Consider the following 144,179-nt stretch of genomic DNA (forward strand, 5'->3'; position numbering starts at 1 on the left):
AAAAGACGACTGAGGGGAGATCTAATAACTATGTATAAATATATCAGGGGTCAGTACAGAGATCTCTCCCATCATCTATTTATCCCCAGGACTGTGACGAGGGGACATCCTCTGCGTCTGGAGGAAAGAAGGTTTGTACACAAACATAGAAGAGGATTCTTTACGGTAAGAGCAGTGAGACTATGGAACTCTCTGCCTGAGGAGGTGGTGATGGTGAGTACAATAAAGGAATTCAAGAGGGGCCTGGATGTATTTCTGGAGCGTAATAATATTACAGGCTATAGCTACTAGAGAGGGGTCGCTGATCCAGGGAGTTATTCTGATTGTCTGATTGGAGTCGGGAAGGAATTTTTTATTCCCCTTAAGTGGGGAAAATTGGCTTTTTTTTTGCCTTCCTCTGGATCAGCTTGCAGGATGACAGGCCGAACTGGATGGACAAATGTATTTTTTCAGCCTTATGTTACTTTGTTATGTACTATGTTATTACTAGAAGCCACATTGAAAATACTCAAACATTCTCCAGTCAGCAGCTATACGGATATGGCTTTGATGATATATGTCTCCTGATTGTACCTATTCTTGCTCTAAATGTAATATGCTCGATACAGATCTATACCATCATCTGTGGGGCTGCACATATGTTCAAGATTTATGGGAGCAAGTGCGATCCCACATATTAGCAACTTACAATATAACTTTATTACACATTTGGGCGGCTGCTACTAGAAAAAGTCTTCTACATCGATGGCTAAACCCAGAAATACCCTCTATCACTTTTATTCAAGCCAAACTAACCTTCCTGTTTAATATGGACTGGATTTTTACTTTATCAGATAGGGAAAAAATGACCCAACGATTTTTTAAAAAATGGTCTTTATTTATGAATACTCTTTCCACTTCCTTCAAATCTAAACTTATTCAACATTTTGAGCATACGACATGGTATTTATATGAAGTTCTTCAAGGATGCCAACCTATTCAAATTTTAGCTGGCACTTGAGGTTCCCTGAAGTCCCGAAGTGCTATGTTCCTTAAGGTTGGAGCACAGGATTGTGGGAGGGGGGACATTGTTTTTTTTTTTACATTCTTGTTTACCGATGTCTATGCATCTGGATCCACCAAGAATGGATCTAAAACAAAGTTCGGAAAGGTTATCATGTGCTCAGTTCTTTGGGATACTTGGCATCATGGAGGTATAATAGCTGCTTTTGTCTCTGTATAAAAGCATCATGCCCATGCAGCCAAGCCAAATAATCTGTTCAGCCCACACCTACCAATCATGCGTATCCCTTATGGAGACAATTACAACCTATGTGTTCTCTCTAGATTAACACACAAACACCCCATTTCTCCACAACTGTTGCCAAACTTGTATCAAGTCATTATCCTTATAATTGTGAACCGTGACCAGATTACAAAACGTATAGGGATGATAATCGATCTTGCGACCATTAAACATATTTCTTGGTGTGTTTGTAGGTAAAATATTCAGTTTGTACAAACAAATGCCAATAAAAGCATCTTCGATGCCAAAGACTCTGATTTCTTGAGCTACTTTGTAGATCTTTTGGGCCATATCTCCTGAGAACACGTATGCTGCACCTAAAGGGTATGGTGGGTATGTGTCCCCAGGGTAAACTTCCTCAGATATGTACCATTTGCTTTCTTTGTTCCGTACAGGTTCTGCATGGCGTACAATGAACCCAGTTAGATAATTAGTACGAGGCGGAAGATCTGGATGGAGAAGTTGGTGGACCAAATAGTTGACATTGAGAAAGACATCATTGTCCACCTTCATCACATAGAAGACATTAGGGCAAAAATCTGTCACCCACTCCATACCCATTAAAGTTTTCAGAGTTAGATTTTGATAGGTATCCAGGAAGTCCTGCTGAACAATGTCCTCATAAATGGTACTTTCCTCTTCAAGGAGCCTCTGTATGGCCCCAGTCATAACAGGAGATTTGCCAACCAAGAAGAGCATCATAACGTCCACATCTCTATAGTTGCTTACATTTCCCCAAGTCATCCGTATGGTGTCTCTAGCTTTCACATCCTGACTTTCTCCGATCACCAGGAGAAGTAGGAATGGATTCCGTGTCAGACATTTTCTGGGTTGGTTAATTAGAAACCTGTAAGGATGTGGATAAGGATAAACTTGCGAGTGATTTGTGGCAGAGGGTGAAGAGGTCAGGATAATGATATGACTTGTGAAGGAATGGAGATGGACATGATGTTGGAACTGCATCCATGTGTCCAACATGATGTTGAGTCCATCAAACATGTAAAACAATGTGAAACATATGAAAGATATGACACCTGATTTAAAGAGTCTCCAAGTGTTTAGTCTTCTTATCATGATGCCTCCTAGAAAACACAAAGACATAACATAATTGTAAATCTTGGACATGTATTTACTTATGTTCACCTACTTGCTTGGTTGTGGCTATCAAAGCCCCATCACAAATCACATAAGATATGCATAGATTAAATGTTTCAAATCAGAACGCAGTTCATCCAAGGATGTCAATTCCAGGACACCACTCAGCTCTGACCTGGAGTGGTAAACACTGGTGTTCCACCAATTATACTAGCGGGAGCACTATTTAAGACCATTCGTTTGACAACCCTATAGTTAGCTTTAGATCTTTGTTTGATGGTCCCCCTTTTTGGACACTGACTGGACTTTTACCTTTATGGGTATGTGTTAGGCCCCTTTCACACGAGCGAGTATTCCGCGCGGGTGCGATGCGTGAGTTGAACGCATTGCACCCGCACTGAATCCTGACCTATTCATTTCTATGGGGCTGTTCACATGAGCGGTGATTTTCACGCATCACTTATGCATTGCGTGAAAATCGCAGCATGCTCCTCTTTGTGCGTTGCGGTGCGATAATCCATGCAACGCAGGCCCCATAGAAGTGAATGGGGTTGCGTGGGGTTGCAAGCAAGTGCGATTTTCACGCATGGGTTCTAGGTGACAGTCTATTCACTGTATTATTTTCCCTTATAACATGGTTATAAGGGAAAATAATAGCATTCTGACTACAGAATACATAGTATAATAGTGCTGGAGGGGTTAAAAAAATAAAAAAGTTAACTCACCTTATCCTCTTGTTCGCGTAGTTCGTTCCCGCTCCATGGTGATGGAGCATGTGATCTGACATCACCACAGGTCCTTTAGCCCAAGCACACAGCTAGCAAAGAACAGACCGGGAACGAACTACGCGAACAAGAGGATAAGGTGAGTTAACTTTTTTATTTTTTTAACCCTTCCAGCACTATTATACTATGTATTCTGTAGTCAGAATGCTATTATTTTCCCTTATAACCATGTTATAAGGGAAAATAATACAATCTTCAGAACATCAATCCCAAGCCCGAACTTCTGTGAAGAAGTTCGGGTTTGGGTACCAAACATGCGTGATTTTTCTCACGCGAGTGCAAAACGCATGACAATGTTTTGCACTCGCGCGGAAAAATTGCGCATTTTCCCGCAACGCACCCGCCTCTTATCCGGGCAAAAAACATGACGCCCGTGTGAAAGAGGCCTTAGGGTATCTTATTTTTCACTACTGAAGAGGGTGCCATTGGCCCTGATAGCTTGGGCTCCCATATCTTTCATTCTGACCTGTCTCGACCAATGGAAAGGCAGCTGCACTGGATCCAGCTACATTGCTCAGTAGTTTCTTCAGGGAGCAGTGTAGTTTAAGAAATTGTAGATGGTATCACTGCATTATTTGGGAACTATTTGTTACACTATAAGGGGGCATCAACAGAAGGTACTGCACAAGGCATCATATAACCTAAGGCAGGCATCCTCAAACTGCGGCCCTCCAGCTGTTGCAAAACTACAACTCCCAGCATACCCGAACAGCCTACAGGTATCAGCCTATAGCAGGGCATTGTGGGAGTTGTAGTTTTACAACAGCTGGAGGGCCGCAGTTTGAGGATGCCTGACCTAAGGCCAACTCTAGCAACCCTCCATGGTTATCAACTTTCCATGATCTTCAGCTTCTGACTATTGCATGCTCTGAACTTGTCTTGTCTTGTGACCACCATTCTGCTTGTCTCATTTTGGGTCTATATTGGTCCGTACAGTTTTAACTGTGTTTGCTGATTATGAGACCTCCCCTTGTTACTGGTGACTACTTACACCTTTCCCGACCTGGTTTCTTTAGACACTATCCTGCTACTAGCTACTGGACAATCAACTCAAATTAAAGTGATGAGACTAACAAAGTACCAAGATCCTAACCCTGGGTTCACACCTGAGCGTTCTGAAAGGAGCGCTCTGTATGCACGATTGTACCGGCGTTTACAATCGCGCATACAGAGACAAGCGAACGCCCATTGTCGCGCGTTTCCGAAAGTCTATGTACGGGAACGCGCGACTAAACGCCCCAAAGAAGCTCAATAACTTTTTTGAGCGTAGGGCGTTTTTCAGCGCATTCAAACGCGCTGTAAAACGCTCAAGTGTGAACCAGGGCCATATGGAAGCATTGGTTTTCATGTGTTGAGCGTTTTACAGCGCGTTTGAACGCGCTGTAAAACGCTCAGGTGTGAACCCAGCGTAAATGAACCGTGGAAACCCCTGAGAAATCCAAGTTTTGAGGGTCATGTTTCCAACCATTCACTGAAGTGGGCTACCTTTAGTTTCTAAGGTTAGGCTGCCATTAGACTATCCTAATGCCCATATTTTAATATACGGAGCAGATAGGTCATTGACATTCCTGGTTGGTACTACTATTCATGAAAACTTAAAGCTGAGTGAAAGTATAATGTCTGGGGACAACTTTATATTAAAGAATGCCATACAACCAGGCTTGGACTTACCCACTAGAGTAACAGAGGATCCACCAATGGGCTCTGGTTCTGATTTAATAGTGGGCACCAGAAGATAATCACTTGCCATAAGAGTCTATTTCTTTGATTTAAAAACTATCAGACCTTATTGATGATACAGTGGATGGGCCTGAGAATAATTTCCTCTGGTGGGCACAAAGAACCCCAGTCTGACTCTGCTACAACCCTATAGGAGAAACCAGTCACAATAATGATAACAATATAAAAAAGAGTACAATGTGAGCAGCAATCATAGCCAAAAAATAAATGTGTATTGTATCCATCAGTACATGATCGAATATATATATATATATATATATATATATATATATATATATATAATTGTATAGACCAATGATTAAAAGTATAAAAAATATTAAAATAAAAAATAAAAAACATATTTCCCAAAGGAAATCCCTGATGGTGATTAGTTCAAATAATTAGTTGATTATTGTCCATAATTCATCCAATGATCACTGTTCATGATTACATAGGTTTACTTTAGAATAACGATGTTGATGGTAACATTTAATCCAAATGACTCATGAGCTGTTATTCCTAATTCATCCAATGATCACTGTTCATGATTGTATTAAATTAAAATAATATTAAATAATCACTGTTGTTAATCCAGATATTAATTGTATTCTTAATTCAGGAATCCGTGTTCATAATTGTGATAGTATCAAGCAGTCGTTAGTCCCCTATTCAAGGTCATGTAAATATCTCATCCATCTAACATCATGGATAGAATTTTCCCCGGGTTAGATCTCATCTATACAGTATCAATGCGTATATGTATTAATGCAAACTGTCTTTTGCTGCTGGCAGCTCTACATTACCACTTAGATGTCTTCCCAGGAGCAACCGTGTATAGGCAGTGAAGTCTGCCTCCTGCTAAGTCTCCTGGTTCCCCGTAAGTCAAGTAGTGTAGTTCATTTCCGTTTGGCGTCCCACGTGTTGGTATGATCACTCATTTGACACAGCGCCCTGTCTGTTGCAGTGTATTGGGCGCTGTGTCATGCGATTCCAGTCTACACTTAATATCTCGACTGTAGTGTCTTGAGGGACGAGGGGGTATCCTCCTGGATCACACAGTTCTACCAAACGCGTTTCGGAGCTCCCGGCTCCTTCCTCGGTGGTTCTAGGTGTGATCCACTATTTCTGCTATTTAAGCTTTGCCATTGTATAGGGTGGACCTTCTATATAAAATTCTATGGAAAACGTGGAGTGGATTTTAAATCCCTTGTTAGTGTGGGGTCCAAATAAACCTTGTAAAATTAACATTGTAACAAGCCAACAATAATAACAACAATACACACATGGCGTATCCTAAAGTTTGGAAATATATTTTCAACAGTATATAATTAATTTCTCTATTACTGAGTAATCTTCCAAATCAGTGTATATTTTAATAACGCATCACATAAAAAAAACGCACCTGCATTTTTGTTTTCATGCGGGTTTTTTTTTATTGCATTTTTTTAAATGATTTTTTTTTATTATTATTAGACAGACAAATTTCATTAATATATCTATACACTGCCTGCCCCAAAAAAAGTCACAATATGTCGTTGGACCGCCTTTAGCTTTGATTACGGCACGCATTCGCTGTGGCATTGTTTCGATAAGCTTCTGCAATGTCACAAGATTTATTTCCATCCAGTGTTGCATACATTTTTCACCAAGATCTTGCATTGATGATGGTAGAGTCTGACTGCTGCGCAAAGCCTTCTCCAGCACATCCCAAAGATTCTCAATGGGGTTAAGGTCTGGACTCTGTGGTGGCCAATCCATGTGTGAAAGTGATGTCTCATGCTCCCTGACAATTTGAGCCCGATGAATCCTGGCATTGTCATCTTGGAATATGCCCGTGCCATCAGGGAAGAAAAAATCCATTGATGGAATATCCTGGTCATTCAGTATGTTCAGGTAGTCAGCTGACCTCATTCTTGGAGCACATACTGTTGCTGAACCTAGACCTGACCAACTGCAGCAACCCCAGATCATAGCATTGCCCCCACAGGCTGGTACAGTAGGCACTAGGCATGATGGGTGCATCACTTCATCTGCCTCTCTTCTTACCCTGATGCGCCCATCACTCTGGAACAGGGTAAATCTGGACTCATCAGACCTCATCACCTTCTTCCATTGCTCCAGAGTCCAATCGTTATGCTCCCTAGCAAATTGAAGCCTTTTTTTCTGGTTTGCCTCACTGATCAGTGGTTTTCTTACGGCTACACAGCTGTTCAGTCCCAATCCCTTGAGTTTACTTCGCATTGTACGTGTGGAAATGCTCTTACTTTCACTATTGAACATAGCCCTGAGTTCTACTGTTGTTTTTCTTCAATTTGATTTCACCAAACAGTTAAGTGATCGCCGATCACGATCATTCAGGATTTTCCCACCACATTTCTTCCTCGAATACGATGGGTCCAATTTTAGTAGTTTCTGCAATCTCCTTAGATGTTTTCTCTGCTTGATGCATGCCAATGATTTGACCCTTCTCAAACAGACTAACATCTTTTCCATGACCACGAGATGTGTCTTTCGACATGGTTGTTTAAGAAATGAGAAGCAACTCATTGCACCAGTTGGGGTTAAATAACTTGTTGCCAGCTGAAAGATAATCGCCCATGCAGTAATTATCCAATAGGAGGCTCAGAACTATTTGCTTCGTTAAATCCAGGTGGCAGTGTATACATATATGCATTGATACTTTATAAATGAGATTTAACCCGGGGAAAATTCTAACCATGATGTTAGATGGATGAGATATTTACATGATTACATTATTTTAATTTAATACAATCATGAATTATGGACAATAATCAACTAATTATTTGAATCAAGTAATACCATTAACAATTCTTTGGATTGAATAACATCATTATTCATTGAATATTTGGACTAATCGCATCAGAGATTTCCTTTGGAAAACATGTTTGTGATCTTCATATTTATATTTTTTATATTTTTGCATTTTTATCTCAAATCAGATACTGTATCTCTAGTCAGATATATTTTCGGTCATGTACTCATGCATACAATACGCATTTCTTTTTTGGCTATGATTGCTGCTTATATTGTACTCTAACAGTATTTTTTTTTTTTATTGATTTTTATATTGTTATTGTTTGTTTTATGTATGGGGTATATTAAAGTATGAATTTTCAGGGCAGTTCCAGATGATTGAGTGCCTGTTAATATTTCCAAGCATAGAACTAAAAGGCTGTGGGGTAGGCCTATAACAGTGCACCTATATGGAGAACTTGAGACGGGTGAGCCACTATATCATTTTAATTATTATTATTTATTATTAAAGCGCCATTCATTCCATAGCGCTGTACATATGATAAGCGGTGCACAAACATAATACAGATATTGCACTAAGCATAAACAAAACGAGTTACAGACTGGTACAGGAGGAGAGAGGGGCCTGCCCGTGAGGGCTTACAATCTACATGGTATGGGAGAAGGACACAATAGGTGAGGGTGAAGCGGGTCATGGCGGTATAGAGGCAGCAGGGTCACTGGTTGTAGGCTTGTCTGAAGAGGTGGGTTTTTAGGTTTCTTTTAAAGCATTTCACTGTAGGTGAGAGTCTGATATGTTGGGGTAGCGAGTTCCAGAGATGCACTGGAGAAATCTTGGAGGCGGTTGTGGGAAGAGGTGATAAGAGGAAAGGAGAGAAGGAGGTCTTGTGAGGATCAGAGAGATTGTGTGTGGGGATGTATCGGGAAAGTAGCTCAGAGATGTAGAGAGGGGACAGGTTGTGGACAGCCTTGTATGTATTTGTTAGTATTTTGAACTGAATTCGCTGGCAATGGGGAGCCACTGAAGGGATTGGCAGAGGGGAGAGGCAGAGGAGTAACAGGGTGAGAGGTGGATTAGTCGGGCAGTAGAGTGGAGGATAGATTGGAGGGGTGCGAGAGTGCTAGATGAAAGGCAACAGAGGAGAGTGTTGCAGTAGTCTAGGCGGGAGATGATGAGGGCATGTACAAGCATTTTTGCAGATTCAAAGTTGAGGAAAGCGCGGATGCGGGAGATGTTTTTGAGTTGGAGGCGGCAGGTGGTGGAAAGGGCTTGGATGTGTGGTTGGAAGGAGAGGGCAGAATCCAAGGTCACTCCAAGGCAGCGGACCTGGTTGACCGGGGAGAGTGTGCAGCCATTGATCATGATAGGTTTATCTTAATTCACAAATAACCTACTTGATGGTGTATATGATAGGGCCTGTGCTTATAAGCGGGCGTGCACATGTTGTACATGGATAAAAGGTGGGCCCTCAGAATAATGTGCTTGTGTCCCGACAAGCTCTAATCCATCACTGTCTACACCTACCTATAGTAAAAATTATATACCTACATTGTAATTGAAAATTATTCCTGGTTAATTTTGGATAAAGGTGTTTTATGAAGGAATAATTCTTACAGTGGCCCAGCTAACACTCGATGTAGCTGTGTTAATAAGGTTTTATGTTTCCCATAGGCTGAATAAATACAAAAATGGTCCAAAATGAGATCTAATTATTGTAATCATAATTTAAAAGTTATTTTAGTATTCTTATATAGAAGGACTGAAGATGCGGGAATAATTTAACCATTTGATTGACACAAATGCAACAGACATGTGATCAAAGCTTTGCTGAGGGGGTGAATTGTACAGGACACCTGCTGCATGTTTGGTAAGCGATCTGTCCTGTGTAGAATACAAAATCTGCTCATAATGAATACAAAGTAGGCAGAGTTGTGCAAAGTGCCGCAGGCTACAATCTGGCAGATGTACATTGTTTTAGAATAAAGAGGTAATCATACCTAGCCAGCCGTAAATATAATAGCATTCAATAGAAGATGAGTGTTAACCATTGTAAAACCAGAAAACCAGAGGCATAAATCCTTCTATTCCTGTAAAAATTAATTTCAAATGACATTTCCCCTTCTTCCCTGAGACAGGGCGAGTTTTATTATCCCTTATCCCACCCTATCACCGTCACAGAGCAAATAAGGTTGACCGAGGTCATGGATAGAGTTGAGCGAACACCTGGATGTTCGGGTTCGAGAAGTTCGGCCGAACATCCCGGAAATGTTCGGGTTCGGGATCCGAACCCGATCCGAACTTCGTCCCGAACCCGAACCCCATTGAAGTCAATGGGGACCCGAACTTTTCGGCACTAAAAAGGCTGTAAAACAGCCCAGGAAAGAGCTAGAGGGCTGCAAAAGGCAGCAACATGTAGGTAAATCCCCTGCAAACAAATGTGGATAGGGAAATGAATTAAAATAAAAATTAAATAAATAAAAATTAACCAAAATCAATTGGAGAGAGGTTCCATAGCAGAGAATCTGGCTTCCCGTCACCCACCACTGGAACAGTCCATTCTCAGATATTTAGGCCCCGGCACCCAGGCAGAGGAGAGAGGTCCCGTAACAGAGAATCTGTCTTCATGTCAGCAGAGAATTAGTCTGCATGTCATAGCAGAGAATGAGGCTTCACGTCAGCCACCACTGCAACAGTCCATTGGCATATATTTAGGCCCAGCACCCAGGCAGAGGAGGGAGGTCCCGTAACAGAGAATCTGTCTTCATGTCAGCAGAGAATTAGTCTGCATGTCATAGCAGAGAATGAGGCTTCACGTCAGCCACCACTGCAACAGTCCATTGGCATATATTTAGGCCCAGCACACACACAGGCAGAGGAGAGAGGTCCCGTAACAGAGAATCTGGCTTCATGTCAGCAGAGAATCAGTCTGCATGTCATAGCAGAGAATGAGGCTTCACGTCAGCCACCACTGCAACAGTCCATTGGCATATATTTAGGCCCAGCACACACACAGGCAGAGGAGAGAGGTCCCGTAACAGAGAATCTGGCTTCATGTCAGCAGAGAATCAGTCTGCATGTCATAGCAGAGAATGAGGCTTCACGTCAGCCACCACTGCAACAGTCCATTGGCATATATTTAGGCCCAGCACCCAGGCAGAGGAGAGAGGTCCCGTAACAGACAATCTGGCTTCATGTCAGCAGAGAATTAGTCTGCATGTCATAGCAGAGAATCAGGCTTCATGTCAGCCACCACTGCAACAGTCCATTGGCATATATTTAGGCCTAGCACACAGGCAGAGGAGAGGTTCATTCAACTTTGGGTAGCATCGCAATATAATGGTAAAATGAAAATAAAAATAGGATTGAATGAGGAAGTGCCCTGGAGTCCAATAATATATGGTTATGGGGAGGTAGTTAATGTCTAATCTGGACAAGGGACGGACAGGTCCTGTGGGATCCATGCCTGGTTCATTTTTATGAACGTCAGCTTGTCCACATTGGCTGTAGACAGGCGGCTGCGTTTGTCTGTAATGACGCCCCCTGCCGTGCTGAATACACGTTCAGACAAAACGCTGGCTGCCGGGCAGGCCAGCACCTCCAAGGCATAAAAGGCTAGCTCTGGCCACGTGGACAATTTAGAGACCCAGAAGTTGAATGGGGCCGAACCATCAGTCAGTACGTGGAGGGGTGTGCACACGTACTGTTCCACCATGTTAGTAAAATGTTGCCTCCTGCTAACACGTTGCGTATCAGGTGGTGGTGCAGTTAGCTGTGGCGTGTTGACAAAAGTTTTCCACATCTCTGCCATGCTAACCCTGCCCTCAGAGGAGCTGGCCGTGACACAGCTGCCTTGGCGACCTCTTGCTCCTCCTCTGCCTTGGCCTTGGGCTTCCACTTGTTCCCCTGTGACATTTGGGAATGCTCTCAGTAGCGCGTCTACCAACGTGCGCTTGTACTCGCGCATCTTCCTATCACGCTCCAGTGCAGGAAGTAAGGTGGGCACATTGTCTTTGTAGCGTGGATCCAGCAGGGTGGCAACCCAGTAGTCCGCACAGGTTAAAATGTGGGCAACTCTGCTGTCGTTGCGCAGGCACTGCAGCATGTAGTCGCTCATGTGTGCCAGGCTGCCCAGGGGTAAGGACAAGCTGTCCTCTGTGGGAGGCGTATCGTCATCGTCCTGCCTTTCCCCCCAGCCACGCACCAGTGATGGACCCGAGCTGCGTTGGGTGCCACCCCGCTGTGACCATGCTTCATCCTCATCCTCCTCCACCTCCTCCTCATCCTCGTCCTCCTCGTCCTCCAGTAGTGGGCCCTGGCTGGCCACATTTGTACCTGGCCTCTGCTGTTGCAAAAAACCTCCCTCTGAGTCACTTCGAAGAGACTGGCCTGAAAGTGCTAAAAATGACCCCTCTTCCTCATCCTCCTCCTCCTCCTCCTGGGCCACCTCCTGTTCCATCATCGCCCTAAGTGTTTTCTCAAGGAGACATAGAAGTGGTATTGTAACGCTGATAACGGTGTCATCGCCACTGGCCATGTTGGTGGAGTACTCGAAACAGCGCAACAGGGCACACAGGTCTCGCATGGAGGCCCAGTCATTGGTGGTGAAGTGGTGCTGTTCTGTAGTGCGACTGACCCGTGCGTGCTGCAGCTGAAACTCCACTATGGCCTGCTGCTGCTCGCACAGTCTGTCCAGCATGTGCAAGGTGGAGTTCCACCTGGTGGGCACGTCGCATATGAGGCGGTGAGCGGGAAGGCCGAAGTTACGCTGTAGCGCAGACAGGCGAGCAGCAGCAGGATGTGAACGCCGGAAGCGCGAACAGACGGCCCGCACTTTATGCAGCAGCTCTGACATGTCGGGGTAGTTGTGAATGAACTTCTGCACCACCAAATTCAGCACATGCGCCAAGCAAGGGATGTGCGTCAAATTGGCTAGTCCCAGAGCTGCAACGAGATTTCGCCCATTATCACACACCACCAGGCCGGGCTTGAGGCTCACCGGCAGCAACCACTCGTCGGTCTGTTGTTCTATACCCCGCCACAACTCCTGTGCGGTGTGGGGCCTGTCCCCCAAACATATGAGTTTCAGAATGGCCTGCTGACGTTTACCCCGGGCTGTGCTGAAGTTGGTGGTGAAGGTGTGTGGCTGACTGGATGAGCAGGTGGAAGAAGAGGAGGAGGAAGCCGAGAAGGAGGAGGTGGCAACAGGAGGCAAAGAATGTTGCCCTGCGATCCTTGGCGGCGGAAGGACGTGCGCCAAACAGCTCTCCGCCTGGGGCCCAGCTGCCACTACATTTACCCAGTGTGCAGTTAGGGAGATATAGCGTCCCTGGCCGTGCTTACTGGTCCACGTATCTGTGGTTAGGTGGACCTTGCTACAGATGGCGTTGCGCAGTGCACACTTGATTTTATCGGATACTTGGTTGTGCAGGGAAGGCACGGCTCTCTTGGAGAAGTAGTGCCGGCTGGGAACAACATACTGTGGGACAGCAAGCGACATGAGCTGTTTGAAGCTGTCTGTGTCCACCAGCCTAAATGACAGCATTTCATAGGCCAGTAGTTTAGAAATGCTGGCATTCAGGGCCAGGGATCGAGGGTGGCTAGGTGGGAATTTACGCTTTCTATCAAATGTTTGTGAGATGGAGAGCTGAACGCTGGCGTGTGACATGGTTGAGACGCTTGGTGACGGAGGTGGTGGTGGTGGTGTTGGTGGTACATCCCCTGTTTGCTGGGCGGCAGGTGCCAACGTTCCTCCAGAGGCGGAGGAAGAGGCCGAGGCGGCAGCAGCAGAATAGGCCGAGGCGGCAGCAGCAGAAGAGGTAGCAGGGGGAGCCTGAGTGACTTCCTTGGTTTTAAGGTGTTTACTCCACTGCAGTTCATGCTTTGCATGCAGGTGCCTGGTCATGCAGGTTGTGCTCAGGTTCAGAACGTTAATGCCTCGCTTCAGGCTCTGATGGCACAGCGTGCAAACCACTCGGGTCTTGTCGTCAGCACATTGTTTGAAGAAGTGCCATGCCAGGGAACTCCTTGAAGCTGCCTTTGGGGTGCTCGGTCCCAGATGGCGGCGGTCAGTAGCAGGCGGAGTCTCTTGGCGGCGGGTGTTCTGCTTTTGCCCACTGCTCCCTCTTTTGCTACGCTGTTGGCTCGGTCTCACCACTGCCTCTTCCTCCGAACTGTGAAAGTCAGTGGCACGACCTTCATTCCATGTGGGGTCTAGGACCTCATCGTCCCCTGCATCGTCTTCCACCCAGTCTTGATCCCTGACCTCCTGTTCAGTCTGCACACTGCAGAAAGACGCAGCAGTTGGCACCTGTGTTTCGTCATCATCAGAGACATGCTGAGGTGGTATTCCCATGTCCTCATCATCAGGAAACATAAGTGGTTGTGCGTCAGTGCATTCTATGTCTTTCACCGCTGGGGAAGGGCTAGGTGGATGCCCTTGGGAAACCCTGCCAGCGGAGTCTTCAAACAGCATAAGAGACTGCTGCATAACTTGAGGCTGAGACAGTTTCCCTGGTATGCATGGGGGTGATGTGACAGACTGATGGGGTTGGTTTTCAGGCGCCATCTGTGCGCTTTCTGCAGAAGACTGGGTGGGAGATAATGTGAACGTGCTGGATCCACTGTCGGCCACCCAATTGACTAATGCCTGTACCTGCTCAGGCCTTACCATCCTTAGAACGGCATTGGGCCCCACCATATATCGCTGTAAATTCTGGCGGCTACTGGGACCTGAAGTAGTTGGTACACTAGGACGTGTGGATGTGGCAGAACGGCCACGTCCTCTCCCAGCACCAGAGGGTCCACTAACACCACCACGACCATGTCCACGTCCGCGTCCCTTACTAGATGTTTTTCTCATTGTTATGGTTCACCACAACAACAAATATATTATTTGGCCCAATGTATTGTATTCAAATTCAGCGGGATATAAATTTGAGGCCTAGTATTTAGGCGCTGGGTGACCGGTATGGATTTAGTGACAGAATTAGACTTGGAAATGCACAGAAGCGTGTGTGTGTGAAGTTATTCTGAATGACCCAATGTGCACCTTGAATATTATATACCCTTTTAGGGATAGATTTCAAATAGCTCTGATATAGCAGAAACCACTAAATTATGAAATTGCTAAATTGGGAATTGTACTTCAACCCAGAACAAAAAATGTGCTTTGACGGACACTAAATATCTTGCCCAGCAACAACAGTACAACGGTGGGTAACGAGAGATTTAGAGGGAATTAAATTTGAGGCCTAGTATTTAGGCGCTGGGTCACCGGTATGGATTTAGTGACAGAATTAGACTTGGAAATACACAGTAGCGGGTGTGTGTGAAGTTATTCTGAATGACCCTATGTGCACCTTCAATATTATATACCCTTTTAGGGATAGATTTCAAATAGCTCTGATATAGCAGAAACCACTAAATTATGAAATTGCTAAATTGGGAATTGTACTTCAACCCAGAACAAAAAATGTGCTTTGACGGACACTAAATATCTTGCCCAGCAACAACAGTACAGCGGTGGGTAACGAGAGATTTAGAGGGAATTAAATTTGAGGCCTAGTATTTAGGCGCTGGGTCACCGGTATGGATTTAGTGACAGAATTAGACTTGGAAATGCACAGAAGCGTGTGTGTGAAGTTATTCTGAATGACCCAATGTGCACCTTCAATATTATATACCCTTTTTGGGATAGATTTCAAATAGCTCTGATATAGCAGGAACCACTAAATTATGAAATTGCTAAATTGGGAATTGTACTTCAACCCAGAACAAAAAATGTGCTTTGACGGGCACTAAATAACTTTCCCAGCTACAACAGGACAACGGTAACGAGAGATTTAGAGGGATTTAAATTTGAGGCCTAGTATTTAGGCGCTGGGTGACAGGTATGGGTTTAGTGACAGAATTAGACTTGGAAATACACAGTAGCGGGTGTGTGTGAAGTTATTCTGAATGACCCTATGTGCACCTTCAATATTATATACCCTTTTAGGGATAGATTTCAAATAGCTCTGATATAGCAGAAACCACTAAATTATGAAATTGCTAAATTGGGAATTGTACTTCAACCCAGAACAAAAAATGTGCTTTGACGGACACTAAATATCTTGCCCAGCAACAACAGTACAGCGGTGGGTAACGAGAGATTTAGAGGGAATTAAATTTGAGGCCTAGTATTTAGGCGCTGGGTCACCGGTATGGATTTAGTGACAGAATTAGACTTGGAAATACACAGTAGCGGGTGTGTGTGAAGTTATTCTGAATGACCCTATGTGCACCTTCAATATTATATACCCTTTTTGGGATAGATTTCAAATAGCTCTGATATAGCAGGAACCACTAAATTATGAAATTGCTAAATTGGGAATTGTACTTCAACCCAGAACAAAAAATGTGCTTTGACGGGCACTAAATAACTTTCCCAGCTACAACAGGACAACGGTAACGAGAGATTTAGAGGGATTTAAATTTGAGGCCTAGTATTTAGGCGCTGGGTGACAGGTATGGGTTTAGTGACAGAATTAGACTTGGAAATACACAGTAGCGGGTGTGTGTGAAGTTATTCTGAATGACCCTATGTGCACCTTCAATATTATATACCCTTTTTGGGATAGATTTCAAATAGCTCTGATATAGCAGAAACCACTAAATTATGAAATTGCTAAATTGGGAATTGTACTTCAACCCAGAACAAAAAATGTGCTTTGACGGACACTAAATATCTTGCCCAGCAACAACAGTACACCGGTGGGTAACGAGAGATTTAGAGGGAATTAAATTTGAGGCCTAGTATTTAGGCGCTGGGTCACCGGTATGGATTTAGTGACAGAATTAGACTTGGAAATACACAGTAGCGGGTGTGTGTGAAGTTATTCTGAATGACCCTATGTGCACCTTCAATATTATATACCCTTTTTGGGATAGATTTCAAATAGCTCTGATATAGCAGGAACCACTAAATTATGAAATTGCTAAATTGGGAATTGTACTTCAACCCAGAACAAAAAATGTGCTTTGACGGGCACTAAATAACTTTCCCAGCTACAACAGGACAACGGTAACGAGAGATTTAGAGGGAATTAAATTTGAGGCCTAGTATTTAGGCGCTGGGTGACAGGTATGGGTTTAGTGACAGAATTAGACTTGGAAATACACAGTAGCGGGTGTGTGTGAAGTTATTCTGAATGACCCTATGTGCACCTTCAATATTATATACCCTTTTTGGGATAGATTTCAAATAGCTCTGATATAGCAGAAACCACTAAATTATGAAATTGCTAAATTGGGAATTGTACTTCAACCCAGAACAAAAAATGTGCTTTGACGGACACTAAATATCTTGCCCAGCAACAACAGTACAGCGGTGGGTAACGAGAGATTTAGAGGGAATTAAATTTGAGGCCTAGTATTTAGGCGCTGGGTCACCGGTATGGATTTAGTGACAGAATTAGACTTGGAAATACACAGTAGCGGGTGTGTGTGAAGTTACTCTGAATGACCCTATGTGCACCTTCAATATTATATACCCTTTTTGGGATAGATTTCAAAGAGCTCTGATATAGCAGGAACCACTAAATTATGAAATTGCTAAATTGGGAATTGTATTTCAACCCAGAACAAGAAATGTGCTTGAACGGACACTAAATAACTCGCCCAGCTACAGCACTAGGGACAGATTTAGCTGGATATAAATTTGAGGCCTAGTATTTAGGCGCTGGGTGACCGGTATGGATTTAGTGACAGAATTAGACTGGGATATGGCCAAAAAATGAACAGACTATTGCTGGTTAAATGCACTTGGTGTGACAGCTTCACCCTGATGTAGGCTTTAGCCAAAAAACAACCACACCATTGAGGGTTAAATGCACTTGGTGACAGGCGCAGCTTGCCCCTGATTTTGTATATGGCCAAAAAATGAACAGACTATTGCTGGTTAAATGCACTTGGTGTGACAGCTTCACCCTGATGTAGGCTTTAGCCAAAAAACAACCACACCATTGAGGGTTAAATGCACTTGGTGACAGGCGCAGCTTGCCCCTGATTTTGTATATGGCCAAAAAATGAACAGACTATTGCTGGTTAAATGCACTTGGTGTGACAGCTTCACCCTGATGTAGGCTTTAGCCAAAAAACAACCACACCATTGAGGGTTAAATGCACTTGGTGACAGGCGCAGCTTGCCCCTGATTTTGTATATGGCCAAAAAATGAACAGACTATTGCTGGTTAAATGCACTTGGTGTCACAGCTTCACCCTGATGTAGGCTTTAGCCAAAAAACAACCACACCATTGAGGGTTAAATGCACTTGGTCGCAGCTTGTGCTGGCGCACCACAAGACACAAAATGGCCGCCGATCACCCCAGAAAAATGAGACTGACAAACGGTCTGTGCAGCCTAAAAACAGTGAGCAATTGAGGATCAGCAGCTCAATGATCCACAGCTGCAGATCGATCAGTTAATCAAGTCCTTTGGAGGAGTTAATCTGCCTAATCTCGCCCTACTGTCGCAGCCGCAACCTCTCCCTACGCTAATCAGAGCAGAGTGACGGGCGGCGCTATGTGACTCCAGCTTAAATAGAGGCTGGGTCACATGGTGCTCTGGCCAATCACAGCCATGCCAATAGTAGGCATGGCTGTGATGGCCTCTTGGGGCAAGTAGTATGACGCTTGTTGATTGGCTGCTTTGCAGCCTTTCAAAAAGCGCCAAGAAAGCGTCACAAAAGCGCGAAGAAAGCGACGAACACCGAACCCGAACCCGGACTTTTACGAAAATGTCCGGGTTCGGGTCCGTGTCACGGACACCCCAAAATTCGGTACGAACCCGAACTATACAGTTCGAGTTCGCTCATCCCTAGTCATGGATTTGGCTCAAAGAACTCTTACAGAATCTGCAGTGAGAGGCAAATGGCTGAATGTTACGGCTTCAAATCCATCAATTTCAGAAGCAAAGTTAAAATCATTTTAAAGTAAGCCTAAAAAGTCATGTTCTGTTATTGTGTTGATGTGCCAGGTCTCAAGAGAAGCGACTTTATTACTATTATTTTTATTATTATTTATTATTAAAGCGCCATTCATTCTGTAGCGCTGTACATATGATCAGCGGTGCACATACATAATACAGACAATTGTACTAATCATAAACAAGACGAGTTACAGACTGGTACAGAAGGAGAGAGGGCCCTGCCCGGGAGGCTTACAATCTACATGGTATGGGAGAAGGACACAGTAAGAGAGGGTAAAGTTGGTCATGGCGGTATACAGGCAGCAGGGTCACTGGTTGTAGGCTTGTCTGAAGAGGTGGGTTTTTAGGTTTCTTTTGAAGGATTCCACTGTAGGTGAAACATAGAAACATAGAATATGTCGGCAGATAAGAACCATTTGGCCCATCTAGTCTGCCCAATATACTGAATACTATGGATAGCCCCTGGCCCTATCTTATATGAAGGATGGCCTTATGCCTATCCCATGCATGCTTAAACTCCTCCACTGTATTTGCAGCTACCACTTCTGCAGGAAGGCTATTCCATGCATCCACTACTCTCTCAGTAAAGTAATACTTCCTGATATTACTATTAAACCTTTGCCCCTCTAATTTAAAACTGTGTTCTCTTGTAGCAGTTTTTCTTCTTTTAAATATTCTCTCCTCTTTTACCTTGTTGATTCCCTTTATGTATTTAGCAGTTTCTATCATATCCCCTCTGTCTCGTCTTTCTTCCAAGCTATACATGTTAAGGTCCTTTAATCTTTCCTGGTAAGTTTTATCCTTTAATCCATGTAACCAGTTTAGCAGCTCTTCTCTGAACTCTCTCCAAAGTATCAATATCCTTCCGGAGATATGGTCTCCAGTACTGAGCACAATACTCCAAATGAGGTCTCACTAGTGCTCTGTAGAGCGGCATGAGCACCACCCTCTTTCTACTGGTAATGCCTCTCCCTATACACCCAAGCATTCTGCTACCATTTCCTGCTGCTCTGTGACATTGTCTGCCCACCTTTAAGTCTTCTGAAATAATGATCCCTAAATCCCTTTCCTCAGATACTGAGGTTAGGACTGTATCACTGATTGTATATTCTGCTCTTGGGTTTTTGCGCCCCAGGTGCATTATCTCGCACTTATCTACATTCAATTTTAGTTGCCAGATTTTTGACCATTCCTCTAGTTTTCCTAAATCCTTTTCCATTTGGTGTATCCCTCCAGGAACATCAACCCTGTTACAAATCTTTGTGTCATCAGCAAAAAGACACACCTTACCATCAAGGCCTTCTGCAATTTCACTGCTAAAGATATTAAACAATATGGGTCCCAAAACAGATCCCTGAGGTACCCCACTGGTAACAAAACCATGGTCTGAATATACTCCATTGACTACAACCCTCTGTTGTCTGTCCCTCAGCCACTGCCTAATCCATTCAACAATATGGGAGTCCAAGCCCAAAAACGGCAATTTATTGATAAGCCTACTATGTGGGACAGTATGAAAAGCCTTACTAAAGTCTAGATAAGCGATGTCTACTGCACCTCCTCCATCTATTATTTTAGTCACCCAATCAAAAAAATCAAGATTAGTTTGGCATGATCTCTCTGAAGTTGGAGGCGGCAGGTGGTGGAAAGAGCTTGGATGTGCGGTCGGAAGGAAAGGGCAGAATCCAAGGTCACTCCAAGGCAGCAGACTTGATTGACTGGGGATAATGTGCTGCCATTGATTGTGATAGATAGGTCTGTTGGGGGGGGGGGGGGGGGGGTTGAGCAAGATGGGGTAAAGATGATGAATTCTGTTTTATCCATGTTAAGTTTTAGAAAGTGAAAGGCGAAGAAGGATGTTATAGAAGATAGATATTGTGGGATTCTTAATAGTAAGGTGGTGATGTCTGGACCAGAGAGGTAGATTTGTATGTCGTCAGCATAAGAGTGATACTGAAAGCCATGGGACTCTATGAGCTGTCCCAGGCCAAAAGTGTAGATAGATAAGAGCAGGGGTGCTAGGACAGAGCATTGCGGCTACCAACAGAGAGGGAATGAGAGGAGGAGGTGGTGCGGGAGTGGGCCAGGTCAGTGATGCCAAGAGATGAGAGAGTTTGCAACAGAAGGGAGTGGTCAACAGTGTTGAAGGCAGAGGACAGGTCAAGGAGAAGGAGGACAGAGTATTGTTTCTTGGTTTTGGCTGTTAGTAGGTCATTGATGACTTTGATAAGGGCAGTTTCAGTTGAGTGGTGGGGTCGGAAGCCAGATTGTAGGCGGTCAAAGAGGGAGCAGGAGGAGAGGTGAGAGGACAGTTCTGAATGGACATGTGTCACGGATGGTGTTGCAGAAAGCTGGAACTTATAAATAAACATCCGACTGGCTTGATCCCAAACTAAGGAGCATATTGGTGAGCCCTATAAAACCCCTAGAGCTCTCCCTGACTGCTATGACCATGCAAAGATCTTTATGATAGATGATTGCATGCCCACGTACCTAATACTGTGTGACACCTGAAAACCCTATAATAGTGAGGGGACATTACCACCGGCTCCTTGCACTTAATACGGATGGAGTCAGGGTCACCTAGAATCAAGCCAGCAAAGAAACACAAATAAAGGAAAAAGACTTATCTGAGGAATCAGCAGCCACAGCCTCAAGCAGAGAACACCTCACCCAGGAAGTAGTATAAACCGCAAAGTGAGGCAGTATGGGAGGGAATATAATGGGAGACAATTAGTGTAAATAGGTGACAGCTGGGAGAAGGAAAGGAGATGACAAAGTGAAACCAAAGCAAAGAACGTCATGCAAGAGGTAGAGAAGAACGTCTGCCAGACCTTCTCATAGAACTGGCAGTGACAACATGTTGTTCAAGTAGCTTTAGGCCTCTTTCACACGAGCGTGGTGTCTGAGGGCCCGATAAGATGCGGGTGCGTTGTGGTAAAATGCATGATTTTTCAGCGTGAGTGCAAAGCGTTTTAATGCGTTTTGCACGCTCGTGAGAAAAATCGCCATGTTTGGTACCCAGACCCAAACCCGGACTTCATCACTGAAGTTCAGGTTTGGGTTAGGTGTTGTGAAAATTTTTTATTTTCCCTTATAACATGGTTATAAAGGAAAATAATAGCATTCTTAATACAGAATGCAAAGTAAATTAGGGATGGAGGGGTTAAAAAAATAAAAAAGTTAACTTAACTGCTCCATAGCTGCCGGTCTCTGTTCTATCTTCAGGACCTGGCAAAAGACCTGTGGTGATGTCACTATGGTCCAATCACATGGTTCATCATGTGACCATGTGATTGGATCATGTGATGTGACGTCACCACAGGTCCTTAGCCGGCCGCAACTATGCGATCAAGTGGACTCAGTGAGTTAATTTTTTTTATTTTTAACCCCTCCATCACTATTTTATTCAGAATGCTATTATTTTCCCTTATAACCATGTTATAAGGGAAAATAATACAGATCCGGTCCCCAGCCCGATCGTCACCTAGCAACCATGCGTGAAAATCGCACTGCATCTGCACTTGCTTGCGGATGCTTGCGATTTTCACGTGGCCCCATTCACTTCTATGGGGCCTGCGTTGCGTGAAAAACCCAGAATATAGAGCATGCTGCGATTTTCACGGAACACACAAGTGATGCGTGAAAATCACAGCTCATGTGCACAGCACCATAAAGATGAATGGGTCAGGATTCAGTGCGGGTGCAATGCATTCACCTCACGCATTGCACCCGCGTGGAATACTCGCCCGTGTGAAAGGGGCCTTAAGCCATACAGAAGAAGTGATATGGGCCGATAACTGGACAAAGCAGATGGGTCAAGTGAAGGCTTTTTGAGGATGGGTGTAATGGTAGCATGTTTAAAAGCAGAGGGGAAGACACCAGAGGTTAGTGATAGGTTGAGAAGATGAGTTAGGGCTGGGATAAACACTGTGGTGAGGTTAGGGATGAGGTGGGATGGGATTGGGTCAAGTGCACAGGTGGTCAGATGAGATCTGGAGAGTACAGTGGAGAGTTTTTCTTCTATAATGGTGGAGAAGCGGGTTTTGGGAGAAGAGGACTGAGCAGTTGTGTAGAGGGTCAGTGTGGACTGTGTACTGAAGCTTTCTCTGATGTTGACTATCTTTTGTTTGAAGTATTTGGCAAAGTCCTCAGCTGAGATGAGATGAGATGAGATGAGAGGAGAGGGTGGGGGCGCCGGGAGAAGGGAGTTAAAAGTGTTAAAAAGTTGTTTAGGGCTGTGAGCCAGGGTGGATATGAGAGATGAGAAGTAGGCCTGTTTTGCATCAGCCAGAGGATTTGAATAAGAGGAGGGATTGCTTGTATGTGGTAAAATTATCTTTAGAATGGGATTTCTTCCATCGCCGCTCAGCAGTCCTGTAAGCTTGTCTGAGTTTTTTGGTCAGGTTGGTGTGCCAGGGTTGTCTGTTAATTTTTCGAGTTTTGTTGTGTGTGAGGGGGGCAACAGTGTCCCGAGCTGTACTTATTGTGGTGTTATATAGGGTGGTAGCAGCATCTGGGTCTTGGAGGGAACAGATGGTAGAGAGTGGGAGAAGAGAGTCAGAAAGCTAGCGAAAGTCGAGATGTTTAAGGTTCCTGCGGTGGTGTGCTAGTGTATGGACCGGAGGAGCAGCAGAAGAGACTAATGAAGAGAAGGTGAGTAGGTTGTGGTCGGATAGGGGGAGAGGCGAATTAGAAAGGTTAGATAGGGAGCAGAGGCGGGAAAAGATCCAGAGTGTGACCATCTCTGTGGGTGGATGCTGAAGACCACTGTGATAGGCCGAAGGAGGAAGAGAGTGACAGGAGTTTAGAGGCAGCCGAGTGGCAGGTGTCAATAGGGATGTTAAAGTCACCCATTATGATAGTGGGGAAGTCGGCAGAAAGAAAGTGTAGTAGCCAGGTGTTAAAGTGGTCAAGAAAGATGGTGGCTGGGCCTGGGGGGTGGTAAATGACAGCTACTTGGAGGTTGGAGGGAGAGTAGATGTGAACAGAGTGTACTTCAAATGAAGTGAGCGTAGTGGAAGGTGGCAGTGGAGTTGGGCTGTAGGAGCAGGTGTCTGACAGGAGAAGACCAACTCCTCCACCATGTTTGTAGCTGAGACGGGGGGTGTGAGTGAATTGAAATCCACTATAAGAGAGTGCAGCAGGGTAGGAGGTGTCAGAGGGTGTCAGCCATGTTTCTGTGAGACCCAGAAAGGAAAGTTTTTTAAAGATAAAAAGTTCATGAATGTAGGACAGTTTGTTATAGACAGAGAATGCATTCCATAATGCTCCTGCAAGAGGAACCAAAGGAGCAGGGGTCATAGGAATGGTTATTGGGTTTAAGGGGTTGGAGCAATTTGTAGAAGGAGATTTGTAGTGGGACAAGGAGGTGATAGTGGGGATTTGCTTAAGGTGGGGCCTGGATTTGGAGAGATATCATCAGAAATAAGGAGAAGCAGAGAAAGTGTTAATAGGTGAGAATAAGAGAGGGCATGAGGTGTCTGTGTGTGTTTGGGAAGGAAGTGTTTTATGTTGGCAAACAGGTTTGTGCAAGCTGTTTGCTAACATAAAACACTTCCTTCCCAACACACACAGATACCTCATGCCCTCTCTTATTCTCACCTATTAACACTTTCTCTGCTACTCCTTATATGATGGAGGAAGAGATGAATAGTTCCTTGCTGGGTGAATGGATGTGGGGGTATTTCAGGAGGTTGTGGAAAAGTGGGAAGAGTAAGATGAAAGATTGAAACATTGTTTGCAGTAACAGGTCCAATTCTGGTATAATTCAGTATGTGCACTTAAGAGTTGCACTTGATAAATGTTGCATTTGGAAAGACCAAGGTCTGGAAGACCTAGGAACTTAGATTTATACCACTCAGTGATCAATCAGGTGTGACCAAGAGGGGAGAGAGCTACATTTGGCCTAATCAAGGGAGGACCAGATACAGAGTGAAATAGTCAATGTAAAAAATACTCAATAAATCCAGCAGGGAAAGAGACATTAAAGTTCAATGTAGACATACCAGGGGATGAGAAGGAAAGATGAGGGGTGTGGACAATATCAGACTCTGGAAAAGTTGGGTGCAGCATTGAGGTTCAATGCAGACATACCAGGTTTATTAAACTGAATACATATTTTCAGGTGCGGTTCTAAAAACACCAATAAAATAAGCGGAAAAAAAATGTTCTATTCCTAAATATTTGATATCCATGCTAACCTGAGAACGCAACACCTCGGGACACTGCACAACAATGCTTTAAGAAGTTTTTTCATCTGGAACATTGCTAGCGATAGGATAGGATAGATAGGATAGCGACCGGTCACTCCACCACTGCGGACACCACCACCCTGGGTCTCAGCCTGTTGGTGGTAATAGAGCCATACGCCTGACCGCTGCCACACAATAAACTCAGCCGCTAACTGACTCTAGCTACTGCCCCGTGTCCCCTGATGAATCCTGGGGCAAATCTTTTAGAAGAAACGCGTCGGGACACTTAAGTATTCCTCTCACTTTAATCCTATCAGTGGTTAATTTCTGTGGTGGGGTTACGCTTTTTTGGTATTTATGTGTGTTTTTGCTCCTCTGGACGGTTATCCTCTTCCTGATGTATTAGGGCCTGTTAGGGTTACCTACATAGGTTAAGAGTTCCTGTCTGGGCCACCCCTTGCGGGGCTTTTTGGACCCCGTCCTGAGCATTTGTGCTATAGGGCGGACCAGGCCAAGCAGGGAGTGACTAGGGCTAGTCATTGTCATCTGACACTGCCGTGCCTGACCTGCTACCATTGGTCCAGTCCATTTTTTCACACCATACCATATATCAATTACTGGTCTTCATCTATGTACCAGATTTGTATGTATTCGTCTTACTTGTTGTTTGTCTGTAGGGGCCGTCTTTTTTACTCCTAAGATTTTATAAAAGTAATATTTTAATAGTTACTGCCCCCCTAGTTTATTGATTTTGTTCACTGAGCAGTAATCAGGGAGACACTCCTGTCTTCTCCTGACTGACCTCCTTCTTTTTTGCGTTTTAGTGTCTGCCTCAAAAGTGGAACGGAGACCAAACGCAGCCAAATTGATGCATTATGAACAGATCCTTATCTATTCAGAATGCAAAACGGATCCGTTTTGGGCCGCTTGTGAGAGCCCTGAAACAGATCTAACAAGAGGACCCAGAAACGCCAGTGTGAAAGTAGCCTAAGGTGACAAAAATGGTTTATTTAGCACCGTTTTTATTTTATTTTATTTAACAGTGTTCGTCTGAGGGGCTAGGTCATGTGAACTTTTTATAGAGCCAGTCAATAGGGATACAGCGCTACCTAATATGTCTACTTTTCTTTTTTTCCCTATTTAAAAAAATAAAAATTATTTTGGGAAAAGGACACATTTTTTTTACTTGAAACTTAAAAAAAAAATTTTAAACTTTTTTTTTGTCTCACTCTGGGACTTTTGGAGGTATGATCCCCTTTACAATGCATCATAATACTTCTGTATTGTGGTGCATTGGCTGAAAGTGTATTACTCAATGTAATATACTTACAACCTGCTTCATGTGAGATCCAGGTGTGTATATATATACACCCTATATATGCAACACACATACACATAAATACATCCTATATACACTACACACATACACATAAATACACCCTATATACACTACACACATACACATAAATACATCCTATATACACTACACACATACACATAAATACATCCTATATACACTACACACATACACATAAATACACCCTATATACACTACACACATACACATAAATACACCCTATATACACTACACACATAAATACACCCTATATACACTACTCACATACACATAAATACACCCTATATACACTACACACATAAATACACCCTATATACACTACTCACATACACATAAATATGCCCTATATACACTACACACATACACATAAATACACCCTATATACACTACACACATACACATAAATACACCCTATATACACTACACACATAAATACACCCTATATACACTACTCACATACACATAAATACGCCCTATATACACTACACACATACACATAAATACACCCTATATACACTACACACATACACATAAATACACCCTGTATACTCTACACACATAAATATGCCCTATATACACTACACATAAATACACCCTATATACACTACACACATACACATAAATACACCCTATATACACTACACACATAAATACACCCTATATACACTACACACATAAATACACCCTATATACACTACTCACATACACATAAATACACCCTATATACACTACACACATACACATAAATACACCCTATATACACTACACACATACACATAAATACACCCTATATACACTACACACATACACATAAATACACCCTGTATACTCTACACACATACACAGAAATACACCCTATATACACTACACATATACACATAAATACACCCTATATACACTACACACATACACATAAATACACCCTATATACACTACACACATAAATACACCCTATATACACTACACACATACACATAAATACACCCTATATACACTACACACATATACATAAAGACACCCTATATACACTACACACATAAATACACCCTATATACACTACTCATATACACATAAGTACGCCCTATATACACTACACATATACACATAAATACACCCAAGATACACTACACACATACACATAAATACACCCTATATACACTGCACACATACACATAAATACACCCTATATACACGGCACACATACACATAAATACACCCTATATACACTACACACATAAATACACCCTATATACACTACACACAAATACGCCCTATATACACTACACACATACACATAAATATGCCCTATATACACTACACACATACACATAAATACGCCCTATGTACACTGCACACATACACATAAATACACCCTATATACACTGCACACATACACATAAATACACCCTATTTACACTACACACATAAATACACCCTATATACACTACACATAAATACGCCCTATATACACTACTCACATACACATAAATATGCCCTATATACACTACACACATACACATAAATACACCCTATATACACTACACACATACGCATAAATACACCCTATATACACTACACACATAAATACACCCTATATACACTACTCACATACACATAAATACACCCTATATACACTACACACATAAATACACCCTATATACACTACTCACATACACATAAATATGCCCTATATACACTACACACATACACATAAATACACCCTATATACACTACACACATACACATAAATACACCCTATATACACTACACACATAAATACACCCTATATACACTACACACATAAATACACCCTATATACACTACTCACATACACATAAATACACCCTATATACACTACACACATACACATAAATACACCCTATATACACTACACACATACACAGAAATACACCCTATATACACTACACATATACACATAAATACACCCTATATACACTACACACATACACATAAATACACCCTATATACACTACACACATACACATAAAGACACCCTATATACACTACACACATAAATACACCCTATATACACTACTCATATACACATAAGTACGCCCTATATACACTACACATATACACATAAATACACCCAAGATACACTGCACACATACACATAAATACACCCTATATACACTGCACACATACACATAAATACACCCTATATATACTACACACATAAATACACCCTATATACACTACACATAAATACGCCCTATATACACTACACACATACACATAAATATGCCCTATATACACTACACACATACACATAAATACGCCCTATGTACACTGCACACATACACATAAATACACCCTATATACACTGCACACATACACATAAATACACCCTATATACACTACACACATAAATACACCCTATATACACTACACATAAATACGCCCTATATACACTACACACATACACATAAATATGCCCTATATACACTACACACATACACATAAATACGCCCTATGTACACTACACACATACCACCCAACTTTTAAAAGCCTAAGGAGCTAAACTATGGAATGGAGGCGCTCATCTCTAGCTGCCGCCGCCAGAGCACTGGATCGGGATTCCGCTGGTAACACGGGTCTCCGATCCGACTGTAATTATAACAGCCGAAACTGGTGAACCTGAGGGAACCGGCTGAATCCCATGCCTGCACGGAACCCTCTGTAGCCTGTGAGTGAGAGAGAAGGAGGCAGCGCTGCCTGGCTGGTAGAGAAAGCAGCATTCTGCCCAGGTGCAACAAGTAGCAGTCAGCATGCGCATCTTCAGAGCATGCAGATATTGGCTGCCAGCAGTGCCCAGCAGCATCTCACTGAGTGGTGCTGATCAGCTGTTTTGGCGCCCCTTTATCTTTCTGGAATGATGCTCTTTGTGCGGTCGCACATTTAGCACACCCCAATGGCCGGCCCTGACAGTAATAGTAAATGATGTCTGAGTGGCGCTGACATACAGCTGTGGGTATACGCAAGTTTGATTTAACATACAGCGTGTTTAAAAACACAGCTCAGCAAGGCATGTGTTATGCTTTTTCATATTCCAAAGCTTCCAAAAATTGTCTGTTATCATGGGCAGATAGTGTTGTAACAACCACTGTGTTATGGGATTTAATATATATATTTTTTTAAGTAGCTTGCTGGGGGACCAAGCACCCAAAAATGATGCCTTGGTAGGGTAAGAGAGCCTACCCATGTCACACACACAAGTATTTATTGTCAGAAGAAAATGCAGCTCATTGTGAACAAGCCTACAAAAATTCTCCCCTGTATTTGGGAGCAGCAGCAGTGCAGTGTGGATGTGGAAGGGTAGGGTAATAAGAGGCACGTGGCCGCAATAGTAGTGGCAGCAAAAGCAGCACAGCATGGAATATACAAGGCAGTAGGTCTGCTGTCTATGGGTAGTAGTAGTAAAAGTAGTAGTGGTAGTAGTGGCAGATTTGTAGCGTTAATAGGGGTGGCAGTAGGGGATTAGCAGAGAGGAGTAGCAGTTGAGGCGGTGGCGGCGGCAGTGCAGCCATATAGTGTATATTGGCAGGCAGGCAACAGCATGATGGAGGCAGCAGTAGGTTTATGGAGGATGATTGTCGGCAGGCAGCAGCAGTGGCATGATGGAGGCAGAAGCTGTAGGGAATATAATGGCGGCGGGGGCACGTTGAAGGCAGCAGCAGCCATACGGAACATGTTGATAGGCAGACAGCAGCAGTGGCATGATGGCATCAGTGGTAGGGCAGAGGCAGCAGCCTTTTGGAACATAATGGTAGGCAGACCGCAGCCACAGCATGATGGAGTTCACAGCACAAGCAGCAAGGCCAGATCTATTAATCAGCCTCAGCCAGAAGGAGTGTGTGAAAATTGCGTACACGGTGTTTCCTAGTTATAATGTAATTTGGCCTCCCTTTTGGGTGGAGGAAAACATTCCCCCATTTTGTCTTGATACTGAGGGTCTAAAAGCATGGCTTCATCTAAAAGCATGCAATCATCAGAATGCTTGAGGTCAACAGCACGCCTGTCACAGCCAGGGCCGTCTTTATTATTGATTGGACCCTGGGCATGAATTTACTGGGGCCCCCTGGATCCCGCCTTCCCACACCGTGGCATGCAATCATGCCCTCCACCACAACACACAAAAAAAAAATCCACACACCTCGTAGAGTAGTAAACTTTAATAATTACGAGTGGCCACTAGAGGTGTTCCTTGGCAGTAATGTAAATGCTGCCTTTTTTTCTGAAAAGGCAGTGTTTACATTAAAAAGCTTGCAGAGACATGCCATAGACACCAGAACTACTACATTTAACTGTTGTGGGTCTGGTGACTATAGTGTCCCTAGAATCAGCACGAAAATATCAAATAAATGGCTCTATCATTATTCTAAAAATTAAAAAAGCACAACTTCTGACACAAATATTTTGCAGATTGCTTTTTTTTTTAACAATGTGCCAGGATGCCCCCACAGTAATAGTGCTCCCAAAAGTTCCACCAATAGGAACAATTCTCTGCTAGAGCACACATGGTAGTAATAGTGCTCCTGCAGTGCCCCCAACATGCCCCAGAAGTAATAATACCCCCATAGTGCCCATACTAGTAATCATGTTCCCCATACACCCCCAGTAGTAATAAAGCCCATCATAATGCCCCCAGTAGTAATAATTCTCCTAATAATGCGCCAGTGCAAAAAATACCCCCTTTTAATGCCCACAGTTGAGCTAATGTCCCCATAGTGCCCCTATAATGTACCAGTATAAAATTCCCCTATATAGTGCCCCCAGTAAATAACCCATAGTGCTCCTCTCCCCCCTTCTTCCTAGTGCCACTCACAATGTACCAGTATAAAATGCCCCATATATAGTGCCCTAGTAGATGCCCTCAGTGTCCCCCATAATTTGCAAGTATAAAATACCCTTCTTAGTGCCCCCATAGATGAGCCCATAGTACTCTTGCCCTTTCCCCATAGTACCCCCCATAATGTGTCCAGTATAAAATTCCTCTATACAGAGCCCCCCATATAAAATACCTCTTCTTTGTGGCCTCATTAGAAGCCCCCAAAGTGTTCTTATTTTCCCTTCCCCCATAAAAATATCCCTTATTTGTTGCCTCAGTAGATGCCTGTTGTGCCTTTTCATAGGTAAATACATTGATATCCAATTAATTCTAGTCAAGATGAATGTTCATTACCTTTAAGAGCCATGCTCGACTATAGTTACAATTTTGTATGTCTTAAGTAGGCCAAAGTAAGGTCACACAAAGGTTTCTACTTTTTAGTGTTATTCTTCTCATGAATGTACTAATCTGAGAAGAGGCCTCCTTGTCTACTCTTAAATTTATGACAAGAGATAAAGATAAGCTCTATGCAGCTGGTGATAATTACCTATACAATTAGGCATTTATTAATGAAGCAAAATATATAATATTCATGTATTCATTTAATGAGCCTTAGTCCTTGGCATAAGACAATCAGTAGAACATATAATATATATTATATTATACTGTTATATGTTACGAAGACAACATGTATCCAGTATATTATTTATATTTCTCATTAGGAGAGTATTCGTCTCTAAAAGAGTGTCTGTGAAGATGTGTGTTTTGTAACAATTATTCACATCTTTGGTGTAACAGGAGGTACTGATATCTCTGTGAAAAAACAAGGAGATTCAAGTTATTTATGATACACAAATAAACAGTGTGAGAAACATTCAGAGAGACACCTAGAGGTCTGTCTCTAATTGCTACAAGTGTCAGAATTAATCCCTATAGCCTTGAATTAAAGCTTTTAAGGTCAAAATGTATATTATACCTTTATTCAGACTTACAGAAGTTAACCCTTTATACTATGATGCAAATAGCTTACACAGCAGTGCCACCTGGGTATGAGTAGGTGACATTACAACAGTAGCAAAAGTGCATTCTGGGTAAGGTTATGATGTCACATTTTTATCAATGGTCACGCCCATCCGACAATGATTGGAAAGTTCCAAATTAGGAAGGTGTGTCTAACTGATAAGTTTGTGATCATAAACCATACACAGGGGGAGAAAAGGGAACACACACAAGAAAGAGAGGAAAGAGAAGTTAAGCTCTTTAGAGGGGTCTATCAAGATGAAAGCCATGGTGAGATGTGCTATGATGGACCACCCAGCTTTCCTGGGAGCAGAAGTGAGATTCCTACTAGGACTTGGTAAGAGACACAGAGGATGATATTTCATTTTATTAAGACTAATTTGATAGTGTGGGTGAAATTATACCATCTAGATTGGCGAATAAATACATTAATTAATTTATCATCTCCATATTGAGATGTAGTCTTAGGATATTGTGAGGCTTCATTCTACCTGCAGAAGAATCAAGACTCATAATCTAGCAAAGCATTAAATAATTGCTTTTTTATATATATATATATATATATATTGATAGAACATTCTTCGCCAAGCTAAGTGATGGATTCCCACAGGAAAGACTTATTTCAAGTCCTTCCCATTTAAGATATGATCTAGCAAAGATCCTAGATCCCTGTTATTTGTCTTAATAGTCTTACCAAAGTTATATGTGTGAAAATAGTCCAGGATGGGGCGGAAGGATACAGTTATTTCTTCTAAGTTATATCCTTGAATGGATATGCACATCCTTGAGGTCATGTGATGTGTAGTTGGTTAGGGGGGGCAGAATGTATTTAGTATTCTATATTGATGTCTAGGATTAGACATGCCCATCCTGATATCATGAGGTTTCCTCTGAGCAGAAGTAATGTATATAACCTATGTTCCTATTTCGATATCCTAACCTAATAATAGCTGGGTTATAAGGTGACAAGTTATTTCCACTCACATGTATTGTTAAGCTTGTAATGCTTTATATTAATGCTATATAGATATTCATTTGCATGTATCATTGTGTTTATTTACTTATATATGTTTATAACCTTGTAACCAATAAACCTGTGTATTATTGTATAATGCAGAGCTACATTTTTATCATTAACGTCATCTCACGTCAAAGGAACTTATTTATCTGAGGAAATAGTCTGAAATAGATGCGAATTGTATCAATTAGGTTGTCTCCAATTCACCAGGTCATGATTTAAAAAATTTATGACAAATTTTATTTTTTTATGGTTAATTATTTTTATGACCATAATTAATAATTCTTAATTGAATTATTACAACCCGACATGCCCCCATAGTGCCACCAAATAATGTGCCAGTAAAAAGTGCCACCAATAATGTGCAAGTAAGAAGTGCTTCCATAGATGGCCCCACAGTGCCTCAAATAATGTGTTAGTAAAATTTTCCCCATATATGCCCCCCAATAATATGCCAGTAACAAGCACCCCCATATATGCCCACCAATCATATGCCAGTAACAAGTACCCCCATAGATGCCCCCAATCATGTGCCAGTAACAAGTGCCCCCATAGATGCCCCCCAATAATGTGCGAGTAGTAGTATTACCATATATTAAAAAATGTACACTTATACTTACCCCCATAAGGCTGGCAGCTATGCAATGCAGGCCTCTTCCGGCCTGTGTCCTTCCCTGTACGGCTCAGGTGGCGTGATGACGTAATCGCGATGCCTGCATCGGCCTTTGATAGGGGAAGGGAGACGCCCCGCCGCAGAACTTCCATCTGTATCGCTATCCTGAGGACAGCGATACAGATGACTATGGAGATGAGCGCTTCCACAATGGAAGCACTCATCTCCCTGTGCCCTGCCGCCACCCCCACGTCACCAGTGGCCAGCTTTTGGCCCCCCAGGAGCAACTGGGGCAGCTGCCCCTTTTGCCCCGCGTTAAAGACGCCCCTGGTCACAGCGTAAGCAAGCTAGCATACAAATCGTCATTCTGAACAGCTTGCCTGAGGAGACAGTTCTTTACATAGTATGGATTGCACCTAGCCTTTCTGCTCAGGGCTGGCTCCAGGTTCATGTGGGCCCTTTGGCTATAAAGACACTGTGGGCCCCCCTTGTGGTATTTTGCATAAATTACCATATTTTCCACCCTATAAGACGCACCTGCCCATAAGACGCACCTAGGTTTTTGAGGAGGAAAATAAGAAAAAAATATTTTGAACCAAAAGGTGGGCTTTTGAACTAATGGTTGTCTGTGCATGACACTATTATGTGGGATCTGTGGATGATGCACTGTTATGGGGGTCTGTGGATGGCGCACTGTTATGGGGGATCTGTGGGTGACACTGTTATGGGGGATCTGTGGGTGACACTGTTATGGGGGATCTGTTGGTGACACTGTTATGGGGGATCTGTGGGTGATACTGTTATGGGGGATCTGTGGGTGACACTGTTATGGGGGATCTGTGGGTGACCCTGTTATGAGGGATCTGTGGGTGACACTGTTATGGGGATCTCTGGATGGCTCTTATTGGGGTCTCTGGGTGACACTGTTATGGGGGATCTGTGGGTGACACTGTTATGGGGGATCTGTTGGTGACACTGTTATGGGGGATCTGTGGGTGACACTGTTATGGGGGATCTGTGGGTGACACTGTTATGGGGGATCTGTTGGTGACACTGTTATGGGGGATCTGTGGGTGACCCTGTTATGAGGGATCTGTGGGTGACACTGTTATGGGGATCTCTGGATGGCTCTTATTGGGGTCTCTGGGTGACACTGTTATGGGGATCTGTGGATGACACTGTTATGAGGGGGGGATCTGTGGATGACACATACAAACCGGATTCCAAAAAAGTTGGGACACTAAACAAATGGTGAATAAAAACGGAATGCAATGATGTGGAGGTGGCAAATGTCAATATTTTATTTGTAATAGAACGTAGATGACAGATCAAACATTTAATCCGAGTAAATGTATCATTTTAAAGGAAAAATACGTTGATTCAAATTTTCACGGTGTCAACAAATCCCCAAAAAGTTGGGACAAGTAGCAATAAGAGGCTGGAAAAAGTAAATTTGAGAATAACGAAGAGCTGGAAGACCAATTAACACTAATTAGGTCAATTGGCAACATGATTGGGTATAAAAAGAGCTTCTCAGAGTGGCAGTGTCTCTCAGAAGCCAAGATGGGTAGAGGATCACCAATTCCCACAATGTTGCGCAGAAAGATAGTGGAGCAATATCAGAAAGGTGTTACCCAGCGAAAAATTGCAAAGACTTTGCATCTATCATCATCAACTGTGCATAACATCATCCGAAGATTCAGAGAATCTGGAACAATCTCTGTGCGTAAGGGTCAAGGCCGTAAAACCATACTGGATGCCCGTGATCTCCGGGCCCTTAAACGGCACTGCACCACAAACAGGAATGCTACTGTAAAGGAAATCACAGAATGGGCTCAGGATTACTTCCAGAAACCATTGTCAGTGAACACAATCCACCGTTCCATCCGCCGTTGCCAGCTGAAACTCTACAGTGCAAAGAAGAAGCCATTTCTAAGCAAGATCCACAAGCTCAGGCGTTTTCACTGGGCCAGGGATCATTTAAAATGGAGTGTGGCAAAATGGAAGACTGTTCTGTGGTCAGACGAGTCACGATTCGAAGTTCTTTTTGGAAATCTGGGACGCCATGTCATCCGGACCAAAGAGGACTAGGACAACCCAAGTTGTTATCAACGCTCAGTTCAGAAGCCTGCATCTCTGATGGTATGGGGTTGCATGAGTGCGTGTGGCATGGGCAGCTTGCATGTCTGGAAAGGCACCATCAATGCAGAAAAATATATTCAGGTTCTAGAACAACATATGCTCCCATCCAGACGTCATCTCTTTCAGGGAAGACCCTGCATTTTTCAACAAGATAATGCCAGACCACATTCTGCATCAATCACAACATCATGGCTGCGTAGGAGAAGGATCCGGGTACTGAAATGGCCAGTCTGCAGTCCAGATCTTTCACCTATAGAGAACATTTGGCGCATCATAAAGAGGAAGGTGCAACAAAGAAGGCCCAAGACGATTGAACAGTTAGAGGCCTGTATTAGACAAGAATGCGAGAGCATTCCTATTTCTAAACTTGAGAAACTGGTCTCCTCGGTCCCCAGACGTCTGTTGAGTGTTGTAAGAAGAAGGGGAGATGCCACACAGTGGTGAAAATGGCCTTGTCCCACTTTTTGGGGATTTGTTGACACCATGAAATTCTGATTCAACATATTTTTCCCTTAAAATGGTACATTTTCTCAATTTAAACTTTTGTTCTGTGATTTATGTTCTATTCTGAATAAAATATTAGAAGTTGGCACCTCCACATCATTGCATTCAGTTTTTATTCACGATTTGTAGAGTGTCCCAACTTTTTTGGAATCCGGTTTGTATATAGCATCTCATGCTATGTGTCATCCACAGATCCCCTCCATAACAGTGTCCCTGTAGTGTGAATGACCCCCGATACAGGGGGTGGGGGTCGCATCTGGTTTTATAATGACAGCGGGGCCCGTGCAGTGACTGTATTCTACTACACGGGCCCTGCTCACTGTATATAATCATATCTGCAATTGTTAATGTATAAAAATTCTGGGTAATCAGCGCCTGTATTACTTACAAGCACTCGGTAGCAGAGAGGAGGGAGGAGGCAGGCCGGGAGGACGGGCGCTGGCAGCGTGAGTCACTACATCATGCGCCCACGCCGCCTGCTTCATTCATAAATTGGGTGGCGCAGGCGCATGACGTAGTGACTCATGCTGTCAGCGCCCGTCCTCCCGGCCTGCCTCCTCCCTCTTTTCTGCTACCGAGCGCTTGTAAGTACTACAGGTGCTGATTACCCAGAATTTTTATACATTAACAATTACAGATACGATTATATACAGTGAGCGGGGCCCGTGTAGTAGAATACAGTCACTGAACAGGCCCCGCTGTCATTATAAAACCAGATGCCAGCCTCTCCTCACTCTCAGCTGGTACACCCACCGCGCATCATTGAAAATTCGGCAAAATGCAGCATTCGCCCCATAAGACCCACTTTTTTTGGGGGGAAGTGCGTCTTATAGGGCAAAAAATACAGTACCCAGCAATGAAACTGCAGTGGGGGTCAAACTGTATGGAGGGGGCACTGGGGGACAATATACTGTATGGGGGTCACTGGGGGTAATTATACAGAATAGGGGGCACTAGGGGTCATTATAGTCTGTGAGGGGGCCAAAAGGGGTCATTATACTGTATGGGTAGCTACTGGAGTCATTATATTGAATAGGAGAGGGGGGCACTGGGGGTCATTATACTGTATGGGGGGCTCTGGGGGTTATTATACTGTATAGAGGGCCATTGTAATCACCATACTGAAATGGGGGCACTATGGTTCATTATACTGTATGGGGGGGACTGGGGGTCATTATACTGTGTTAAGGGCCCTCACACAGTATAATTACCCCCCAGTGGCCCCGTCACACAGTATAATGATCCACCCCAATGGCCCCCTTATACAGTATAATGCCCCTTCCCCCAAATGACCCCCTCACATATTGTCACGGATGATGTTGCAGATAGCTGGAAGTTATGAATAAACGTCCGACTGGCTTGATCCCAAATGAAGGAGCATATAGGTGACCCGTATAAAGCCCTAAGAGCTCACCCTGACTTCTAAGCACATACAAGGGTCTCAGAGGTAGACAATTGTATGCCCACATACCTAAGACTGTGTGACACCTGAAAACCCTATAATAGTGAGGGGACACGACTACCGTCTCCCTGCACTTCATATGGAGGGAGTCAGGGTCACCTAGAATCAAGCCAGCAAGGAAACACAATACATGAAAGGACTTATCTGAACAAGCAGCAGCAGCAGAAGCCTCCAGCAGTGAACACTTCAATCCATGAAGTAATATAAACCACAAAGTGAGGCAGTATGGGAGGGAATATAAAGGAAAGAGGATTAGTCTAAATAGGTGACACCTGGGAGGAGGAAATGAGATGAGAAAGTGAAACCAAAACAAAGAACATCATGCAAGAGGTAGAGAAGGACGTCTGTCAGACCTTCTTACAGAACTGGCGGTGACTGCAGAGAAGCCGTAGTTCATCTCCCTATCAACTTAATTGCAACCTGAAATCTCCAGATCTGGAAGTGATATAGACCAAGCACTGTCCAGAAAGGGGTTCTCAGGGTCACAGTCCAGCAGGGTGGATCAGACTCCTAGCAGCGTGTCCAGATCCAGCACCTGCCTGCTGCTCTTATAGCTCCAAAGCACGGGGGAGCACAGCTCCGGGTGCCCAGCTCCTCTACTCCCACTCTAGACAAACAGAGCGCCGGCCACTCAGAATCTCCTCCCCCTGACAGAAGCTCCAATGTGTTGGGTGTGGTTACATAGCATAACCATGCCTCTATGCAAATATTCAACACGCCAAAATGTGCAAAATGTGTGTCTACTCCTCAGGGATTGGGTCGGGGAGTCCCAGCCCTCCCCTCTTGACACACACTGTGCAGTGCCCCCCCCCCCTTCCCGAGGGAGAGTGGGCCTGGGTATGCGGGAGTCGAAAACTGAAAAGGCTCCCCAACCCCCCAATGCCAAATTCTTAATCTAACCCCTTCCCTGCAGCCTTACAAAAAAAACATACTACATTACATAAAGTACAGCACTACAAACATACAGGATAAGAAAGCGCCACACGATGTGCCCACCAATACTATACGGCAGAAACAGATAATCCCCCTTCTGCTGCCCCCCTCTTCCCCTACCTGGGCAATTGCCTCACCTCACCTCATTGGTGGTGCACCCCTGGATATAGTAGACACAGACTAGGAGTTGTAGTTCTGCAATAGCAGACACATGCTGCCTTAAAATAATCATATCTGTAAAATATGCAATTCCTGTATAAATGAGCTTATGTTTAATAACGGAAAAAATAAAGATGGTATTGAACCTATGGAAAGGTTCCATAAGCCGTGGCTCTGCACACGTTGGGAGTTGTAGTTTTAGTAGAGCACCTGTGAGTCAGGGATTAGTAGACAAGATCAACCTACTTTCCTCCAGAATCACCGGTGTCTTATACTTGATAAGTGAGCTCTTACCTTCCACCTCAGTGATCTTTCTATGCACCTTTCAGACGTCTATGACATACATCATGTAGTATCGTTGGGTATTGAGTAAGCAACCTTCTCTACGTGTCAGGCTGTAGCAGCTCCAGGATGAGCTCAGGAGTCTGTGCTTTGCTTCGAACATGTCAGATCCCCAGAGATCCACCGCACAGCAACAATTTTTTTTTTTTTTTTTTTGCTGAAGCCCTTTAATCACAGCGCTCAGCTAAAATTACAGACCGCTGCACTACACGTGGCCTGTAAACACGGGATGCCGGATGCCCTCCTCATACACCGGTCACACCGAGGACGTGCAGTCATACAATCCAGCAAGTTCCCGAGATAGGGGTGTTCATAGAAAACCAAACCTAGTGCAACCCCCCAACCTTATCTGTGCGGGGTCCAGTCATCAAGTAACAGTGGTTTAAACTGTGGTGGTCTAGGACGGTAAAGAGGTAAATGGGCACTGCCCTGGTGATCTAGGGTTGTGAAATGGTTTGAGGTCTCCAAATATCCTTCAGGGGTTGTCCAGTGGATAAAATCTTTAAGGTTAAATGAGTATTGTCTTTGTTAAAATAATTTTGTAGCGCTCTCAGCATTTCCAGAAAGACTCTGGACAACCCTTTTAAATGATATAATCATTGGCTGCTTACAGCCACCACTAGGGGGAGCTTACTGCACATAGATTTAGACCATGCCTATGGGAGTTCCCTGACAATGGCTGAGGGGAATATACAGGAAAAATAAATGAGGTTGGCTCTGCACTTGCACACCTCTGCATATCCCGGAGGTGATCTAGAGAAAAATTATTCCGTATCAGCTCCATTTGCAGCAATAATGCAAAAAACAAGTCATTATCGTTATTAGAATCCAATCTGTTTATTATATTCCTTTAAAAGCCGCCATAGGGCAAAAAGGGCAAAAAGGGCAAAAAGACTCTTACGAGTTTGGGGTGAGTAAAATGACCAGTACAAGTGAGAGGCTGATGTCATGGCTTAAAGAGGTTATTATGCACTGATTGATTAAAAGTGAGAGGAGGAAAAGTCCATGTGCTCCACTCAGTACTAGGCCTCAAGCTCCAGAGACTGACCATCTCTGCATGGTCTACCAAGAGAGAACCAGCTTTACGTTGAAATATTCTTGGAGAGGGAAAGTAAAATGAAGTTCCAGAATGTGTAACGGCCAAGAAGGCAGAGTCAGTAAGGTACACTGCTATCAAAAGCTAACAACATAACTGCTGTGAGGGGACTACTGCTAAGTCCTCATCCACACTTAGATACAACCTGGTCATTTCCCTTATTCTGCAGAGATACTTGGCCTATACCCATAGAAAACCATCTAGAGAAGATTTGCACTGTCCATTGTTGGAACCATGTTCTGAGACTGTTGGAAGTACTACAACCCTCATTTTGCACTACAATTTATTATGTTGAATCTGGCCTGGTTACTGACTCCTACACCATACGCTGCAAATGTTGACACCAAGGGCACCCCAAACTACCATCAGACAGGAGCCCTAACACAGGGGAAGAAAGGGTACACCCTCTTTTCTGCACTGGCCTTGGGGAGCAACAGTGCATCTGCTCCGGCTCCTCAGGGGCTTGTTGCACGTGTACAAGTTGCAAAATATGTGATGCACAACTAGATATTAATGTATGCAAAAACACATTTGGGATATGTTGAATCCCATAGCATGTTTGCTGCATCCAGGAGCGGACTGGGAACTTAAAGTGGTCCTGGAAAAAATACAAAAAGTTGCCCCGTTTTGTAGTCGAGTCCAAACTGAGTGAAGGCAAGGCCAGCAATACCATATTGTGGCACATTATACCACCCCAACAGAGCCAAATACCACAGTCCATCACAAAATACTGCCAGCAGCACAACATATATCCCCAAAAACGTTCACTGGCCGGCAGTGAGGAGGACTCAGGCGGCCCCCCTGGGCATTGGCCCACCAGAAAATTACCCTATAAGGTCTATGGCCGTTCCGCTCCTGGCTGCATCACAACATTTTGTACAGAAACACGCAGGCAGTCGGTTCTCTGCAGATTTTTAGACATTGAAAAAGTGCACAGACCATGCTGCGGTGGAGACCAGAGATATAAAGTATGCAAGAAAGAGGCATACTGGACTTTTAACATCTGCAAAACATTCTTATGCAATTTTATTATGAAGAACATAGAGTTTTCAAAAATAAAAAACTTCTTAGTTTTTTGGGCTTCCCGAAAGTATTTTTTCAGGTATATTATTTCATGTTTCAGCTGCACAGGTAGATGCATTTCACTCAGAAGCAGGGAGTGTCTTCCTTCTGTGGAATCTCCCAGCACTGTATTTGTGTGACTTCTTTTCCCTAACTTGCCACTATGTTTGTTTTTAGCTCTGACGCGCCCCCATTTCCTCTCTGCCGTCTTTTGTGTCTGTGTTACTAGGGATAGATCTTGCCTGACAACAGGCAGTGGACTGCAAATTAAGTGGAAGTGGGACTTCTAGTGGCCATAATTTTACAGTATTTTTCCAGGTGGATGCAGGCAGATTTTTTAAATTAAGTGATTTAGAAATTTGGTAGTTACACCATTCTCTATTAAATTAAAATAATTGTGTGAAAGTACAGTGACTCTTTAAGCCACGGCAGCAGACTCTCGCCTGTACTGCTCATACGCTATAATACTGGAACGTGGTTAATAGGGGATAGGTCATCAGTTAAAAAGTCTTGGAAAGCCCCTTGGAAAACCTGGTTGGGGATCAGTCCCTTCTGCACTGACTACAGTAATTTTGCATGTATAATATATTCCATAAGGCTGATCACATATAGTACAGACCAAAAGTTTGGACACACCTTCTCATTCAAGGAGTTTTCTTTATTTTCATGACTATGAAAATTGTAGATTCACACTGAAGGCATCAAAACTATGAATTAACACATGTGGAATTATATACATAACAAAAAAGTGTGAAACAACTAAAAATATGTCATATTCTAGGTTCTTCAAAGTAGCCACCTTCATCTTTGATTACTGCTTTGCATACTCTTGGCATTCTCTTGATGAGCTTCAAGAGGTAGTCACCTGAAATGTTTTTCACTTCACAGGTGTGCCCTGTCAGGTTTAATAAGTGGGATTTCTTGCCTTATAAATGGGGTTGGGACCATCAGTTGCGTTGAGGAGAAGGCAGGTGGATACACAGCTGATTGTCCTACTGAATAGACTGTTAGAATTTGTATTATGGCAAGAAAAAAGCAGCTAAGTAAAGAAAAACGAGTGGCCATCATTACTTTAAGAAATGAAGGTCAGTCAGTCCGAAAAATTAGGAAAACTTTGAAAGTGTCCCCATGTGCAGTCACAAAAACCATCAAGCGCTACAAAGAAGCTGGCTCACATGCGGACCGCCCCAGGAAAGGAAGACCAAGAGTCACCTTTGCTGCGGAGGATAAGTTCATCTGAGTCACCAGCCTCAGAAATCACAGGTTAACAGCAGCTCAGATTAGAGACCAGGTCAATGCCACACAGAGTTCTAACAGCAGACACATCTCTAGAACAACTGTTAAGAGGAGACTGTGTGAATCAGGCCTTCATGGTAGAATATCTGCTAGGAAACCACTGCTAAGGACAGGCAACAAGCAGAAGAGACTTGTTTGGGCTAAAGAACACAAGGAAAGGACATTAGACCAGTGGAAATCTGTGCTTTGGTCTGATGAGTCCAAATTTGAGATCTTTGGTTCCAACCACGGTGTCTTTGTAACATAGTAACATAGTACATAAGGCCGAAAAAAGACATTTGTCCATCCAGTTCGGCCTGTTATCCCGCAAGTTGATCCAGAGGAAGACCCCTCTCTAGTAGCTATAGCCTGTAATATTATTAAGCTCCAGAAATACGTCCATGGCCCTCTTGAATTCCTTTATTGTACTCACCATCACCACCTCCTCAGGCAGAGAGTTCCATATTCTCACTGCTCTTACCGTAAAGAATCCTTTTCTATGTTTGTGTACAAACCTTCTTTCCTCCAGGCGCAGAGGATGTCCCCTCGTCACAGTCACAGTCCTGGGGATAATTTGTGCGACGCAGAAAAGGTGAACGGATGGACTCTACATGCCTGGTTCCCACCGTGAAGCATGGAGGAGGAGGTGTGATGGTGTGGGGGTGCTTTGCTGGTGACATTGTTGGGGATTTATTCAAAATTGAAGGCATACTGAACCAGCATGGCTACCACAGCATCTTGCAGCGGCATGCTATTCCATCCGGTTTGCGTTTAGTTGGACCATCATTTATTTTTCAACAGGACAATGACCCCAAACACACCTCCAGGCTGTGTAAGGGCTATTTGACCATGAAGGAGAGTGATGGGGTGCTGCGCCAGATGACCTGGCCTCTACAGTCACCGGACCTGAACCCAATCGAGATGGTTTGGAGTGAGCTGGACCGCAGAGTGAAGGCAAAAGGGCCAACAAGTGCTAAGCATCTCTGGGAACTCCTTCAAGACTGTTGGACGACCATTTCAGGTGACTACCTCTTGAAGCTCATCAAGAGAATGCCAAGAGTGTGCAAAGCAGTAATCAAAGCAAAAGGTGGCTACTTTGAAGAACCTAGAATATGACATATTTTCAGTTGTTTCACACCTTTTTGTTATGTATATAATTCCACATGTGTTAATTCATAGTTTTGATGCCTTCAGTGTGAATCTACAATTTTCATAGTCATGAAAATAAAGAAAACTCTTTGAATGAGAAGGTGTGTCCAAACTTTTGGTCTGTACTGTATATATAGTATACTGTCCTGTAGTGTGTGTGTGTGTGTATATATATATATATATATATATATATATATATATATATAAAAATACTGCCCTCTTTAGCGTGTATATATATATATATATATTAATTATACTGTACTCTGTAGTATATACATATATATTATACTGTCCTCTGTAGTATACAGTATACTGTCCTCTGTAGTATATATACAGTATATTGTCCTCTTTAGTATATATACAGTATAGTGTCCTCTGTAGTATATATACAGTATAGTGTCCTCTGTAGTATATATACAGTATAGTTTCCTCTTTAGTATATATACAGTATACTGTCCTCTGTAGTATATAAACAGTATAGTGTCCTCTGTAGTATATATACAGCATACTGTCCTCTGTAGTATATATACAGTATACTGTCCTCTGTAGTATATATACTGTATAGTGTCCTCTGTAGTATTTATACAGTATAGTGTCCTCTGTAGTATATATACAGTATACTGCCCTCTGTAGTATATATACAGTATACTGTCCTCTGTAGTATTTATACAGTATAGTGTCCTCTGTAGTATATATACAGTATACTGCCCTCTGTAGTATATATACTGTATACTATCCTCTGTAGTATATATACAGTATACTGTCCTCTGTAGTACATATCAAACTTACAAATATATATAAGACAGCTCTCACCTTTGCTGCTTTCACGGAAGCTCTGGCCTAGTCCGGACTTGACTGTATACAAATGTAATCCAAAGAAAAAACTTGTGGTCCAGCTTCTCATAAAAACTTGCAGCTTTATTAATAACAATAAAAAAACTGTTATCCAAACACAAATCTCATACAAGATCCACGATGTCTACGCGTTTCGGACTCCACAATGTCGGTCCTTACTCATCACATACAGAAAAGTGAATGTCCATCTCTCTTTAAACATACGGTGCCCCAGGTAATCAGGACTTCGGCATCACATGCTCAGAATGGGAGGAGAACTGGTCAGACACCAAAAACCAACACCCAATGCATCAGGAAGAAAATACAACATGTATATAGTGCTGAAAAACTATAAAGATATTTTTTTTACGATATTGTAAAATCAGATCGTGTTTTCTGTTCAGAAAGGTGAGAAAGCAACTTCCCAATTCAAACGTCCGATGCGCCCCACGGCTGAGGAGTTTGTGATCTCCTCCTCTGATGGGAAGAGTAACCCTTTCCACTCCCTGAACAGAAAACGCTCTTGTATCTCCTTTGTGCACAGGGGCAAAGTGATAACTGGCGGCAGATACACTGCGACTTTCAGAATGTGGTATATCTGATAAATGTTTGCGTATTCTGCTTTTTATTTGTTTTTTAGTGCAACCTACATATTGTAGAAGACGATCTCTGCAGGTGATTAAATAACCGGCATAATCAGTGTTACCGTTCAGATATTGTCTCATGGAGTCATTCTTCCCATTCACAGTAGATGTCACATTGTGACACACTGACATGTCTTTACAGCGGATACATCTGTCACTGACACATTTATAGGTGAGACACATAGGTGATCGTTCCTGGAAAAGGCTGGGGCTGATTTTTTGTCCTATGGTTGCAGCTCTGCGGGCCACACATTTAACACACTTCATCAGGGGCGTTGCTAGGGTCTAAAGACATCCGGGGCACGAGCCCACGTGAAGCCACGCTCCCACCCCACCCCAGCCCATGAAGCCACGCCCATTATCGGCATCGGGGGCTTTTACAGTAGTGAATGGGGGAATGCTGAAAGGGGTTAATAACTACAGTGAAGGGCCTAGCTGTCTGGGCAACCCCACAGATCATCTTAACCTATGGTCAGCCTAATTTAAAATGAAGCAAACCCCCCAACTATAAACTAATCACAGAAGTTGGAACCCATCAACCCCCCTTGTACTTGTTCCGCTACTTGCAGGCTGAGCGGGCATGAGTTCAGAACTTCGGCCACGCGTGTATGTATGTATATATTACACATACACACACATATATATAAACAGTCAGGTCCATAAATATTGGGACATCGACACAATTCTAACATTTTTGGCTCTATAAACCACCACAATGGATTTGAAATGAAACGGACAAGATGTGCTTAAACTGCAGACTGTCAGGTTTAATTTGAGGGTATTTACATCCAAATCAGGTGAACGGTGCAGGAATTACAACAGTTTGCATATGTGCCTCCCACTTGTTAATGGGCCAAAAGTAATGGGACAATTGGCTTCTCAGCTGTTCCATGGCCAGGTGTGTGTTATTCCCTCATTATCCCAATTACAATGAGCAGATAAAAGGTCCAGAGTTAAAATCAAAACAAACCCATCAGAGAGATAGCAAAAACATTAGGCGTGGCCAAAACAACTGTTTGGAACATTCTTAAAAAGAACGTTTGCACCAAAAGCCCAGAAGACCAGGGAAAACAACTGTGGTAGATGACCGAAGAATTCTTTCCCTGGGGAAGAAAACACCCTTCACAACAGTTGGCCAGATCAAGAACACTCTCCAGGAGGTAGGTGTATGTGTGTCAAAGTCAACAATCAAGAGAAGACTTCACCAGAGTGAATACAGAGCGTTCACCACAAGATGTAAACCATTGGTGAGCCTCAAAAACAGGAAGGCCAGATTAGAGTTTGCCAAACGACATCTAAAAAAGCCTTCACAGTTCTGGAACAACATCCTATTGTCACGTACCGGCAGGACAGGTGGTGGATCCTCTGGACCAGAGAGGCGATGGCGCGGGTTGTACTAAAGGACCGGTTCTAAGCAGTTACTGGTCTTCACCAGAGCCCGCCGCAAAGCTGGATGGATTTCCTGCGGTGGTAACTACCAGGTCGTGTCCCCTAGTAACAACTCGACCTCTCTGGCAGCTGATAAGGCGTGGTACACAGGGAAAAGGCAAGAGCGTAGTCGGACGTAGCAGAGGTCAGGGCAGGCGGCAAAGGTTCAAAGGCGAGTAGACGGTAGCAACGGGTTCGGCAACAGGCAAGGCAAACTAACACACTAGGGAACGCTTTCTCTGAGGCACAAGGCACAAAGATCCGGCAGAAAGCTGTGGGAGGAGAAGGTATAAATGGGCAGTGCACAGGTGCAGCCTAATTAAGTCAGCACTGCCTCTCACAAACCTTAACCCTTAATAGCCCCTTTGGACCAGGCACCAATCACTGGCGCACTGGCCCTTTGAATCTAAGAGTCTTGATGCGCGCGCACCTTAGAGAGCGAGGACGCACACGCCAAGACACTGCCGAGTGCTGCCTGGATGCATACGCTGTGAGCGCTCCGAGGCCAGCAGGGGACCCGGAGCGCTCAGCATAACACCTATGGACAGATTAGACCAAGATCAACTTGTACCAGAGTGATGGGAAGAGAAGAGTTTGGAGACGGAAAGGAGCTGCTCATGATCCTAAGCATACCACCTCATCAGTGAAGCATGGTGGTGGTAGTGTCATGGCGTGGGCATGTATGGCTGCCAATGGAACTGGTTCTCTTGTATTTATTGATGATGTGACTGCTGACAAAAGCAGCAGGATAAATTCTGAAGTGTTTCGGGCAATATTATCTGCTCATATTCAGCCAATTGCTTCAGAACTCCATGGACGGCGCTTCACAGTGCAGATGGACAATGACCCAAAGCATACTGCAAAAGCAACCAAAGAGTTTTTTTAAGTGAAAGAAGTGGAATGTTATGCAATGGTCAAGTCAGTGAATCCGATTGAGCATGCATTTCACTTGCTGAAGACAAAACTGAAGGGAAAATGCCCCAAGAACAAGCAGGAACTGAAGACAGTTGCAGTAGAGGCCTGGCAGAGCATCACCAGGGATGAAACCCAGTGTCTGGTGATGTCTATGCGTTCCAGACTTCAGGCTGTAATTGACTGCAAAGGATTTGCAACCAAGTATTAAAAAGTGAAAGTTTGATTTATGATTATTATTCTGTCCCATTACTTTTTGTCCCTTAACAAGTGGGAGGCACATATGCAAACTGTTGTAATTCCTACACCGTTCACCTGATTTGGATGTAAATACCCTCAAATTAAAGCTGCCAGTCTGCAGGTAAAGCACATCTTGTTTGTTTCATTTCAAATCCATTGTGGTGGTGTATAGAGCCAAAAATGTTAGAATTGTGTCCATGTCCCAATACTTTTGGACCTGACTGTATATACACAAATACACTCTGTATACATACATACAGACCCGCACTATATATCAATATAATGTAGGGCCCTATAAGACACACCTAGGTTTTAGAGAGGGACAATAAGAAAAAAAAAATTTTCATTACACCCGAGGTCAGACCACCAATCAGACCCCCAATGTTAATCAGACCTTAGCTGACAGCCCCAATAAGACCCCCAATGTTAATAAGACCCCAATAAGACTTCAGATCAGACCCCAATATGATTGATCCCCAATCAGACCTTAGATAAGAGCCCCAGTGCCCCTCTTCAGCCCCCAGTGCCTCATATCAGGTACCAGTGCCTCATATCAGCCCCCAGTGCCCCTCTTCAGCCCCCCAGCAGCCTCTCTCCAGCCCCAGTGCCTCAAATCAGCCCCCCAGTGCCTCTCTTTAGCCCCCAGTGCCTCATATCAGCCCCCTAGCAACCTCTCTTTAGCCCCCCAGTGCCTCACATCAGGCCACGTTTTCTCCCTCCAGCTACATACCATGTCATCCATAGACCCCATCAGTGTCATCCACAGATCCCCATCAGTGTCATCCACAGATCCCCATCAGTGTCATCCACAGATCCCCATCAGTGTCATCCACAGATCCCCATCAGTGTCATCCACAGATCCCCGTCAGTGTCATCCACAGATCCCCGTCAGTGTCACCCACAGATCCCCATCAGTGTCACCCACAGATCCCCATCAGGGTCACCCACAGATCCCCATCAGTGTCACCCACAGATCCCCATCAGTGTCAACCACAGATCCCCATCAGTGTCACCCACAGATCCCCATCAGTGTCACCCACAGATCCCCATCAGTGTCACCCACAGATCCCCATCAGTGTCACCCACAGATCCCCATCAGTGTCACCCACAGATCCCCATCAGTGTCATCCACAGATCTCCATCAGTGTCATCCACAGATCCCCATCAGTGTTATCTACTGATCCCCCATAAATGTCATCCACCGATCCCCATCAGTGTCATCCACAGATCCACATTAGTGTCATCCACAGATCCCCTCCCTACCCAGCGCCGCCTCCTAGCTAATTTATTCACTTCACTTGCCTCTGTGTAATTGCAGAGAAGAGCCTTAATCTTGCACAGGCGCACTGGCAGAGGCATCATCGAACGAGGTGCGCTGGAAGACAGCGCATGCGCACTTTGCTTCACGATGCCTCCTCTGCCAGTGCGCCTGTGCGAGATTACACAGAGGCAAGTGAAGTGAATAAATTAGCTAGGAGGCGGCGCCGCGGGTTGGGGGCTGGCGCCTTCAGCAAGAGTGCGCTCTAAAACATTCGAGGCACTGGACAAAACATTCGGGGCTCCAGCCCCGAATGTTTTGACCTAACGACACCCCTTCCGGTCATTGACTAACCCTTTCCACTCCTGGTCTGAGTTTAATACAGGGAGATGTCGCTGTATGATATCACTAATCTCCGGGTATTCCTTACTGTAACCTGTCACAAAAGTTGTTTGCTTCCCTTTTTTATCTTTTTTTGTTATTTTCATATCCGAAACTGCCTTTTGAGGAAATATTAATTTCTTTTTGTCTAAAGAGAGAATCAATTTTTTGGCCTCCTCTATAGACCGTGTAGCATAATTTCTCGCAAGCAATCTGCTACCGATATTATCTGCTTCCCATATAAATGCGGTACTATCCGAACAGTTGCATCTTGCTTTTCGCCACTTAGTCTGTTCCTTGTCACATGAGGTAGGTGACATGAAGTCGCTAAAAGGGTAGTATTGCCAGCCGTCTTTTTTCTATGGGTTGATGTTGAAATTGCGGAATTGGCGGTATCACCATATAAATGCAGGTCCAGAAATACTATAGATTTCGGATCATGATGGATGCTAAATTTGATTGTATCTATCCCCTCATTGAAATATTCAGCTGAAGCTGGAATGTCCGCCACATCACCGACCCATATCATCCACAGATCGTCTATGTAGCGTCCATACCACTTGATATTATCTAAAAAAGGTTCGCTTCCGTAAATAAAAACTGTCTTTCCCACCAAGCCATGAAAATATTAGCTATAGAAAGCGAAAATGTTGCCCCCATAGAGACTCCTGCCAGCTGCAAATAATACTCCCCATTAAACATGAAAAAATTATGCTTGAGTAAAAATTGCGTAACCTTACAAATATGATCTTGGAGCTGTGTGGTATAATCACTATCAGAAACCACTGTAAAGCTTGTATCGCTAATTGATGGGGAATATCGGTATATAGCGATACCACATCTGCTGTTATCCATTCATAATTAGCATTCTAACATCTAAACTGTCGCAGGCTTGCAATACAGTACGTGAATCTTTCAAATATCCGGGAATTAGCGGTACCAAAGGTTGCAGGAGAGAATCTACCCACTCTGATCATTTCTCAGAGTAAGAACTAAAGATGAGCGAATCGAATCAGACAAAGTGGAATTCGATCCGAATTTCAGGAAAAATTCGATTAGCAATGTGGTAACAAATCGCAAAAAAAAGGCGGCTACACGTTTGAGGACATGGGGCAAGGAACTCTGGGAAGGCGGTCTGACCCATAATGCCAAGCATGCAGCCAATCAGCAGCCAGCCAGCTCTGTGATGTCACAGTCCTATAAATATGGCAGCCATTTTATATTCTGCTATTTTCAAGCGTTCTGAGTGCAGGGACAGACGTGAGAAGGCACTAGGGACAGCAAATGGAAAAACCTCGTAAAAAAAAAAAAAAAACTGAAAACTGAAAAAACTATTTATAAGTGCAGTGAAAGGATCGGGAGGAATCATTTCACAGCATCTTAGTGCAGGGAGATACGTCAGAAGGCGCTAGGGACAGTGAGGGGAAAATGATTTAAGTGCAGGGAAAGATAATTTAGGGATCAAAATAGCCATTATACAGCTCTGTCATTCCAGCAATGTGTTCTTGGGGTGCAAGTGCTATTGTAAGATCCTCACCTGCTTTGCACTCCAGGGGAACCAAGAGGGGTCCTCGTGGAGTTGCGGGACAGGTTATGCGTGTCTCTGATGCACCAGCGCTGACCCCTTTGCGAGCCAGTGCGGAGATGCGTTCGCGTGGACATCAGAGGGGAGGACCGTCGGAGTCCCGGGGACAGAGTGGCCAGGCGAGTGACAAGACGCCGCGGCCAGGGTTGTCTCCAGTGTCTCCTGCGACTTCCGTTTCCACATCTGGGTCCACGCGCTCGCATACTCGCGCTGAGTCAATCATGCGTCCGTGCGTACGCACGAGGGCAGGTTCGCAAAGGGATACACGGTCGCGAGTACGTGCTTCTTATGCACTTCGTCGACCAGTGGCGCATATTATACTGACTCACAAGAGCAAAGTGGATTAGGGAGCCAGCCATGGGTTAATCAACTTGTGATTGCCTTAGGCCTTGTACTCAGGTGCAGGGCAATTTGTTCACCTATGGTAGTGGACACTTGGCACCCTGGGATTGGTCAGCAGGCATTTAAAAGGAGGTCTCTCAGGGTGATCAGTGCCCACTGTTATTTTCCCTCAACCAGGTATAGGTCACAACTCCTAGTGACTGAAGACTGCCAGGAACTTTGTCCTTACAGCGGACCCAAGATCTGGAGTGACTCGACTGCCAAGTGCACAGCATCATTCAGCACTGGTTGGGACTATTCCTGGAATCTCCTTGCCTGGTTTTTTGTTATTATTCCTTGTTACCAGCAAGTGTCCTGGACGTTTATGTTTCTGGTGAATAAACACCTTTTTGCTTTCATCACTGGTCTGTTTGTTGGTGCCTTGCATTACAGAACAGTGGGCCCAACTAACAGTTGCCATGGACAAGATCCAGCAGCAGCTGAAATGAATTAACGGGAGCCGTTAACCTGCTGTTCCAACGACGCCCAAATATACCAGCAGCCGCTGCAGCGCAAATCCAAGAGCAACTGACAACTGTGATGGAGGAGGTTCAGCAGCTTATCCAGGGAGCCTCAGCACTACCCGTCACTATCGCAAGGCATCAAACAGAACCTAAGATCCCTCTGCCTGACCCCTTCACAGGAGAGCGACAGGAGTTCTTAAACTTCAGGGACTCCTGTCTCCTTTATTTCCAGTTACGACCGATGGCTTCTGGCACTCTCAGGCAGAGAATTGGGATTGTAATGTCACTGCTACGTGGAGACCCCCAACGTTGGGCATTTAACTTGCCTCAAGACCATACAGCTTTTTCGTCAGTGGATGCCTTCTTCGAGGCTATGGCTGTGATTTACGATGACCCGGATCGTACTCGCTACCGCAGAGACCAATCTTGAGCATATTCAACAAGGCCGCCGCCCAGCTGAAGAATACGCTGCAGAATTCAGGCGATGGGCAGCTTTCACCACCTGGGGCGACGCAGCCCTACGCCATCGCTTCCGTTTGGGACTTTCGGATGCGGTCCGGGATCTTCTTTTGGCCTTGCCTACCCCCTTCTCGTTGGAAATGGCTATCTCTCAGGCAATCGATGCCGACAGGCGAATCCGTGAGAGGCGAGTGGAACGGTCGTCTCGGTTTTCATCCTCTCGACCACATCCAGGGCCTCTAAAATCGGCCGAAGAGCCAATGGAGGTTGGATCCTCCCATCTCACACAGGCAGAACGAGCTTCGTCGCCAACAGAAAGGCCTGTGCCTATTTTGCGGGAAGTCTGGACACCTCGTTAAAACCTGTCCCCTCCTGCCGGCGGGAAACGAATGAACCTAGGGGGCATAGAGGAGAACCCCCTAGGTGCTATTATCCCTCCTCCAAGCCGGGTGATGGTATCCATATCCTTACGGTGGCAAGACAAGGTCCATGAGTTGTCAGCACTAATCGATTCTGGGGCCGCTGGGAATTTTGTGGACTCAACCTTGGTTCGTCGACTTGGCATCCCGTTGATCCAGCCGAAAACCACCATGTCAGTGACCGCGATTGATGGTTCCCCTCTTCAAGATGGTCGTGCAGTGTGGATGACTCCGGGAATACAGGTAACGGGGGGGGGGCTGATCATCGGGAGACCTTAAGCCTTTTTGTCCTTGACATGCCATCCACTCCCGTGATTTTGGGTCTCCCTTGGTTAAGGCTCCATAATCCAGTAGTGGACTGGCGCTCGGGTCTTATCTGTCAGTGGAGTACGGAATGCCTTACTAAGTGCATTCGTCCCGACCTGTCACTAGCCTCCATGGAAGTATTAAGTACTTTACCACAGCAGTATCATAATTTCCGAGATGTGTTCAGTCCTCAGGGGGCTGATGTATTACCTCCCCACAGGTCATATGATTGTCCTATAGACCTGTTGCCAGGCACCATGCCACCACGAGGGCATCTTTATAATCTCACTGGGCCTGAGGTTCAGGCTCAGCGGGAGTATATTAAAGAGAACCATGAGAAGAATTTCATTCGTCCATCCACTTCCCCTGCTGGAGCTGGATTCTTCTTTGTGGAGAAGAAGGATGGAGGCTTGAGACCTTGCATCGATTATCGTGCCCTTAATCGGATTACGGTGAAGAATCGGTATCCACTGCCTCTGATTGATGATCTGTTTTCTCAGGTGGCAGGGGCCCGAGTCTTCACCAAACTCGATTTAAGGGGTGCTTATAATTTAGTTCGCATTAGAGAGGGTGACGAATGGAAGACCGCATTTAATACCAGAGACGGGCATTACGAGTATCTCGTGATGCCTTTCGGTCTCTGTAATGCTCCCACGGTCTTCCAGGAGTTCATCAACGATGTTCTCAGAGATTTCTTGGATAGATGTGTTGTTGTCTATCTAGATGACATACTAATCTACTCCTCGGATCTGGTCTCTCATCGGAGACACGTGTGTCAGGTTTTCCAGAAGCTGAGGGAGAACCGCCTCTATGCCAAACTTGAGAAGTGTCTGTTTGAGGTGAAGGAGTTGCCTTTCCTGGGGTACATTATCTCAGAAAAGGGATTGGCTATGGACCCATCCAAACTTTCTGCTGTCTTGGATTGGCCTCAACCTAAGGATCTTAAGGGGTTGCAGCGTTTCTTAGGCTTAGCCAACTTCTACCGCAAGTTTATTAAGAATTTTTCTGCGATAGTAGTACCTCTCACCAACCTCACTAAGAAGGGAGCTAATCCTTCTAAGTGGACGAGAGAGGCAGTCAGAGCCTTTGAGACGCTGAAACAGGCCTTTTGCACGGCACCAATTCTTACTCATCCAGACACCTCCAGACCTTTTGTTCTCGAGGTCGATGCCTCAGAGGTCGGTGTAGGGGCAGTTCTCTCACAGTATTCTGGGGACCCCGAGAGGTTACATCCCTGTGCCTTCTTCTCTCGGAAGCTCTCTCCAGCCGAGTGTAATTATGATATCGGCAATAGAGAGCTTCTGGGAGTAAGATTGGCTTTTCAAGAGTGGAGACATTGGCTAGAGGGTGCAGAACATCCCATCACGGTTTACACTGACCACAAAAATTTGGAGTATCTAGAGAGTGCCAAAAGACTCAACTCCCGACAAGCCAGGTGGGCATTGTTTTTCACCCTGCTTCAATTTCCGCCTCACTTATAAACCAGGTTCCAAAAACGTGAAGGCAGATGCCCTGTCCCGCTGCTTCCCTGAGGCTGCTTCCGTCCTGGACTCTGAGCCAGAAACCATTCTCCCAACTAAATGTTTTCTTGCTGCCCTGGGGGCCGCAGAAGTAATGGAGGACTTGTCCTCTCTTCTTGAGCCCTCACAGGCAGAGAGTCCACCTGACAAACCCGAGGGTCGATGGTTCGTACCCATTAACCTTCGATTGGAGGTCATCCGACAGCTTCATGACTCAAAGTCTGCCGGGCATTTGGGTGTTAAAAAAACACTTGCCCTTGTTAAACGTCACGTGTGGTGGCCCAACATGTCCGTGGATGTTAAGGCCTATATCCAGGCATGTACTGTTTGCGCCAGATGTAAACCGTCTCGGTCTGCCCCTTCTGGGACTTTACTCCCACTGCCTATTCCCCAGGCTCCATGGACTCACATTTCCATGAATTTCATCACAGATTTGCCAAGGTCCTCTGGAAGTATGGTAATCTGGGTAGTGGTGGACCGTTTTAGTAAAATGGCCCATTTTATCCCACTCCCTGGATTGCCCTCGGCCAGAGAATTGGCAGATCTGTTCTTGAATCATGTCTTTCGATTACACGGAGCGCCGGATTACATTGTTTCAGACAGAGGAGTGCAATTCATCTCCCGCTTCTGGCGTTCTTTCTGCTCCCGATTGGGTATTAATTTGTCTTTTTCTTCTGGTTTTCACCCAGAGACCAACGGTCAGACGGAAAGGACTAACCAGACCCTGGAGCAATATCTCCGGTGCTTCGTGTCAGACTGCCAGGAGGAATGGGCAGCGTATCTACCCTTTGCGGAGGTGGCTTAAAATAACTCTGAGCATGCTTCCACTAAGATGTCTCCGTTCAGGTGCGTGGGGGGCAGGGATCCAAGACTCTCTTCTTTGGCCGGACCCTCCACTGACTCACCGGTGGTGGATCAGTGGTTCAAGGATAGGCGTCCCATTTGGTCGTCGGCCCAGCGGAATCTCCGCAGTGCGGTGGCGCAACAGAAGAAATTTGCTGATCGTCATCGCACCGTAGAGCAAAAGTTTAAGGTGGGAGATCAGGTGTGGGTCTCCACCCGGAACATTCCGCTGCGTCAGCCATCTTCCAAGTTGGGTCCTCGATTCATTGGCCCATACCCAGTGACACAAAAGATCAACCGAGTTACGTACAAGGTTGCTCTTCCACCGTCGATCCGAGGAGTGAACACCTTTCATGTTTCACTTCTCAAATCGGCAGCCGACTCCGCTCCCTTCATTCAGACCCCATCCCCGCTGGAGGTCCAAGGGGTACCGGAGTTCGAAGTGAACAGAATTTTGGACTCTCGTTTTGTCCAAAGGTCTCTTCAATACTTGGTGGACTGGAAGGGTTTTGGTCCAGAGGAGAGATGTTGGATACCTGCTCGCCAGGTGCATGCGGATGAGTTAGTGGCAGCCTTTCACCGGGATAATCCGGGGAAAGCTTGCTTGGAGTCTTCAGAGCCGCCTCCTCGAGGGGGGGGGGGTAATGTAAGATCCTCACCTGCTTTGCACTCCAGGGGAACCAAGAGGGGTCCTCGTGGAGTTGCGGGACAGGTTATGCGTGTCTCTGATGCACCAGCGCTGACCCCTTTGCGAGCCAGTGCGGAGATGCATTCGCGTGGACATCGGAGGGGAGGACCGTCGGAGTCCCGGGGACAGAGTGGCCAGGCGAGTGACAAGACGCCGCGGCCAGGGTTGTCTCCAGTGTCTCCTGCGACTTCCGTTTCCGCATCTGGGTCCACGCGCTCGCATACTCGCGCTGAGTCAATCATGCGTCCGTGCGTACGCACGAGGGCAGGTTCGCAAAGGGATACACGGTCGCGAGTACGCGCTTCTTATGCACTTCGTCGACCAGTGGCGCATATTAACCTGACTCACAAGAGCAAAGTGGATTAGGGAGCCAGCCATGGGTTAATCAACTTGTGATTGCCTTAGGCCTTGTACTCAGGTGCAGGGCAATTTGTTCACCTATGGTAGTGGACACTTGGCACCCTGGGATTGGTCAGCAGGCATTTAAAAGGAGGTCTCTCAGGGTGATCAGTGCCCATTGTTATTTTCCCTCAACCAGGTATAGGTCACAACTCCTAGTGACTGAAGACTGCCAGGAACTTTGTCCTTACAGCGGACCCAAGATCTGGAGTGACTTGACTGCCAAGTGCACAGCATCATTCAGCACTGGTTGGGACTATTCCTGGAATCTCCTTGCCTGGTTTTTTGTTATTATTCCTTGTTACCAGCAAGTGTCCTGGACGTTTATGTTTCTGGTGAATAAACACCTTTTTGCTTTCATCACTGGTCTGTTTGTTGGTGCCTTGCATTACAGCTATGTTGTAAGCCTTTAGTGGCTTTTATCTTTTCAAACAAGAAAAATATATTCTCAGTTTACTTCTGCAGTTATATGTGTTAAAAGCTTACAGAAAAAAAATATATATACGCACTTCACTGGTACACTTATTTGTGGCAAAATCGTTTAGTGGCCTATTTCAGTACATAAGGAAAAATATATTCTCAGTTCACTTCGGCGGTTATATATGTTGAAAGCCTACCTGGGAGTCAGCAGGGTGGCAGCACTGGGAGGTCGGGAGCCAAATGTGCCCGGGGTAAACCACCTGCTTCGCAGCAGCCTACCTGCCCATGAAGTAGTGGTGCAGGGGTTCACGGAAGCAGCCAGTCAGTCAGTGCGGACTGGTGGCAGGAAAATCACTCGGCGGTGTGGCATTTTTTTGTTAAGCCGCCGGAGGAGTTTAACATGGCCATATGTAGAATATGTGGGCAGAAGGTGAAGCGTGGTCAGGGTGCCAATGTTGGCACCACAGCCCTGCGTGAATATATGCAGCGTCACCATATGTGGTATCCTGATGCTTCTGCTACTGCCATCTTCGCACTGTCACCTTGCCACTCTGTGGTATCCTCCTCATGCTGCTGCCAACTCCAGACTCGGTCAATGTACCACTCATTGGCCTCCTCATACTGCTGCCACCTCCACAATCTCTCGTTGTCGTGCTACTCTGTGGCCTCCTGATGCTGCCGCCACCTCCACAATCTTTCGTCGTTGTGCCACTCGGTGGCCTCCTCATACTGATGCCAACTCCAGACTCTGTCAGTGTGCCACTCTGTGGCCTCCTGATGCTGCCGCCACCTTCAGAATCTGTTATTGTGCTACTCTGTGGCCTCCTTATGCTGCAGCCACATCTACAATCTTTGTCATCGTGCCACTCAGTGGCCTTGTGATGCTGCCGCCACCTCCAGACTCTGTCGTTCAGCCACTCTATGGCCTCCTCATGCTGCTTTCACCTCACCACTATGTCATAGGTCCACTCTGTGGACTTCTCATGCTGTTTCCACCCTCCCCACTTCCTGGCTGACATCATGATTTATTTGACCTTTCTTTTCATCTTTCAGAAGGAAGGAAAAATGAGATGCAGAACGGATCCTGTCTGTGTAGTAGCTGTAAGACCTGTATGGTCCCATCAGAATTGGCTTATGATTTGGTAGCCAAAAGCAGGAGTGGGTACAAAACACAGAAGACTTGCAAATATTCCATTCACGTGTCATCTCTGTTTTAGATCCACTCCTGCATTTTGGCATTAGCAATACTGATGGATTACTGACCAAATGCTGACCTAGTAAAGGTGGATGCTCCACAGACAGGATCAGTTTTTTGTGGGTTATTGTTCTGATGGATCAGAAGAAGGGCAAAATAATCAGTGACGTCAACACAAACTTACTGCTGACACCCTCTCCACTCTGTCGGGGGGCTCTACGTGTATAAGCGTTTTAATAGAGCAGGTTCTGTAGAAATCTATGTGGAATCAGCTGATGACGGTGTAAAAGGAGTGCGCTTCTTCTTGGCGCTAACATCGACCTAAAAGATTGAGTTCACACTTAAGTTATTTGGTCAGTTTTGGCCCCGTGACTGCGCAAATAAGTGAAGTGTGCAGTGATTCTAAGAGCGACACCAGTCATCTGCATGTCATACGGACTCACAGTATTATTTCACTACCACAGCAGGCTCCCTATGTGTGTTAATGCAAGGCACAGTGTTCTACACCACTATAAAGACTCTCAGCAGCCAGGAAATAGCCGTTTTTAACATGATTTGCCGCAATATATTCAGATCAAAACTAATTTTTGCCGAAAATTTTTGGGAATCGGCGAATCAAATTTTTGAAAAATGTGCTCATCTGTAGTAAGAACCAATACCAGCAACAATTGGTCTCATAGGGGGTGGAAACTCTTTATGTATGTTTATGTATGTTAGGTAAAGCATGAAAGATAGAAACGATGGGATGCTCCACATATACAGTTGCAAGAAAAAGTATCTGAACCTTTTGGAATAATATAGATTTCTGCATAAAAATGAGATGCATTTGGATGTAAATACCTCAAATTAAAGCTGACAGTCTGCAGTTACAGCACATCTTGTTCGTTTCATTTCAAATCCATTGTGGTGGTGTATAGAGCCACAAATGTTAGAATTGTGTCAATGTCCCAATATTTATGGACCTAACTGTATATTCAAGATTATACTCTTGATTCGCGTAATGCGTGCAAAATACCAGCGTGGGTCATTTATGCTACATTTTTCAAGCTGGTATAAGTTTCCTGAGACTGGAGAAAATGGTTGGCACGGCAGAACATTAGAATAGCTTTATATGCAGATAGAGTGCGCCAATATATTTGCCCTTGTGAATTTTCGGCAATTAATGATGCGCATATTTTTTTGCAATATGTGCAACTTGTGACATCACAGCACTCTGTCTGTAGCATGTATGTATGGACAGCAGAACCTATCAGCTACCTAACACCCTGCACTGAAACAGCTACACTATATCACTATCTAACCTACACTGACTATCTCCCACTAACTATCTGAATTATATATATAAGTAATAACCTATAACTAATGTAATAACACAAAGCACAGAGCAATGACACTGCTGTCTCCTTCATAACTGCAATAAACTTTAGAAAATAGCTGCTGGGGAGGTTCTTATATAACTAGGGGGTAGGCAACTTTTCTATTGGCTGCTAGGGATATTGCTAAGCCGTGACAAAACCTTCTCATTGGCCCACAAGCTAGAAGAAGGGAGGGATGATGACTAGAGTTGAGCGAACACCTGGATGTTCGGGTTCAAGAAGTTCGGCCGAACTTCCCGGAAATGTTCGGGTTCGGGATCCGAACCCAATCTGTACTTCGTCCCGAACCTGAACCCCATTGAAGTCAATGGGGACCCGAACTTTTCGGCACTAAAAAGGCTGTAAAGCAGCCCAGGAAAGAGCTAGAAGGCTGCAAAAGGCAGCAACATGTAGGTAAATCCCCTGCAAACAAATGTGGATAGGGAAATGAATAAAAATAAAAATAAAATAAATAAAAATTAACCAATATCAATTGGAGAGAGGTCCCATAGCAGAGAATCAGGCTTCACGTCACCCACCACTGTAACAGTCCATTGTCAGATATTTAGGCCCAGCACCCAGGCAGAGGAGAGAGGTCCCATAACAGAGAATCTGGCTTCATGTCAGCAGAGAATCAGCCTGCATGTCATAGCAGAGAATCAGGCTTCACGTCAACCACCACTGCAACAGTCCATTGTCAGATATTTAGGCCCAGGCACCCAGGCACCCAGGCAGAGGAGAGAGGTCCCGTAACAGAGAATCTGGCTTCATGTCGGCAGAGAATCAGTCTGCATGTCATAGCAGAGAATCAGGCTTCACGTCACCCACCACTGTAACAGTTAATTGTCATATATTTAGGCCCAGGCACCCAGGCAGAGGAGAGAGGTCCCGTAACAGAGAATCTGGCTTCATGTCAGCAGAGAATCAGTCTGCATGTCATAGCAGAGAATCAGGCTTCACGTCACCCACCACTGTAACAATCCTGTTCTGTCCCCAGATTCAGTTCCAGTTGTTTCTGTCTCTTTATCAGTTGACATGGCATTTAACTGTGTTGTAATTCATTTGCATTACATTGTGTCGTAACAGCACCATCTATTGATGAGTTTAGGTATTTCACCCAGCCTGTTTTTCTCTATGCATTATGGGAGTCCCAGAGCATTGTGGGTAGTTCCTGGTTCTTGCTAGTCTTGTGCTGGTACAGCAAGCAGCCACCATCTTATGTCTCAGCAACCATGCTCTCTCACTGGTTTTCCTGTCACATCATCTGTTATTCAGCCTGTTTTTGAGCATAGTCGGTAAGAGCACTATCTATGTGTCATTTACTGCATTTTATTATGTTTATTGTATCTGATAGCTCACTATCATTGTATTATCTCATAAACTGAATGTATAGCAGATTATTCTGTGTTTTATGCCATATACCATGGTATTTATGTTCTAAAATACTACTGTTTTAATCTGTAGTTTCACCTTTCCTGTCAGTCTACGAGCAATAAAGAGAACCTTAAAGCGGAACAGTCTCTTTTCTCTCAGAGGACAAAAAGGTTTAGCTACATGTCAGATTACACACCGTGCTAACGTGTATGAGGACAGTATAGTGAAACGACTGCTGAGAACAAGCTCAGTGAATAACTGCCAAAGACAGCAGTGAAACGACTGCTGAGAACAAGCTCAGTGAACAACTGCCAAAGACAGCAGTGAAATGACTGCTGAGAACAAGCTCTGAAGATCAGACTGACGGAGCCGCCATTATCCACGTGGAGCCTGCATACGGATATCGCAACAGTCTTCTAACAGTCGCACCGAATATCTGACTATACGGAGCACGCCATTATCCACGCAGAGCCTACTTACGGATATCGCAGCAGTCTCCTAACAGTCCCAACATGTCTATTAGTCGAGCATCTTCCATTAAGACAAGGTCTCAGATAAGTGGCTCTAATAGGACATTGATCAGAGAAGCTGCCGCCATTGCCCGCGCCAAAGCAGAAGCAGCAAAGGCAAAAGCTAGCTTCATAGAACAAGAGGTGCAGATAAAGCTAGAGAAAGCACAACTTGAAGCTTCTCTAGAAAAACTGGCCGCAGATAAAGAGACAGCAGCTGCCATAGCGGAAGCAGAGTATCTAGAAGCCACGGAACTTCAGGAAACCAAGAGTCATCGCAGCAATGTCCATCCAGAAGTTATATACCAAAATCCAGAACAGCATACCTTACAATATGTCTATCAACATTCCAAGTCGGACGACGACCCAGATCCACAGCTTAATACAAAGCGGTTTGTTGACAAGCCAAGCCTACCTGCTTATTTGGATCATCAGAAAGTCGACTATCGGTCTCCTTGCAGCAGACTAGAGAATACACATCAGAGTGAAACTGCCTACAACAACTTCTCTCCAGAACAGAGAATCAGAAATCCGCCCCTGCTAAGAGAGATGCCCTTTGCTTCAGAACGGTATTACACAGACAGGATTAAACCAGAGACTTCCAACAGGTATGGCCATGCACCACACATTCACTCTGACAACACACCACCAGCCGGTTCCAGCGCCAATCAAGCCACAATGGACTTTGCCAGGTTCCTTGCTCGACGTGAGCTGGTCAACAAGGGACTTGTAAAGTTCAGCGACCGTGCTGAGAACTATAGAGCTTGGCGAGCTTCCTTCCAAAATGCCATCAGAGACTTAGGTCTGTCTTGTAGTGAAGAACTGGATCTCCTGGTAAAATGGCTGGGAAGTGAGTCCGCCGAACACGCTAGAAGGATTAGAGACATCAATGTAAATTATCCAGACATTGGTCTAAAAAGGGTCTGGGAGAGACTTAATGAGGTTTATGGCAGCAGCAGAGGTCATAGAAAGCGCCTTATTTAAGAGAATTGAGGACTTTCCTAAAATAGTGAACAAAGGCTATTCAAAGCTTAGAGAGTTAAGTGACTTATTAATGGAACTGAGTGTAGCAAAGGCAGAAGGGGATCTGGTGGGATTGACATTTCTTGACACTGCTAGAGGTGTGAATCCCATAGTTCAGAAGCTTCCATACAACTTGCAAGAGAAGTGGGTCATGTATGGTTCTCGGTATAAACAGACTTACAATGTACCATTTCCTCCATTTAATGTGTTTGTAGATTTTGTCTCTGAACAAGCAAAAATCAGAAATGATCCTAGCTTTGATTTCATGATGTCATGTGCCACCACCTCACTCAGTAAACCTCGTAGGGCAACGGTGGAGGTCCACAAAACTAACGTTTCTTCCACAGGTGCAGTCCATAAAGAGTTCAGCTCCTATCAAGGAGGAGACAAACCCAAGGACCCGACCAGACAGTGTCCCTTACACAGGAAGCCTCATTCTCTACTTAAGTGCAGAACCTTCAGAGAAAAGTCAGTGGAAGACCGCAAGACCTTCCTCAAGGAGAACAACATCTGTTTTAAATGCTGCTCGTCAACTTCGCACTTCGCCAGGGACTGTGAGGTTAGTGCAAAGTGTGCCGAATGTGACAGCTCAAACCATAACACAGCTCTACACCCTGGGCCACCATCGTGGGCTTCATCCAAAACCCAAGAGCAAAGCGGGGAGCTGAAGGACACAAATACTGACACTTTGGCAGTTACTTCTAAATGTACAGAGGTTTGCAGAGACCTCAGAGGAGGCAGATCCTGCTCTAAAATCTCCCTAGTGAAGGTTTACCCAGCAGACGACCGAAGCAAAGCCATCAAAGTGTATGCAATTCTAGACGATCAAAGCAACAGGTCGTTAGCGAAGTCTGCCTTCTTTGATAGCTTCGACATCAAAGGACCCGGTGCCCCCTACTCTCTAAGAACTTGTGCTGGTACTGTGGAAACAGCCGGAAGGAGGGCAAGCGGCTACATAGTTGAGTCCAGCGATGGTCAAGTGCGTCTGCCTTTACCAACTATACTGGAATGTAACCAGATTCCTGACAACAGGTCCGAGATACCCACGCCAGAAGTAGCAGCGCATCAGCCTCACCTGAAGCGTATAAGACACCTGATCCCGAACCTTGATCCTGAAGCTCAGATAGTATTACTCCTCGGGAGGGATATCCTACAGGTCCACAAGGTTAGACAGCAGATTAATGGACCTCACAAGCGCTCCATACGCCCAGAGACTTGACCTAGGATGGGTCATTGTAGGAGAAGTCTGTTTGGGAGGTGTACACAAACCAACAACTGTCTACAGCATGCTTACCAGTACACTTGAGAATGGACGCCCATCTCTTCTCCAACCATGCGAAAATCACTTCTTCATCAAGGAACTGCCTCAAAGCACTTCATCACCAGGTACCTTTGCAGGTCCCACCTACGATGACTTCGTCTGGGATGCCAATCAAGACCACCTGGGATCCACAGTCTTCCGCAAGACTAAAGAAGACAATCGTATAGCGATGTCATTCGAAGATAGACTGTTCCTAGATATAATGGAGCAGGGAATGGTGCAGGACGAAACAAGAAGCTGGGTTGCACCTCTACCCTTTAAACCTCAAAGACAACGCTTACCCAACAATAGAGAGCAAGTTTTCAAGCGATTTGTCTCTCTCAGGCACAACCTAAGAAGCAAACCTGAGATGAGAGATCACTTCTTTACCTTCATGGAAAAGATATTCCGGAATGGTCATGCAGAGCTAGCACCTGTACTTCGAGACTCGGAAGAGCGCTGGTACCTGCCCATGTTTGGCGTGTATCACCCGAAGAAGCCAGGTCAAATCAGAGTAGTGTTTGACTCAAGTGCCAAGTGTGAAGGCGTATCATTGAATGACGTTTTGCTGTCAGGCCCGGATCTAAACAACAAGCTCATAGGAGTGCTTCTCCGGTTTCGCAGAGACTCCGTTGCATTCACGGCTGATATCCAACAGATGTTCCATTGCTTCCTAGTTAAGAAGGCACATAGAAATTTCTTGAGATTCCTATGGTTCAAGGACAACGATCCCTCTAAAGATGTTACAGAGTATCATATGAAAGTTCACATCTTCGGCAATAGTCCTTCTCCTGCAGTCGCTATCTATGGATTAAGACGCGCAGTTCAGAAAGTAGAAGAAAAGTACGGAGCGGATGTCAGACTCTTTGTAGAGAAGGACTTCTATGTGGATGACGGTCTGAAATCAATGCCCTCAGATGAGACTGCAATCAGTCTTCTTAAAAGAACCCAGGAGATGCTCTCTCTGTCTAACCTGAGGCTACACAAGATCGCTTCTAACAGCCAGAAATTGATGGAAGCCTTTCCTTCTCAGGACCATTCAGAAGACTTGAAGGATTTAGACCTAGGCTTTGACTCGCCTCCGATGCAACGGAGCCTTGGCCTACTATGGGACATAAAAGCTGATACTTTCACTTTCCAGGTTAGCAGAGAAGAAAAACCCTTTACTCGCAGAGGAGTACTGTCGGCCATAAGCAGTTTATATGACCCACTGGGATTTGCAGCTCCTATACTCATCGAAGGTAAAGCTATGTTAAGAGACTTCACCAAAGAAGGGTCGAACTGGGACACTCCCCTTCCCATGAAGGAAAGAACCACGTGGGTGGCCTGGAAGAATTCCCTTACAGCCTTATCGGATCTTCACATAGCACGTCCATATGTTTCTATACCAACTACCAAGGTTGAGACACAAAAACTTTGTGTTTTCTGCGATGCTTCAGTCAAAGCAATTGCGGCGGTAGCTTACTTGAAGACGTTAGATGCCAGCGGACAATGCCATGTAGGGTTCGTCATGAGTAAAGCAAAACTAACGCCACTCCAGGAACACACAATACCACGCCTGGAACTATGTGCCGCGGTGTTAGCGGTGGAGTTAGCCGAACTCATCGCTACAGAAATGGACCTAGAGATTAAAGATTCTGAGTTCTATACAGATAGCAAGATAGTACTGGGATATATCTGTAATGAATCTAGACGCTTCTATGTCTACGTCAACAACAGAGTTCTAAGGATCAGAAGATCTACCTCTCCTGAACAATGGAAATATGTACCTACTCATCTCAACCCTGCAGACCAAGCAACCAGATCCGTCGCTGCTGACCGTCTCAAGGATACAATTTGGTTTACAGGCCCCACCTTTTTGTATAAACCGACGCCCAACACAACAGAAACTGCCATGTTTGAACTAGTAGACCCCCATGCTGATGTTGAGATACGTCCTCAGGTATCTGTGTTACATACGGAGACTCTGGACCACCACCTGAAATCCCACAGATTCAGTAGGTTCTCTACTTGGAGATCTCTTGTCCGTGCCATCACTTGCCTGACCCACATTGCTCGGTCGTACAAAGCAACCTCATCGGCAGATAAAGATATCTGTAGAGGTTGGCATCATTGTAAACATGTCTACACAGCTCTCGATCTAGAGCGGTCAAAAAATGTAATTATCCAGGCTGTACAGCATGAAACCTATGCTACGGAAATCGACTGTGTAGTCAGCCAAAGACCCGTGCCTAAAGGTAGTGTTTTAAGGAAACTAGACCCAGTGATCGATGAAGATGGGCTCTTAAGGGTAGGTGGACGCCTTATGGAAGCCGATGTAGGCCTAGCAGAGAAACATCCTGTGATAGTTCCTGGACAGCATCATATAGCTACTCTGCTCGTGCAACATTACCATGAACAGACAAAGCACCAAGGTCGTCTGTTTACTGAAGGAGCTCTAAGAGCAGCTGGAATGTGGATAGTTGGAGCTAAAAGATGTGTATGCAGATTCATATTTAAATGTGTTACCTGTCGGAAACTCCGTGGTATGTCACAGGCACCGAAGATGGCAAACCTCCCGTATGACCGACTAAGTATGGATCCACCCTTCACCAATGTTGGCCTAGACGTGTTTGGACCTTGGCCTGTGGTTGTCCGGCAAACCAGGGGAGGCCGTGCGCACGGGAAACGTTGGGCGATTATGTTCACCTGTCTGTCCATCAGAGCTGTCCATATTGAAGTAATTGAATCTATGGATACTTCCTGTTTCATTAATGCTTTCCGACAGTTTCATTGCCATTAGAGGACCTGTCAAACACATTCGTTCTGACCGAGGCACAAACTTTGTCGGAGCAGCGAGAGAACTACAACTCTCTTCCAACTTGGATGTTAACAACATAGAAAGATACCTCAGTGAACGAGGATGTACTTGGACCTTCAACCCACCACACTCTTCTCACATGGGAGGTGCTTGGGAGAGGATGATAGGCATCGCACGGAGAATCCTCGACTCAATCTTCTTACAAGAAGGATCTTCAAAGCTGACTCATGAAAGCCTGACTACCTTCATGGCAGAAGTATCGGCTATCATAAATGCCAGACCTGCTAACCCCGATTTCTAGCGATCCTGATGACCCAACAGTTCTCACACCCTGCCACACTGCTTACCCAAAAGACTGAACAAATTTGTGCTCCACCTGGAGAATTGAATTCCAAAGATCTTTACAAAAATCGATGGAGTCAAGTACAGAGTCTCTCAAACTCGTTCTGGGACAAGTGGAAAAAGCAATACATTCCCACTCTGCAACCGAGGAGAAAGTGGCAAACCAACAAGCCTAACCTCCAGACTGGCGATGTAGTCCTAATGAAAGACTGCCAGTCACGGAGAAACGAGTGGCCGTTAGGACTTGTGACTAAGATATTCCCAAGTAAGGACGGAATTATACGCAAAGTAGAATTGAAAAATACGGAGACAGGGAGAGACCAAATTGTTCTTCAGACCAGTAGGAGAACTCGTTCTACTGTTTGCACCAAAAGAATACAATAGTGACGTCGGTTGACGTCAAGCGGGGGGTGTTCTGTCCCCAGATTCAGTTCCAGTTGTTTCTGTCTCTTTATCAGTTGACATGGCATTTAACTGTGTTGTAATTCATTTGCATTACATTGTGTCGTAACAGCACCATCTATTGATGAGTTTAGGTATTTCACCCAGCCTGTTTTTCTCTATGCATTATGGGAGTCCCAGAGCATTGTGGGTAGTTCCTGGTTCTTGCTAGTCTTGTGCTGGTACAGCAAGCAGCCACCATCTTATGTCTCAGCAACCATGCTCTCTCACTGGTTTTCCTGTCACATCATCTGTTATTCAGCCTGTTTTTGAGCATAGTCGGTAAGAGCACTATCTATGTGTCATTTACTGCATTTTATTATGTTTATTGTATCTGATAGCTCACTATCATTGTATTATCTCATAAACTGAATGTATAGCAGATTATTCTGTGTTTTATGCCATATACCATGGTATTTATGTTCTAAAATACTACTGTTTTAATCTGTAGTTTCACCTTTCCTGTCAGTCTACGAGCAATAAAGAGAACCTTAAAGCGGAACAGTCTCTTTTCTCTCAGAGGACAAAAAGGTTTAGCTACATGTCAGATTACACACCGTGCTAACGTGTATGAGGACAGTATAAATCCATTGTCATATATTTAGGCCCAGGCACCCAGGCAGAGGAGAGAGGTCCCGTAACAGAGAATCTGGCTTCATGTCAGCAGAGAATCAGTCTGCATGTCATAGCAGAGAATCAGGCTTCACGTCAGTCACCACTGTAACAGTCCATTGTCATATATTTAGGCCCACGCACCCAGGCAGAGGAGAGAGGTCCCGTAACAGAGAATCTGGCTTTATGTCAGCAGAGAATCAGTCTGCATGTCATAGCAGAGAATCAGGCATAACGTCAGCCACCACTGTAACAGTCCATTGTCATATATTTAAGCCCACACACCCAGGCAGAGGAGAGAGGTCCCGTAACAGAGAATCTGGCTTCATGTCAGCAGAGAATCAGTCTGCATGTTATAGCAGAGAATCAGGCTTCACGTCAGCCACCACTGTAACAGTCCATTGTCATATATTTAGGCCCACACACCCAGGCAGAGGAGAGAGGTCCCGTAACAGAGAATCTGGCTTCATGTCAGCAGAGAATTAGTCTGCATGTCATAGCAGAGAATCAGGCTTCACGTCAGCCACCACTGTAACAGTCCATTGTCATATATTTAGGCCCAGGCACCCAGGCAGAGGAGAGAGGTCCCGTAACAGAGAATCTGGCTTCATGTCAGCAGAGAATCAGTCTGCATGTCATAGCAGAGAATCAGGCTTCACGTCAGCCACCACTGTAACAGTCCATTGTCATATATTTAGGCCCAGGCACCCAGGCAGAGGAGAGAGGTCCCGTAACAGAGAATCTGGCTTCATGTCAGCAGAGAATCAGTCTGCATGTCATAGCAGAGAATCAGGCTTCACGTCAGCCACCACTGTAACAATCCATTGTCATATATTTAGGCCCAGGCACCCAGGCAGAGGAGAGAGGTCCCGTAACAGAGAATCTGGCTTCATGTCAGCAGAGAATCAGTCTGCATGTCATAGCAGAGAATCAGGCTTCACGTCAGCCACCACTGTAACAGTCCATTGCCATATATTTAGGCCCACGCACCCAGGCAGAGGAGAGAGGTCCCGTAACAGAGAATCTGGCTTCATGTCAGCAGAGAATCAGTCTGCATGTCATAGCAGAGAATCAGGCTTCACGTCAGCCACCACTGTAACAGTCCATTGTCATATATTTAGGCCCAGGCACCCAGGCAGAGGAGAGAGGTCCCGTAACAGAGAATCTGGCTTCATGTCAGCAGAGAATCAGTCTGCATGTCATAGCAGAGAATTGTGGGATTTTACTAGTCATACGACGTAAAGTCATGATTTTAGTAAGACACGGAGGCGAGTATTGCTTTTCTCTTTCTTTACTAAAATTATAGCAGCAAAACACAGGAAGAGAAAAAAGTGCCCCTGTAACCTAGGCAACCAGCCACTCCCCCGGACTAGCCGGTATAAGAGTCAGCTCCAACCCACAGTCCTCCTCTTTCTTGTAACTCCTCATAGCGAACAGGAAGAACCAAACGAACTGGAACCTCGGAATGCCACTCATCGTGCCAGACACGGAACCGCATCAACCGGAACACGAACAGTCCTGGAACCTCATGTCAATGAAGAAAAACCGACCGCCAGACAGCGAAACCAAACGGAACAACTGGAGCTGCGAATCCTGGAGGTACCTCTGGAACTGCAAAGTCCTGGTGAATCAACCTAAGGCAAAAGACACGAAACACGGTGACTCGACAGTATCCCACCAAGGAAGGAATGTCTGAGGCATGCAACCGGTAAACAAAGAGCAACCTCAACGTCCTACTATGGAAGGAATAAACATCACGCATGCAATTGGTATACAGACAATGACATCAATAATCATATATCTCATGCAGAGAAGTACTTACCATAACCAAGACCCAACAAGGGCGGGAACAGAACATATAGGGAGGGCAATACTCGCCTCTTACTAAAATCATGACTTTACGTCGTATGACTAGTAAAATCCCACAATTTTAGAACAGACACGGAGGCTTCGTATTGCAAGTTCAAAGCTGCATGACTACCGCAGAAAACGCATGAGGAGACGGGCGGAAATAGAAATCCCGGAACGTAGACTCCCGCGACCAATCAGCCGCCCTAAGGATATCTTGCAACCTAGCCCCATAGGTCAACATAGCGGTGGCAGAAGCGCTGCGCGTGGAATGAGCCGAGAAAGTGGAGGTGTCTACCCCCGCAAGCGAAAGCACCCATTTGACCCAACGAGCCAACGTGGTGGAAGAAACCGGGGCAAAGGGAGCGCGACAGGCTAGAAAAAGATTCGGACAGGCAGGAGAGCGGTGAGCCCTAGTTCTGACCTCATATTCGCGAAGGCAAGCGACCGGACACAAATCCGGTCGGGCCGCAAACGCCGGGTAAGAGATAGAGTGAGAAGAGGATTTGGTGCGCCTGGAAATCGAAAAGGACACCCCCTCGGGCGTAAACGACCGAGCCGAAATGTCCAGGGCCTGGACGTCAGAAACCCGCCTGCACGAAACTAAACACAGCAGGGAGACCAGCTTGGCCGAAAGGTGGCACAAGGACAACTCCGAATTCGAAGGCCAGGACGAGAAAAGTGACAGAACTAACGACACGTCCCAGGTAGAAGAATACCTCGGCTTAGGGGGACGGGACAGGCGCGCGCCCTTCAACAGGCGGCACACAAGAGGATGCTGCCCGACCGGGCGACCCCCAACTCCCTGGTGGGAAGAAGAAATGGCAGACCGATAAACATTGATGGTCCGGTAAGCCCGGCCCTGCTCAAACAAGGACGTCAAGAAATTCAGGACGGCTGAAACAGGTGCTGATACGGGATCCAAGTCCCTTCCCACGCACCAACCAGCCCAAGACTTCCAGGCGGAACGGTATGCACGTCTAGTACCAGGGGCCCAAGCGTTGGCCAGTAGGCGTCTAGTCGAGCCCGGAAGACCCTGGAGTTCACCGGAGATCCCGAGATCCTCCAGGCCATTAGAGACAGAGAGCCCTCTGTCAGAAGTGGGTGAAGCTGATCGAGGGGCCCCAGTACCAGGTCCAGAAGGGCTGGCAACAACCTGGGGACATCCACCGTCAGCTCTAGGAGCTGAGGGAACCACGCCTGAGAGCTCCACAGCGGGGTCACCAACACCAGTTTGGCCGACTGGCGCCTGACCTGAAGGAGCACCCTAGGAATGAGAGCGAAGGGGGGAAAAGCGTATAGGAACTCGCTGGACCAGTCCTGGAGAAACGCATCCGCGGCCTCCGCCGCGGGATCCGGTCTCCAGCTGAAGAAACGCGGGAGCTGGGCATTGAGCCGAGACGCAAAAAGGTCGACTGACGGGGAACCCCAGAGAGAACAGATACCGCAGAAGACCTCCACGTTGAGCTTCCAATCGCTGGAGTCCGCCCAATGACGCGAGCTCCAATCCGCCTCGGTGTTGTGGAGGCCCGGAAGGTAGTCTGCCTGGACCACCAGATTCTTGGAGAAACAATAGTTCCAAAAATCTTTCGCCAATCGCGCCAGCAGAGCGGAACGAGTGCCGCCCAGATGATTGACGTACCGCACGGCGGACACGTTGTCCATACGGAGGCGAATGCAAACATTCACCTTGTCGCACGTGAAACTCCGGATCGCAAAGGACCCTGCCAGCAACTCCAGGGCATTGATATGGAGGCTGGATTCCTCCAGGGACCAAAGACCCCCCGTGGACACCCCCTCGCAGTGGGCGCCCCAACCGAGAAGGCTGGCATCGGAATCCACCGTGAACTCCGGACGAGAACCGAAAATGGCCCTGCCGCTCCAGGCCGACAGGTTGTGGATCCACCAGGAGAGCTCGTCCCGAGTCTCGACATCCAACGAGATGACATCCGCATAAGAGGCACCCCCCCGAAGATGGGCGATTTTCAAGCGCTGAAGAGCCCGATAGTGAAGGGGTGCGGGAAAAACCGCCTGTATGGATGCCGCAAGGAGACCAATTATGCGGGCCAACTGTCGCAGGGAAACCTGTGGGCGCCGCAGAGTTCGTTGCAACTCCTTGCGAATGGCGCGCACCTTCTGTAAAGGGAGGCTGAGAGATTTGGCCTCCGAATCTACCAGGAAACCCAGGAACTCCATGCGTCTCGATGGTAACAGGCAAGACTTCTCCCAATTGATCAGGAAACCCAACCGAGACAGGAGATCTGTCGCCAAACGAAGGTGGGACAGGAGCAAGTCCCTGCTCCGGGCCATTAGCAGGATGTCGTCCAAATAGACAATGAGACGGACACCCCTGGCCCGAAGCCAGGCCACAACCGGCCGCAGGAGTTTGGTAAAACCCCAAGGGGCGGAGGAGAGACCAAAGGGCAGACAAGTAAAGCGCCAGGTCTCCCCGTTCCAGAGAAACCTGAGCAGGTCCCGGAAGAGAGGCGCGACTGGGACCGTAAGGTACGCATCCTGGAGGTCCAGTTTGACCATCCAATCCCCCGGCAGAAGAAGATCCCTCAGGAGGTGGATACCCTCCATTTTGAAATGTCTGTAGCGCACCAGGGTGTTCAGGGCTCGGAGGTTGATAACCGGACGCATCTGACCTCCCTTTTTCTCGACTAGAAAAATATTGCTTATCACTCCCGGGGAGGAGGCGAGCGCAGGTTCCACGGCTCCTTTCCTGTAAAGGGTAGAGAGCTCCTCCTGGACCAAGGCGCGGTCCGTCGCGACTAGACTTAGCAGGTGGGGGCGCGGGATGCGGTCCGGTGAGGAGACCAATTCTATCTGGAAACCCAGAACCGTTGACAGGACCCAGCTGTCCGATGTAATGGCCTGCCAAGCAGGGAAAAAATGATGGAGTCTGCCCCCTACAGGTGGGTTGAAAGAAACAGGAGGAAGTGGCAAACTTACCATATGGCCGTCTTGATCCGGGAGTGCCTCGGAAGCTTCTGGAGCGCCAAGGTCTTCCACGGGAAGGGAAGAACGGGGTTGGCTGGCGCGAATCCTGGTAGGAGGTACCCTGGTAACCCGTTGGCTGGGAGAAGGAGCCTCGGCCCCCAGTACGGGCCTGATAGGATGAACGGCCGGACAGGCGGCCCCTGACACTGCCGGCCCTGGAAGAGACCCGTCCCTGGAACACCTTCCTCATAGAAGACTGCGCCTTGTCCAAGGCCGTGAAGGCACCTACGTAACGCCCCAGGTCCTTTATAAAAAAGTCCCCGAACAAGAGGCCTTGGGCGTCTTTGCCTGGTTCAGTAAGGGCGAGGTTTGCCAATTTAGGCTCAATTTTAAAGAGTATGGCCTTGCGCCTTTCTATGGAGAGTGAGGTATTGACGCTACCCGCAATACATATCGCCCGCTGCACCCAACCTCGGAGATCTTCCGGGTCCACCTGCCTATTCTCGGCCCGAGCGGACTCCACCAAGTCGAACAACTTAGCCAGGGGCCCAAAGATATCAAGTAGCTTGTCTTGGCAAGCTTTCAATGCCGACTCCAGACCTTTTCGCGGGTTCCAACCAAGTTTCGCAAGAAATTGCGTCATCTTGGGGTCAACTGTGGGGGTGTCACACACCTTATTAGGGATGATAGGCCTGGCACACTCAGCCTTAAGTTTATTCCGCGCCGCTTTGCTAAGCGGGCGACAGACCCAATTTTCAAGGTAACTGGAAACATGCTCAGCGGGGAGCCATTCCGCCGACCTGGGATGGTGTAATGTGTCAGGATCAAAAAGTGGGTCCCCATAAGGGTCTAGAAGCGCACCATCCTGAGCAACCGGAAGGGTGCATGATGCGCCAGAAGGTCGTGCGGCCAGGGGCGAGGGATCCGACGGACCCGGGCCCTCCGTGTCTGTAGCGTCCCCAGATTCAAACACGTACTCATCCTCAGCCTCCCCTCTAGACCCGATTTCTGAGTCGCCGTTCCGCCTGGCGTGGTAAGGCTCTTTTGCGTGTCAATGGCACGCTATCCTGTGGGTGAACAGAGTCACCAGTCAAAGGGGTTCTGGAGGCCTGAGTATCTAGATGGGCTTCGCCCATGGAGGTGGATGGGGAGGGATCAGGGTTTGTCACATGCTGTGCGACACCGGATTGATTCCGGAGCGCCTGTGACAAGGTGTGCGAAATGGTGGCCGACATGGAGTCCATAGCAGAGGCAATGGCCTCTGCCACTGCCTTTTGGAGCAAGGATGCGGCATCAGGGGCCGGATCCACCTGATGGGGAGATGCGGCAGGCACAGGAGGGGGCATGATCGGAGCCGGTGGAGGGGCAGAGTCCCCAGGAGTGGGGGGTTAATCGCTGGGCAGAACATAATGAAAGGTTCTAATATGGTGAGAAAAAACCTTTAGCAGCCGGATCCGAGGCTCCCAGGGTACCGCAGGTCGCAGGCGACTAGCTAAAATGGCCGCCGAAGTCACGCGAGAGGACGGGGCAAAGATTCGCGCGCGCGCAAATTCTCGCGATACTTACGGCGCAAGCGCCTGGGGTCGGCGAGACCAAGATGGGGCAGGGAGACAGCCGCAGAGGGAGCCGATAAAGACAGGGGCCACAGGTAATGAAAGAAAAGCTCCCCCTGGCGAAACAACGCACAGGGGGACGAGACCTAGAAAAAAGGCAAGGTTTAAAACGCAATACCTATGAAAAACATATACATATAACAATCCAACACAACACACATATAGCAGATACTCAACTTCCTGTGAGCAGCAAGAAAGAGGAGGACTGTGGGTTGGAGCTGACTCTTATACCGGCTAGTCCGGGGGAGTGGCTGGTTGCCTAGGTTACAGGGGCACTTTTTTCTCTTCCTGTGTTTTGCTGCTATAATTTTAGTAAAGAAAGAGAAAAGCAATACGAAGCTTCCGTGTCTATTCTAAAATCAGGCTTCACGTCAGCCACCACTGTAACAGTCCATTGTCAGATATTCAGGCCCCGGCACCCAGGCAGAGGAGAGAGGTCCCGTAACAGACAATCTGGCTTCATGTCAGCAGAGAAACAGTCTGCATGTCATAGCAGAGAATCAGGCTTCACGTCAGCCACCACTGTAACAGTCCATTGTCATATATTTAGGCCCAGGCACCCAGGCAGAGGAGAGAGGTCCCGTAACAGAGAATCTGGCTTTATGTCAGCAGAGAATCAGTCTGCATGTCATAGCAGAGAATCAGGCTTCACGTCAGCCACCACTGTAACAGTCCATTGTCATATATTTAGGCCCAGCACCCAGGCAGAGGAGAGAGGTCCCGTAACAGAGAATCTGGCTTCATGTCAGCAGAGAATTAGTCTGCATGTCATAGCAGAGAATCAGGCTTCACGTCAGCCACCACTGTAACAGTCCATTGTCATATATTTAGGCCCAGGCACCCAGGCAGAGGAGAGAGGTCCCGTAACAGAGAATCTGGCTTCATATCAGCAGAGAATCAGTCTGCATGTCATAGCAGAGAATCAGGCTTCACGTCAGCCACCACTGTAACAGTCCATTGTCATATATTTAGGCCCACGCACCCAGGCAGAGGAGAGAGGTCCCGTAACAGAGAATCTGGCTTCATGTCAGCAGAGAATCAGTCTGCATGTCATAGCAGAGAATCAAGCTTCACGTCAGCCACCACTGTAACAGTCCATTGTCATATATTTAGGCCCAGACACCTAGGCAGAGGAGAGAGGTCCCGTAACAGAGAATCTGGCTTCATGTCAGCAGAGAATCAGTCTGCATGTCATAGCAGAGAATCAGGCTTCACGTCAGCCACCACTGTAACAGTCCATTGTCATATATTTAGGCCCAGGCACCCAGGCAGAGGAGAGAGGTCCCGTAACAGAGAATCTGGCTTCATGTCAGCAGAGAATCAGTCTGCATGTCATAGCAGAGGATCAGGCTTCACGTCAGCCACCACTGTAACAGTCCATTGTCATATATTTAGGCCCAGGCACCCAGGCAGAGGAGAGAGGTCCCGTAACAGAGAATCTGGCTTCATGTCAGCAGAGAATCAGTCTGCATGTCATAGCAGAGAATCAGGCTTCACGTCAGCCACCACTGTAACAGTCCATTGTCATATATTTAGGCCCACGCACCCAGGCAGAGGAGAGAGGTCCCGTAACAGAGAATCTGGCTTCATGTCAGCAGAGAATTAGTCTGCATGTCATAGCAGAGAATCAGGCTTCACGTCAGCCACCACTGTAACAGTCCATTGTCATATATTTAGGCCCAGGCACCCAGGCAGAGGAGAGAGGTCCCGTAACAGAGAATCTGGCTTCATGTCAGCAGAGAATCAGTCTGCATGTCATAGCAGAGAATCAGGCTTCACGTCAGCCACCACTGTAACAGTCCATTGTCATATATTTAGGCCCAGGCAGAGGAGAGAGGTCCCGTAACAGAGAATCTGGCTTCATGTCAGCAGAGAATCAGTCTGCATGTCATAGCAGAGAATCAGGCTTCACGTCAGCCACCACTGTAACAATCCATTGTCATATATTTAGGCCCAGGCACCCAGGCAGAGGAGAGAGGTCCCGTAACAGAGAATCTGGCTTCATGTCAGCAGAGAATCAGTCTGCATGTCATAGCAGAGAATCAGGCTTCACGTCAGCCACCACTGTAACAGTCCATTGTCATATATTTAGGCCCACGCATCCCGGCAGAGGAAAGAGGTCCCGTAACAGAGAATCTGGCTTCATGTCAGCAGAGAATCAGTCTGCATGTCATAGCAGAGAATCAGGCTTCACGTCAGCCACCACTGTAACAGTCCATTGTCATATATTTAGGCCCAGGCACCCAGGCAGAGGAGAGAGGTCCCGTAACAGAGAATCTGGCTTCATGTCAGCAGAGAATCAGTCTGCATGTCATAGCAGAGAATCAGGCTTCACGTCAGCCACCACTGTAACAGTCCATTGTCATATATTTAGGCCCACACACCCAGGCAGAGGAGAGAGGTCCCGTAACAGAGAATCTGGCTTCATGTCAGCAGAGAATTAATTAGTATGCATGTCATAGCAGAGAATCAGGCTTCACGTCAGCCACCACTGTAACAGTCCATTGTCAGATATTTAGGCCCAGGCACCCAGGCAGAGGAGAGAGGTCCCGTAACAGAGAATCTGGCTTCATGTCAGCAGAGAATCAGTCTGCATGTCATAGCAGAGAATCAGGCTTCACGTCAGCCACCACTGTAACAGTCCATTGTCATATATTTAGGCCCAGGCAGAGGAGAGAGGTCCCGTAACAGAGAATCTGGCTTCATGTCAGCAGAGAATCAGTCTGCATGTCATAGCAGAGAATCAGGCTTCACGTCAGCCACCACTGTAACAATCCATTGTCATATATTTAGGCCCAGGCACCCAGGCAGAGGAGAGAGGTCCCGTAACAGAGAATCTGGCTTCATGTCAGCAGAGAATCAGTCTGCATGTCATAGCAGAGAATCAGGCTTCACGTCAGCCACCACTGTAACAGTCCATTGTCATATATTTAGGCCCACGCATCCCGGCAGAGGAAAGAGGTCCCGTAACAGAGAATCTGGCTTCATGTCAGCAGAGAATCAGTCTGCATGTCATAGCAGAGAATCAGGCTTCACGTCAGCCACCACTGTAACAGTCCATTGTCATATATTTAGGCCCAGGCACCCAGGCAGAGGAGAGAGGTCCCGTAACAGAGAATCTGGCTTCATGTCAGCAGAGAATCAGTCTGCATGTCATAGCAGAGAATCAGGCTTCACGTCAGCCACCACTGTAACAGTCCATTGTCATATATTTAGGCCCACACACCCAGGCAGAGGAGAGAGGTCCCGTAACAGAGAATCTGGCTTCATGTCAGCAGAGAATTAATTAGTATGCATGTCATAGCAGAGAATCAGGCTTCACGTCAGCCACCACTGTAACAGTCCATTGTCAGATATTTAGGCCCAGGCACCCAGGCAGAGGAGAGAGGTCCCGTAACAGAGAATCTGGCTTCATGTCAGCAGAGAATCAGTCTGCATGTCATAGCAGAGAATCAGGTTTCACGTCAGCCACCACTGTAACAATCCATTGTCATATATTTAGGCCCAGACACCCAGGCAGAGGAGAGAGGTCCCGTAACAGAGAATCTGGCTTCATGTCAGCAGAGAATCAGTCTGCATGTCATAGCAGAGAATCAGGCTTCACGTCAGCCACCACTGTAACAGTCCATTGTCATATATTTAGGCCCACGCACCCAGACAGAGGAGAGAGGTCCCGTAACAGAGAATCTGGCTTCATGTCAGCAGAGAATCAGTCTGCATGTCATAGCAGAGAATCAGGCTTCACGTCAGCCACCACTGTAACAGTCCATTGTCAGATATTCAGGCCCCGGCACCCAGGCAGAGGAGAGAGGTCCCGTAACAGAGAATCTGGCTTCATGTCAGCAGAGAATCAGTCTGCATGTCATAGCAGAGAATCAGGCTTCACGTCAGCCACCACTGTAACAGTCCATTGTCATATATTTAGGCCCAGGCACCCAGGCAGAGGAGAGAGGTCCCGTAACAGAGAATCTGGCTTCATGTCAGCAGAGAATCTGGCTTCATGTCAGCAGAGAATCAGTCTGCATGTCATAGCAGAGAATCAGGCTTCACGTCAGCCACCACTGTAACAATCCATTGTCATATATTTAGGCCCAGGCACCCAGGCAGAGGAGAGAGGTCCCGTAACAGAGAATCTGGCTTCATGTCAGCAGAGAATCAGTCTGCATGTCATAGCAGAGAATCAGGCTTCACGTGGCCACCACTGTAACAGTCCATTGTCATATATTTAGGCCCAGGCACCCAGGCAGAGGAGAGAGGTCTCGTAACAGAGAATCTGGCTTCATGTCAGCAGAGAATCAGTCTGCATGTCATAGCAGAGAATCAGGCTTCACGTCAGCCACCACTGTAACAGTCCATTGTCATATATTTAGGCCCAGGCACCCAGGCAGAGGAGAGAGGTCCCGTAACAGAGAATCTGGCTTCATGTCAGCAGAGAATCAGTCTGCCTGTCATAGCAGAGAATTAGGCTTCACGTCACCCAACATTGGAACAGTCCATTGGCATATATTTAGGCCCCGGCACCCAGACAGAGGAGAGGTTCATTCAAATTTGGGTTGCCTCGCAATATAATGGTAAAATGAAAATAAAAATAGGATTGAATGAGGAAGTGCCCTGGAGTACAATAATATATGGTTAAGGGGAGGTAGTTAAAGGGATTCTGTCACCTCCCCTAAGGCAAAAAACGATTTAAAACCAGCCATGCAGCACAGCTTACCTGGATTAGGCTGTGCTGTTCAATCTTGAAATCCGTCCAGCAGTTAGTTCAAAAAACGAGTTTGATCAATCAGGAAATGCTTTCTGAAGGTGCCCAGAGGGGCGTTTTTTTCTTCTGAGAGAGCCCAGTCCCGCCCCTTTTTCAGTGCCCAGCCCGCCTTCCTTTTACTTCCTAACCGCCGCCCCCAGCCTGCCACAGCCTCCCCTTCCTCTCCTCCCCCTCCCTCTTGCCGAACGAAGTCTCGCACAGGCGCAGTACCCACTGAGGGCTGCGCCTGTGCGATCATCAGGAGACTGAGGGCGGCAGCTTCATCTTCGTCACTGGGCATGCGCCGAGCCCAGTGACGTCCGATGCTCGCTCTTCCCTCAGGGAAGAGCGAGCATCGGACGTCACTGGGCTCGGCGCATGCCCAGTGACGAAGATGAAGCTGCCGCCCTCAGTCTCCTGATGATCGCACAGGCGCAGCCCTCAGTGGGTACTGCGCCTGTGCGAGACTTCGTTCGGCAAGAGGGAGGGGGAGGAGAGGAAGGGGAGGCTGTGGCAGGCTGGGGGCGGCGGTTAGGAAGTAAAAGGAAGGCGGGCTGGGCACTGAAAAAGGGGCGGGACTGGGCTCTCTCAGAAGAAAAAAACGCCCCTCTGGGCACCTTCAGAAAGCATTTCCTGATTGATCAAACTCGTTTTTTGAACTAACTGCTGGACGGATTTCAAGATTGAACAGCACAGCCTAATCCAGGTAAGCTGTGCTGCATGGCTGGTTTTAAATCGTTTTTTGCCTTAGGGGAGGTGACAGAATCCCTTTAATGTCTAATCTGCACAAGGAGATGGACAGGTCCTGTGGGATCCATGCCTGGTTCATTTTTATGAACGTCAGCTTGTCCACATTGGCTGTAGACAGGCGGCTGCGTTTGTCTGTAATGACGCCCCCTGCCGGGCTGAATACACGTTCAGACAAAACGCTGGCCGCCGGGCAGGCCAGCACCTCCAAGGCATAAAAGGCTAGCTCTGGCCACGTGGACAATTTAGAGACCCAGAAGTTGAATGGGGCCGAACCATCAGTCAGTACGTGGAGGGGTGTGCACACGTACTGTTCCACCATGTTAGTGAAATGTTGCCTCCTGCTAACACGTTGCGTATCAGGTGGTGGTGCAGTTAGCTGTGGCGTGTTGACAAAACTTTTCCACAGAGAGGTGAACACAGAAATCCCTCCCCCATTAAACTAGCAAGGCGGTGCTGGTCATCTCAGGTGTTGTAATTAAAAGTGCTAACAGAAATTTAAGTGCACAAAAACACATTCAGAATTAAAAATTAAAATCCAAAATGAGCCATCAGACAGAGCGTTTTCAGATGCAGAGGAGTGTTCAGACAGAGCGTCTTTAGATGCAGAGGAGTGTTCAGACAGGGCTTTTTCAGATTTTTTCATATATTTGTTCATTTTTTATATCTCGTGACTGCACTTTTTTTCTCTCCTCCCTACCTGCTGGATGCAATAATATTATAGAATGTTTGTTCATAATGGCTCATTTTGGATTTTAATTTTTAATTCTGAATGTGTTTTTGTGCACTTAAATTTCTGTTAGCACTTTTAATTACAACACCTGAGATGACCAGCACCGCCTTGCTAGTTTAATGGGGGAGGGATTTCTGTGTTCACCTCTCTATATATACACTGTGTTGGAAATTTACTGTGGAGGTCATGATTAAGAACCATCTGTTTCGAAACATGTAGACCGTACTGGGGCTTATTTGGAGGTTTCTATCACCGCTGTACATTTGGTATGTGGAATAAATGTCAAGGAAGAAAAACAAGGTGCTGGATCTTTCTTCCTTTCCGTTCAAGTTTATATGCTTGGGTCTCATCCCATCCGTGCACTCTTAAAACTGTTGATGCAGGTGAGCTGGACTTTTACTATTATTTACTGCAGCATGTAGTCGCTCATGTGTGCCAGGCTGCCCAGGGGTAAGGACAAGCTGTCCTCTGTGGGAGGCGTATCGTCATCGTCCTGCCTTTCCCCCCAGCCACGCACCAGTGATGGGCCCGAGCTGCGTTGGGTGCCACCCAGCTGTGACCATGCTTCATCCTCATCCTCCTCCACCTCATCCTCGTCCTCCTCGTCCTCCAGTAGTGGGCCCTGGCTGGCCACATTTGTACCTGGCCTCTGCTGTTGCAAAAAACCTCCCTCTGAGTCACTTTGAAGAGACTGGCCTGAAAGTGCTAAAAATGACCCCTCTTCCTCCTCCTCCTCCTCCTCCTGGGCCACCTCCTCTTCCATCATCGCCCTAAGTGTTTTCTCAAGGAGACATAGAAGTGGTATTGTAACGCTGATAATGGCGTCATCGCCACTGGCCATGTTGGTGGAGTACTCGAAACAGCGCAACAGGGCACACAGGTCTCGCATGGAGGCCCAGTCATTGGTGGTGAAGTGGTGCTGTTCTGTAGTGCGACTGACCCGTGCGTGCTGCAGCTGAAACTCCACTATGGCCTGCTGCTGCTCGCACAGTCTGTCCAGCATGTGCAAGGTGGAGTTCCACCTGGTGGGCACGTCGCATATGAGGCGGTGAGCGGGAAGGCCGAAGTTACGCTGTAGCGCAGACAGGCGAGCAGCGGCAGGATGTGAACGCCGGAAGCGCGAACAGACGGCCCGCACTTTATGCAGCAGCTCTGACATGTCGGGGTAGTTGTGAATGAACTTCTGCACCACCAAATTCAGCACATGCGCCAAGCAAGGGATGTGCGTCAAACTGGCTAGTCCCAGAGCTGCAACGAGATTTCGCCCATTATCGCACACCACCAGGCCGGGCTTGAGGCTCACCAGCAGCAACCACTCGTCGGTCTGTTGTTCTATACCCCGCCACAACTCCTGTGCGGTGTGGGGCCTGTCCCCCAAACATATGAGTTTCAGAATGGCCTGCCGACATTTACCCCGGGCTGTGCTGAAGTTGGTGGTGAAGGTGTGTGGCTGACTGGATGAGCAGGTGGAAGAAGAGGAGGAGGAAGCTGAGTAGGAGGAGGTGGCAACAGGAGGCAAAGAATGTTGCCCTGCGATCCTTGCCGGCGGAAGGACGTGCGCCAAACAGCTCTCCGCCTGGGGCCCAGCTGCCACTACATTTACCCAGTGTGCAGTTAGGGAGATATAGCGTCCCTGGCCGTGCTTACTGGTCCACGTATCTGTGGTTAGGTGGACCTTGCCACAGATGGCATTGCGCAGTGCACACTTGATTTTATCGGATACTTGGTTGTGCAGGGAAGGCATGGCTCTCTTAGAGAAGTAGTGCCGGCTAGGAACAACATACTGTGGGACAGCAAGCGGTATGAGCTGTTTGAAGCTGTCTGTGTCCACCAGCCTAAATGACAGCATTTCATAGGCCAGTAGTTTAGAAATGCTGGCATTCAGGGCCAGGGATCGAGGGTGGCTAGGTGGGAATTTACGCTTTCTCTCAAATGTTTGTGAGATGGAGAGCTGAATGCTGCCGTGTGACATGGTTGAGATGCTTGGTGACGGAGGTGGTGGTGTTGGTGGTACATCCCCTGTTTGCTGGGCGGCAGGTGCCAACGTTCCTCCAGAGGCGGAGGAAGAGGCCGAGGCGGCAGCAGCAGAAGAGGCCGAGGCGGCAGCAGCAGAAGAGGTAGCAGGGGGAGCCTGAGTGACTTCCTTGTTTTTAAGGTGTTTACTCCACTGCAGTTCATGCTTTGCATGCAGGTGCCTGGTCATGCAGGTTGTGCTAAGGTTCAGAACGTTAATGCCTCGCTTCAGGCTCTGATGGCACAGTGTGCAAACCACTCGGGTCTTGTCGTCAGCACATTGTTTGAAGAATTGCCATGCCAGGGAACTCCTTGAAGCTGCCTTTGGGGTGCTCGGTCCCAGATGGCGGCGGTCAGTAGCAGGCGGAGTTTCTTGGCGGCGGGTGTTCTGCTTTTGCCCACTGCTCCCTCTTTTGCTATGCTGTTGGCTCGGTCTCACCACTGCCTCTTCCTCCGAAATGTGAAAGTCAGTGGCACGACCTTCATTCCATGTGGGGTCTAGGACCTCATCGTCCCCTGCATCGTCTTCCACCCAGTCTTGATCCCTGACCTCCTGTTCAGTCTGCACACTGCAGAAAGACGCAGCAGTTGGCACCTGTGTTTCGTCATCATCAGAGACATGCTGAGGTGGTATTCCCATGTCCTCATCATCAGGAAACATAAGTGGTTGTGCGTCAGTGCATTCTATGTCTTCCACCGCTGGGGAAGGGCTGGGTGGATGCCCTTGGGAAACCCTGCCAGCGGAGTCTTCAAACAGCATAAGAGACTGCTGCATAACTTGAGGCTCAGACAGTTTCCCTGGTATGCATGGGGGTGATGTGACAGACTGATGGGCTTGGTTTTCAGGCGCCATCTGTGCGCTTTCTGCAGAAGACTGGGTGGGATATAATGTGAACGTGCTGGATCCACTGTCGGCCACCCAATTGACTAATGCCTGTACCTGCTCAGGCCTTACCATCCTTAGAACGGCATTGGGCCCCACCAAATATCGCTGTAAATTATGGCGGCTACTGGGACCTGAGGTAGTTGGTACACTAGGACGTGTGGCTGTGGCAGAACGGCCACGTACTCTCCCAGCACCAGAGGGTCCACTAACACCACCACGACCATGTCCGCGTCCGCGTCCCTTACTAGATGTTTTCCTCATTGTTACCGTTCACCACAATAAGAAAAATATTATTTGGCCCAATGTATTGAATTCAAATTCAGGCCTTTTTTTTACAGACACCTAACACTATCTGGCTATCTATTTAGGTACCGTATTACACTAATACAGGCACAGCAGTAACGACAGATTTAGCTGAATATAAATTTGAGGCCTAGTATTTAGGCGCTGGGTGACAGGTATAGGTTTACTGACAGAATTAGACTTGGAAATGCACAGCAGCGTGTGTGTGAAGTTATTCAGAATGACCCTATGTGCACCTTGAATCTTATATACCCTTTTAGGGATAGATTTAAAGTATCTCTGATACAGCAGAAACCACTAAATTAGGAAATTGCTAAATTGGGAATTGTATTTCAACCCAGAACAAAAACTGTGCTTTGACGAACACTAAATAACTTGACCAGCCACAGCAGTAACGACAGATTTAGCTGAATATAAATTTGAGGCCTAGTATTTAGGCGCTGGGTGACAGGTATACGTTTACTGACAGAATTAGACTTGGAAATGCACAGTAGCGTGTGTGAAGTTATTCAGAATGACCCTATGTGCACCTTAAATCTTATATACCCTTTTAGGGATAGATTTAAAGTAGCTCTGATACAGCAGAAACCACTAAATTAGGAAATTGCTAAATTGGGAATTGTATTTCAACCCAGAACAAAAACTGTGCTTTGACGGACACTAAATAACTTGACCAGCCACAGCAGTAACGACAGATTTAGCTAAATATAAATTTGAGGCCTAGTATTTAGGTGCTGGGTGACAGGTATAGGTTTACTGACAGAATTAGACTTGGAAATGCACAGTAGCGTGTGTGTGAAGTTATTCAGAATGACCCTATGTGCACCTTGAATCTTATATACCCTTTTAGGGATAGATTTAAAGTAGCTCTGATACAGCAGAAACCACTAAATTAGGAAATTGCTAAATTGGGAATTGTATTTCAACCCAGAACAAAAACTGTGCTTTGACAGACACTAAATAACTTGCCCAGCCACAGCAATAACCACAGATTTAGCTGACTATAAATTTGAGGCCTATTATTTATGCGCTGGGTGACAGGTATACGTTTACTGACAGAATTAGACTGGGATATGGCCAAAAAATAACCACACTATTGATGGTTAAATGCACTTGGTGTGACAGCTTGACCAACCACACTATTGAGGGTTAAATGCACTTGGTGACAGGCACAGCTTGCCCCTGATGTAGTATATGGCCAAAAAATAATCAGACTATTGATGGTTAAATGCACTTGGTGTGACAGCATGACCCTGATGTAGGATTTAGCCAAAAAACAACCACACCATTGAGGGTTAAATGCACTTGGTGACAGCTTGCCCCTGATGTAGTATATGGCCAAAAAATAACCAGACTATTGCTGGTTAAATGCACTTGGTGTGACAGCTTGAACCTGATGTAGGATTTAGCCAAAAAACAACCACACCATTGAGGGTTAAATGCACTTGGTGACAGGCTCAGCTTGCCCCTGATGTAGTATATGGCCAAAAAATAACCAGACTATTGCTGGTTAAATGCACTTGGTGTGACAGCTTGACCCTGATGTAGGATTTAGCCAAAAAATAACCACACCATTGAGGGTTAAATGCACTTGGTGACAGGCGCAGCTTGCCCCTGATGTAGTATATGGCCAAAAAATAACCAGACTATTGCTGGTTAAATGCACTTGGTGTGACAGCTTAAACCTGATGTAGGATTTAGCCAAAAAACAACCACACCATTGAGGGTTAAATGCACTTGGTGACAGGCTCAGCTTGCCCCTGATGTAGTATATGGCCAAAAAATAACCAGACTATTGCTGGTTAAATGCACTTGGTGTGACAGCTTGACCCTGATGTAGGATTTAGCCAAAAAATAACCACACCATTGAGGGTTAAATGCACTTGGTGACAGGCGCAGCTTGCCCCTGATGTAGTATATGGCCAAAAAATAACCAGACTATTGATGGTTAAATGCACTTGGTGTGACAGCTTGACCCTGATGTAGGATTTAGCCAAAAAACAACCACACTATTGAGGGTTAAATGCACTTGGTGGCAGCTTGTGCTGGCGCACCACAAGACACAAAATGGCCGCCGATCACCCCAGAAAAAAGTGACTGAAAAACGCTCTGGGCAGCCTAAAAACAGTGAGCAATTCAATAGCAGCAGTTCAATCATCCACAGCTGCAGATCGATCTCTGAATGAAGTCTTTTGGAGGAGTTAATCACTGCCTAATCTCGCCCTAACGTAGCAGCTGCAACCTCTCCCTATACTGATCAGAGCAGAGGGACGGGCGGCGCTATGTGACTCCAGCTTAAATAGAGGCTGGGTCACATGCTGCACTGGCCAATCACAGCCATGCCAATAGTAGGCATGGCTGTGACGGCCTCTTGGGGCAAGTAGATTGACGCTTGTTGATTGGCTGCTTTGCAGCCTTTCAAAAAGCGCCAAGAAAGCGACGAACACCGAACCCGAACCCGGACTTTTACGAAAATGTCCGGGTTCAGGTCCGTGTCACGGACACCCCAAAATTCGGTACGAACCCGAACTATTCAGTTCGGGTTCGCTCATCCCTAATGATGACCTGATGTGTACTGTGTTAAAAAACAAAACAAAGAAAAACGAATATTCGTCACAACGAATATATAGCACTATATTCTAAATATTTGCGAATTCTCGAAGTGCCGATATTCGCGATTAGAGTTGAGCGAACACCTGGATGTTCGGGTTCGAGAAGTTCGGCCGAACATCCCGGAAATGTTCGGGTTCGGGATCCGAACCCGATCCGAACTTCGTCCCGAACCCGAACCCCATTGAAGTCAATGGGGACCCGAACTTTTCGGCACTAAAAAGGCTGTAAAACAGCCCAGGAAAGAGCTAGAGGGCTGCAAAAGGCAGCAACATGTAGGTAAATCCCCTGCAAACAAATGTGGATAGGGAAATGAATTAAAATAAAAATTAAATAAATAAAAATTAACCAAAATCAATTGGAGAGAGGTTCCATAGCAGAGAATCTGGCTTCCCGTCACCCACCACTGGAACAGTCCATTCTCAGATATTTAGGCCCCGGCACCCAGGCAGAGGAGAGAGGTCCCGTAACAGACAATCTGTCTTCATGTCAGCAGAGAATTAGTCTGCATATCATAGCAGAGAATGAGGCTTCACGTCAGCCACCACTGCAACAGTCCATTGGCATATATTTAGGCCCAGCACCCAGGCAGAGGAGGGAGGTCCCGTAACAGAGAATCTGTCTTCATGTCAGCAGAGAATTAGTCTGCATGTCATAGCAGAGAATGAGGCTTCACGTCAGCCACCACTGCAACAGTCCATTGGCATATATTTAGGCCTAGCACACAGGCAGAGGAGAGAGGTCCCGTAACAGACAATCTGGCTTCATGTCAGCAGAGAATCAGTCTGCATGTCATAGCAGAGAATGAGGCTTCACGTCACCCACCACTGCAACAGTCCATTGGCATATATTTAGGCCTAGCACACAGGCAGAGCAGAGAGGTCCCGTAACAGACAATCTGGCTTCATGACAGCAGAGAATCAGTCTGCATGTCATAGCAGAGAATGAGGCTTCACGTCACCCACCACTGCAACAGTCCATTGGCATATATTTAGGCCTAGCACACAGGCAGAGCAGAGAGGTCCCGTAACAGACGATCTGGCTTCATGTCAGCAGAGAATCAGTCTGCATGTCATAGCAGAGAATGAGGCTTCACGTCAGCCACCACTGCAACAGTCCATTGGCATATATTTAGGCCTAGCACACAGGCAGAGGAGAGAGGTCCCGTAACAGACAATCTGGCTTCATGTCAGCAGAGAATCAGTCTGCATGTCATAGCAGAGAATGAGGCTTCACGTCAGCCACCACTGCAACAGTCCATTGGCATATATTTAGGCCCAGCACCCAGGCAGAGGAGGGAGGTCCCGTAACAGACAATCTGGCTTCATGTCAGCAGAGAATCAGTCTGCATGTCATAGCAGAGAATGAGGCTTCACGTCACCCACCACTGCAACAGTCCATTGGCATATATTTAGGCCCAGCACCCAGGCAGAGGAGGGAGGTCCCGTAACAGAGAATCTGTCTTCATGTCAGCAGAGAATTAGTCTGCATGTCATAGCAGAGAATGAGGCTTCACGTCAGCCACCACTGCAACAGTCCATTGGCATATATTTAGGCCCAGCACACACACAGGCAGAGGAGAGAGGTCCCGTAACAGACAATCTGGCTTCATGTCAGCAGAGAATTAGTCTGCATGTCATAGCAGAGAATGAGGCTTCACGTCAGCCACCACTGCAACAGTCCATTGGCATATATTTAGGCCCAGCACACACACAGGCAGAGGAGAGAGGTCCCGTAACAGAGAATCTGTCTTCATGTCAGCAGAGAATTAGTCTGCATGTCATAGCAGAGAATGAGGCTTCACGTCAGCCACCACTGCAACAGTCCATTGGCATATATTTAGGCCCAGCACACACACAGGCAGAGGAGAGAGGTCCCGTAACAGACAATCTGGCTTCATGTCAGCAGAGAATTAGTCTGCATGTCATAGCAGAGAATGAGGCTTCACGTCAGCCACCACTGCAACAGTCCATTGGCATATATTTAGGCCCAGCACACACACAGGCAGAGGAGAGAGGTCCCGTAACAGAGAATCTGTCTTCATGTCAGCAGAGAATTAGTCTGCATGTCATAGCAGAGAATCAGGCTTCACGTCACCCACCACTGCAACAGTCCATTGGCATATATTTAGGCCCAGCACCCAGGCAGAGGAGGGAGGTCCCGTAACAGAGAATCTGTCTTCATGTCAGCAGAGAATTAGTCTGCATGTCATAGCAGAGAATGAGGCTTCACGTCAGCCACCACTGCAACAGTCCATTGGCATATATTTAGGCCCAGCACACACACAGGCAGAGGAGAGAGGTCCCGTAACAGACAATCTGGCTTCATGTCAGCAGAGAATTAGTCTGCATGTCATAGCAGAGAATGAGGCTTCACGTCAGCCACCACTGCAACAGTCCATTGGCATATATTTAGGCCCAGCACACACACAGGCAGAGGAGAGAGGTCCCGTAACAGAGAATCTGTCTTCATGTCAGCAGAGAATTAGTCTGCATGTCATAGCAGAGAATCAGGCTTCACGTCACCCACCACTGCAACAGTCCATTGGCATATATTTAGGCCCAGCACCCAGGCAGAGGAGGGAGGTCCCGTAACAGAGAATCTGTCTTCATGTCAGCAGAGAATTAGTCTGCATGTCATAGCAGAGAATGAGGCTTCACGTCACCCACCACTGCAACAGTCCATTGGCATATATTTAGGCCCAGCACCCGGGCAGAGGAGGGAGGTCCCGTAACAGAGAATCTGTCTTCATGTCAGCAGAGAATTAGTCTGCATGTCATAGCAGAGAATGAGGCTTCACGTCAGCCACCACTGCAACAGTCCATTGGCATATATTTAGGCCCAGCACACACACAGGCAGAGGAGGGAGGTCCCGTAACAGACAATCTGGCTTCATGTCAGCAGAGAATTAGTCTGCATGTCATAGCAGAGAATGAGGCTTCACGTCAGCCACCACTGCAACAGTCCATTGGCATATATTTAGGCCCAGCACCCAGGCAGAGGAGGGAGGTCCCGTAACAGAGAATCTGTCTTCATGTCAGCAGAGAATTAGTCTGCATGTCATAGCAGAGAATGAGGCTTCACGTCACCCACCACTGCAACAGTCCATTGGCATATATTTAGGCCTAGCACACAGGCAGAGGAGAGGTTCATTCAACTTTGGGTAGCCTCGCAATATAATGGTAAAATGAAAATAAAAATAGGATTGAATGAGGAAGTGCCCTGGAGTCCAATAATATATGGTTATGGGGAGGTAGTTAATGTCTAATCTGGACAAGGGACGGACAGGTCCTGTGGGATCCATGCCTGGTTCATTTTTATGAACGTCAGCTTGTCCACATTGGCTGTAGACAGGCGGCTGCGTTTGTCTGTAATGACGCCCCCTGCCGTGCTGAATACACGTTCAGACAAAACGCTGGCTGCCGGGCAGGCCAGCACCTCCAAGGCATAAAAGGCTAGCTCTGGCCACGTGGACAATTTAGAGACCCAGAAGTTGAATGGGGCCGAACCATCAGTCAGTACGTGGAGGGGTGTGCACACGTACTGTTCCACCATGTTAGTGAAATGTTGCCTCCTGCTAACACGTTGCGTATCAGGTGGTGGTGCAGTTAGCTGTGGCGTGTTGACAAAAGTTTTCCACATCTCTGCCATGCTAACCCTGCCCTCAGAGGAGCTGGCCGTGACACAGCTGCCTTGGCGACCTCTTGCTCCTCCTCTGCCTTGGCCTTGGGCTTCCACTTGTTCCCCTGTGACATTTGGGAATGCTCTCAGTAGCGCGTCTACCAACGTGCGCTTGTACTCGCGCATCTTCCTATCACGCTCCAGTGCAGGAAGTAAGGTGGGCACATTGTCTTTGTAGCGTGGATCCAGCAGGGTGGCAACCCAGTAGTCCGCACAGGTTAAAATGTGGGCAACTCTGCTGTCGTTGCGCAGGCACTGCAGCATGTAGTCGCTCATGTGTGCCAGGCTGCCCAGGGGTAAGGACAAGCTGTCCTCTGTGGGAGGCGTATCGTCATCGTCCTGCCTTTCCCCCCAGCCACGCACCAGTGATGGACCCGAGCTGCGTTGGGTGCCACCCCGCTGTGACCATGCTTCATCCTCATCCTCCTCCACCTCCTCCTCATCCTCGTCCTCCTCGTCCTCCAGTAGTGGGCCCTGGCTGGCCACATTTGTACCTGGCCTCTGCTGTTGCCAAAAACCTCCCTCTGAGTCACTTCGAAGAGACTGGCCTGAAAGTGCTAAAAATGACCCCTCTTCCTCCTCCTCCTCCTCCTCCTGGGCCACCTCCTCTTCCATCATCGCCCTAAGTGTTTTCTCAAGGAGACATAGAAGTGGTATTGTAACGCTGATAACGGTGTCATCGCCACTGGCCATGTTGGTGGAGTACTCGAAACAGCGCAACAGGGCACACAGGTCTCGCATGGAGGCCCAGTCATTGGTGGTGAAGTGGTGCTGTTCTGTAGTGCGACTGACCCGTGCGTGCTGCAGCTGAAACTCCACTATGGCCTGCTGCTGCTCGCACAGTCTGTCCAGCATGTGCAAGGTGGAGTTCCACCTGGTGGGCACGTCGCATATGAGGCGGTGAGCGGGAAGGCCGAAGTTACGCTGTAGCGCAGACAGGCGAGCAGCAGCAGGATGTGAACGCCGGAAGCGCGAACAGACGGCCCGCACTTTATGCAGCAGCTCTGACATGTCGGGGTAGTTGTGAATGAACTTCTGCACCACCAAATTCAGCACATGCGCCAAGCAAGGGATGTGCGTCAAATTGGCTAGTCCCAGAGCTGCAACGAGATTTCGCCCATTATCACACACCACCAGGCCGGGCTTGAGGCTCACCGGCAGCAACCACTCGTCGGTCTGTTGTTCTATACCCCGCCACAACTCCTGTGCGGTGTGGGGCCTGTCCCCCAAACATATGAGTTTCAGAATGGCCTGCTGACGTTTACCCCGGGCTGTGCTGAAGTTGGTGGTGAAGGTGTGTGGCTGACTGGATGAGCAGGTGGAAGAAGAGGAGGAGGAAGCCGAGAAGGAGGAGGTGGCAACAGGAGGCAAAGAATGTTGCCCTGCGATCCTTGGCGGCGGAAGGACGTGCACCAAACAGCTCTCCGCCTGGGGCCCAGCTGCCACTACATTTACCCAGTGTGCAGTTAGGGAGATATAGCGTCCCTGGCCGTGCTTACTGGTCCACGTATCTGTGGTTAGGTGGACCTTGCCACAGATGGCGTTGCGCAGTGCACACTTGATTTTATCGGATACTTGGTTGTGCAGGGAAGGCACGGCTCTCTTGGAGAAGTAGTGCCGGCTGGGAACAACATACTGTGGGACAGCAAGCGACATGAGCTGTTTGAAGCTGTCTGTGTCCACCAGCCTAAATGACAGCATTTCATAGGCCAGTAGTTTAGAAATGCTGGCATTCAGGGCCAGGGATCGAGGGTGGCTAGGTGGGAATTTACGCTTTCTATCAAATGTTTGTGAGATGGAGAGCTGAACGCTGGCGTGTGACATGGTTGAGACGCTTGGTGACGGAGGTGGTGGTGGTGGTGTTGGTGGTACATCCCCTGTTTGCTGGGCGGCAGGTGCCAACGTTCCTCCAGAGGCGGAGGAAGAGGCCGAGGCGGCAGCAGCAGAATAGGCCGAGGCGGCAGCAGCAGAAGAGGTAGCAGGGGGAGCCTGAGTGACTTCCTTGGTTTTAAGGTGTTTACTCCACTGCAGTTCATGCTTTGCATGCAGGTGCCTGGTCATGCAGGTTGTGCTCAGGTTCAGAACGTTAATGCCTCGCTTCAGGCTCTGATGGCACAGCGTGCAAACCACTCGGGTCTTGTCGTCAGCACATTGTTTGAAGAAGTGCCATGCCAGGGAACTCCTTGAAGCTGCCTTTGGGGTGCTCGGTCCCAGATGGCGGCGGTCAGTAGCAGGCGGAGTCTCTTGGCGGCGGGTGTTCTGCTTTTGCCCACTGCTCCCTCTTTTGCTACGCTGTTGGCTCGGTCTCACCACTGCCTCTTCCTCCGAACTGTGAAAGTCAGTGGCACGACCTTCATTCCATGTGGGGTCTAGGACCTCATCGTCCCCTGCATCGTCTTCCACCCAGTCTTGATCCCTGACCTCCTGTTCAGTCTGCACACTGCAGAAAGACGCAGCAGTTGGCACCTGTGTTTCGTCATCATCAGAGACATGCTGAGGTGGTATTCCCATGTCCTCATCATCAGGAAACATAAGTGGTTGTGCGTCAGTGCATTCTATGTCTTTCACCGCTGGGGAAGGGCTAGGTGGATGCCCTTGGGAAACCCTGCCAGCGGAGTCTTCAAACAGCATAAGAGACTGCTGCATAACTTGAGGCTGAGACAGTTTCCCTGGTATGCATGGGGGTGATGTGACAGACTGATGGGGTTGGTTTTCAGGCGCCATCTGTGCGCTTTCTGCAGAAGACTGGGTGGGAGATAATGTGAACGTGCTGGATCCACTGTCGGCCACCCAATTGACTAATGCCTGTACCTGCTCAGGCCTTACCATCCTTAGAACGGCATTGGGCCCCACCATATATCGCTGTAAATTCTGGCGGCTACTGGGACCTGAGGTAGTTGGTACACTAGGACGTGTGGATGTGGCAGAACGGCCACGTCCTCTCCCAGCACCAGAGGGTCCACTAACACCACCACGACCATGTCCACGTCCGCGTCCCTTACTAGATGTTTTTCTCATTGTTATGGTTCACCACAACAACAAATATATTATTTGGCCCAATGTATTGTATTCAAATTCAGCGGGATATAAATTTGAGGCCTAGTATTTAGGCGCTGGGTCACCGGTATGGATTTAGTGACAGAATTAGACTTGGAAATGCACAGAAGCGTGTGTGTGAAGTTATTCTGAATGACCCTATGTGCACCTTCAATATGATCTACCCTTTTAGGGATAGATTTCAAATAGCTCTGATATAGCAGAAACGACTAAATTATGAAATTGCTAAATTGGGAATTGTATTTCAACCCAGAACAAAAAATGTGCTTTGACGGACACTAAATAACTTTCCCAGCCACAACAGGACAGCGGTAACGAGAGATTTAGCGGGATATAAATTTGAGGCCTAGTATTTAGGCGCTGGGTGACAGGTATGGGTTTAGTGACAGAATTAGATTTGGAAATGCACAGTAGCGGGTGTGTGAAGTTATTCTGAATGACCCTATGTGCACCTTGAATATTATATACCCTTTTAGGGATAGATTTCAAATAGCTCTGATATAGCAGAAACCACTAAATTATGAAATTGCTAAATTGGGAATTGTATTTCAACCCAGAACAAGAAATATGCTTGAACGGACACTAAATAACTCGCCCAGCTACAGCACTAGGGACAGATTTAGCGGGATATAAATTTGAGGCCTAGTATTTAGGCGCTGGGTGACAGGTATGGGTTTAGTGCCAGAATTAGACTTGGAAATACACAGTAGCGGGTGTGTGTGAAGTTATTCTGAATGACCCAATGTGCACCTTGAATATTATATACCCTTTTAGGGATAGATTTCAAATAGCTCTGATATAGCAGAAACCACTAAATTATGAAATTGCTAAATTGGGAATTGTATTTCAACCCAGAACAAGAAATGTGCTTGAACGGACACTAAATAACTCGCCCAGCTACAGCACTAAGGACAGATTTAGCGGGATATAAATTTGAGGCCTAGTATTTAGGCGCTGGGTGACAGGTATGGGTTTAGTGCCAGAATTAGACTTGGAAATACACAGTAGCGGGTGTGTGTGAAGTTATTCTGAATGACCCAATGTGCACCTTGAATATTATATACCCTTTTAGGGATAGATTTCAAATAGCTCTGATATAGCAGAAACCACTAAATTATGAAATTGCTAAATTGGGAATTGTATTTCAACCCAGAACAAGAAATGTGCTTGAACGGACACTAAATAACTCGCCCAGCTACAGCACTAAGGACAGATTTAGCGGGATATAAATTTGAGGCCTAGTATTTAGGCGCTGGGTGACCGGTATGGATTTAGTGACAGAATTAGACTGGGATATGGCCAAAAAATAAACAGACTATTGCTGGTTAAATGCACTTGGTGTGACAGCTTCACCCTGATGTAGGCTTTAGCCAAAAAACAACCACACCATTGAGGGTTAAATGCACTTGGTGACAGGCGCAGCTTGCCCCTGATTTTGTATATGGCCAAAAAATGAACAGACTATTGCTGGTTAAATGCACTTGGTGTGACAGCTTCACCCTGATGTAGGCTTTAGCCAAAAAACAACCACACCATTGAGGGTTAAATGCACTTGGTCGCAGCTTGTGCTGGCGCACCACAAGACACAAAATGGCCGCCGATCACCCCAGAAAAATGTGACTGACAAACGGTCTGGGCAGCCTAAAAACAGTGAGCAATTGAGGATCAGCAGCTCAATGATCCACAGCTGCAGATCGATCAGTTAATCAAGTCCTTTGGAGGAGTTAATCTGCCTAATCTCGCCCTACTGTCGCAGCCGCAACCTCTCCCTACGCTAATCAGAGCAGAGTGACGGGCGGCGCTATGTGACTCCAGCTTAAATAGAGGCTGGGTCACATGGTGCTCTGGCCAATCACAGCCATGCCAATAGTAGGCATGGCTGTGATGGCCTCTTGGGGCAAGTAGTATGACGCTTGTTGATTGGCTGCTTTGCAGCCTTTCAAAAAGCGCCAAGAAAGCGTCACAAAAGCGCGAAGAAAGCGACGAACACCGAACCCGAACCCGGACTTTTACGAAAATGTCCGGGTTCGGGTCCGTGTCACGGACACCCCAAAATTCGGTACGAACCCGAACTATACAGTTCGAGTTCGCTCATCCCTATTCGCGATAAAAATTTGCTTTTAGAATATTTGCGCTTAACACTACAAAGCAGGAGATCTGAATTGCAATGGATAAAAATCAGTTTGATGTTTTAAAAAATTTGGATGTATTTTGTTTGCGAGTCTCATCCTGCTCTTGGCGCATTTCCTGCAGAGAAGCTATTTGTACTAATTCCCTGAAATCTAAGGAAGAAATAGATGTATTTGAAATATACTGTGTACTGACATCCAAAACATTATCAAAAGAATCATTCATGGTCTGGAAATGTTTTTTTAAAGTCAAAATTCGTGCTAGCCTGTTGAAATCTATAATTGTTCGATATAGATCAAAATGACATTTTTTTAATAAATCCTCTTGTGTGTGACAAAATGGTGGAAGTATACTGCCCTCTGTAGTATATATACATATATATATATATATATATATATATATATATATTATACTGTCCTCTGTAGTATATATACAGTATACTGTCCTCTGTAGTATATATATATATTATACTGTCCTCTGTAGTATATATATAGCATACTGTCCTCTGTTGTATATACAACATACTGTCGTCTGTTGTATATATACACAGTATACTGTCCTCTGTAGTATATATACAACATACTGTCTTCTGTTGTATATATACACAGTATACTGTCCTCTGTAGTATATATACAGTATACTGTCCTCTGTAGTATATATATAGTATACTGTCCTCTGTAGTACATATACACAGTATACTGTCCTCTGTAGTACATATACACAGTATGCTGTCCTCTGTAGTACATATACACAGTATACTGCCCTATGTAGTATATATACAGTACACTGTACTCTGTAGTATATATACAGTATACTGCCCTCTGTAGTATATATACTGCCCTCTGTAGTATATATATAGCATACTGTCCTCTGTAGTATATATACAACATACTGTCTTCTGTTGTATATATACCCAGTATACTGTCCTCTGTAGTGTATATATACAGTATACTGTCCTCTGTAGTATATATATAGTATACTGTCCTCTGTAGTACATATACACAGTATACTGTCCTCTGTAGTACATATACACAGTATACTGTCCGCTGTAGTACATATACACAGTATACTGCCCTATGTAGTATATATACAGTACACTGTACTCTGTAGTATATATACAGTATACTGCCCTCTGTAGTATATATACTGTATACTGCCCTCTGTAGTAGTGTTGAGCGCGAATATTAGAATATCTATTTTTTTTTTTATGCAAATATCGGCACTTCGCTAATTAGCGAATATTTCGAATATAGTGATATAAATTAGATATTTGGAATATTCATTATTTTTTTTTTTTTATTGTTATCTTTTTTTTTTTTCCCACTTCCCTAAAGTTGTTCTTACCTGTCCTTTGGATTCCTGGCTTCCTGGCTGCTCCAGTCTGTGCTCGTTGCCGCTTCTTTCGACTTCCGTGCTCATGGAGCGTCCCCATCACCATGGGAACGTCTCCATATACTAGAATGTACTGTCGGATTTGAGAATTACGTTGAAATCGCAATTCGATTATTTCAAGTTATAATAATCGAATTGCAATTTTAACTTGGACCTGGTTTACTATGGTTGGCTTGGTAGAATTAGCGAATATGGCGAATGTATTCGTCATATTCCACAAAATGAAGATAACGAAGTATTCTCCATCTTTGTTTTAGCTACCTAATCAACTTTGCTAATTCTAGCAATCATATAGGAAAGTTTACTATAGAGACAGCTAAGTTTAATTCGCTATGCGATTATTTTACTTTGCTTTTTAAAAAAATAAATAGAATAATTATAATACCTGATAATTATTATAATTATTCTATTTATAAAAAAAAAGCAGTAATATAATTGCAGTAATATAATATGATTGCTAGAATTAGCGAAGTTGATGAATAGGTAGCTAAAACGAAGATGCAGAATACTTTGTTATCTTCGTTTTGTGGAATATAACGAATACATTCGTCATATTCGCTAATTCCACCAAGCCAACCATAGTAAACCAGGTCCAAGTTGAAATCGCAATTCGATTAATTCAAGTTATAATAATCGAGTTGCGATTTCAACTTGGACCTGCTATATTCCATATTAGGCTAGAATTTGCGAATATGGAATATAGCAGTACTAAGTTGAAATCGAAAGTCAATTAATATAACTTGAATTAATTGCATTGCTATTTCCATAGGAGAGTAGCCTTTAAGTTAAAATCGCAATACGCAATTATTTAAATCGCATATTAATCGCAATAACTAGAATAATGACGAATATTCGATTTCGACGAATATATAACAAATATTCTATTGAATATTTGCGAATTTCGTCAAAATCGAATATGGCACCTGCCGCTCATCACTACTCTATAGTATATATACAGTATACTGCCCTCTGTAGTGTATATATACAGTATACTACCCTTTGTAGTATATATATACAGTATACTGCCCTTTGTAGTATATATATAGTATACTGCCCTTTGTAGTATATATACAGTATACTGTCCTCTGTAGTATATACAGTACACTGTCCTCTGTAGTATATATATATAGTATACTGTCCTCTGTAGTATATATACAGTATACTACCCTTTGTAGTATATATATACAGTATACTGCCCTTTGTAGTGTATATATACAGTATACTGTCCTCTGTAGTATATACAGTATACTGTCCTCTGTAGTGTATATATATAGTATACTGTCCTCTGTAGTATATATACAGTATACTGCCCTTTGTAGTATATATACAGTACACTGTCCTTTGTAGTATATATACAGTATACTGTCCTCTGTAGTATATATACAGTATACTGTCCTTTGTAATATATATGCAGTATACTGTCCACTTTAGTATGTATATAGTTTCCTGCCTTCTGTAGTATATATACAGTATACTGTGCACTTTAGTATATATATAGTATCCTGCCTTCTGTAGTGTATATAAACAAGCAAAAAAACTAGAAAAACTGAAGCTCATGATTATCCAATTTATGAGAAAATACTTTATTGTTACATAATAAATAATGTATTTTGTACCATTAACCCCTTAAGGACATAGGACGTACCGGTACGCCCTATTTCCCGAGACCTTAAGGACCCAGGACATACCGGTACGTCCTGACTTAAAATCGGAATTCTGGCGCCGCGGGGGTTAATCGGAACGGGACGCCGGCTGAAATCATTCAGCCGGCATCCCGTAACAACGCAGGGGGGGGGGTCATTTGACCCCCCCCCCCGTATCGGCGATCGCAGAAAACCGCAGGTCAATTCAGACCTGCGGTTTTCTGCGTTTCCGGTCCATTCGGGTGTCCTGTGACGCGATGAACCGGAAAAAGACTGCGATCAGTGGCGTAATTATACACCACCAATCGCAGTCCGAGGATTTGGGGAGGCGGTGCTGGCCCTGGTGCTGAACACTGCTGTCCAGGGTGCTGATTGGTGCAGGGGAGAGAGGCGCGAGATTCAAACTTCCTGCGCTCCTTTCTCCCCTCCTCTTCCTGTCCAGCACCCTGACCGTGCAGCATCGTCCAGCACCAGCTCCTGCGTCCCCCTAATCGGCATCCATCACCCTCCTGCACCCATCGCCACCCAGGTAGGTTAGGGTCAGTGAGGAAAGGCACCGTTAGGTAGGGAAAGAAGGGAAAAGTAAGTTAGGAGAAAAAAAAAGAAAAAGTACTTTTATTCCAAACCATCTATCCATCTAACCCTAACCCAGACCCCCCCTGCCACTTGCCCCCCAAACCCTCCCCCCACCAGCCTCCCCCCCCCCCCCCCCCTCACCACTACTTTTTTTTTTTCTGCGTGCGCTGACTGGCCGGCACTTTTTAGCATCCGTCCACTGTTAGCGCATTGCCCGCCCCACCGCTGATCAGCGTTGTACCGCTGATCAGCAAGTTTTAACTTTTTTTCCCTAACACTTGCCCTTTTTTTTTGGCTTTTTTAGTACGCGAACACCCGTTGCCCCCACACACACGCACATATATTAAAGTTTTCCACACACGCACACCTACACGCACACACACCCATGGCCCGCCAGATGTTCCCAGATTGCCTCCGACTCTGAGAGCCCCAGTGAGGATGAGGATGACCCCACATTCCTTTTATCATCCGCATCCTCCTCATCATCATCGGATGACGATGAGCCACCAAGGCGGCGGAGACGCCGCCAGGCGGAGCCAGGGGCCCCACATGCTAGGGATCCTGTGGCCCACCCTAGTACGAGCTGCCCTGGGGTTCGTACTGGTTTACTGGCCCACCAAATAAGTCCACCGGAGCCCCCTGCCGATGAACTTAATTGGTGTCCCCCAGTGGACTTTGAGCCTGAGATTCCGGATTTCGCTGGCAATCCTGGAATCCAGATTCCCACAGTGGGGTTTACTGAAATAGACTATTTTAGTTTTTTTTTCAGTAACCCACTGGTGAATTTGATGGTGGAGCAGACGAATCTGTACGCCCAACAGTTCGTCGCTCAAAACCCAGACTCAGTTTTGGCTAGACCCGGTGGCTGGACGCCGGTCAGTGCAGCCGAAATGAGGACATTTTGGGGCCTCGTGCTGCATATGGGTCTAGTCCAAAAACCCAGTGTCAGGCAATACTGGAGTGGGGACGTCCTATACCAGACCCCACTGTACAGTATGGTCATGACACGTCACCGGTTTGAGGCCATCCGGAAATGTCTGCATTATTCCGATAATGCAGCATGTCCACCCCGAGGTGATCCTGCCTATGACCGGCTGTATAAGATACGGCCGGTCATCGATCACTTTGGGGCCACATTTCAGCAGGCCTACGTACCTGGAAGGGAGGTCGCGGTTGATGAGTCTCTCGTTGCGTTCAAGGGGAGACTCAGTTTCCGCCAATATATTCCCACAAAGCGGGCGAGGTATGGCGTGAAGCTATACAAAATTTGTGAGAGTGCCTCAGGGTACACTTACAAATTTCATGTGTACGAGGGGCGAGATTCCTGTATTCAACCCCCAGAATGTCCGCCCACTCTGGGTGTTAGTGGGAAACTCGTGTGGGACCTTATGTACCCACTGCTGGATAATGGTTACCACTTGTACGTGGATAACTTTTATACCAGCATTCCCTTGTTCAGATCCCTTGCCGCCAGATCCACGTTCGCTTGTGGGACCGTGCGGAAAAATCAACGCGGCCTCCCTGCCTACCCCCTCCAGGTACCTATCCCCAGGGGTGAGACCCGTGCACTTACCAGTGGAAACCTGTTGCTGGTCAGGTATAAGGACAAGAGGGATGTCCTTATGCTGTCCACAATTAACGGTAACAGCACCACCCCAGTCTCTGTGTGAGGTACCGCGGCAACGGTCCTCAAGCCCGATTGTATCGTCGACTACAATCGGTATATGGGAGGAGTTGATCTCTCTGATCAAGTCCTCACGCCATATAACGCCATGCGCAAAACCCGGGCATGGTACAAAAAAGTTGCGGTCTACTTGGTACAGGTTGCCTTGTACAACTCTTTTGTACTATCCGGAAGCGCTCGCAGCACAGGGACATTCCTCCAATTCTATGAGGCAGTCCTCAAGGACCTGATCTTTTCTGACCGGGAAAGAGCAGGCCGGAGTACCTCGGGAACTGGAGGCGCCCGGATCGTCCCTGGCCAACATTTTTTAGGTGTGGTCCCCCATACTGGAAAGAAGGGACGAACCCCAAAAAAGTGCAGAGTGTGTCACAAGAGGGGGATACGGAAGGACACCACTACTCAATGTGACACATGCCCCGATCATCCGGGCCTCTGCATTATCGATTGCTTCAGGGAGTATCACACTTCCATGGAGTACTACATGTTTATAATCCCCAACAGTCCACTAGAGAACATAAAACACTATGGCTCTCAGACTTTGGAGACACGGAAACAATTTTTATTTCCCCCAAAAATATTAGTTTTAGTGCAGGCATCCTCAAACTGCGGCCCTCCAGATGTTGTAAAACTATAACTCCCAGCATGCCCAGACAACCTACAGCCATCAGCAGGGCATGGTGGGAATTGTAGTTTTACAACATCTGGAGGGCCACAGTTTTAGGATGCCTGCTTAGTGTCTCCAAAGTCTGAGAGCCATACATATTGGGCATCGTCGCGTGCGTAAACGTCATCGCTATAAAAATAACTTTTGACCAAACGCCTCGGATGAACAGTGTTAAAAATATAAAATAAAAACTGTGCCAAAACACCCATTTTTGAGCAAAATTTCAATTTGAATCTATTTTGCCGGTAATAAAGCAAGGGTTAACAGCCAAACAAAACGAAATATTTATTGCCCCGATTTTGTAGTTTGCAGAAACACCCCATATGTGGTCGTAAATGGCTATATAGCCGCATGGCAGGGCATAGAACGAAGGGAACTCCATACGGTTTCTGGAAGGCAGATTTTGATGGACAGTTTTTTTTTTGACACCATGTCCCATTAGAAGCCCCCCCCTGATGTAGCCTAGACTAGAAACTCCAAAAAAGTGACCCCATATAAGAAACTACACCCCTCAAGGTATTCAAAAGTTACTTTACAAACTATGTTAACCCTTTAGGTGTTCCACAAAACTAAATAGCGAATGTAGAAACAATTTTAGAATTTTATTTTTTTGTTACATTGCCTCAAAAAAGAGTAATATAGAGCAACCAAAAATCATATTTACCCCTAAAATAGTCCCAAAACAACAACCACCTTCTCCCGTAGTTTCCTAGAGGGGGTCACTTTTATGGAGTTTCTACTCTAGGGGTGCATCAGGGGGCTTGAAAGGGTACATGGTGTAAATAAACCAGTCCAGCAAAATCTGCCTTCCAAAAAACCATATGACGTTCCCCTCCTTCTATGTCCTGCCGTTTAGCCAAATAGTAGTTTACGACCACATATGGGGTGTTTCTGCAAACTACAGAATCAGGGCAACCCATTTTGAGTTTTGTTTGGCTGTTAACCCATTTTTTCCAGTAATAAAGGAAGGGTTAAAATGGAAAATTTTCCCCAAAATTGAAATTTCAAAATTGTTTCTCCATCTGCCATTAACTCTTGTGGAACACCTAAAGGGTTAACAAAGTTTGTAAACCCAGTTTTGAATACCTTGAGGGGTGTACTTTCTTAGATGGAGTCACTTTTTTGAAATTTCTATTCTAGGGGTGCAACAGGGGGCTTGAAATGGGACATGGTATAAACAAAACCAGTCCTGCAAAATCTGCCTTCCAAAACCCATATGGTGTTCCCCTCCTTCTATGTGCTACCGTTCGGTCCAACAGTAGTTTACGACCACATATGGGGTGTTTCTGCAAACTACAGAATCAGGGCAACCCATTTTGAGTGTTGTTTGGCAGTTAACCCTTGTTTTACTCCTGGAAAAAATTGATTATATTGGAAAATTTTCCCAGAAATAGAAATTTCTAAATTGTTTCTCCATCTGCCATTAACTCTTGTGGAAGACCTAAAGGGTTAATAAAGTTTGAAAAAACAGTTTTGAATACCTTGAGGGTGTAGTTTCTAGAATGGGGTCATTTTTGGGAGGTTTCTATTATCTAAGCCTCACAATATGACTTCAAACCTGAACTGGTCCATAAAAAGTGGGATTTTGAAGATTTCAGAAAAAATTCTAAATTTGCTTCTAAACTTCTAAGCCTTGTAACATCCACAAAAAATAAAATATCATTCCCAAAATGCTACAAACATGAAGTAGACATATGGGGAATGTAGAGTCATCACAATTTCTGGGGGTATCACTATGTATTACAGAAGTAGAGAAACTGAAACTTTGAAATTTGCTAATTTTTTTAAAAAAAATTGTTACATTTTTATTTTTTTATGCAAAAAATTTAACTTTTTTGACCCAATTTTAGCAGTGTCATGAAGTACAATATGTGACGAAAAAACAATCTCAGAACGGCCTGGGTAAGTCAAAGCGTTTTAAAGTTATGAGCACTTAAAGTGACACTGGTCAGATTTGCAAAAAATGGCCTGGTCCTTAAGGTGAAAATGAGCCTGGTCCTTAAGGGGTTAAAAAAGGAGGGTAGGGAACAGGACCAACACCATCCCGGCACAGACCACTATATCCAAGTAAAGTGCATAAAGTCGGAAAATTCATCAGTTACATTATATGATAATGGATTTTAAAGGAGAGCCCACAAAGATAAATTACATGAAAAAAAACAGCAAATGGCAGTACGGCCAGAGACTGGAAAAGTCCTCATGAAAGACACCCTATAGTGTGAAACACCTGGTGGCTAGAATATCTGCCATCCAAATCACAATGAAATATAATATGACCTGGTGTTCTACAAACAGACTAATGCTCTACACAATATGTGAATGCAAGAGACTCACCTAAGGATAATAGGATCTGAGTGCCGGGATGGCGTTACCAGGTCATATTATATTTCATTGTGATTTGGATGGCAGATATTCTAGCCACCAGGTGTTTCACACCATAGGGTGTCTTTCATGAGGACTTTTGCAGTCTCTGGCCGTACTGCCATTTGCTGTTTTTTTCATGTCATTTATCTTTGTATTTTCTTATAAATTGGATGATCATGAACTTCAGTTTTTCAAGTTTTTTGCTTAGCAAAAACATTGTGTACAAAATTATTCGAGTCCGTCTGCCGCATGCCAACGTGCGCATTGGGATGTGCTGACTGACCCCCTTTTTTCTTTGCAGTTTGTACTGGAGATGTGGCTGACGCCAACTACAGTGAAGGATCTACATCTCTTCGCCAGACGCCTCATTTTTAAGATTTATGACCAGAGGAGGGATCCTAACTTTTCCACTAAAATGGAACAGGAAGCATTAGCTAGTTTAATATCACTTTTGGAGGAACAGGAAATGGCAGAAAAATCAGAACTTCCCAGCACTATCGTTATATCCAAATGTGCACTATTTTGTTAAGCTGGTTGAAAGTGATCTCTCACATATCTCTGACCAAAAGGGTAGAGACAATTGTACGAGTGGTGAGAGACGAGCATTGAAAGAGATAGGAAAGTGGGATGATGTGGTCTTAAAACAGGTGGACAAAGGCGGGAATATCGTGATATGGCCCACGTGTATGTATGAGAAGGAGGTGCAAAGACAGTTGCAGAATGGCAACTGCTATAAGAAATTGACGTTCAATCCCCTAATAAAATTTAAGCAGGATCTGGAAGTTATCCTGCAATTAGGGGTAGAACAAGGGATTATCTCAGGGAAACAGAGTTCCCACCTGCTGCCGGATCATCCTGTGATTCCAACTCTGTACCTTTTGCCCAAGATTCATAAAGACCTGATAAAACCCCCTGGTAGGCCCATCGTATCAGGGGTGAATGGTTTAAATGATGCAGCCTGTAAATATATTTATTACTTCTTACAGCCGTTGGTGGAGGGGTTACCAACACACTTAAAGGACACAATGGACATTCTGAGGAAAATGGAGGACATACATCTTGAACCTGACATGTTGATTGCCACATGTGACGTGGAATCCCTGTATACTTCAATTAAACACCATGGCGGGTTGGAAGCCACAGAGTTTTTCTTAAAGACCACGAGTATGGGTAAGGAGAAGTGTAATTTTATTCTAACTCTTCTCAATTACGTTCTTACTCATAATTTCTTCTTGTTTGGGGGGTCCTTCTACCTACAGCTCCAGGGTACCGCGATGGGGGCGGCATGTGCACCCTCATATGCGAATCTGTTCCTGGGGCTGTGGGAGCGGGACATCCTACAATCCAGTCCCCTGCCAGAGTCCAGTAAGGTACAATACTGGGGTAGGTATATCGATGATATACTGATTATCTGGCAGGGGTACTGAGGAGGAATTTGTGAACTACATTCGGCTACTTAACAACAACACTAAGAATATTAAACTTACCTTTAAGGTGGCTCGCACGAATGTTGAATTTCTGGATGTGATCTTCCAGGTGGATGCGACCGGCCATCTGGGTACCAACCTATACCAAAAATAAACTTCCATGAATGCACTGTTACATGCAGGCTCGTCACACCCTGGCAACCTGATAAAGAGCATACCGGTGGGACAGTTCCTGCGAGCACGCAGGATCTGCTCGTCGGACTGGTTGTTTGAGACACAGGCTGAGGACCTGAGAAGAAGATTTGGAGAGAGAGGGTATGGTAATCGGTGCATAGAGACGGCATATAAGAGAGCACGTCTTTCAAAGAGAAGTGACCTACTCCATAAGAAACATATTCGGCAAGATTTGCAACAGATCAGGTTCATTACAGGATTCAATAGTAAATGGAAAGAGGTAAACACAGTTCTAAATAAATATTGGAATATGTTGACATCTGATCCCCAGCAACAAGAGGTGATACCCCCACAAGCTTCAACAACATTCCGTAGGTCTAAAAACCTGCGTGATCAATTGGTCCGCAGCCATTACGCCCGTAAGGAAGTGAGACTGTTCAGTAATAATGGACAACCATGGGGGAGTAAAGAATGTGGGAAGTGCGTTGCCTGTACTAACATGGACAGAGCAACCCACTTCCACAATTCGGCAGGGAATAAAGTATTTAAGATCACACATACTATCACGTGCACGACCAATGGGGTCATTTACTGGGCCATCTGCCCCTGTAATCTCATTTATGTGGGATTGACGTCTCGGCAGTTGAGAAGAAGGGTTAGGGAACACGTGCTTTCCATTGAGGCAGCAAAAGAAGAGCAAGACATCACACAACTGAAGACATTACCAAGACACTTTAAAGAGAAACATGATTCAGAGGGTACTTTACTCAGGATTAGGGGTGTTGATCGATGGCTTATCTCTCTTCCAGGTGGGCAGCAAGGTGTGGAACACACCTGCCGGAGTGAATTTTTTTTTTGTCACAATGAGGTTTTTCCTATTGCTGTCCCTAGAGCCTCCTCATGTCTGTCCCTGCACTTAGAACGCTGGAAAATGTCTGAATCTAAGATGGCCGCTGAATTTATAGGGCTGTGACATCAGAGGGCTGGCTGGCTGCTGATTGGCTGCGTCATGCATGTCAGTGTGGGTGATCCCGCCTTCCCAGACTTCTTTTCTCCATGTCCTTACACGTGCAGCAGCCATTTTAGGAAAAATGCGATTTGTTACCACGAAGCGCAAGGAAATTCGCATTCGTTGCAAATCAAATTTTTCCTGAAATTCGGATTGAATTCCACTTCGTCAGCTTCGATTCGCTCGTCTCTAGATATAAATATCATAAAGTTATGGGTGTCAGATTATGGTGATTAGAAATGAGGGAATCGAAGCTGACGAAGTGGAATTCGATTCTCACCGAAGCCGAATTTTCTCACACTTCGTGGTAACGAATCACATTTTTTCATAAAATGGCTGCTGCACGTGTGAGGACATGGAGCAAGGAACTCTGGGAAGGCGGGATCACCCATAATGCTATGCATGCAGCCAATCAGCAGCCAGCCACAGAGCCCTATAATTAGCATTAGCCATCTTTAGTAGTGATGAGCGGGAGGTGCCATATTCGATTTCGCGATATTTCGCGAATATTCGATTGAATATTCGTGTTATATTCGTCGAAATCGAATATTCGCATATTATTCCAATTATCGCGAAAAATATGCGATTTATTCAATCACGTATTGCGAATTTTTTCTTGGCTAGGCTAATATGTGTATTTTACGAAATTTCGTAATATTGCTCTAACTTCGTCTCTTAGAATATTACGAATATTCTAAAAGACGAAGTTAGAGCAATATTACGAAATTTCGTAAAATACACATATAGATTGTAATTTAGCTAATATAGTGCTATAATCCCTTTTTACTATAGCAGTATATTAGCTTAAATACAATCTATGTGTATTTTACGAAATTTCGTAATATTGCTCCAATTTCGCCTTTTAGAATATTGCGAATATTCTAAAAGACGAAGTTAGAGCAATATTAAGAACATTGGCAAAAGTCGAAATTGCGATGCGAATAATATAGCACGAAATAATCGCATGAAGATTTCAATTTAGCACTGCTATATTCCATATTCTAGCCTAATATGGAATATAGCTGTGCTAAGTTAGCACTGCTACATTCCATACTAGGCTAGAATATATTATATAGCAATGCAAAGTTGAAATCTTCATGCAATTATTTCGTGTTATATTATTCGCATCGCATCGCAATTTCGACTTTTGCCAATGTTCTTAATATTGCTCTAACTTCATCTTTTAGAATATTCGTAATATTCTAAAAGGCGAAATTGGAGCAATATTACGAAATTTCGTAAAATACACATAGATTGTATTTAAGCTAATATACTGCTATAGTAATATTTTTTAATAGTGTACATATTTTACAAAACTTAAGTTCAGAAGAAGCAAAAAAAAATTTGAGGGAAAAAAAGGGATTATAGCACTATATTAGCTAAATTACAATCTATATGTGTATTTCACGAAATTTCGTAATATTGCTCTAACTTCGTCTTTTAGAATATTCGTAATATTCTAAAAGACGAAGTTGGAGCAATATTAAGAACATTTGCAAAAGTCGAAATTGCGATGCGAATAATATAACACGAAATAATCGCATGAAGATTTCAACTTAGCACTGCTATATAATATATTCTAGCCTAGTATGGAATATAGCAGTGCTAAATTGAAATCTTCATGCGATTATTTCGTGTTATAATACTCGCATCGCAATTTCGCCTATTGCGAAATTTCGTAAAATACACATAGATTAGATTATAATTTAGCTAATATGGAATATAGCAGTAAGTTGAAAACGCCACTGACTGGAGAAGCCAGGAAGCCAGGAATCCAAAGGACAGGTAAGAACAACTTTAGGGAATTGGAAAAGAAAAAAATATAGTAATAAAAAATCTCGAAATTGCGATATTCGAGAAAAAAATTCGCAATTCGAATATTCGCGCTCAACACTAATCTTTAGATTCTGCCATTTACCAGTACTTAGTGCCGAGAGAGACGTCAGCAGGTGCTAGGGGCAGTGTTAGAAAAAACTTAATTGTGCTAAAAAAAACTATTTACAAGTGCAGGGAAAGATTATTCAAGGTGTAGGGAAAGGATAGGGAGTAGTGTTGATCGAGCAACATAGTGCTCGGGGGCTCAGGCCGAACACATCGGGATGTCAATGGAATGAAAGTCAATGGGAGAACCCGAGCATTAAACCAGGCACCCCCTGCTCTGAAGAGGGGAGGGTGCCTGGTTCATAGGAAAAGATCAGAAATTGATGGAAACACCACCGAAATGGTTCTGGAACAGCATGGGGAGGATGTCTAGATGCATCTTGGACTCCCAGGTCGCTGCTGTCCAAGTAGTACGCCACTTTTACAGACTGACAATAATACGCACAAAACCAAAGATAAAATCGATTTTAGAGGAAAAATTATAAGGAAACATTCTTTCCTGTATATTTACTTGTATATAAAGTGCAAGTGCTGCCAAAAATTACAAGGAAGAGGCACTCCGATACAACCTGTATATCACATAAAGGAGGACCTCATTCACATTGTGGTACAATTGCTCAGGTAGTGGGACTCCTACACTAATAAAGCCTATGCACTAAGTACTGCCAAAAATTACAAGGAACCGGCACTCCAATACACCCTTTGTTACACATAAAGGAGGGCATCATACACAGCCTTGAAAAATTATGATTGATGGCCTGCTGGTGACCCTCAAAAACATTAGGAGCAAGAGCCTGCCGATCTGACCATCTAAAACATTATGGGCAAGGGCCTGCTACGGCTTTGGTGACTCTAGATAACCTGGGGCCGGTCACACATCCCCGTGACGGCGACGATCTATTCAGATGTCTGCGCTATCAAGTTTCGATGTTATTTTCAGCACCAACCACGGTAACCATGGGTAAGGGGGAATCAGTGTTCGATTCCAGAGAGAGAGAGACTGAGAAACGGCTATGGCTACTACATCCAAGCAAGGCAACATGCGCGCTAATTAATAGGTATAAATAGGTGAGGGCCTGCAGGTGAGCTGACCCTGTAAAAGATTGTAGATGAGGCCCTGCTGGTGAGCTGACCCTGTAAAAGCTTGTAGGTGAGGGCCTGCAGGTGAGCTGACCCTCTAAAATATTATATGCGAGGGCCTGCAGGTGAGCTGACCCTCTAAAACATTATGGTTGAGGGCCTGCTGCTTATCTGACCATTTAAAAAATTTACAGTGTTCAAAGCAGGCCGGGTCACCTGAATACTTCAGCTAGGAATAATGGAATAGGACTCCGGTTCTATTTTGTTGGTTTTCGGAACTGGGGCCATGATAAGGAGGGACGGCCAGGGGCATCCGTATTGCGCCGCTAGAGGTGAAATTCTTGGACTGGCACAAGACGAACCAAAGCGAAAGCGTTTGCCAAGAATGCTTTCATTAATCAAAAACGAAAGTCGGAGGATCGAAGACGATCAGATACCGTCGTAGTTGCGACCATAAACAATGACGATCGGCTATCCAGCGGCATTATTTCCATGACCCGCCGAGCTGCTTCCAGGAAATCAAAGTCTTTGGGTTTCGGGGGGAGTATGGTTTCAAAGCTTACAAAGTACACTGTATGTCACAGAATTTTTTTTGAAGCGCACGCATTACACTGCAGATGTGGTCCTGGTAAGGTCACTGTCAGAAGCGGACAACATCTATGGAAAAAGTACACTAGATGTCACAGATATTTTTGGGATGTGCACACTTTACACTGGAGATGTGGCGCAGCTAATCTCACTGTCTGCAGCGGACACCGTCTAATAAAAAAAAGTACACTGGATGTCACAGATATTTTTGGGATGCGCACATTTTACACTGGTGACAGCGACATTACCTGCCCTACATCTCCTGTATAACGCTTGCACATCCTAAATATTTGTGACATTCAGTGTAATTTTTTATTTGCTGGTGGCATCGACATTACCTGCTTTACATCTCTTGGATAACATTTGCGCATCCTAAATATCTGTGACATTCAGTGTAATTTCTTCGCCGCTGGTGACAGCGACATCATCTGTGCTATGCATCTCCTGTATAACGTTTGCGCATCCTAAATATCTGTGACATTCAGTGTAATTTTTTTGCCCATGGTGACAGCGACATCACCTGTGCTATACATCTCCTGTATAACGTTTGTGCATCCTAAATATCTGTAACATTCAGTGTAATTTTTTCTTATCCGCTGGTGACAGCGACATTACTTGCGCTACATCTCCTGTATAACGTTTACGCATCCTAAATATCTGTGACATTCAGTGTACTTCATTTGCGCATACACTTACGAAACCTGCGCTACTGTACGTGTGACATACTTGCAAACATATATACCATTTAATATGCTCAAGGCGAGCAGTAAGGGACGGGGAAGTGGCTGTGCTGCTGATGGTGCACGCAGCATGGAGTCCGTGTGTAACAGTAAGTGGGGAAAGGAAGAACACCAAATAAACAAACTACAACAGTAACACAGACTAGGCCCCAAAGCTAGTGAGGAGGGGGATGGTAACCTCCTAGTTATCCCTGAGCCTCTCCCTGACTGCTGACAGTATGAGCTAATCCTAATGGTGGAAGAACTCATATACCGGAACCTAAGACCTGCTGAAACTGTCACAAACCCTAAATTATGGATCAGGGATGAGACTGCCAGGACCTTCCACCGTGAAGGGACCAGCGTCTCCATGAGACCTAGACACAACACACACACAAAGTAGAAACAGGAGGACTTAGCTTGAGATGAGTAAGAAGCAGGAGAACCCCTAACAACCAGCTAAGAACTCCAGAAGAAAATAACAACAGCAAGGTCTTCAGTGAGAGGCGGGCTTAAATAGAGCTACTAAACAGCATATAAGCAGAACCTGTGGAGAGGTGAGATCCTGCCCACAACAACAGACAGCAAGGAAAAACAGAAAGACCTGTCAGATAGACTCACTTGCTGCAAGTCTATCTGATCTTCTCAGACCTCTCACAGGGCAGGCAGTGACACCGTGGCCCTGGGCATGGTGAAATTGTGCCCGTGCCCAGATTAACGCAGTTATTGGGAAGGTCCACTTAACGACTGACACATGGACAAGTGCTTTTGGCCAGGGAAGCTACATTTCCCTGATGGCACACTGGGCAAACGTTGTGGAGGCCGGGAGCAAATCGTACCCTGGGATGGCACAGGTGCTACCGACGCCAAGGATTGCGGGCCCTACTTCCATCAGGATTTCCGCCACCACCTAGATTAGTGGCTGCAACCCCCTCTTCTCCTCCCCCATCTTCTCCTTCACTTCCACCTCTGAATTCTCATCTTACAGCACCAGTCAGTCATCAATCAGTAGCTGGAAGCAGTGTAGTACTGCAGTGGCGAACCATGCTGAAACTAATTTGCTTAGCTGACAAACAGCACACTGCCGCAGAGCTGTGGCAGGGTATAAGGGACCAGACTGAGCTGTGGCTCTCACCACTCAACCTACAACCAGGCATGGTTGTGTCTGATAATGGCTGTTACTTGGTGGCGGCTTTGGAGCTTGGCAAGCTCATACACATCCCATGCCTAGCCCACGTATTCAACTTAGTGGTTCAGCGGTTTCTCAAAACCTACCCAAATTTGCTTGAGCTACTGGTGAAGGTGCGCCGCGTGTGTGCCCATTTCCATAATTCATCTACAGCTGCCGCCGGTCTGGCAACGCTGCAGCAGCGCTCGCAATTGCCAGCTCATCGACTGTTGTGTGAAGTGAGCACGCGCTGGAACTCCAGGTTCCACACGTTGGCCAGGTTTTGTGAGCAGCAGAGGGCAGTAGTGGAATACCAGCTGCAACATGGTCTTCGCCTTTCCAGTCAGCTTCCGCTCTTCACAAGTGATGAGTGGGCATGGATGTCGGACCTCTGTGAGGTTTTATGCAACTTTGAGGAATCAACACAGATGGTGAGCAGCGATGCCTCTATTATTAGCGTAACCATCCCACTACTGTGTCTACTGAAACACTCGCTGCTCACAATGAAGGCGGACGCTTTGCATGTGGAAGAGGTGGAAATGGGCAGTACACAGGGCGATAGCCAGACCACCCTCACTTTGTCTTCTCAGCGCGAATTGGATGATGATGAGGAGCAGGAGACGGTTGCCTCCGCTACAGAGGGTAGTACACATAGCAGGTTTATTCCATCTGTTCAGTGTGGATGGGCCGAAAAGGAGGATGAGGATGAGGAGATTGAGAGTCATCCTCCTGATAAAGACAGCGAAGTCTTGTCTGTTGGGACTCTGGCACACATGGCTGACTTTATATTTTGCTGCCTTTCCCGTGACCCTCGCATTATACGCATTTTGGCCAACACCGATTACTGGTTGTTCACCCTTCTCGACCCCCGCTACAAAGATAACTTCTCATCTCTCATTCCCGTGGTGGAGAGGACTAGCAAAATGGTGCAATACCAGAAGGTCCTTGCAATACCACAATTTCCAGATGACAACGCTGGCTGCAGAGTACGTACTTCCTTGGGCAACCAAGGAGGGGAGACGAGGGGAACATACACAGCAGTTCCAACAGAGGCATTGCAACAGTCTCCAAGGCCTGGGACAGTTTCATGACACTCCACCAGCACCCTCTTGCTGATGCACGGCCTAGTGTCACAAGGATAGAAAAGTTTTGGAAGATGGTGAAGGAGTACGTAGCAGACCGTGTCAGCGTCCTCAGTGATCCCTCTGTGCCTTACAACTATTGGGTGTCCAAGCTGGACACGTGGCAGGAACTGGCACTCTATGCCTTGGAGGTGCTGGCCTGCCCTGCCACCAGCGTTTTGTCATAGCGGGTTTTAGGAAAGCAACTAGGCCTGGATGCTGGGATCAGGGAGCAGGTCACCTCCTATAGCTTCCTTAATCCTCGCCCTGACCTCCTAACCCCATGAGTGAACCCAGATGGTAGGAGGGCTCATGCACCAGAACCTGGGCCCTTACTAGCCTTGATGATCCCTGGTAGTAAGGTCTGGGCAAGGAGATGACTGGTTCATCCATAACACAGATGAACCGGAGTCTCACACAGGCCTAGCAACTGGAAAAGACAGATAGTGCGCAGCTACTGGATAGGCAGGCAAGAGCCAAGAAACAAAAAGCACTTAACTGCCACTGCAACAATGACGGCTGGACTCCATGAAACAGTACTGGCACCTGAACACCTAACAGGACACAGCACAAACAACTAATCCAGGAATCCAGCACACCAGTACCTGCCTGGACCCCCATGCAGACAGGATGCATGGTGGCCCCAGGCAGAGCTGCACATAGACCTTTGATTCCCCCTCCGGGGAACTCCAGCGACCCCCTTCCGGAGGTACAGACAAACAGGGGAACATCTAGCATCCATGCCGGACAGAATACACCAAACACTGACCATACATGAAACCACAACTAGACGTACAACAACCCCAGAACATAGCCGTGACAATCTGCTCTGCAGAAGACCCTCACCCCTAATGTTTTAGATGGTCAGATCAGCAGCAGGCCCTCACCCCTAATGTTTTAGAGGGTCAGCTCAGCAGCAGACACTCACCCCTAATGTTTTAGATGGTCAGATTAGCAGCAGACCCTCGCCCCTAATGTTTTTGAGGGTCACCAGCAGGCCATCAATCATAATTGCCCAAGGGTGTGTATGATGCCCTCCTTTATGTGTAATAAAGGGTGTATTGGAGTGCCGGTTCCTTGTAATTTTGGGCAGCCCTTTCACTTAGTGCATAGGCTTTATGAGTGTAGGAGTCCCACTACCTGAAATATTGTACCACTATGTGAATGAGGCCCTCCTTTATGTGATATACAGGTTGTATCGGAGTGCCTCTTCCTTGTAATTTTTGGCAGCACTTGCACTTTATATACAAGTAAATATACAGGAAAGAATGTTTCCTTATAATTTTTCCTCTAAAATCGATTTTATCTTTGGTTTTGTGCGTATTATTGTCAGTCTGTAAAAGTGGCGTACTACTCGGACAACATCGTTCCCAGCAGCGACCTGGGAGTCCAAGATGCATCCAGACATCCTCCCCATGCTGTTCCCGAACCATTTCAGTGGTGTTTCCATCAATTTCTGACCTTTTCCTGTGAACCAGGCACCCTCCCCTCTTTAGAGCAGGGGGTGCTTGGTTTAATGCTCCGATTCTCCCATTGACTTCCATTGTGCTCTTGTGCTCTGTAGAGCACCCGAGCATCCCGAAGTGTTCTACTCGAGCACCAGAGCACCCGAGCACTTTGGTGCTTGATCAACACTAATAGGGAGGAATCATTCCGCAACATCATGCTGCCATATTTTCTCCGGCCAAAATTCCGGAACACTTGCCAGAATCCGGCATTAATTTCCATTGAAATGTATTAACGCAGGATCCGGTATAATGTGTTCCGGAAAACCGGATCCGGTTTCCCGATCTGCGCTTGCGCAGACCTTTAAAAATGTGAAAAAAAGAAATACTGGATCCGGTGTTTCAATGCATTTGTCAGCCGGATCCGCATCTGGATCCAGAAACAAATGCTATCCGTTTGCATACGGATTTCCGGATCCGACAGGCAGTTCCGGCGAGTGCAAGTGTGAAAGTACACTTAGCCGTTGTGTGGTGAAGTGCTAAAATTACAGCCCTTTTTGTCGTGTATTAGGCTACTTTCACACCGGCGTTTTGAATTCCGTTTGTGAGATCCGTTTCAGGGATGTCACAATAAGGATCTGTTCAGAATGCATCAGTTTGGCTGCGTTCTGCCTCCATTCCGCTCTGGATACAGACACCAAAACACCTGGCGATACGGAGCCAAACAGATCAGTCCTGACTTACAATGTATGTCAATGGGGACGGATCCGTTTTCACTGACACAATATGGTGCAATTGAAAACGGATCCATTCCCCATTGACTTTCAATGTAAGTTTTGACTTAGACTTTTTTTTTAAAAGAATAATACAAACGGATCCGTTCTGAACGGATACTAGCATTTGCATTATAGGTGCGGATCCGTCTGTGCAGATACCAGACGGATCCGCACCTAATGAAGGTATGAAAGTAGCCTTAGTGGCAAAAGTTAAATATATTTGCCCCTCAGCGGTGCACTTATCTGTTGTAAAGCCTTTTGTGGAGTGTATTAGTGGGGGGAAAAAGGGCTTATTAGCCGTTGTGTGGTGAACTGAGAAAATTACAGACTTTTTTGGGGTGTTTTCATTTCCTTTTAATTTTTTTTTTATTTGATCTAAAAGTATGTCAGACAGAAGTGCCAGGCCCTGCACAGGGTAGTGGCAGAGGTGTAAATGTTTCTGGCGCAGGCAGAGGTCGCAGCAGAGTAAGGGGTCGTGGCAGCAGGTGTAACTTCGAGAGACCTGAGCTCCCAGTGTCAGCTAGCGGTCGTGTCGTGACCAGCAACCCAGCGGTTCTTGCAGGGGCGTAGCTAAAGGCTCATGGACCCTGGTGCAAGAGTTCAGCTTGGCCTCCCCCCTTCACTCAGCGCTGGTGCACACCTAGCTTTTCTGCTGCCCAAGGCAAAAATTTAAACGCCCCCCCCCCATGCCAAATTCTCAACCTAACCCCTTCCCTCCAGTCCTACTGTTAAAGGGGTTGTCCTCTTTTTACTACTGATGACTTTTTACTACTGATGACCTATCCTCAGGATAGGTCATCAATATTAGATCGATAGGGTCCCCCAGCACCCCCGCCGATCAGCTGTTTGAAGAGAGGGCAGCGCTCATATGAGAGCTGCTTTCTCTGCTCTGTTCACCTGCTCGCCGAAGCATTTGCAGTGATGAGCAGGTTAACAGAGCAGCGAAGGCAGCGCTCATACAAAAAAAAAGAGGACAACCCCTTTAAAGACATACTTGGAAAACATTACATACAGCGCTACAGAACATACAGGGCAATACAGCCCCACATACAGCCAGGTCCATAAATATTGGGACATCAACACAATTCTAACATTTTTGGCTCTATACACCACCACAATGGATTTGAAATGAAACGAACAAGATGTGCTTTACCTGCAGACTGGCAGCTTTAATTTGAGGGTATTTACATCTAAATCAGGTGAACGGTGTAGGAATTACAACAGTTTGCATATGTGCCTCCCACTTGTTAAGAGACCAATAGTAATGGGACAGAATAAAGATCATAAATTAAACTTTCACTTTTTAATACTTGGTTGCAAATCCTTTGCAGTCAATTACAGTCTGAAGTCTGGAACGCATAGACATCACCAGACGCTGGGTTTCATCCCTGGTGATGCTCTGCCAGGACTCTACTGCAACTGTCTTTAGTTCCTGCTTGTTCTTGGGGCATTTTCCCTTCAGTTTTGTCTTCGGCAAGTGAAATGCATGCTCAATGGGATTCAGCTCAGGTGACTGACTTGGCCATTGCAGAACATTCCACTTCTTTCCCTTAAAAAAATCTTTGGTTGCTTTTGCCGTATGCTTTGGGTCATTGTCCATCTGCACTGTGAAGCGCCATCTAATGAGTTCTGAAGCATTTGGCTGAATATGAGCAGAAAATATTGCCCAAAACACTTCAGAATTCATCCTGCTGCTTTTGTCAGCAGTCACATTATCAATAAATACAGGAGAACCAATTCCATTGGCAGCCATACATGCCCACGCCATGACACTATCACCACCATGCTTCACTGATGAGGTGGTATGCTTAGGATCATGAGCAGTTCCTTTCCTTCTCCATACTCTTCTCTTCCCATCACTGTGGTACAAGTTGATCTTGGTCTCATCTGTCCATAAGATGTTGTTCCAGAACTGTGAAGGCTTTTTTAGATGTCGTTTGGCAAACCCTAATCTGGCCTTCCTGTTTTTGAGGCTCACCAATGGTTTACATCTTGTGGTGAACCCTCTGTATTCACTCTGGTGAAGTCTTCACTTAAATGTTGACTTTGACACACATACACCTACCTCATGGAGAGTGTTCTTGATCTGGCAAACTGTTGTGTAGGGTGTTTTCTTCACCAGGGAAAGAATTCTTCTGTCATCCACCACAGTTGTTTTCCGTGGTCTTCCGGGTCTTTTGGTGTTGCTGAGCTCACCGGTGCGTTCCTTCTTTTTAAGAATGTTCCAAACAGTTGTTTTGGCCACGCCTAATGTTTTTGCTATCTCTCTAATGGGTTTGTTGTGTTTTTTCAGCCTAATGATGGCTTGCTTCACTGATAGTGTCAGCTCTTTGGATCTCATCTTGAGAGTTGACAGCAACAGATTCCAAATGCAAATGGCACACTTGAAATGAACTCTGGACCTTTTATCTGCTCATTGAATTTGGGATAATGAGGGAATAACACACACCTGGCCATGGAACAGCCGAGAAGCCAATTGTCCTATTACTTTTGGTCCCTTAACAAGTAGGAGGCACATATGCAAACTGTTGTGATTCCTACCCCGTTCACCTGATTTGGATGTAAATACCCTCTAATTAAAGCTGACAGTCTGCAGTTAAAGCACAACTTGTTTGTTTCATTTCAAATCCATTGTGGTGGTGTATAGAGCCAAAAATGTTAGAATTGTGTTGATGTCCCAATATTTATGGACCTGACTGTATTTAGCTCGATGACATACTAATTTACTCGCCCAATATGGAAACTCATCAAGATCATTTAAGACAAGTATTACTGATCCTCCGGGAGAATAAGTTATATGCTAAGTTAGAAAAATGTGTGTTTGCTGTTCAGGAGCTGCAGTTTCTGGGTTACCTGCTTTCTTCCTCAGGTTTTTGTATGGATCTCGAAAAGGTCCATGCAGCATTGGACTGGGATCGACCTGAGAATCAAAAAGCGCTGATGCGTTTTTTGGGGTTTACTAATTACTACAGAAAATGTATCCTGAATTATTCTACTGTTGTCGAGCCTTTGACCAAGATGACCAAGAAAGGTGTGGATTTCTCAGTCTGGTCTGAAGAGGCATTACATGCTTTTTCTGCAATAAAGAAATGTTTTGCTTCTGCTCCCATTCTGGTGCAACCTGATGTGTCTCAGCCTTTCATTGTAGAGGTTGACGCGTCACAAGTGGGAGTCAGAGCAGTTTTGTTGCAGGGTCCTTCTCCTGGCAAATGGCGCCCTTGTGCTTTTTTCCCAAAAAAACTCTCTTCTGCCGAAAGAAATTATGATGTTGGTAATAGAGAGTTGCTGGCCATTAAATTGGCCTTTGAAGAATGGGGCAATTGGTTAGAAGGAGCGATTCATCCCATTACGGTAATTACTGATCATAAGAATCTGGCTTACCTGCAATTGGCGAAACCTCTGAACCCAAGGCAGGCCAGATGGTCATTGTTTTTTACCAGATTTCATTTTGTGGTCACTTATTGCCCTGGGGTCAAAAACGTCAAGGCGGATGCTTTGTCGCGTAGCTTTCCTGGGGGGTGGGGGGGATTCAGAGGATCCTACTCCGATTTTGGCTGATGGGGTGGTGGTATCCGCCCTTTATCCCGAATTTGAGGCGGAGGTGTTGGAAGCTCAAGGTGAGGCACCCGATTCCTGTCCTTGTATGTTCCTGCTGGGCTTCGGCACAAGGTGTTCAAGGAACATCATGATACTGTCCTTGCGGGACACCCTGGGAGCAGATCCACTGTGTATCTTATCTCCCAGAGATTCTGGTGGCCAGGTTTACATAAAGGTGTGGAAGGTTATGTGTCAGCCTGTGAGACCTGTGCACGTGCCAAAGTTTTGTGACTCATACTAGGCCTTCAGGATCTCTTCTTCCTTTGTCCTCATCCCGTCCCTGGACGCATTTGTCCATGGACTTCATCACTGATTTGCCTAGTTCCTCTGGGAAGATGGTGATTTCGGTGGTGGTGGACCGTTTCAGTAAGATGGCGCACTTTATACCATTATCAGGTTTGCCCAATGCCAAAACTTTCGCACAAGTGTTTATTGATAACATCATGAAATTACACAGCATTCCCTCTGATGTGGTGTCTGATAGGGGGACGCAATTTGTTTCCAGGTTCTGGAGAGCATTCTGTACCCGTCTGGGAGTTCAGTTGTCCTTCTCTTCGGCTTTCCCTCTCAGTCAAACGGACAAACTGAGAGCACTAACCAGAATCTGGAAACTTATTTGAGGTGTTTTGTCTCCGAGAATCAGGAAGAGTGGTTTTCATTTTTGTCTTTGGCTGAGTTTGCCTAAATAACCGTAGACAGGAGTCCACTGATAAGTCGCAATTTTTTGGTGCATATGGGTTTCACCCTCAGTTTGGTACCTTTTCTGGGACTGTCCTCTGGTATACCTGAAGAGGAAAGATTCTCTTCCTCATTGTCATCTATCTGGCGGAAGATTTAAATCAATTGGAAAAAAATGGGCGAAAGATATAAACGTATGGCTAACAAGAGACGTATGACTGGTCCGCACGTATGCGTGGGTGATTTGGTGTGGTAGTCCACTTAGAACATTAAGTTAAAGGTACCCTCTTGGAAGTTGGGCCAAAGATTTATTGGTCCTTACAAGATCTCTGCCATTATTAATCTGGTTGTGTTTCGTCTCAAGCTTCCGCTGGCTTGGAAGATCCATAATGTGTTTCACAGGTCTTTGTTGAAAAACTATGTGGAACCTGCTGAACCATCTCCCTTGCCACCTCCTCCTGTCTTAGTAGATGGTAATCTGGAGTTTCAGATCTCCAGAACAATTAACTCACGTATTATTCGTGGTTCCCTTTAGTACCTCGTGCATTGGAAGGATTATGGTCCTGAAGTAAGAATGTGGGTTTCAGCGACTGATGTCAGTGCTAGTCGCCTTCTGTAGGCGGATAATGTCGGTCCTGGATGCCAGGAGGTCACCCATAGAAGGAGGGGGTACTGTCACTGCCTGCCCTGTGAGGGATCTGAGATGATCGGATAGACTTGCAGCACGTGAGTCTATCTGACATGTCTTTCTGTGTTTCCTTTCTGTTTGTTGTTGTAGGCTGGATTCCACAGGTTCTGCTCGTTAGCTGTTTAAGAGCCTCTATTTAAGTCCGCCTCTTACTGCTGACTTTGCGGCTGATATTTTCCTTCAGGAGTTCTATGCTGGTTGTTTGTGGATCCTCTACTTCCCGCTCATCTCAAGCTAAGTGTCACGGAAGGTGTACAGGAAACAAAGAAACACAAAATGAATAAACGACTGACTGGATCCAAAACTAAGGAACAAAAAGGGAGACCCCTGCATCAGACCTGGCTCTCTCCCTTACTGCTCAGCCTATGTGAAAATCCCAATGGTAGATGATCGCATATCCTCGTACCTCGACTGTATAACACCTGAACACCCTATAATAGTGAGGGGACAAGACCACCGGCTCCCTACACTAGATACGGAGGGAGTCAGGGTCACCTGGGATCCAGCAAACAGAAAAACACAAATGAATGCACAACACTTATCTTGTAGAAGACTGAGAAGTAGGATCAGCATGCACACACACTCCAGGAAGTAATATAAACCGCACACTGATGCACTATGGGGAGGAATTTAAAAGGATGCAATCAGTACAACTACATGACAGCTGAGAGAGGCTAACGAGATGAGGAACTGAAAGCAAAACAAAGGAATCTCAAGGAGTAGGTTCTGAAAGGCATCTGTCAGAGCTTCTCAGATGTCTGGTGGTGACAGTACCCCTCCTTCTACGAGTGGACTCTGGACACTCAGAGCCCACCTTCTCAGGATGGAACCTATGGAAAGCCCTGATGAGACGAGTGGCCTTAATGTCCGTCACTGGGACCCACATCCTCTCCTCAGGACCATAACCCTCCCAATAAACGAGGTACTGGAGAGAACCACGGACAACACGAGAATCCACAATCCTAGAGACTTGAAATTCAAGATTACCATCAACCATCCGGACCAGGCACACGTCTCTTATCTGCCACACGCTTATATCTCTCACTCATGCTCTTTAGATTATCCTGAATCTTTTGCCAAATAGATGACAAAGACGAGGAGAATCTGTCCTCATCAGGTAAACCAGAAGACCCCTCTCCAGAGAATGTCCCAAACTGCGGATGAAACCCATATGCACCAAGAAAATGGTGACTTATCAGAGGACTCCTGACGACGGTTATTTAAAGCAAACTCAGCAAGGGACAAAAAAGAACACCAATCCTCCTGATTCTCCGCCACAAAACAGCGCAGATATGTCTCCAGATTCTGATTGACGCGCTTTGTCTTGCCATTCGACTGCGGGTGGAAAGCAGAAGAGAATGACAACCGAACCCCCAAGCGAGAACAGAAAGCCTTCCAGAATCTGGAAACAAACTGCGTGCCCCTATCAGAGACTATGTCCGAAGGAATACCATGCAATTTGACAATGTGATCAATAAATGCCTGCGCCAGCGTCTTAGCATTGGGCAAGCCAGGAAAAGGAATGAAATGCACCATGCACCATGTGTCCACCACCACCAGATTCACAGTCTTCCCCGAGGAACGAGGCAGGTCCGTAATGAAGTCCATGGACAGATGTGTCCAAGGACGGGAAGGAATGGGTAAGGGAAGGAGAGGACCTGATGGCCGTGAATGAGGGACGTTGGCACGAGCGCAGGTCTCGCAGGCTGCCACAAAACCCTCAACCGACTTACGAAGCGCCGGCCACCAGAATCTCCGAGCGATGAGATCCACTGTGGCTCTTGCCCCCGGGTGCCCAGCAAGGACCGTATCGTGGTGTTCCTTAAAAATCTTTTGTCTTAAAGCGAGAGGCACAAACAACCTCCCAGGAGGACAAAGATCAGGAGCCTCTGACTGGGCTACCTGCACCTCTGCCTCCAATTCAGGAAAAAGAGCAGAGACAACCACACCTTCAGCCAAAATGGGACCCGGGTCTTCAAAATTCCCACCTCCCGGAAAACAACGTGACAGGGCATCTGCCTTCACATTCTTAACCCCAGGGCGGAACGTGACAACAAAATTAAACCTTGAAAAGAACAAAGACCATCTGGCCTGTCTCGGGTTCAGACGCTTGGCTGACTCCAAGTCCAGATTTTTATGGTCAGTAAACACGGTAATAGGGTGTCTGGCTCCCTCTAGCCAATGGCGCCATTCCTCAAAAGCCAATTTGATGGCCAACAACTCCCTATCTCCCACATCGTAATTTCTCTCTGCGGAGGACAGTTTCTTCGAGAAAAAGGCACACGGTCGCCATTTGGCAGGAGAGGAACCCTGAGACAAGACCGCACCCACACCCACCTCAGAAGCATCAACCTCAACTATGAAGGGTAGAGAAATATCAGGTTGTACCAAGATGGGAGCGGAAGCAAAACTCTCCTTGATATTAGAAAAGGCCTTACGCGCCTCTACCGACCAGGAAGAAAAATCTACCCCCTCTCTGTTCATATCAGTGAGTGGTTTAACAACAGAGGAATAATTCAAAATAAACTTCCTGTAATAATTGGCAAAGCCCAAAAAACGCATCAGCGCCTTCTGATTCTCAGGAAGCTCCCACTCAAGCACAGCACGGACCTTCTCGGGGTCCATGCGAAAACCAGAAGCGGAGAGAAGAAACCCCAGAAATTGAATTTCTGGAACCGCAAACACACATTTTTCCAGTTTCGCGTATAATTTATTCTCCCGCAGGATGAGCAAGACCTGACGTAAGTGTTCCTTATGAGTTTTGAAATCAGGAGAAAAAATCAAAATGTCACCCAAATACACTAATACAAATTTCCCCATTAAATCATAAAAAAAATGCTGTTCACGAATTGCTGAAAAACGGCTGGAGCATTCATCAAACCAAAAGGCATAACCAAATTCTCAAAATGGCCCTCAGGGGTATTGAAGGCCGTCTTCCATTCGTCCCCTTCTCTGACCCTGACCAGGTTGTATGCCCCTCTTAGATCTAATTTGGAAAAAACTTTAGCCCCAACAATCTGGTTAAACAGGTCCGGGATCAGAGGAAGCGGATAAGAGTCACGAATTGTAATACTGTTCAGCTCCGTGAAATCCAGACAAGGTCTTAAAGAACCATCTTTTTTCTTAACAAAGAAAACACCAGCGGCAACAGGTGACTTCGAGGGTCGTATGTGTCCTTTTCTCAGACTCTCAGAGATATAAGCACGCATAGCGACCCTTTCAGGTTGGCAGAGATTGTATAAACGAGATTTAGGCAGCTTGGCGCCTGGGATGAGATTAATAGGGCAATCGTACTCCCTGTGCGGGGGCAAATCCTAAACTCCACTCTCAGAGAAGACATCTGAAAATTCAGAGAGAAAAGATGGTACAGTCTTAGTAGAAACCTCAGAAACAGATGTCGTGAGGCAATTCTTTCTGCAAAAGTCACTCCAACCATTTATTTGCCTCGCTTGCCAATCAATGGTGGGGTTATGTTTAGTGAGCCAGGGTAGCCCCAACACTAGAGGAGTAGGCAATCCGCTAAGGACGAAACATGACACATCCTCAACATGAGCATCACTCACAATTAAACGGATATTGTGAACTATGCCCTTTAATGATTTCTGAGAAAGTGGAGCGGAATCAATAGCAAAAACAGGAATATCCTTTCCCAAAGTGCATACCTGGAAACCATGAGTTATCGCAAATTGATTATCAATGAGATTGACAGCTGCTCCACTATCTACAAAAATCTCACAAAAAATGTTCTTGCTCTCTAGCGCCACCCTGGCAGGCAGGACAAAACAAGAACTACAAGCAAACGGAAAACCTTCAATTTCCGCCTCAACCCTGCCAATGTTAACAGATGGAACATTTTTAAAGGATTTTTTCCTTCTTGTTTCTTTATTACTCCCAAAAAACTGCCTGAATCTCCTAGAGGGACAAATATTTGCCAAATGATTTATACACAACAAAAACAAACCTTCCCATGCGGGCTGAATCTTCTATTGTCAGAGGCAATCAACCCCAGCTGCATGGGCTCCTGCTCAGAAGGGGTTGACAGCGACTGAGACCCCTGCGCACAGAATGAGACCGCTGCACTGTCCTGGGATTGAGTATGACAGGAAGGAGTGATCTCTCCTCTCTCTCTAAGACGCCTGTCAATACGAACGGCCTGAGACATGGCAGAGTCCAAGGAGGTAGGCCTCTCATGAAAGGCAAATGCATCTTTCAATCCCTCTGAAAGACCATGGCAAAATTGACTTTGGAGTGCAGCATCATTCCAACCAGTATCAGCTGCCCATCTCCTAAATTCTGAGTAGTATATCTCTGCGGATTGTTTACCCTGGCATAACAGACGTAGTCTAGACTCAATACAATCCGGATCATCATATATCTGACCCAGGGCTAAAAAGAATTCATCCACTGAACAGAGGGGCTGTGCCCCCACCGGCAGTGAAAAGGCCCACGACTGAGCGTTACCCCTGAGCAGCGATATAATGATCCCCACCCTCCGTTCCTCATCACCAGAGGAATGGGGAAGAAGGCGAAAATGGAGTTTGCAAGCCTCTCTAAAATGCACAAAATTCTCACTACCCCCGGAGAACGTATCCGGGAGCGAGATCTTAGGCTCAGAACAAACTCCATGAACGCAAGCTGAATCGGTCACTTGAAACTAAGAAAAAGTCTTACGGAGATCTGCTACCTCCAATGAAAGACCCTGAAAGCGTTCAGTCAAAAGTGAAACCGGATCCATGCTTGAGACGGTTTTGGCAGTTTATAATGTCACGGAATGTGTACAGGAAACAAGACAACACAAAATGAATATACGACTCACTGGATCCAAAACTAAGGAACAAAAGGGAGACCCCTGCATAAGACCTGGCTCTCTCCCTTACTGCTCAGCCTATGCGAAAATCCCAATGGTAGATGATCGCATATCCTTGTACCTCGACTGTTTAACACCTGAACACCCTACAATAGTGAGGGGACACGACCACCGGCTCCCTACACTAGATACGGAGGGAGTCAGGGTCACCTGGGATCCAGCAAACAGAAAAACACAAATGAATGCACAACACTTATCTTGTAGAAGACTGAGAAGTAGGATCAGCATGCACACACACTCCAGGAAGTAATATAAACCGCACACTGATGCACTATGGGGAGGAATTTAAAGGGATGCAATCAGTACAACTACATGACAGCTGAGAGAGGCTAACGAGATGAGGAACTGAAAGCAAAACAAAGGAAGCTCAAGGAGGAGGTTCTGAAAGGCATCTGTCAGAGCTTCTCAGATGTCTGGTGGTGACAGGTGGAATCAATAGCAAACACAGATATTCACTTGTTTAATGTGTTTGTTTTAAAACCATGACTCTGAACGAACTGATAGTTAACCCCTCCCCACTGTCAACAAATACTTCCAATTCAATATTTTCAGAGTCTAGCGCCACCATGGCAGGCAGGAGAAATCAGGTACTACCGGTAAAAGACAAAAATACCTTCTCCGACTTTCCACCCATACTACCAAGAGTAAGAGAACTAGACCAATTAGTTACAACTTTTTTTTTTCTTTTTCACCTTGAGGTTTAATCTAAAATGTCCTTCTTTACCACAGAAGAAACTTCTCTGAACCCTGAAGTTCCCATTGCCAGGGCATGAAGAGACCTGTCCAAATTGCATAGACACATCACCAGACACAAGCTCGATTGTCTCTGTACCCCGCGGGACAGAAGCGGCTGTTTCACCATATGGTTGTGCATCCAGAGTGAAGGGAACCTTGCACCTCTCTCTCAGGCGTCTATCAATCCGTACGGGCATGGACATAGCCGCCTCCAAAGAATCAGCGTTTTCGTCGAATGCCAGGGTATCTTTTAGTCTCTCAGACAGCCCTTGACAGAATTGACTACGGAGTGCTGGGTCATTCCACTCCGAATCAGTCACCCATCTCCTGAATTCGGAGCAATATGACTCTGCAGAACGTTCTCCCTGACTCAAACGACGCAGCTTACATTCGGCCAGAGAAACCTGGTCAGGGTCATCACAAATAAGGCTCCGAAAAATTCATCCACCGATCGGAGGGATTGGGAACAGATCTGTAGAGAAAAGGCCCAGGACTGAGCTTCACCTTTCAGCAGAGAAATAATAATTCCCACTCTTTGATTTTCTTCCCCCGAGGAGAGTGGATGCAGTTGAAAATACAGTTTACAAGATTATCTGAACCGAATAAAATTATCACTTCCCCCAGAAAACCTATCTGGGAAGGCGACTTTAGGTTCAAGGCTGCCCTGGTTACCACTGACGGAACCAGACACCTGAGAAATCTGAAACTGTGCAACAGAACGACGGAGGTCAGCTACCTCCAAAGATAATCCCTGCATGCGATCCACCAGTGCATTTACAGTATCCATATCTGCACAAACCAAAGAAAATAATGACAGTAGGGGCGGTTCATAATGTCACGGTAGATGGAATAAGAGGAACACCAAGAAAACAAACAGCAACAGGAAAACAGACTAGGCCCCAAAGCTAGGGAGGAGGGAATGGCAACCTCCTAACAATCCCTGAGTGTTGGGGGTAAAATCACCTACTCAGTGGTGTGGCAGTTTTTTGGTTAAGCCACCAGAGGTGAACATGGCCAAATGTAAAATATGTGGGCAGATGTTGAAGCGTGGCCCTGCGTCAACATATGCAGCGTCACCATAAAGTGGCCTGGGACAACCGTGGCTCCGATGTGGTGATCCAACCTGCCACAGCAACCGCTGCATCACCCAGTGGCACGCACCCTGTTTCAGGCAGTTAAGGCTTCACCACCTCAGCTGAAGGGAGCTGTCTGTCCTTCCCATCATCTACCGGTCCTGATGCTCCTGCTCCTCGTCCTCCTCCTCATCAGTCATTCTGTCAGCAATCGATCAGCGAAGCGATTGCCAAGAGACAACAGTATGTGTGCACTCATCCAACGGCGCAGAAGCTGAATGTGCTCCTGTCCAAGTTACTGGTGCTGCAGTCCCTCCCTTTCCAAGTGGTGGACTCTGCACCTTTCAGAGAACTGATGGCTTGTGCCGAGCCGAGGTGGAGAGTCCCAAGCCATCATTTCTTTGCAAAAAAGGCAGTACCAGCCCTGCACACACATGTAGAACAGAAGGTGGGCCAGTCCTTGAGCCTGTCGGTGTCTGCCAAAGTGCACGGTAGTGCCGACGTGTGGAGGTGTAACTATATGGGATTGTGAGATCTATCTCTATGACTACGTGATGCGATCTACGTCAGAGACAAAATTAGCCGGCTACGAGAGTAAGTTGCGATCATGTGATCGCAGTTCAATCACATGACCTGAAGACTCCAGGGAGGAGCGCAGGAAATGTGATCACTATAGTTACGTGGAAGCCAGTGAGGCCGGAAGATAGCCGGGCCAGATAGAATTGCACGAAGAGATCATGTGATCGCAGTTTGATCACATGACCTGCTGATGTCACGAATTGTTAGGTGGATCGATACGTGTAAATGTACATGTGCAGAGATGATGTTGAGACGCCAAACTGAAGTAATGTGCATGAGGTAAGGTGTCCATTGGTGGATATTCTCCATTTCATATTGTATGCAAAGGTGAATTGCGATAGTAATCATGATGCAGTGAATTTCTATTGGTGGCCTTTTAAGCCGGGTATTTGTGATTTATTAATTACCTATTTTGATAGGTTTAGGTGATGTTGTGGGCAGCACTAGATGTACTATAAAATTTGTTGGGGGAGCACTTCATATTATGCTTGACAAAGAATACTGCGGAGTTGAAACATTGCTGCTTTTTATTCGCCTTTTTGTAAATTGTTCATGGTGTAACGACTTATAAAGGATGTTTGGATGAATATGCTTCCATCAACCTCTTTGTCAAGATGAATCAGGCGTGGCTCAGCCAAGATTTCCACCGACCATTGTCTGATGCATCAGATTAGATCATCCATGCTGCCTCACCCAAACTTTGACAAAAGAAACAGGTTTCTTCTGGCTACCTGCCTCAGCTACTATTCGGATGCTGCCACCCGCATGATGCCACACATCTGATGCCAAGTGCTCCTTCATACACACAGCATCGTCAATGGGTACTGTTAGTGCCACCCACCTCCCCAGTCTGTCACCAGGTCACTCTGTGGTCTCCTGATGCTGCTGCCATACTACAGTACAGACCAAAAGTTTGGACACACCTTCTCATTCAAAGAGTTTTCTTTATTTTCATGACTATGAAAATTGCAGATACACACTGAAGGCATCAAAACTATGAATTAACACATGTGGAATTATATACATAACAAAAAAGTGTGAAACAACTGAAAATATGTCATATTCTAGGTTCTTCAAAGTAGCCACCTTTTGCTTTGATTACTGCTTTGCACACTCTTGGCATTCTCTTGATGAGCTTCAAGAGGTAGTCACCCGAAATGGTTTTCACTTCACAGGTGTGCCCTGTCAGGTTTAATAAGTGGGATTTCTTGCCTTATAAATCGGGTTGGGACCATGAATTGCTTTGTGGAGAAGTCAGGTGGATACACATCTGATAGTCCTACTGAATAGACTGTTAGAATTTGTATTATGGCAAGAAAAAAACAGCTAAGTAAAGAAAATTGAGTGGCCATCATTACTTTAAGAAATGAAGGTCAGTCAGTCCGAAAAATTGGGAAAACTTTGAAAGTGTCCCCAAGTGCAGTCATAAAAACCATCAAGCGCTACAAAGAAACTGGCTCAATGCGGACCGCCCCAGGAAAGGAAGACCAAGAGTCACCTCTGCTGCGGAGGATAAGTTCATCCGAGTCACCAGCCTCAGAAATCGCAGGTTAACAGCAGCTCAGATTAGAGACCAGGTCAATGCCACACAGAGTTCTAGCAGCAGACACATCTCTAGAACAACTGTTAAGAGGAGACTGTGTGAATCAGGCCTTCATGGTAGAATATCTGCTAGGAAACTACTGCTAAGGACAGGCAACAAGCAGAAGAGACTTGTTTGGGCTAAAGAACACAAGGAATGGACATTAGACCAGTGGAAATCTGTGCTTTGGTCTGATGAGTCCAAATTTGAGATCTTTGTGCGACACAGAAAAGGTGAACGGATGGACTCTCTATGCCTGGTTCCCACCGTGAAGCATGGAGGAGGAGGTGTGATGGTGTGGGGGTGCTTTGCTGGTGACACTGTTGGGGATTTATTCAAAATTGAAGGCATACTTAACCAGCATGGCTACCACAGCATCTTGCAGCGGCATGCTATTCCATCCGGTTTGCGTTTAGTTGGACCATCATTTATTTTTCAACAGGACAATGACCCCAAACACACCTCCAGGCTGTGTAAGAGCTATTTGACCATGAAGGAGAGTGATGGGGTGCTGCGCCAGATGACCTGTCCTCCACAGTCACCGGACCTTAACTCAATCGAGATGGTTTGGGGGTGACCTGGACTGCAGAGTGAAGGCAAAAGGGCCAACAAGTGCTAAGCATCTCTGAGAACTCCTTCAAGACTGTTGGAAGACCATTTCAGGTGACTACCTCTTGAAGCTCATCAAGAGAATGCCAAGAGTGTTCAAAGCAGTAATCAAAGCAAAAGGTGGCTACTTTGAAGAACCTAGAATATGACATATTTTCAGTTGTTTCACACTTTTTTGTTATGTATATAATTCCACATGTGTTAATTCATAGTTTTGATGCCTTCAGTGTGAATCTACAATTTTCATAGTCATGAAAATAAAGAAAACTCTTTGAATGAGAAGGTCTGTCCAAACTTTTGGTCTGTACTGTATGTCACCTTGCCACTTTGTGGCCTCCTGATGCTGCTGCCACCTCCACACTACATCACCTTGCCATTCTGTGGCCTCTTGATGCTGCTGCCACCTCCACACTATGTCACCTTGCCACTCTGTGACCTCCTGATGCTGCTGCCACCTATACACTCTGTCACTGGGTCACTCTGTGGTCTCCTGATGCTGCCGCCACCTGTACACTGTCATTGTGCCACTTTGTGGCCTCCTCCTGATGCTGCTGCCTCTCCATACTCTGTCATTGTGCCACTCTGTGTCCCCTTCCTGATGCTGCTGCTGCCGCCACCTCCATAGTGTCATTGGGCCACTCTGTGGCCTACTCATGCTACTTCCACCTCACCAATATGTCATAGGGCCACTCTGTGGTATCCTCATGCTGCTGCTGCCACCTCCACACTATGTCACCTTGCCACTCTGTGGTCTCCTGATGCTGATGCCACCTCCACACTGTCACCTTGCCACTCTGTGGTCTTCTGATGCTGCCGCCAACTCCACACTGTCATTGTGCCACTTTGTGGCCTCCTCCTGATGCTGCTGCCACCTCCACACTGTCATTGTGCCACTCTGTGGCCTCCTCATGCTATTTCCACCTCACCACTATGTCAAAGGGCCACTCTGTGGTCTTCTCATGCTGATGCCACCTCCACACTATGTCACCTTTCCACTCTGTGGTCTCCTGATGCGGCCGCCACCTCCACACTGTCATTGTGCAACTCTGTGGCCTCCTCATGCTACATCCACCTCACAACTATGTCATAGGGCCACTCTGTGGTTTCCTGATGCTGCTGCTACCTTCACACTGTCATTGTGCCACTCTGTGGCCTTCTGATGCTGCCGCCACCTCCTGGCTCTGTCATTGGGCTCCTCATGCTGCTTTCACATCACCACTATGTCATAGGGCCATTCTGTGGACTTCTCATGCTGTTCCCACCCTCCCTACTTCATAACTGGGCCACTATTTAGCCTTTTTGGCTTGTCTGACATCCTCATTTATTTGACCCTTCTTCTAATCTGTCAGAAGGAAGGAAAAATGAGACGCACAACAGATCCTCTCTGTGTAACAGTTGTAAGGCCTGTATGGTCTCATCAGAATTTGCTTATGATTTGGTAGCCAAAAGCAGGAGTAGGTACAAAACACAGAAGACATGCAAATATTCCGTTCACGTGTCATCTCTGTTTTTGATCTGTAATACCCCAGAGTGGCATTACCACCTTTGTCTGGCTCCCACTATCTTCTATGGTGTGTCATCATATATATTGTATTATATATATGTGTATTGTAAGGGATCGTCTCTTATTTGGGGGTCATTCTCACAGAATTATCTTCATAACCACTGGGTTTCAGGTCCAAACAGTGCAATTTATTTCACACTCTTCATACACAACATGGCATAAAACAAAAGCCTGCTCGTCTGGGCTCTACCTAATCATAATAAACATCATATCCCTAACTCGGCTATACGATAGCGTTTACACATGGAACCAGGTGCGGCTTACCCCAGACATACAGTCCACCAGCCCTCAGGCTGTAACAAATGCACTACCTTTGGAGGGGGTTGTGGTCTAGCAGTCCTCTGACCTTTCAATGCTTGTTCCCAGGCGTTGCTGAGTCCCCCAAAGTCCAGGCTATTGCATAGCCTCGTGGCCCCTCAGCCTTGCCTAGTTGAGACCACACTGACAGAGCCTCACCAGGCCTCTGTCTGCACACTCTCCAGAGTGAGCCACACCCAATTCCAGAAACCAGATTAAATGGAATCCCTGGATGTGAGCATGCCCTAAGTCCTGGACTGGAACATGGGGAGCAGGCACCCACCCAACACATTTCCTGTTCCCAGTAAAAGCCCGCCCTGAAATAGCTGAACCAGCTACACTATCTATATGGTGTCCCCCAACTACTTTAGTGGACACCTGGGCTAGGGATTTTACTCCACCAAGGCCGGGCCCCTTGGTGACACGCTCCTGGTGCAAACACCACCTCAGTGTTCACATTGCCACATATCCTCCCCCCCTCTGTTCAAACCTGTGGGGGTGAACACATGTACCAACCGGATGCTCGTGATAGGGCATCTGCATTATACTGCCATCTTCCGGCTCAACGTTCCCCCTGGAAGAGATGGCCAGCGTCACAGGCTTCCCTTTATTTTGCCAGACCCAGGCCATCAGAGCTTGGTGTGTCATAAACACTGCCTTCCTACCTAGACTACAGTGTCTTAGGGCCTCCTCCTTCTCCTCTTCGCTGGAGAACTTAGCTTTCTGGCTTGCTTCTTTTCTAGATTTCTTCTTAGGCCCACAACCTTTAACTTCCGCAACCTTTACAGTCGCGTTTTCCACTGGGAGCTCCAGTCTCCTCCTTTTGTTGGAGATCCGGCTGGTCAGTTTTAACCACCTCCGGACCGCCTAACGCAGATGTGCGGTCCGGAGGTGGCAGCCCTGCGCAGAGTCACGCATATATGCGTCATCTCGCGAGGGCCGGGATTTCCTGTGAACGCGCGCACACAGGCGCGCGCGCTCACAGGAACGGAAGGTAAGCGAGTGGATCTCCAGCCTGCCAGCGGCGATCGCTCGCTGGCAGGCTGGAGATCCGAATTTTTTAACCCCTAACAGGTATATTAGACGCTGTTTTCATAACAGCGTCTAATATACCTCCTACCTGGTCCTCTGGTGGTCCCTTTTGTTAGGATCGACCACCAGAGGACTCAGGTAGGTCAGTACAGTCGCACCAAACACCACACTACACTACACCCCCCCCCCGTCACTTATTAACCCCTTATAAACCCCTGATCACCCATGATCACCCCATATAAACTCCCTGATCACCCCCCTGTCATTGATCACCCCCCTGTAAGGCTCCGTTCAGACGTCCGTATGATTTTTACGGATCCACGGATACATGGATCGGATCCGCAAAACGCATACGGACGTCTAAATGGAGCCTTACAGGGGGGTGATCAATGACAGGCGGGTGATCACCCATATACACTCCCTGATCACCCCCTGTCATTGATCACCCCCTTGTCATTGATCACCCCCCTGTAAGGCTCCATTCAGACGTCCGCATGATTTTTACGGATCCATGGATACATGGATCGGATCCGCAAAACACATGCGGACGTCTGAATGGAGCCTTACAGGGGGTGATCAATGACAGGCGGGTGATCACCCATATACACTCCCTGATCACCCCCCTGTCATTGATCACCCCCCTGTAAGGCTCCATTCAGACGTCCGCATGTGTTTTGTGGATCCGATCCATGTATCCATGGATCCGTAAAAAATCATGCGGATGTCTGAATGGAGCCTTACAGGGGGGGTGATCAGTGACAGGGGGGTGATCACCCTGATCACCCCCTGTCATTGATAACCCCCCTGTAAGGCTCCATTCAGACGTCCGCATGTGTTTTGTGGATCCGATCCATGTATCCATGGATCCGTAAAAAATCATGCGGATGTCTGAATGGAGCCTTACAGGGGGGGGGGTGATCAGTGACAGGGGGGTGATCACCCTGATCACCCTGATCACCCCCTGTCATTGATAACCCCCCTGTAAGGCTCCATTCAGACGTCCGCATGTGTTTTGTGGATCCGATCCATGTATCCATGGATCCGTAAAAAATCATGCGGATGTCTGAATGGAGCCTTACAGGGGGGGTGATCAGTGACAGGGGGGTGATCACCCTGATCACCCCCTGTCATTGATAACCCCCCTGTAAGGCTCCATTCAGACGTCCGCATGTGTTTTGTGGATCCGATCCATGTATCCATGGATCCGTAAAAAATCATGCGGATGTCTGAATGGAGCCTTACAGGGGGGGTGATCAGTGACATGGGGGTGATCACCCTGATCACCCCCTGTCATTGATAACCCCCCTGTAAGGCTCCATTCAGACGTCCGCATGTGTTTTGCGGATCCGATCCATGGATCCGTAAAAATTATACGGACGTCTGAATGGAGCCTTACCAGGGGGGTGATCAATGACAGGGGGGTGATCCGGGAGTCTATATGGGTGATTACCCCCCTGTCATTGATCACCCCCCTGTCATTGATCACCCCCCCCTGTAAGGCTCCATTCAGACATTTTTTTGGGCACAAGTTAGCGGAAATTTTTTGTTTGTTTTTGTTTTTTCTTACTAAGTCTCATATTCTACTAACTTGTGTCAAAAAATAAAATCTCCCATGAACTCACCATACCCCTCACGGAATCCAAATGCGTAAACATTTTTAGACATTTATATTCCAGACTTCTTCTCACACTTTAGGGCCCCTAAAAAGCCAGGGCAGTATAAATACCCCACATGTGACCCCATTTCGGAAAGAAGACACCCCAAGGTATTCGCTGAGGGGCATATTGAGTCCATGAAAGATTTAAATTTTTGTCCTAAGTTAGCGGAAAGTGAGACTTTGTGAGAAAAAAACCAAAAAAAAACAATTTCCGCTAACTTATGCAAAAAATAAAAAATTTCTAGGAACTCGCCAGGCCCCTCATTGAATACCTTGGGGTGTCTTCTTTCCAAAGTGGGGTCACATGTGGGGTATTTATACTGCCCTGGCTTTTTAGGGGCCCGAAAGTGTGAGAAGAAGTCTGGGATCCAAATGTCCAAAAATGCCCTCCTAAAAGGAATTTGGGCCCCTTTGCGCATCTAGGCTGCAAAAAAGTGTCACACATCTGGTATCGCCGTACTCAGGAGAAGTTGGGGAATGTGTTTTGGGGTGTCATTTTACATATACCCATGCTGGGTGAGAAAAATATCTTGGTCAAATGCCAACTTTGTATAAAAAAATGGGAAAAGTTATCTTTTGCCAAGATATTTCTCTCACCCAGCATGGTTATATGTGAAATGACACCCCAAAACACATTCCCCAACTTCTCATGAGTACGGCGATACCAGATGTGTTACACTTTTTTGCTGCCAAGGTGGGCAAAGGGGCACATATTCCAAAGTGCACCTTTCGGATTTCACAGGCCATTTTTTACAGATTTTGATTGCAAGGTACTTCTTACACATTTGGGCCCCTAAATTGCCAGGGCAGTATAACTACACCACAAGTGACCCCATTTTGGAAAGAAGACACCCCAAGGTATTCCGTGAGGGGCATGGCGAGTTCCTAGAATTTTTTATTTTTTGTCACAAGTTAGCGAAAAATGATGATTTTTCTTTTTTTTTCTTTTTTCCTTACAAAGTCTCATATTCCACTAACTTGCGACAAAAAATAAAAGATTCTAGGAACTCGCCATGCCCCTCACGGAATACCTTGGGGTGTCTTCTTTCCAAAATGGGGTCACTTGTGGCGTAGTTATACTGCCCTGGCAATTTAGGGGCCCAAATGTGTGAGAAGAACTTTGCAATCAAAATGTGTAAAAAATGACCGGTGAAATCCGAAAGGTGCACTTTGGAATATGTGCCCCTTTGCCCACCTTGGCTGCAAAAAAGTGTCACACATCTGGTATCGCCGTACTCAGGAGAAGTTGGGGAATGTGTTTTGGGGTGTCATTTTACATATACCCATGCTGGGTGAGAGAAATATCTTGGCAAAAGACAACTTTTCCCATTTTTTTATACAAAGTTGGCATTTGACCAAGATATTTTTCTCACCCAGCATGGGTATATGTAAAATGACACCCCAAAACACATTCCCCAACTTCTCCTGAGTACGGCGATACCAGATGTGTCACACTTTTTTGCTGCCAAGGTGGGCAAAGGGGCACATATTCCAAAGTGCACCTTTTGGATTTCACCGGTCATTTTTTACACATTTTGATTGCAAAGTTCTTCTCACACATTTGGGCCCCTAAATTGCCAGGGCAGTATAACTACCCCACAAGTGACCCCATTTTGGAAAGAAGACACCCCAAGGTATTCCGTGAGGGGCATGGCGAGTTCCTAGAATTTTTTATTTTTTGTCGCAAGTTAGTGGAATATGAGACTTTGTAATAAAAAAATAAAAAAATAAAATCATCATCATTTTCCGCTAACTTGTGACAAAAAATAAAAAGTTCTATGAACTCACTATGCCCATCAGCGAATACCTTAGGGTGTCTACTTTCCGAAATGGGGTCATTTGTGGGGTTTTTCTACTGTCTGGGCATTGTAGAACCTCAGGAATCATGACAGGTGCTCAGAAAGTCAGAGCTGTTTCAAAAAGCGGAAATTCACATTTTTGTACCATAGTTTGTAAATGCTATAACTTTTACCCAAACCATTTTTTTTTTTGCCCAAACATTTTTTTTTATCAAAGACATGTAGAACAATAAATTTGGCGAAAAATTTATATATGGATGTCGTTTTTTTTTGCAAAATTTTACAGCTGAAAGTGAAAAATGTCATTTTTTTGCAAAAAAATTGTTACATTTTGATTAATAACAAAAAAAGTAAAAATGTCAGCAGCAATAAAATACCACCAAATGAAAGCTCCATTAGTGAGAAGAAAAGGAGGTAAAATTCATTTGGGTGGTAAGTTGCATGACCGAGCGATAAACGGTGAAAGGAGTGTAGTGCCGAAGTGTAAAAAGTGCTCTGGTCATGAAGGGGGTTTCACCTAGCGGGGCTGAAGTGGTTAAACCACCCTTCAGCCGCTCTAACGTCACCTGGTGTTCCCACTCATTTTGTTTCTTTATTCTATCACCAGATATCACTTCTATTTTTTCTTTAGTCCCCACAGGGATTACATCAGGTTTGGCTTCAGTATCAGAGTCTTCTGCTTCTTCAGTGGCTCTCCCCACTTCGGCAGACCCCTCTTCAGCCTTATCCTTGGTCTTTGGAACATCTGAGGATTTCTCCAACTCATCGGCCTTAGTTTCTTCAGCCTTTGAGTCTCCTTTGGAGTCTTCATTCACTTTGTTAGCTTTCTCATCCTTCTCAGACACAGCATCATATACTTCCAATCTAAACCCCTGACACTGAACTGGCTGCAGCTGCTGTGACACACAGGTGGCAGGCATCTGCACATTCTCCCATATTGCATTGATAACGAGGATCTAAAAGCATGGCTAATCATCAGACTGCTTCATGTGACTAATACGCCTGTCAGTACATAAGCAAGCAGGCATACAGTAAATCAACCATTTACAATGGTAATACAATGCGTGGAATGAAGCTGCTTTATTAATGCGGTTATTAAAGTACAACATGTTTGGTAATAATGCACAGTAAGTGCTAAACTGGTGTATAAATGTTGCTATTGCAGCAGAACGCATTCAGTAACAATGCAGGCATCTTGAGCGTTTGCTGTAGGATATATGCTATTGGGGTGCTGGCAATAAACCTATAAACTGTAGAAACTTTAAAAAAAAATATCTGGGTGTTCATGCAGAAAAACAATAACAGTTGCTTGAAGTATTTCGTAAAGCAGAACCTGCCAGCAAGCTGTATGAAGCAACTGAGACAATGACCAGTCCCTCACTCCCTCTCTATGCTTTCTGTGATCTAGCAATATTCTCGCCCTATAGTGCTCCTATAGTGTCCCTAGTAACTGGCTTCTGTCTGCAATTGCTGCAATACATTGTATCATATACACAGTTGAGAACAGAATGACGTTTCTTCCTTCTTAGCATAAGGACCTGCCAGCAAACTTCCCCCTGATTGGCTGATCAGGCCTCACTCCTACTTCCTCTCAGTGTCATTTGATCCTTCATCTTCTTTCTCCCTCCTGTTAACCCCGCCGATCTTCACAGTTATATAGCGCTGGGCACAGTTTTTACGCAATTTGTGCTTAACTAATCAAAAAACTTCGGATTCATTTGGCAGGTGACTTTTTGTGAAATTCATGATAAATCCAATTAGGTCATCTCTGCTTGTACAATGGTTCCTGCAGCCACCACTAGGGGGAGCTGGCTGCGAACAGTTGCATACAGATCCCATTGAACTCAATAATAAATCCACCTTTCACTAATCTCCAAAAACTCATCCAAGCTGTAGTGGAGATTGTTGTATAATGACATTGAGTATCACACACACTTTGGGCGGGGCATATGTAAGCCACACCCCTTTAGCGGAAGGGTTCCTGGGATTCTCCTTGCAAAATCGGGACTGTTAGCAACTCTGAGTAACATCAAGTGATGGGGAATGTAGTTTATGTGGTTCTCTGAGACTGGCATGCATAATAAGCTTAGATACAGCAACTTAGTAGGCAGTATCACACAAGATAGGCTTAGATACAACAATTCAGCTATGCACTGTCCCTGGAGATGCATATACTATGATACAGTCTTAGGTGTATTTTTCGGTTTTCTTAGGTGACCCTATGTGTGATTTTTGGTCTATCGTATGATCAGGCCCAGTGTCGTTCATCACTCATGACGTCCATAGCGACTTATCCCCTGCTTCTATTTCTTCATGGATGATCTCAGGGAGAACTCTGGCCTCTCACCTATAAAGGAAAAGAGCCAGAGCAAATACACATAAAACAGAGGCTACTGTGTATTGTAATAGACAATAACAAGCGCTCCCGACACTCCATGACTTTCACCGGCCACCCTTACTATTCTTACTTATCTTTAGTGGCATCCTGTCTGTTATCTACTGGTATAGAAGTTACAAAGGCTGTATGTATCAGTAATTTTAAAACATGACAGGAGGCTTCCTATTTTGCATTAACTCTTTTTACCAACTCCACAGCAGTAAAGAAAAATGTAAAGAGTAACAAGTAGATCACTGCGCAGCATAGTATATAAGGGTCATGCTGCCTGTACACTTCCTCTTTCTTTACTGCTCCATCACAGACAGGTCAGACTTTTTGCTCCCCTGGAGCTATATTACTTCTTGTACATTTATTCTTACTATATCGTATTATTATCATTTACCTCGGGTTCCTCAGGTCCCCCTCTAGCCTGGAGTGCCTCCTGGCTTCCTCCTTTTAGCGCCATTTTCGCAGCCGTTTTCGCGCCATTTTCGCGGCCGTTTTCCCGCCGTTTTCGTGGCCGTTTTCGCGGACGTTTTTCGTGCCGGCCCACTTCCAAACCACGGCTGGCCTCAAAAATGTAGTCCCCGGCTTACGGCCATCTTAATTTTACCTCATAACATCTTATTGGGGATTCAGTGTGACTGTACTAATTAGCTGTTACTCCCTCATTACTGGTTTTCACCCCTGGGCCTATCTCAGACTACTATTCAGTTCTCTCTGTGCCTCATGTGGCTGGGTCAGTCAGGTCAGTGCTGCTGCCTGTTTATTATTGTGACCTGCATTTAAGGGTTTCAACCCTGTGCGACCGGGGTGAGCCCCCACTATTAATACGCTGCTTATTGGGAGACTAGCTGTTGCAGTTCTCTCTAACTGGGTGAGCCCCAGTTTATAAGGTCACTACTTTACCCTGCTGGGGTTTATACTGGGCTTTGTTCCCATACTATTAAAACTGACCATACGCCTGTTCTCAAGACCTGGGTGCCCGTTTATTACTGTACCTTTCAGTGACATACCAGCCGACCCTTATCATGGAGAATTCCCAGAATGTCCCTGTAGACTTCCAGGCTATGATTAATGCAGCTGTCGCTGCCTCTGTGGAGAAGGCACTCTCCAAGGCCCGAGCTTCGGCTCCTGACGTACCTAAAACTCGCAGACGTCCACGGCACGAGTCGGACTCCGACCTGTCCGACTATCAGACAGGGGATGAATCCCGCCCTACGAAACGCCATGACAAAGGCGAGGACTATAATCCCAAAACACCCAAGGGTAAGGCACCTGCCAAGCGTAAACCTGCCAAACTTCACACTCCGGCCCCGCGTCAGGAGTACTCTTCAGAAGAAGAACAGGACCCTACCCACTCCATGTCAGTGCTAGATGAGTGGCAAGCTGACGCTTCAGAGTCGGATTACGATGCATGGGGCTCGGACGAGAAGTCTGTTTCCGCTTTCATGCAGGAGACCCTCCTGGGTGCGGCCCAGGCAAGAGGTATCAAAGACACTGCTGACGCAGAACCTCCTCTTGACTCAGACACCATTATGGACCCCTCAGGTCAGGCGATGTTCGATCCTCGCAACATACGACACCCCAGATCGGGTGAATGGTCGCCTCCAGAACACCTTTCCAGGTTCATGCACCTGTGGCTCCGCAAACCTCTGGAGAAAGAGGTCCGCAACCGACTCAGGTCTGAATGCCCACGCCCTTCCCTGCCGGATAAGGTCGCTCAGACCCCAGAATTTGACAAAGTTATGACGACCTTTATGATGCGCAGTGGCAGAGACCCTCGACGGGGGGTAGAGAAAGGCCTATGGGGCGCCCAAGATAACCTACTGGATTCCGTAGGCCCCCTGGCTCGCATTATGTATCTGGCGGATGATGCCTACGCCAAAGCTGATTCCTTCTCCACCGAGGACTTCAGGGAATGGGCACATGACATTGGTGAGTGGGCACAACGTTGTTTTTGTTTCATCGGAAACGCCAATGTTACGCTCTCTTCGGAGAGACGAAAAGCAGCGTTATTCCATATTAACGGTAAATTGGCAGACCTTGGCACAAAAGAGATTGGGCCCCAGGCACAAGGAAAACTTTTCGGTGAACCATTCCTCAAGGAATTAAACAAACATGTCAACGTGTTCACCTCCCTTAATAAGGCGCAATCCTCAATGCGCAGTGTCTTCAGGAGCAACCCTACCAGAGGGTTTTTTGGAAGGGCTGGCCGGCAACGGGGCCGTGCCGCCAGCCGATTTTGGCCTTCAGGCCCCCGTACTCAACCAACACCATTTTATCCGACAAGGGACTATCAGCAACGACCCTTTTCCAGAGGCTCGGATAGAGGCCGTGGAATCCGCGGACGCGGACGTTCCCGCTTTACTGCAGGTAAGGACCCATATTCCTCCGTTGTTACCATGTACCCGCACTGCGGGCCGTATTTCCCTTTCTTTCCACAATTGGGCCGCCCTTTGCTCAGACGCATGGATTCTACAAACAGTGCAGGGTTATATCATAGACCTAGTGGGAACCCCCTTTCAGGTTCAGCCCCCTCACCCCATCCACATGTCGTCTTTCGACCACAACCTCGTCAACGCGGAGCTATGCGAGCTTCGGGACAAAGGGGCTATTCAACCAGTCCACGAACAGGGAGGTTACTTCAGCAACATCTTCCTTGTGCGGAAGAAGTCGGGAGAATACCGCCCAGTTATCAATCTTCGCGCCCTCAACGCGTACGTGGTCTACCGCCACTTCAAGATGGAGGGCATCCACCTTCTGCGGGACCTTCTTCGGAGCAACGACTGGTTCGCCAGGCTCGATCTAAAAGATGCATACCTGTCAGTCCCGGTGCACCCGGACTGTCGAGAACTCCTACGTTTCCTCTGGCATGGTCGCCCTTGGCAATTCACTTGCCTCCCTTTCGGGCTCAGCTCAGCCCCATGGTGTTTCACCAAACTCCTAAAACCGGTGGTGGCCCACCTGAGGTCCAGGGGCATTCGATGCATCATCTACTTGGACGACCTCCTCCTGTTCTGCTCCGACGAACGCAGACTACGCCAACACACTCACCTGGCAGTATCCCTACTGGAATCTCTGGGCTTCGTGGTGAACCAACAGAAATCGGAGCTGACCCCTACCCAGACGATACAATTCCTCGGCTTCGAGATCGACTCGACGATGTGCACTCTGAGGCTACCAACCTCAAAGATCGCAACCATTCACAAGGAGATTTGCAGAGTTCTCCGACTCGATTCCATCCCTCTACGCAACCTGGCCAGGATTGTGGGACTCCTCTCAGCTTCCATTCAAGCCATATTTCTGGGTCCTCTCCACTACAGGGCCATGCAACGACTCAAGGCAAAATACCTTCGCCACAGACCTACCTACGATCAACCCGTCCCGGTGATGACAGAAGTTCGCAAAGAGCTGTCATGGTGGCTGGACAGCATGCAAGCCTGGAACGGCAAGGCCATATTCGGAGACACTCCAGATTTTGTTTTAGAATAAGACGCCAGCTTGTGGGGATGGGGTGCCACCAACGGAACCATCTCCACGGGAGGAGCATGGACGACGCAGGAGCTCTCCATGCACATCAATTGCCTCGAACTCCTAGCAGGATCCTTCGCGATTCGCAGCCTGGCTCGGAAGAGCTCGAATTGTTGCATCCTCCTTCGCATGGACAACATCTCCGCAGTCCAGTACATCAACCGCCTAGGAGGCGCTCGCTCACGCCTACTGTCGGATATCACGAGGGACATCTTTGACTACTGCCTCCCTCGCAACATCACGTTACAAGCGGAATACTTGTCGGGAGAAATCAACCTCGCAGCCGACTGGTTCTCTCGCCACTGGAGAGACGTCAGCGACTGGAAGCTGAACACAAGAATCTTCAGGGCCCTGGCAGCCCGGAGGGGTCCCTTTCACCTGGATCTGTTCGCCTCTCGCAACAATCACCAGACCCCGGAGTTCTTCAGCTGGCTCCCGGACCCCGAGAGCAAGGCGACAGACGCATTTCTCCAACAATGGCCGGCGACAGGAGCCTACGCTTTTCCCCCATTCTCCATGATTGCGAGAACATTACACCAGATGTGGACACAGCAAATCAAACTGGTTCTCATAACGCCCTTGTGGCAGAGTCAACCATGGTTCCCGGACCTCCTGGCCTCCTCCTACATGGATCCTCTCCTCCTTCCATCCTTCCAGGACCTGCTCACGGATCCCAAAGGATGTCTCCACCCGCTCATCCTGGAAGATCGACTACCCCTGGTGGCTTGGTCTCTTTCCGGGGTTCCTGGCGAGTCAGCGGACTATCGCAGACTGCTAGGGACCTCTTATGGGACTCATGGGCCCCGGGAACTAGACGCTGCTACCTTTCAGCTTGGGCCTCCTGGTCTACTTGGTGCATGGAACGGGACTCCGATCCATTTACGGCACCTGTTCCCATGATTCTCAATTTTCTTTCCTCCTTGTTTTCTTCTGGCCGCTCTTATTGCTCTATCAACGTCGTTCGCTCCGCGATTTCGGCAGCCCATACTCCCGTCGGGGACCTCCCGGTCGGCAAAGATCCTCTGGTCTGTCACCTACTCCGCGGCATGCGGCTCCGCCGCCCCCCAGCCCCCAAATACCATCACCTATGGGACGTGGGACTGGTTCTCCGTTTTTTCAGGGATTGGCCTCCGAATGACCGCCTCTCCCTTCGCCAACTAACCACTAAGTGCGCTTTTCTCCTTTGTCTTGTGTCTTTCCGACGGGTGTCGGACGTTCGGCCCTTCGATGCCTTTGAGGTGACCCCTGAAGGAGGCACATTCCATATCTCTCGCCGCACTAAATCAGGTTCGACGTCGGTCTCTTATCCCTTTTTTCCAGACGACCCGCAGCTCTGTGTTGTGTCCACCCTTCGCAGTTATGTTTCAGTTACCTCCTCACTCCGTTCCTCTACGTCGGGTCAACTCCTAGTTTCCTACGTGCGCCCTTACGCCCCAGTCTCTGTCACCACGCTGGCCCGTTGGATCCGCTGGATCCTTTCCCTCACAGGTATAGACCCCGCTTTCGGCGCCCACTCCGTTCGCGGAGCGGCGGCTTCATCAGCCCTAATGGCAGGGGCGTCCCTTTCGGATATTCTCCGAATGGCGGACTGGTCTAGGGAATCTACTTTCCGTACCTTTTATTTTCGCACTCCCCCTTCTGCTGGGACATCTCTTCTTCAGCGTTAAAATTGCAAAATAGGAAGCCTCCTGTCATGTTTTAAAATTGAAGATTATGCTAGCTTTAGTGTACTAATAATCTTAATTTTAATAAAGACAGCAGGCAAGTATTTTCCTTCCCTTCTATTCCCTACCCTGACTCTTTGGGGGAGTGAATCTCGGATATGGGGCTTGATTTTAATAATCTCTCTGTTTTGGGACATATTCGGAATTTCTCACCCTAAGTATTGCCTCCCTGACGGACAGTTCTTAGTTGTATTACATACTTACACCTACCATACATTTAGCCACTAGATAATTTGCACGCTATTTGTAATGATTTAACTTTACACTATTCCGTTAAAGCCCATAAGCGTGAATAGTTACGATTCTATACCTAACCTATTTTATACTCTCCTTTCAGTGTAACCCTCTTCAGGTCCTCCACTGGTCGCTGGTTTGTTAATCTTACGACCCCATAGGATGAGATGAGAGCTTCGTTCGGTCTTACCTCCAACCTCGTTTACCAGAAGTCTCCTCAAGTTCTGCTCGCCAGAAACCGCTGTTACAGTTTTCGTTGAATTTCTGGATGTTCGAGCTCAACCTGGACTTTGATGTCGCTTTTAGAAAGAGGAAGTGTACAGGCAGCATGACCCTTATATACTATGCTGCGCAGTGATCTACTTGTAACTCTTTACATTTTTCTTTACTGCTGTGGAGTTGGTAAAGAGAGTTAATGCAAAATACTCACCTCCTGTCTTTATTAAAATTAAGATTATTAGTACACTAAAGCTAGCATAATCTTCAATTTCTATACAAGTAAAATTCTGTTCACCACCTCTAGAGAGCTCTCGCTGCATCTGAATTTATAGAGCTAATATTGAACTGTAAAATCTGCGTATAAAGAACTCCCCCTAGTGGTAAC

At 46.1% G+C, this 144,179-nt stretch overlaps 1 protein-coding gene across 2 annotated transcripts; it reads right to left on the reverse strand.

The window, feature by feature from the left end:
* Nucleotides 1-902: 902 nt before the first annotated feature.
* On the reverse strand, nucleotides 903-44,787 carry LOC122929304 (beta-1,3-galactosyltransferase 2-like). 2 transcript variants are annotated; one of them, XM_044282823.1, is made up of 2 exons: nucleotides 44,615-44,787; nucleotides 903-2,367 (listed from the first exon to the last, which is right to left on the reverse strand). In XM_044282823.1, exons 1-2 carry the CDS (start codon nucleotides 44,703-44,705, stop codon nucleotides 1,328-1,330), a joined length of 1,131 nt encoding a protein of 376 aa, XP_044138758.1. In that variant the 5' UTR covers nucleotides 44,706-44,787; the 3' UTR covers nucleotides 903-1,327. The 2 variants fall into 2 exon arrangements, with proteins under 2 accessions (XP_044138758.1, XP_044138759.1); XM_044282824.1 differs by lacking the exon at nucleotides 44,615-44,787 and adding an exon at nucleotides 4,837-4,957.
* Between the last annotated feature and the right edge of the window lie 99,392 nt (nucleotides 44,788-144,179).

Source organism: Bufo gargarizans, chromosome 2 (genome assembly GCF_014858855.1).
Source record: "Bufo gargarizans isolate SCDJY-AF-19 chromosome 2, ASM1485885v1, whole genome shotgun sequence".
In the NCBI taxonomy this organism is placed as follows: domain Eukaryota; kingdom Metazoa; phylum Chordata; class Amphibia; order Anura; family Bufonidae; genus Bufo; species Bufo gargarizans.

Bases quoted from the DNA above. Each gene is read 5' to 3' on its own strand.
- LOC122929304 (XM_044282823.1), bottom strand. From the start codon at position 44,705: ATGAGAAGCTGGACCACAAGTTTTTTCTTTGGATTACATTTGTATACA. The intron at 2,368-44,614 runs GTGAGAGCTGTC...TGTGTTTTCTAG, and splicing joins CTTCCGTGAAAGCAGCAAAG to GAGGCATCATGATAAGAAGA.